At 49.0% G+C, this 139624-nt stretch overlaps 12 protein-coding genes and 1 pseudogene across 14 annotated transcripts in view; 6 read left to right on the forward strand and 7 right to left on the reverse strand.

The window, feature by feature from the left end:
* LOC104582586 (probable DNA-3-methyladenine glycosylase 2) overlaps positions 1-1033 on the forward strand; it is a 1116-nt gene extending 83 nt beyond the window's left edge. The window contains exon 1 of the mRNA XM_024460120.1: positions 1-1033. This exon is cut by the window's left edge and continues 83 nt beyond it. Coding sequence (XP_024315888.1) covers positions 1-824 — 824 coding nt within the window. The 3' untranslated portion in view covers positions 825-1033.
* A 5347-nt stretch (positions 1034-6380) lies between these two features.
* LOC100838173 (adoMet-dependent rRNA methyltransferase spb1) lies at positions 6381-11301 on the reverse strand. Its single transcript, XM_003567817.4, has 11 exons — positions 10744-11301; positions 10406-10453; positions 10161-10316; positions 10017-10063; positions 9177-9339; positions 9018-9079; positions 8698-8884; positions 8521-8610; positions 8103-8236; positions 7850-7982; positions 6381-7673 (listed from the first exon to the last, which is right to left on the reverse strand). Exons 1-11 carry the CDS (start codon positions 11215-11217, stop codon positions 6624-6626), a joined length of 2544 nt encoding a protein of 847 aa, XP_003567865.1. The 5' UTR covers positions 11218-11301; the 3' UTR covers positions 6381-6623.
* Positions 11302-11497: 196 nt separating this feature from the next.
* On the forward strand, positions 11498-14750 carry LOC100839087 (GTPase ERA1, chloroplastic). The gene is made up of 9 exons (XM_003567820.4): positions 11498-11863; positions 12065-12210; positions 12352-12492; positions 12567-12680; positions 12771-12896; positions 13647-13745; positions 13826-13927; positions 14282-14362; positions 14458-14750. Exons 1-9 carry the CDS (start codon positions 11545-11547, stop codon positions 14542-14544), a joined length of 1215 nt encoding a protein of 404 aa, XP_003567868.1. The 5' UTR covers positions 11498-11544; the 3' UTR covers positions 14545-14750.
* A 28-nt stretch (positions 14751-14778) lies between these two features.
* LOC100826643 (probable WRKY transcription factor 31) lies at positions 14779-19422 on the reverse strand. The gene is made up of 4 exons (XM_010232710.3): positions 17470-19422; positions 17220-17351; positions 15833-16495; positions 14779-15745 (listed from the first exon to the last, which is right to left on the reverse strand). The coding sequence occupies exons 1-4, from the start codon at positions 17641-17643 to the stop codon at positions 15026-15028; spliced, it is 1689 nt and encodes a 562-aa protein (XP_010231012.2). The 5' UTR covers positions 17644-19422; the 3' UTR covers positions 14779-15025.
* Positions 19423-19575: 153 nt separating this feature from the next.
* On the reverse strand, positions 19576-25439 carry LOC100839392 (phytepsin). The gene is made up of 14 exons (XM_003567821.4): positions 25283-25439; positions 24364-24717; positions 24207-24267; positions 23173-23267; positions 22957-23069; positions 22252-22420; positions 22131-22170; positions 21980-22044; positions 21233-21346; positions 21066-21130; positions 20607-20763; positions 20407-20526; positions 20155-20243; positions 19576-19947 (listed from the first exon to the last, which is right to left on the reverse strand). Exons 2-14 carry the CDS (start codon positions 24706-24708, stop codon positions 19863-19865), a joined length of 1518 nt encoding a protein of 505 aa, XP_003567869.1. The 5' UTR covers positions 24709-24717; positions 25283-25439; the 3' UTR covers positions 19576-19862.
* A 4055-nt stretch (positions 25440-29494) lies between these two features.
* Positions 29495-34878, forward strand: LOC100839999 (phosphoribosylamine--glycine ligase). Of its 2 annotated transcripts, XM_014898071.2 has the most exons (6): positions 29495-29758; positions 30072-30355; positions 30537-30910; positions 31259-31789; positions 33970-34041; positions 34136-34878. In XM_014898071.2, exons 2-6 carry the CDS (start codon positions 30097-30099, stop codon positions 34547-34549), a joined length of 1650 nt encoding a protein of 549 aa, XP_014753557.1. In that variant the 5' UTR covers positions 29495-29758; positions 30072-30096; the 3' UTR covers positions 34550-34878. The 2 variants fall into 2 exon arrangements, with proteins under 2 accessions (XP_014753557.1, XP_003567871.1); XM_003567823.4 differs by lacking the exon at positions 33970-34041 and having other exon boundaries at positions 29499-29758.
* A 2702-nt stretch (positions 34879-37580) lies between these two features.
* On the forward strand, positions 37581-52271 carry LOC100826957 (F-box/FBD/LRR-repeat protein At2g04230). The gene is made up of 4 exons (XM_024458746.1): positions 37581-38075; positions 38607-38741; positions 38858-39138; positions 52217-52271. The coding sequence occupies exons 1-4, from the start codon at positions 37581-37583 to the stop codon at positions 52269-52271; spliced, it is 966 nt and encodes a 321-aa protein (XP_024314514.1).
* Positions 52272-54730: 2459 nt separating this feature from the next.
* Positions 54731-56386, reverse strand: LOC100827260 (F-box/FBD/LRR-repeat protein At3g26920-like). Its single transcript, XM_024459886.1, is given in 5 exon segments — positions 54731-55221; positions 55330-55358; positions 55361-55463; positions 55548-56213; positions 56216-56386. Coding segments are annotated over 5 exon segments (1338 nt in total). The 5' UTR covers positions 56384-56386; the 3' UTR covers positions 54731-54849.
* Positions 56387-56802: 416 nt separating this feature from the next.
* Positions 56803-58411, forward strand: LOC104583092 (putative FBD-associated F-box protein At3g60710). Its single transcript, XM_024458747.1, has 3 exons — positions 56803-57345; positions 57804-57938; positions 58055-58411. Exons 1-3 carry the CDS (start codon positions 56803-56805, stop codon positions 58409-58411), a joined length of 1035 nt encoding a protein of 344 aa, XP_024314515.1.
* Positions 58412-59727: 1316 nt separating this feature from the next.
* Positions 59728-74246, reverse strand: LOC100840306 (mitotic spindle checkpoint protein MAD1). The gene is made up of 18 exons (XM_010232711.3): positions 73880-74246; positions 73471-73570; positions 72947-73107; positions 72609-72806; positions 72437-72529; positions 72171-72293; positions 71519-71754; positions 70998-71169; positions 70691-70786; positions 70390-70593; positions 69278-69440; positions 68847-68934; positions 68692-68761; positions 67598-67726; positions 67482-67520; positions 66878-67014; positions 66723-66793; positions 59728-60050 (listed from the first exon to the last, which is right to left on the reverse strand). Exons 1-16 carry the CDS (start codon positions 74090-74092, stop codon positions 66925-66927), a joined length of 2175 nt encoding a protein of 724 aa, XP_010231013.1. The 5' UTR covers positions 74093-74246; the 3' UTR covers positions 59728-60050; positions 66723-66793; positions 66878-66924.
* A 3257-nt stretch (positions 74247-77503) lies between these two features.
* Positions 77504-83767, forward strand: LOC100840615 (annotated as a pseudogene).
* Positions 83768-105066: 21299 nt separating this feature from the next.
* LOC106866148 (31 kDa ribonucleoprotein, chloroplastic-like) lies at positions 105067-137547 on the reverse strand. Of its 2 annotated transcripts, XM_014898902.2 has the most exons (6): positions 136839-137547; positions 136239-136325; positions 135789-136142; positions 106108-106209; positions 105411-105671; positions 105067-105328 (listed from the first exon to the last, which is right to left on the reverse strand). In XM_014898902.2, the coding sequence occupies exons 1-6, from the start codon at positions 137106-137108 to the stop codon at positions 105266-105268; spliced, it is 1137 nt and encodes a 378-aa protein (XP_014754388.1). In that variant the 5' UTR covers positions 137109-137547; the 3' UTR covers positions 105067-105265. The 2 variants fall into 2 exon arrangements, with proteins under 2 accessions (XP_014754388.1, XP_024314255.1); XM_024458487.1 differs by lacking the exon at positions 105067-105328 and having other exon boundaries at positions 105485-105671; positions 106095-106209.
* Positions 137548-137978: 431 nt separating this feature from the next.
* Positions 137979-139624, reverse strand: part of LOC100840916 — a 9362-nt gene continuing 7716 nt past the window's right edge. The window contains exons 8-10 of the mRNA XM_003567826.4: positions 139619-139624; positions 138707-139201; positions 137979-138586 (exon numbers count right to left, since the gene is read on the reverse strand). The exon at positions 139619-139624 is cut by the window's right edge and continues 153 nt beyond it. Of these exons, the coding sequence (XP_003567874.1) occupies positions 138287-138586; positions 138707-139201; positions 139619-139624 (801 nt within the window). The 3' untranslated portion in view covers positions 137979-138286. The remainder of the gene's footprint in view (positions 138587-138706; positions 139202-139618) is intronic.

Here is a 139624-nt window from a genome sequence, read left to right on the forward strand (position 1 = left end):
CGGCGCCGGCGCCGCCCCGCCCCTCTGCCGCGGCCGCTCCCCAAGCCAGGATCTCCTTCCGCTCCCGCAAAATCGTCAAGACGCCACCCGCGAAAGCGAAATCCCTCGCCGCGCCCACCGTGCAACCACCGCCGGTACTGCTGCCCGCGCTGTCGGCCCCGGGCGAGCTCGCGGCGGCGCTCCGCCACCTCGCGGCCGCCGACCCGCTCCTCTCCGCGGTGATATCCTCCACCGAACCCCCCATCGCCACCTTCACCACCTCATCCCCGTCCCTCCCCGCCTTCCACTCCCTCGCGCGCTCCATCCTCTACCAGCAGCTCGCCACCTCCGCGGCCGCCGCCATCTACGCCCGCTTCCTCGCCCTCCTCCCGTCCCCCACGGCGAGCCCCGCCTCCGTGCTCGCCCTCGCCGCCGCCGACCTCCGCGCCATCGGCGTCTCCGCCCGCAAGGCCGCCTACCTCCACGACCTCGCCGCCAGGTTCGCCTCCGGGGACCTCTCCGAGCCCGCCGTCGCCGCCATGGACGAGACCGCGCTCCTCGCTCAGCTCACCAAGGTCAAGGGCGTCGGCGAGTGGACCGTCCACATGTTCATGATCTTCTCCCTGCACCGCCCTGACGTGCTGCCGTCCGGCGACCTCGGCGTGCGCAAGGGCGTGCAGGAGCTGTACAATCTCAAGTCTCTGCCCAGGCCGGAGGAGATGGCTGTATTGTGCGAGCGGTGGCGCCCGTACCGGTCCGTCGGCACGTGGTACATGTGGCGCCTCATGGAGAGCAAGGGCGCCGCAGCCAAGAAGGTGAAGAAGAAGAGCAATGCGAGCTCCTAGCTAGGTATGTGTAATAATCCGTGCGATGGTAGTCTGTATTTGTTGTGCTCAAGCTGTTTAATTTAGATGACAATGTGGTAGCTGCTGCCCAGATTTGTGAAGCATGATGTGACCTGTGTGTTTGTTTGTGTATGCACACAATATGAATGTTTGTATCTTGATTGTACTTGACCTGCCTTTGTTGTCAATATAGTTTAATTTCATCCTCTCCCGATACTTGTAGAGACGAGGGGAAGTTCTGTGGTTGGAAATGATATGGAATCCGAATGTCTATGTCTGCTTTTCATATCATTGTTCAGCGTCGTATAAGTTAGAGCAATTTTATATGTACAATTGGTTGAACTAGATTATACCCTCTTTTTGCAGTATCTGAATAATGCTTGCAACTTCTTCTACTGTTTTGACGGAATAATGATCGTATCTTAACCAATCCGTAGGACTGTTCTTGATTCTACTTTAGTACCAGTACCACCATTGATTTTATGATTCTTGACACCGAATATTGGTGGGCTCAGATGTGGTTATTCTGTCGTTACATTCTCTTACCGCTGTTCTTGAACAAAATTTAGTGACTTCTCTTTTAGGAAAGTAGTGGTTGCAAGGATTCTCTGTTTTGTGAATTTGTGGAGTCCAAACTGAACATGGTGGCCAGCTAAACCAGTTATTGGAGGCAACACAATGCTACAGGCACAACTTCTTATAAATGACACAAATACATGACTTTACATCACAGTTTACTTGACGACTTGGTTTTCAGGAGATAATGAATACTACATGCAGTTCATGAATGTAGACGAGAATCTACAACAGCATGGGGACTTCAACTTGCAGATAACCTAATAATATGCACACACAATACTCTGGCTTAATCTTGCACATCACCTAATAATATGTACACGCAATGCTTCTTTTCTTCCTGTTATTCCCTAACCAATGCTGGATTACTTTGCTTCCTAGAACATCAGTCCATTCTTAGAGATCTAGTTTATACAACTTTGTCCACTGCCCACTGGATTTCACCATGCTTCGTCCTGAAAAGATAAGAACACACTTACACTGTAAGCTTATGTGAACTGTGGACACAGATATAGATACCCAAATAGAAGAGACTGCTCTTTTTATCTTTTGCTTTGTTTTAACACAAGGTTAGGCAAATGGATGTGTAGATAGTGCGGAGCTCCACAAATCTAGCAACACAACTAAAAAGATGGTGGCCTTGTGAGATATTAAGATGTAGTTATATTGTCTTCATTGCAAAATGTAAACCACCAGCTTGTAGTTGCTTCTATATCTGCAAAGCATGTCGTATTACTACTCAAATACCCATGCATGCTTTGTCTTTGAGTTCAACCATGTATGCCAATGACTCAGTCATTCATGACATGCTCTAAAACCAAGTGTACAGAACAATATGGCACTAACTGGTAAACGTATACTAACCCAAAGCTTGTTAGAAGCAGGGCATGCATCTTTGTTATATCTGTACAGTCTGCTTTGAAAATTATCATGAGCTTCTTACCTCAGGTCCAGAACCCCTGCGTCCTGTACTTGGGAAATGGCACCCGCCCGGACTCGATCAACTTCACGTCATCGTAAAGGTCCTCGTAGTGGCAGCGCACCTCCTCAGCGGACTTGCTGCCCCCCATGGCGCTGGCCACCTTGTCCCACAGGTTGGGGGTGCCCACGCCGTAGTAGGCAAGCGCATCCTCGAACATCTTGTCCTCCTTCTTGCTCCATGCCGAGTTTGAGCCTGGGGAGGAGCTGCGAGATGACCCAGAAGACATGTTTGGTGGAAGCTAAGTTTTTCCCTGGTGGGATTCTACTTGAACTAATGCTAGCCTTCTTGTATATATCTGGAGTCCTGAAGTTTTTGGCACTTGAGAAGCTCTGGTGGTTTGGTATCTCTCTTGCTGGCAAGGGCTGCTATTTATAGGCCCTGGGGGCGCGTCTTGTCTCTCTCTATGGGTTAAAGGTGCCTGAGAATAAGGTTCTCGCAGGTTTTTTGTGCGAGGGACATGGAAAGCTTGTGATGAAAATTTAACTTACAGCCTGATCACTGGGTCCAGATGACCAGTGGCTCATGAGGGCATTCCCAATGCATGGCATCTAAAGTTGTATCTAAACCTATGTATCTACATCATCGAGATATAACCATACCATAGAAACCAACTAACCATTAGAAGTGGCTTCGTCTGGTGCAGTGTCCTCACAAAACAGTTGATTACATACTTAGATACAGCATCAGCGTGCAATGTAATCTGTATATGACTACTATACCTGCATTTTGGAGAGCCTCTTAATCGTCGCAAAACGTTCTTCACTCGCAAAACGTTCATTAAGATCATATGTTTGCAAGGGTTAATTTGGTGCCGCTTAGATGAATCGCACATGCCAACCCGATGTCTATTTTTATTTGGACTTTATTTGCCGAAGGTTGGTCTCGGGCGAAGCCATCCTAAGGCCTTCGGCAAAGAAGCCTGTACCGGTAGGTGCTAGTGCCGACGCCCTTTGCCGAAGATGCCGAACGAAAGAATTCGCCAAAGCCTTTGCCGTTTTTTATGAACATTGCCGACTCGGGTAAAACTGGTTGGTGCATAAAACTTTTGCAAAAACTGGTTGGTGCATAAAACTCGCGAAAGGAAGAGCTATTTTTTGTAAGATATATCTAAGCTACTGGGTATAGCTAGACGGCCGGAGCTGCACCCGTTGTCAGTTTCGCCATGCATGCATGCATGCATGAATATATATGGCGCCGCGACCACTGACAAATGTCAATGATTTAGTTTCGCGTGCATCGATGACACCTGTCCAATACGTCCATATATAGTTATCTCTGCATGCATCTACCTAACGAACAACTGTTCATCACTAGCCATGCAGTCATGGACAATCGGACATATGCAGATAGTGCATGATCTTCCACAGCAAATTAACAGTCTACTTTTCCCATGCCAATATGCCATTATCCTCCAACCTTTACTTTTTCTCAAGCATTGGCGTCGGAAAAGGAATAGACAGTGCTCCTCACATCTATTTCAAAAAGAGAAAGGAAGATAGACGGTGGTAATTAGCATCAAGTTACCCATAGGAAAAACGTGGGCGGGTGCTCATTTGTTTCTTTTTTTAAGTGAGAGCTCTGGATGCATGCATCATCTCCATAATTGGTTCCAGCTAAGTTACTACTGCTGCTGTTGCTGTATCTTGCTTTGCTCCAAGTAGAAATTTGTGAAGCCTTTGGTGATCATTGCATATCTTGCTTAATTAATTGCCTCGGCTTCTCAAGTAGCAGGTCATATTGATCACATTTCTAGCTACTGAGTTAGCTCAACATGCTTGGCAGTCTCATATGCTTGTTTGTGACCAAATTTTGCCTCAACTTTATGGAAAGCTGAAGAATTGGCCTCAAGTTTTTGCCCCATGGATTAGAATCAAAGAACATGCATATATATAAGGCATGGATCACCTGTTGACATGGCTTTGTAAGAGGTATTCCATCTGTGATCTGTCCATGGTCCATGGTTCATGGTCCATGTATCATATAATCATACATATAATCTCCCCGTCTTCGATTAAACACCCCGTTCAGTGCTCACATCACCAATGGAGAGCATCTCTTCTGGACCGTGTGATGTCTCACCATGATCTCTGACATGGATCAGAAGGTTGATGCCTGCCTGAGTCCTGAGAGAGAGCAGATGAGAGCTCTCGTAAGGCGTGCGTATCGGCCAATAGGCTGCAAGATGCTTCAGAGCAGGACTGCCATGCCAAGGTGCGCAAGCCCAAAACCGCTGATTCCAATGCTCATTAAGTTCTTTGAAATCTAACTGGTTTAATGCTTATACACCAAGCACCCCGTTAGCATGAGTTAAGTACTAATTCATCTCACAAAATGCATGTTGAGATAGCCAAAAACTTTTAAAAGTTTGAACAACGCATATTCGAAAACGATCGACATGTATCGAGACACGGAGTGAGTACTATCTCTGAAGGATTATAAAGCATGGATCATAAGGGTAATTGGGCCCTGAATCTTTTATTCCGGCAGTGAAATCCAGGGATGCTCTTGGAGAATTTCAGGGTGTTTCGCTTGTCGATCGATCCATGCATTTTGGAAAGAGGAAAAGTCAGGATGTGGGCTAAGAACATCCATTCTTTACATCGGCGCGATCTCCGCCACCCGGTCACCGATCCGTAGAACAAATTCCAAAGGGGGTAACAGACGATGAACACCCCCTGGGGACCAAAGGAATATATCTATCTCTGTGTGTATCGTCTTTCCATCTCCAATGGTCTTGGAAAGGGAATTGACAGAACGCCATCATGCTCCCGTGCTTTTCTCTTGTTGCTCACAGAGTCCTGGGATTTGCATCGGGTGCATTGGACCGGCTGGCGGCGGGCGCAACTTGTGTTCTGATTCTCGCGGCACGGACCGGTCCATCCATCCGTGAGATCTCTCGCCGGGAATCATATCTGCATAAAAGCCATAGGAAAGATGCAGGATTCCATTTGATATTTTTTAACCATCGGAGCAAAGCTTCCAGGGAGATGCTAGCTAAGGTGAACAAAAATGCAATCTTCTTCCAGGATTACATGGAACACTGAATAAAAGGTGTAGACCTTTCTTCTTCCTTTCTGCAATCAAAATTGGAATCTCTACTCTCGAGTACCGAAAGCTGAAGCTTGTTTTGAACATGTCATTTTGTAAAATGGGTGTTCGACAAAAAAAAAATTGTAATATGGGAGATACTAGTCTGACCACACAGTGTTGTCGCCTTCAAATAAAAAGGGGAGATGGAGAAAAGAAGGCATATATATTGTGCAGAATACATTATCTTCTTGCATGACTAGCTTTCTATCTACAGATATGTTTCTGGTTCTCAGAAAAAAAATCATCCATCCATCTGATGTGGAAGCTCCAGCCAGCCTGGAATATTTATATGGTCAACTTTCTCCTCAATGAATTAGATCCTTAAGCAGTACAACATCTTTGAATAAGCTACGGTAAGCCAATATGCTTTGAAGCCCTGAGCCATCATTAGTTGGTATCTTCTTTGCCAGCAGCTGGCTGCTTGACGATGATGGATTCCTGTCGCCGCCAAGTAGCCTGGATTGGATTGCTGGATTCTGCCACTGCACTGCATTACCTAGAGCTGCTGGATTCCAAATCTGGTGACCCGAAAGGCCGGGATCCGGATTCGGTTCCCCCGTCTGATGATGGGGCAACTTGGCGGAGATGGGAATGGAATCATTCCAGGGGTGCTCTGGTGTCTGTTGCGTCCGGGATTCAAAGCGTCCCCCCTCCCCCCACCCCATCTTTTCCCTTGAAAAGGAAATGCGTGCAGATTCCCAATCCCATCAAAGAAGGGATTGCGAGCGTGTGGCATACACACCAAGGAAAATTAACGAAGTGTTAAGCTAGTGTTTTTGTTTATTGCCACAACATCGACCTTGATTACCAGTTTGGGTTTTCTCTATCTATTGCCCAACTTTTGGGTGTATTTGTTGTTGGGATAGCCAAGTTAATCTATAAAGAAGTTGGCCAGATTAAGAGAAATCGGCAATGATAATATGTTACTTGGCATTGACCTCAAACAGGTCCTAAATCACATATTATTGTCCCCATTCGTCCAACAAAATAACTCAGCTTACAAAACTTTCAGACACATGTGAAATCGTTCATAGTACAACGTATAACAAAAACAGCTAGCCATTTGAGTTGCCGTCTAGCTGGCCATTCAAAATTTAGCAGTAGAGCAACAGGCAAACATTCAGCAGGAGCCATGCCAGTTGCAGAACTACTCAATGCGGGGATTTGCCTGCCTTCTTCCCACCCTTCCCTCGCCCGCCTCCTTTCCTCTGGCCGGCAGCTCCCTTCTTCCCCTTGCCACCTTTGGCGCCTCCTTTGCCGCCCTTCCCCTTCTTCCCCAACCCGCTGGTCCTCTTGTCCTTCTTCATCCGCGGATCCACCAACACCTTACCCTTACCAGCCCTGACCTGAACCCCCTTCTTTGCAACAACATACTCCTTCTTAGGCTTCTGGGTCGTCACCGCCTTCTTGTAGATCTTGTCAATCATCTTCGCCTTTGACTTCTCGTTTATGTCACTCTGGTCCGCGACAATGTCTGCCTTTTGGCGTGCCTTCTCCAGTTTCTTCATGGCAACACGCTTCTTCCGAGCTTTAGCCTCTGCTACTTTCTTGGATGGCCGGGCATCAATCTCCCTAAACTGGGCCTTCATGGCAGCTACTTCTTCACGGGTGATAGGTTTCATAGGCTGGGTGTGTCGCTTTTCATCTTCAACAAACCATTTAGGCAATCCTACATCATCAAACATGTACTTGTTGTAAGCATCGTCAAGTATCTGCTCCCTCTGCTTCTTCCTCAACATTTTATGTGCATAGGCTAGCACTTCAGCCTTTGTGTCATCATCGAGGTCCTCCTCTGGTTCATCATCCGAATCATCAGAAGATGAGGACGAGTCCTCTTCAGTCCGGACTGGTTCTGCTCGTACTATCTCAAATTCATCCTCTTGCGAGCGCTGTGCTTTAGCCAGTTTCTCCTTCTTTCCTGAATCCATCTGTGCTTTAGCCCGCATCTCCTTTCCTGAATCCATCTTTTTCAAATTCTTACGTGGCTTCTCTCTTTCATTTTCACTATCACTCTGCTCAGTCAGGCCGCCAGCCCCTGCTTCTGTGAACACATCCTGACTGTACCACTGCTTTACAATCTGCTCTTTTGTTGGCTTCTCTGTATCTAGAGATAATAGAAGGGGATTGGTGTCTTCATCTTGATCTTGATCTTCATCAGAAACTTGATCCATGTCAACATCATCACCATCATCTTCGCCTCCCTATCAAGTTGTAGCATAATAAGAACATCTACTATCATATATCTTCCGGTAGTTTACACTTTTTATAATCTAGACAAAAGAACAGAGCAAGCTAAGTCCTTTATCTACTGCAAGAATGTGTGTTCAATTGCTATTTTGTTGAGGTGACTTTCATGCTGATTAGAGTCAGATATTACCTCTAACAATTCTGCATCAGCATCGGTATTGATTCTCTTGGCACGTTTACGTTCTTGTTTTACTTCCCCGCCCTTTTTAGTCACAAAACGCTCATAAGCTTCATCGAGCATTTCCTCGAGTTGAGCATCATACCTGGTTTGAAATATACTGTGTTACACAGATATCTCTTGGACTTGCAGAAAATTTTGAAATGGTACAAAATTGTGACCGATCTACTGCACTATCTATTGATGTGGGTGTCTGAAAATTTACCTTTGCTGCTCTTCATCAGAATCCATTTCCTCATCAGAGTCTTCATGAGTTTGAGTCTCTTCATCCTCACTGTCTCCAATGCTATCTTCCACATTAAGCTCTGTTGACTCTAGAGCTTGAAGTCCTTTTCCACCCTATAAAAGAGTACCCATGAAAACCACATATATATATCACTGAGTTCACAAGCACAAACTTATTACAGGCTAAAAGTTATATCATACCGGGAAGGAAACTTGAGATAAATCTGAACGGAGCCAAAATTACTTTTCAAAGTGTGTTTAACTATCTCTCAAAAAAAGTGTGTTTAACTAATATAATAAAGGCTAAATGGCTAAGTAAAAACTACAGGAGCAAGAATGTTGCATTTTCTCAGGTGCAAGGCAGATAGGCAGAAATGACTAAAGAATGAGTAGGATACCTTTATAGCATCAATTGAAAACAGGTCAGGATCACAGTATCCATCTTCTGTAGCATCAATTTGCATTCCTGTTGCCTTACGTGCTTTATCCTGGAATGAGGACTTACATATTAGCACACAATTCAAACTGACACGACATGCAGCAAAGATTACATTTATGTTTCATGGTGTAAATACCTTTGCGCGACGTCTTGATAGACGTTTCTTCTCTCTCCTTTTCTTTCTATCAATGACACTCGTCAATTCTTCCATTTCCTGTAAAAGTTGGTCATCATCTTTGACCTTGGCATCCAACGTGGTACCATCAGCCTTTGGGGTAACTTGAGAAGATGCTGAGAGTGCTTTCCTTATGCGTATACGCCATCTAACATAATTGTACAACAGTATGATATGAGATCGACAGGACCAATCTCTGTACATGTCTAACCGGAAGACATGTTTGGATAGTCATAATCTTGAATAAATTAAAGAAAATAATATAGGAGAAAGATACTCACTTCAATATATGCTTGAAGCTATTTTTGTCTAGCACATATAAATCCTCACAGAGGTGTTTTATCTGGCACAAAGCAAAGAGTACAAGCAGCCTACGTTAAAACTGTGATAGAATACAAGTTAGGCAGTAGACATACAAAGCAATGACATTATTCCAATACCTCCTCAGTAGTAAGCTCATGATTCTTGATAGGTAGTGACGCTGGATCTTCAAATGAAATTGCACCAAAAGAACCAAGAAACTCGATCGGTGTCTGAGCTTCAGACCATATAAAATCTGATGCCAGACCAGCTTTCCCCAATACCGTTTCTCCTTCTCCATACCTACATAAATTGTATACGACAGGAATTTTAAGAAGCATATCTCCCATCAAACTGGACTATAATTCTAAATTTGGAACTACAGATCCTATAGATACAAAAAGTAGGTACATCTAATTTTAGTTCTTGTTTACAAAAGGCAATAGGCAAAAGGCAAAGTTACCACACTCAAATTTGAAATGCTTAGCTGAGTAGTTATCTTTGAGTAAAGATTAGCTAAAACAGGCGTCAAAATAATGCTTAGTAAGTTAAGACCAATCAGATTGCAACTGGATGAACTACTATGATACTGCCAAATGTGTTGTTACCCTGAGAGTGGAAGTGGGCAGGAAATGGCAGATAAGGATATATGTTAGTATTTGATTATATCCTAGTACTCCACTGTCATGGACACTGATGAATGGACCAATAGAACCAGTCACTGTACCAGAAATTACCTATTGGGGTTTAACCAATAAAAGTGATAAAATTATAGAACTAGTAATGTTTAATGTTCTCTAAATCATATTTAGTTATTCCCTGCATGCTTACCTATAGTACAACACACTAAAATACAAGTAAAATATTGTAGCATGACCCAGATCCCTCAAGCATATGTTGAGACGTAAAAGGAAAACAGCAGTACAGAAAAAGAAAAGAAAAGAAAAGAACAGGCAAACCTCAGCAAAATAGTTACTTACCCAGAACGTTCTCTCTTTTTCTTTCCAGGATTAGTTATATCCCTAGGCTGCATAAACCACCACAAAAAGGAACATTAACGAAATGCTTGACGCAGAAAATTAGAGAAAATCAAGCTGGCGGCTGTGAAAAATATTTCAACATACCACGCTCTTCTCTTCATCCACACTGAACAAGTGCTTTATATCAAGAAGTTCTGGTTGAATCTTTGCAGGGGCTTTATATTTCTGACAGATAATATAAATTTCAGCAGACGTGGAACGACTGGCTGTTGGTTTAGTCGCCTCAACCTTCTCAAATAGCTGCAAGTGGGTACATTTCATGCATCAATTAGCTACTATAAAATAGATACATAAACAAACACTTAAAAAAACCTTTGGCCAATACACACCTGTTTGAGACAGAACATGATAGCATTGTAATCTTGAGACCTGAAGACCTGTTGAAGGAAAAAAGAACAGCTGATATGATAAATGTACTTCACATCAGGGAACAACATAAATAATCATTTGTAGTTAATGGATACATTCCATAGCGGACTGAAGAACTAAAGGGGATGAGTCTCAATAAACACACGAACAATATATTTTCATCACATATTTGCACTTTTGCAGTGAAGAAGATAACTTCTACTCGCGAGACAAATGCCTGATACCTGATATATATTCTGTAATGCCACGATTACACCTACCTAAAACGAGACAACATTAGCGGTGTACGTTTTGTTACCTTGGTGACGAAGGTGCCCTTGGGGGCGAGGAACATGGTGGCGAGGCGCACGGAGTCGATGACGAGCGCGGACTGCGTGGTGGCCTCCTGCGCCCACGCGCCACCGACGTTGGGCGACCCGTCGTGGAGGACGACGTCGAAGGCCCCGACGCCCTTGGAGTCCATGAGCTTCCGTATGGACGACCGACACTTGGTGGTGGTGATGTCCTCCGTGAGGGAGTGCGCGCCGCGGATGGGGCGGATGGGCACGAGGTCGACGCCGACGACGAAGGCGCCTACGGGGGCGTGGTTGACGGCCACTTGGACCCATCCGCCGGGCGCCGCGCACAGGTCGAGCACGGCGCGCGCCGTCGGCAGGAAGCGGTACCGCGCGTCGAGCTGCAGCAGCTTGAAGGCCGCCCGACTCCGGTACCCTTGCTCCTTGGCGAGGTGGTAGAACTTGTCCTGCCTCTGCTTCCCCTTCGCCTTACCCATGGCTGCTGCTAATCGCCGCCGCCGACGAGCCTTCTCAGAGAGGGAGGGAGGAGCAGCACTAGGGTTTTGGACCTGGGTTTTGCTCGGCCGCTTCGGTCTTTTTGTCATGAGCTCCGCGGCGGTTTAACCGCAATGGACTAATGGGCTGAAAACTGGGTCCTCTTCCGAGTTGGGCCTGGTCCAGGCCCTTTTCTTATTTTGGCCTGGGCCGGGAGCAAATCAAAAGGCTTCGTCGTCTCCTTCTTCGTTCTCTCTTATCTCCTTCCTCCCATTGCTGCAAGCGCGCAGGAACCATACTGCTGCCCACTTCCTCCTCTCTTCCTCGCAATGGAGCTAGGCCTCGCGCTCCGGCTCCTGGCGCCGCCGGCGTGTCGCTCCCGCCGAGCTGTTCTTACTCCGCCGTGTGGAAGCAGCGTCCGAGCCGCGAGGCGCGAGCGGTGGGCTGGGGCTGTGTCGTCGAGTGGGAGCTTGACCTATTCGGCAGTTGAAGAGGAGGTGGAGGAGGAGGAGGAGGAGGAGGAGAGTGATACGGAGGTGATGAGGCCGCGTCTGGAGCTCATCGAGAAGCCGGACCGGAGCCTGGCACTGCTGGACGAGTACGAGTCGGAGGAGCTGGGGACGTCTCAGTGCGCCAATCACCGCAGCGGTGAGGCTTCTGTGCTTGCTAATTTGCTATATTTGTACTTTGTTTGAGTGCCTCCTGCAAGAAGTTCTGAACAGGCTTCCGAGAGAATTATAAGAGGAAACATTTTGTCTGGTTTAGAATTCAAAATGAGATTACTATGCATCTCAACAATTTGGCAACTGGCGTGCTACAACATTGTGTGTCTGATGTGTGTTTCCACAGGTTACGTTGCTGTGTTGGGGAAGCCGAATGTTGGCAAGAGCACCCTCATAAACCAAATTGTTGGTCAGAAGCTTTCGATTGTAACAGATAAACCACAAACTACGCGTCATCGCATTCTTGGCATATGTTCTGAACCTGAGTACCAGGTATGACCTTTTAGTCTCTAAGTTCCCTGTAGAATTCAATTGAATGCAATGTGAATTGATATATCCTCGGTGGTTTCTCGTCATGTGGAGGGTATAAGGATGATTTCTCACTGCTGATCTGAGTTATCATTTAGTTTGCAGATAATACTTTATGACACGCCGGGTGTCATTAAGAAGGAAATGCACAAGCTAGACTCGATGATGATGAAGAATGTTAGGAGCGCTATTGGTAATGCAGATTGTGTGCTTGTTGTCGTTGATGCTTGCAAAGTGCCTGAAAAGGTATTTTCTACAAAACTTAAAGAACCAAATGAATATGTTGAGTCTACCTTGCATGACTTCACCTCTGATTTTAGATAGATGATATGCTGGAAGAGGGTGTGGGAAACAAAGATACCCCGGTTCCTATCGTATTGATACTGAACAAGAAAGATATGATAAGACCAGGAGAAATTGCAAAAAGACTTGAGGTAAGAAACTTCTACAAAAGCGAGGAGATGATTTTCGTGCTTTTCTGTATATGCAAACATTATTTATTTCTTGACAACCTTTTTTTTCAGTGGTATCAGAAATTCACTAATGTGGATGATGTTATACCAATAAGTGCTAAATTTGGTCATGGAGTGGACGATATCAAGGAGTGGATATTGTCAAAGCTTCCTCTGGGTCCTGCTTACTACCCCAAGGTACCAGCATGGAAGATGCAAAAAGTTTCATAGCATCTTCCTGCATATTTTTGTCAAGCGTTCTCCTTGTCATGTGAACCTGGCAAATCAAGTATTATGTGCAACGCAACTTAGTTTGCATGAACCTTTTTTTCTTTCGTTGGTCTTAAGCTGCAATAAATGAACACTTTTTGTTCGTATGAATTAATCAGCAGTTCTGTCATGTTGGTCAAGAATCTGAGCCTGGTTGCTAATGTGCTTGTGCCATATTTGTATCCTACAAATGTTGTTTACTTGTTTTGATCAGTCTTTTACTGAGATGTAGTAATAAATCAACTGTGCATTGATGTGAGTTCTGTTTACCATAGAACCATAAGTTGCAGACTAAGACCAGAAACTACTCCTATCTTATAAGCGAAGCATAGTTTTGAGAATGTTACCATCCAGTGATGGCTTTATAAGCTGACTCTTTGAACTAACAACCATGATAATTGAATTAACACATTTGTAACTTCCTGTTGCAAATCAGTTGTGAGGAAATATTTTTCAGAATAGAGAATACGGATTTTGTTGACCTCTGTACTTGAAATCATAGTGTTACCCTTTGTTGGCTAGATGTTGTTTTACAGTTTTGTTGTATATCTATTGAACGGAGTTAGAAATATATGCTCTGTGATCTGCAACATGTGTTGTGTCCTTGCCATGAGTTCACTTTGATGTTTAAGCTACAGCCGGTAAGTCATTAATTATTATTTTATGTTCTTGTTCCAGGACATAGCTAGTGAACACCCTGAGAGATTTTTTGTTGGGGAGATTGTAAGGGAAAAGATTTTTCTTCAATATAGGCAGGAAATTCCATATGCATGCCAGGTATATCTTTTGGTGATTTAGTGTAGAAGCTTATCCATTTTGCTAGCTTTTGTGCCTGATGTAACTTTTTATTATGACAGGTCAATGTGATAGGTTATAAAAGCAGGCCTAGCGCCAAGGATTTTATTCAAGTTGAGATACTTGTCGAGAGGGAATCACAAAGAAGCATAATCCTTGGGAAGGTAAAACAGTTAACTAACCATATCTGTGCATGCTGGAATATTTAGGATATTTCATAACTACAAGTTTAAATGAATCGAGCATAACAAGAAATTGAAGGATTTCTTGCAAAATGCCATTTTGGGAATTTCGTGCAAAAGCTTTTCTTATAGCATTTGGAATATATGAAATAGATGAAATAGAATTTAAGGTTCACCTTTTCTATGAAAGATTAAATTGGTTATTCGAAAAAGGAACAAGGCCAAAAATAAGGGCATATATGATATATTTGGTGAAACAAAGCAATTCTGTGAAACCATCCTAGCTAAAATATTTTAACAGACAGAAGGACGCTGCACTATGTTTCTCAAATGCAGGACGGGAAAGCTATAAAGACATTGGCGACAGCATCACGGCTTGACATTGAGGACTTCCTTCAAAAGAAAGTTTATCTTGAGGTCATAACTTGTTCCTTTCTTTGGTAGCCATGGTCACCCCCTCTGCTGGTAGTTCTTGAGCAGTTTCTAATTGCCACATTTTATGTCTTGAACAGATAGATGTCAAGGTGAAGGAAAACTGGCGACAAGATGAACGGCTTTTGAAACGTTACGGCTACGGTGGGGAGATCCAAGCGCTATGAGTACAACTGTACAAGTAAGCATGATGTCTGCTTATCAGATCCTAAGAATAGGAAATAGCCCAGATTTTTCTTCTTCTTTTCGTTTCCCTTTTGTTGAACGAGGTCTAGTCCATTTAGGTCAAGCCTTTACTAGTGAGGTACTGTTGCCAAAATTTTGTCGTACGTCTGGTTTTGGTGTATCATGTGATTGTTCTTGTTTCTAGGTAGATATAAACCATTTTTGGGTCGAAAATCGAGTCTCGAACAAACTCATCTCATATTCTCATCAATCTAACACAAATTTTTGTTACTCCAAAAGGAGCTGCTGCTACAGAAGAAAGAAAAAGAAAATGCCGGGCAAAAAAAAAATTGACCCCGTCGATGAAGAGCTAAGATTTTTTTTTTGCAAAACTAAACTCATGACCCAAAAACTAAAATAAACCTTCCAAGCAATGCAAAGACTGCAGCTAGACAGTCTTGATCGCCTTGCCGTTATGCTATCCTACTCGTCGTCTCTACTACAGCTATCACCGCCTCCGCTCGCCATGGGCTGCGCCGTGCCGGTGCTCCCGCTGCTGTTGCCGATGTAGGACGTGATGGCGGCCGCGAGCACCCTGGTGAACTGTGGGTCGGACGCGATCACGGCCGAGGCTGCACTCACCGTGTCAGCGAGCTGCGCGCCGCCGCCATCCACCGTTGCCTTGCCATTGGTGCCGGCCACGGCCTGTACGGCGGAGAGCTTTGCCTGATCGTAGAGCTTCTGCCCGAACAGCTGTGGCAGCACCACTGGCCTCGCCGCCGCCTCCGCCAGCGCCTCCTTGAGCGGTGGAGGCGCCGTGAGGTCGAGCGTGACGGTGGGGAATGGCGCAGAGGCGGAGATGGTGGCGACGCTGGAGGGCGAGCAGGGCAGCACGGCGCGTGCCATGAAGTTGGACCCTGCCATGATCCCCCCGGCGGCGTCGGCGCTGGGCATGGATCCGGAGAGCAGCATGGTGGCGGCAGCGGCCGTGGTGGTAGCCATAGCCATGGCGGCGGGGGGCAGCGGGTGGTTGTGGTTCCCTTCGTACGTCGTGATGAGCACCGTCCTGTCTTCGGCGCACCTCTGCACCTGCTTCCGCACCGGGCACCCCGCCGCCATCGTGCACCGGTAGTATGCCCGCGGGCACGGGTTCCCCTTCGCCATCTTCTGCCCGTACTTCCTCCATTGGCACCCATCGCTGATCTGCATAATCAAATAAACATCATCTCACAGCTTCTTGATTCGATTGGTTTGTTGGAAAGACGAGGAGGAGGGCGTTGCTTGATTTACCATGGCGGCTTCGGAGCGAGCACGGACTGAGACGCGGGCCTTGCGCATGGTGGCGGCGGCGGCAGCCTCGGGCGGCTGCTGCTGCACCGTTGGCGCCGCGGGCTCGGGGACGCCCTTGATTCCAGGGGGGAGGAATTTGGGGACCTTGCCGCCGGGGAGCCAGCAGCTCTGCTGCTCCGGGTCGCTGCTCCCACCTGCGCCGGCGGCTGCCCTGCTGTCATGGCCGCCGCCGCCGTGGTGGTGGTGGTAATCGAAAGCCGGCGGCACGGGCACGAGATCGGCCGCCTTGCTGCCGATGACCATGCCATCAACTCCGACTGGATTGCTGGACGACGGCGCACAGTCGAGGCTGCCATTGCTGGCCCTGGCTGGCAGCGGCGGTGGCTCGTCGGGCGCGGAGCCGAGGCTGATGAACTGCCGCGGCATGTTAAGGGCCGTGGTCGTCGGCAGCGGCAGCTGATCCAGGTGGTGGTGCTTGTCCGGGTCGAGTAGCTCGTGAACCCTGTGGCCGCCATGGCTGCTGCTGGACCTCTGCTGCTGCTGCTGGAGGTGGGTGAGGTGCATGTGGAGGGAGTTGCACTTGCTGTTGGCGCTGCTCAGCATGCTCTTCAGTCGCTTGTTCTCCTCTCTCACCCGCGCAAGCTCCGATTTCGTCGCTGCCAACTGCTCGAAAAAATAGGACTTCATTCAGTATTCGCTTTTGCTAGTAGTGTTTTCTGGTTGCACGATTTAAAAAAAATCCCAATCATCTAAAAAGATGTTTTTTAAAGAGGGTAATATTTGTTTGTCAAATGGGGTGACTTAATTTTGAGATGGGATATCACGGGAAATGGTTGAATGTTGATGTGCATAGACTAAGAAATGTGGTTTACAAAAAAAATTAGTCAACTAGACAACCTCGACATTAATTAGTGTAGTCACATGTTTTTCTCTGGTGGTTTTGCTATTTCTACTATTTTTAAGTCGATTCTAACAACCGTTTCATCCAATTATTGAGGTTCGTGCAAATTTTATGGAAATACAAATGATGAGAAAATGTTAATCGAGCGCCTATGATTGTTGACTGATAAATAAACAGCTGTAATTTGTAAATGAGATAGTGTCAATTTCCTTAACCAACGTTTTCAAAAGTTGATTTATTTATTTATTTTCCTATCTAATAACGACATAGGAGATAAGTGGTCTTGAATCGTTAAAAGAAAATTATCTAACGGCAACGACGACCGTGAAACGTGAATTGGGAGAAAATTAAGTAGCACTGAGATCAGAGACGAACAATGAACGAGAACCAAGTCAACATTGTTTGTGTTGGTTCCATCTGTCTTACTATTTGTCACAAAATGTAGATTTATCTCGAAGGGAGTTCCTCATTTCTCACGTAACGTACCTCGGCTTTGGCCTCCATGTAGTGATGATGATCAAGTTCGTCGTTGGAGGAGACGCCGCCGTCGTCGACGGTGGACTCCTCGCTGCCGCTGTTCCTCCTCACCGTCGTCCTCCTCCCCACGTGCAGCCCCATCTGCAATCAACAACAACAAACACAACCAAATCCGATCCCACAATTCGCTCATGAGATCAAATCACCTCAAATCAATGCAATGTGATGCAAAATTAGACAAAAATTCAATATCACGTACGTCGATTGTGAGGTCGTCCCCATTCTTGATGCCGAGACCGTCGTCGTCCCCGGCGCCGGCAAGCTCCTTCCTGTCGCGCTTCTCCTTGCGCATCTCCGTCTCGAAGAAGTCCATCTCGCCGACGCTGCCGCGCTTCACGCCCGCGACGAAGCCCGACGACGGCCGCGACTCCATCGACGACGGACGCACGAGATTCAAAGAATCAAGAATCAATTAATCAACAGATGGCCGGCGGCGATGGAGGAGGACTCCATCGATGGATGGATGGATGGGAGTGGAGGCGTGGTATAAGAAGGTGGCGGGGGAGGACGCGTGGCGACGGATCTGGAGTCCACCGCCATTATAATAGGCAGCAGTGCATGCTGGCGACTATTGACCTGACTCACCCAGGCATAGGATGCGAGTAGTGGAGATGCAAGTCAGAGTCTCGGAGAGGAAGTCCGCCGCGCGTCTCCTAATGCATGCATGCGTTCGTGCGCGGGCGAGGCGGGGAGAGCGAGTGATCCGGCGGGGAGAAGAAAGCTGGATCGGTCAGACTGTTATGGACCAGGATGCGCAGCTGACCGAGTGATCGCCGGGGCGACCATTCCAAGCTCTCTGTTCGTTCGTCGCCCCCACGTACATCGGTTGACTATTTCTAGACTCGTAAAACTAGAGACCTCGACACGTGAAGCCGCGTGCGTGAGCCAATGCATTGTGCCAGTTAGAAATAGTCATTTCTCGATGGTTTTAGAATTTTGCACAAACGTGTCTTCTTTTGCCGTATGTGGTGTGGGTGGGTGTTACTCTGCTCGTCAAGTATTTCTTTGGGATAGAAGATTTTACTAATTGTGCCGATAAAAGCTGTTGGGACTTGTATATATCTAAATCCATACACCCAAAAAAAAACATCTAGATCCATCACTCTGCATAAAGGGCGACTATTTGGTGAAAACCATTTTGGGACGAAAATTCCTTGAATACCAGTGTAACAACATTATGTATTCCATTTGTTGCAGAAAAAAAACATGAGAAAAAATGTACAAATATTATGCGGATCTTGCCTCCAAACTGCAAATACTTCCAAGCAGTTTGCTCTATTTCTATTGTCATGTCTAAGCAACAAGAAGTCAGAAGAGAAAGATACACTAGTAACTTTTACCAAAAATCAATTATATTTGCATTAGAAGGGTCAAAATAGAAATTCCGGAACATATTAATCCATGATTTTTTTAATGTGAATGAATCCCTTTTGAATTAAAGGAACGAAACCTTAATACTTCCTCCGTCCTGAAATAAAATAAGTGACATGAATTTGTATAAGAATTTATATAGATTCACGTCACTTATTTTGGGACGGAGAGAGTATTGAATTACTTCGGATTGCATTTCTACACCACAAATCTGTAGGGTATCCAGAAAGAAGTTAGACCTCATTTTTTTCTTTTAAATCCACGTGTTTCAGCTTCGAATTACCATATAATTCAAGAAGTCATGACATTTTAAGAAGGATGCCATGACATTTTAATAATATGTTTTTCCTACTTTTGCATTTTGGGAATCGTATGATCGAAGACATTCTGATCACTCAAATGCACATGCATCAAAGAGAGAGCAGAAGACTAGGAACAATTCATCTTGCGACATGTGGCCAGGTCCACTGTATTTTACTCGTGATTATTGTTTTTCTTTTCTCTCTCTGATACTTTGAAATTAATTGGTTAGTTTTGAGAGCTACTCTAGCCACGTATCATATGAGTAGGACTATTTATTTCTCAAAGGTGGGAACCCACCTCGTCCTTGGGCCAGGAATGTTTCAGGAGACACAGGCACCTCGAGGGAAAACAGCCCCGCCATCCCGGGAAGGCCTCAATCCCCGCCAAGGTCTGGGTTTCACTGCATCAGATAAGGAAGACCTCTGATTTCTCCAGGTCGGTTCTCAGAGGGTCGCCGAAGTTGTTGAGGATGGTGTGAAGGTCCTCTGGTGACCAGAGAAAATACCCGTTGAGACAGCCTGGCCAAACTTGTTACAGCTATCCCTAATCATCACTGTATAGTGAATCGGCCAGAAAATGTCGACCAAACTGACATGCCGTCGTACTGCCAAAGAAACTAATTACCGTTGCGTAACATCGGACTCGGACAGATTCCCATACATTGATTTACTAGTGTGCAAACGCAACAGAAGTTAATAAAGTCTTAGTAGTAATAGTGGCGGCAAACACGTCCAGAATTACTCTTGCCAGATTAAAACAGACAAGTTCTCATCAGAGTGTCTTGGAAAGCATCACTAAAGCAAGCAGTAACATATATACACACAATTGCCGGATAAATTACGCTTTTAAGAACGCCAATCTCTCCCCCGGCACATGCGTTTGTTCGCCTCCGCTACGGGGCGCTCCACCCTGCCTTTTTCAGGCTGCCTTCGCGAAGCCAACCCTCAGCTTGCCGTAGTCGAAGACGGTGTGGTAGGGACCCATGAAAACGTCTCCCAAGATCCTGCAATTGGAAGATGGGTCAGTGTGCCAGAAGCAGAGATCAAGACTTGGGGGGAACAGGGAACTTGTAACTTATTCTCTGGTCAAGCAATATCCAGCACTTCAAGCTGGATTTTTAGCATCCTCGGTAATAGTGCCAGATATTAGGTTTGACACACTGAAATGTGTTAAAACGAATGATGATGTGAGGACAGGAACCATATATTACCAGAGAGGACCACGAGGAGGAGGGATGTCCATGGCTGTGAATCCACTGATGCACTGGGCAGCAGGTCCTTCACCAACCTTCAGAATGTACTGCACAGCCGAAGGGGAAAAAAAATCAATCCCAGGCTAAAAAAGCTAGTCACATATATGAACAGCTAAAGCGTGTCAGACAATTCGATGTACAAGAATAAGCTTGTCAGGAGGCCCATAAGGAAAACACTAGGGGAGAAAAGGCAAGGGGAAGAAGTTGCACCTCTTCTGGTTTCAGCGCGAACTTTTTGCCTCCAATGGTGAACTCAATCTCAGGCATGGATGCAAGGCTGCCACAGTCCACGGATGATTCTCCCATGGGACTTGGGAGACGGTCGCATAGCTGCAAAAATGGTACAGTTACGTTAAGTATAAGTATCACCGCACTGGTAGAGCGACTTGTGCAGAAGTCACTAAGCTAACCTGATTAATGTAATTCAATATGACATCCTGGGTCTTGTTCTGTGAAAGTTGGTTCTGCATCCATACAACAGCCATCTCACAGGCATTGCACATGGGATCGCTGTGGAGACCGTTCGATTTCTCAGCTTCATCGTCAACTACGCTCCGAATTCCAGCACTGTGTTTACATAACAGGTGGAGAAGAGGAAAATGAGTTCACAATAGGAAAATGAGTTCACGATAGTAGAGATTTAGGGGGGAAAATGAGTCACAGCAGTAGCAGAAGGAAAAAAAATGAGACATAATAGGTACTAGCTACACTTTGGTCAGCCATAACTAGACCGTAACAACTAACAAACATGGTCACTGTGATATAATAATAGTACTAGCAAAACTTGACTTCACAGGAGTAGATACCAGTTGAATAGCAAATGTTCTATTTTAAAAATTCAGAAATGGTAAAGTATTTAATGATCTCACCTGACACCGCGAGTCCCATCAAATGTGCACAGACCAACCTGAGAGCAGATCTTTTTTGGCTGTGTCTGCAATATGACCCCAGAGGAAGTTTAGTCACACTCATAGGTAACATAATTAATCAAACTACCTACCAAAATAGCAAACATGTGATACGGAAATATACAAACCTCTGCTAGCAACAGGTCTAGGATCTGCTGTCCATATTGAGAAACCACTGTTTTGCACTCTTGGCTGACCACACCAGCAGCACCGATCTTCTCATTAATTTCAGTGATTATGGCCTACATGGAGATAGTAACTTGTCAAAACTCCTCAGTTGAACTCAGGTATGGAGCAAAGAAGTGAACATCAGTAATAACAGCGTGGTTCAGATCAACTCCTACACAACATTCAAAATGAGTCATACAGATTGTGTAAGCATTCTTTTTAAAATTAGCTTGATTAGCTTGGAAGGTTATTGTTTCTCGGAAACTCCTGAAATTATCATAGCTACAATTAGGATTAGGACACTTCACATGTATCTCAGATACATGATTTAAAGTAAGGCTAAACGCTGAGACTAGCAAGTACTCCCTCCGTTCCATAAAGATTGGCGCGGCTTTGAACTAACTCTAGTGCAAAACCGTGCCAATCTTTATGGAACGGAGGGAGTACATGTCAGGTGCTATACCATCATATTTCTTAAGCACCTCAATAGGTGTCCAGTCTGTGAATTTAGAAGCTCATAATGTTTTAGAACATCAGTATGTGTATAAGTGTATTGTATCATCACTAGGATATTTGTCCAGAGTACATCGAACTGAGCAAAGTTGCAATATTTAGTAGACATCGACATACAATAGCTATTTTAATTGCAGAAGTGGACACAGATTGACACTGTGAAGATAAGCATAAACATAGATCTGCTAACTTACTGTGGGGCCAGCAAGCAATGAAGTTCCAGAATCCGCAATCGCGGCACAACCACCAGCGCAAAAACCTGATAAATGACACAGGTGTGGAGATATGTAAGAAATTCTGATTGAGACACAAAAGGCTTGAACATCAATACAAACACTGCAGTACCTGTGGACTTCCCTCCAACCAGGACATCACCCATGTCAAACTGCAAAAAGTATGTGTATTATTGTATCAAATATCCAATGACTGGATATATTACTTAATTTATGCAAGAAACAAGACAAACCTGCCAATATCCCTTCTGAGTGACTGGGACGTATGTATGTTCGCCTATGTAGTGTTTAGGATCCATTCCTCCAAACACAATTTCACCACCTTCTCCTTCACCGGCATGTCGGTTGAACCAGAAAGAGAAAACAGGGTCGCTGATGAGACCTTGCTCTATCATTTTATACCTGCAACATTGACAAATCATTGGGAGCATGAATCTACTATAATACACAGGACATGCAAAGCTTCAGTGTGATGGCATATATGACACTGGTTTCCACAGTGAAACAGAAGAAATACAACATTAACCAAACTGTAGCACAGTTCCACAAGCATCATCGCCATAAGTACAGAATTTGTATCTTAGTTACAAGCCTAAATAGCATGATGATCCAGTATAATATCCAATTAAATATCATGAGAAACAAGAAATAGGGACACACGAGAGTAAGTAGAGCCAAGTTTCACGGTAATTGTGTCAAGTGGACAAAGGGAGATAGCTATTTTCTTCATCAGGTCAATACTTAGGAAGTTAGGATGCGGACAAGGCAACAACCTATATATATGTTACATTATGCACATATGCACTATGGAGCGCCAATGTCCTTCAGCTAGTGAAAGAACTGTAATAGCACTGAATGGCAATATGTGCAATACAACATCATTTCTGTATGGTAATTCAACTATGCAAAATAAATTAACAAATTCCAGATTGTCTTACCACACAGGTACTGCTTTCCCAACAGATATTTCCTGAAACCCAAGCCCAAGGATGCCATCGAACTTTGCAACCATGAAAGTAACACCTGGCTCCTTTGTAGCTTCAATAAACTCCTAATACAATGAACCAAAAATATATTAACAAAAAGATATCCAATAAGATGCATGCCATCAGGACTAGATCAAGAGATCAACTTAGAAATATCGAGACACAAACCTGATCTTTGACAACTAGATCACCTACTGTAACACTGTCCTCGCTGAAATACCCAGCAATTGAACCTGTGCCATACTGAATGGCAGCAGGTTTTCCTGGTGAGACAAGATAGAACAACATTGTCAAATGGCGAATGGGCTACCTTAAGGACGCTTAAAGAGATGAATTAATCAAAGCAAACAAAAATAAAAACAATAAGAATATGCCAGAAGATTTTATCAATATATCACTCTATAAAAAAATGTTTACTCCATGACACAAAAATGTAAGGACTAAACATGATGATTTGTGCTTAATAATTGATTAAAGTTGCAAGTGCTGAAGAATAAACAGACCAATTTACAGGCATGTGTTAAATTTAAGGCTTAGTGTAGTTACTCCGGTACATACATGTATTTAATATGCTCAATAAAGAAAGATATTGCTGCGACACTCCAGCACTATGTCAGACTACACCGATTGGCACTACATCCACATCAGTTATTTTTTAACATCCTTGAAAAAGGATGTTGCACCTAACGTCAAGCAAACAATCTTGCTGGACGTTGCTAACCATGAAAGGTCTACACATCTAATATGGGTTTTGGGTTTCTCGGAAACTATTTTTCATGACTTGGACCCAGCGCATACAGATTTAATTCCAGAATTCAATATGATTGGTACCGCAAACCATATATTCATCCATAAATACTGAACATCTCTTCAGAACAAAGGCCAATTTTGGGTTAACAAACAGGCATATGTCAATATGACACATACTATAAGCTAAGCCACTACCTGGAACTAAGTAGATAAGAAATACCATGAAGATTTTAATTCTAATTTAAATAAAAAATAATCATTCTCACATCAGTAGGACGGTTAGCTGGTGAAGGGGAAATGCATGTGAATTGTGAAGTACACAATTAAGAGAAGGATGTATTCCATACTATATTCACTGGCTTTAACAGTAAGCAAATTGATAGGCAGGCAACCTGTCTGCTACAGCACAGCACAAAAACTAGCCTGCTGGTGAGAAGTTTTAAGACGCTAACCATTCTTCTTGTAAGTGCTTGACTGCCCTGCCTTGTAGCGTGAGTGGAAGTAGCAAGCAATCTGCACTCATCAATCAACACCAAAACAAAGTCAAAACAGTATCACAAACAACCAAATCCTAGAGAAAGAAACGAAGGCGAAGACCGAAAGCCGCACCGAGAAGTAGCACTTGGCGGACGGCACCCAGAGGTTAGAGCTGCCGGTGTCGAAGATGACGGTGAACTTCTGCGGCGGCGTGCCAACGCCGATCTCCCCAAAGTACTGGGCGTTCATGTAGTTCTGCAGGGCCACGATGTCGCCCTCGTCCTCAGAGCCCAGGGAGTTGGCGCCGCCGAGGTGCTGCCCCTCCTCGCCGGAGAGGCGCGTAGCGACGCGGTTGTTTTGGTCGATCGGCCGCTTCTTCAGCGCGATCCGCACCAAGCCTTCCGCCTCCGAGGCGGGGAGGAGGGCCTGGAGCAGCACGGCCGCGAAGAGCACCAGGACGACTCTGCGGGTCCCCATGGTTGCGATCTGCAGCAAATCGGAAGGATTAATTCGAAGTTCTGGAGGAAATTTGAAGGGAAACGAGATTGGGTAAATCCTAATCCTAATGGGGAAAAGTAACATGGTAATTCGCTATAGTTAACTGACACTACTGCGACTGGATCGAGTACTGCACACACGAACACGAATAATGCAGGAATCAGTCGCCGCTTCAGGAGGAATTTTAGGCTCTAGCGGAAACGAAATCGAGGGTTTCAGGACGACACCGAGACTGGAAGGGGAACAAACCCGAAAAAATTCCTCGAAACTTGGAAGCGAAACAACGCCACGGAACACGATTAAAAAAGGCCTAGAATCAACCCCCTAAACCACGAACAGGAGAACAACAAAAAAAGAAAAGCTCAATCTGACCCGCAGCAACACCCAGCACGATCCGACCAAAGCCTCTCCAGGAGGAAAACCAAAACCAGATCGCTTCCACAAAATACACCAGCAAGCAGATCCTGCCCAAAACCCACACGAGAATCACCCGCTCCCACCGCTAATTCGAGGGAACCAGCCCACGAGCCACCGCGCAGAGGAGAGAACTCACCAGAAACCCGAAAGCAGAAGCAGGAAGGAGACGAGAGCGCAGAGACCGGAGCCAAAGCCGACTGACGCTGCAGCAGGGAGCACAGCACGACGCGCACCACCGGCGTGCCTCTTTTATAAAGCGGTCCAGGGACAGAGCGCTGCACGCCGAAGCTCCCCCTTCCTGGCCGTCGGATGCCTGGACGGTGCCAGGTGGGCCGTCTGATGAGGATAGCCCCGAAGAAGTGCCGCGAAGTGGTGCGTGCGTCAGGGGAAGGGGGGTTACGTGGTGACGTGGCATCTGGTGAGGACTTGCGGGTGGTATCTGAAGTTTTCCTGATGGATAGAGACGGGATACTGGAGAAACGGAACCTTGGGGTTGCTTTGCGTGGAAGTAATTGGGGTTTCATATAATGTTTCTGCCAGGACATTGTATATTAATCGTATCAGAATAATGGTACTGTTACTAAATTGAGATTAGGTGTACTGTTGGAAGAAAGGTGCATTGTTGTGTGTATATCTAAAGGGTTTGCTTGTCTCGATGGTTGATCTGTGCAGGAAGATGGGGTGTTTATCTTTGAAGTGGCAATATTTGGTCCGTGAGCGGAAATTCTCAGTCAGTCTCTTGCTAAATGATATTCTCGAAAAAGAAAAAGTCTCTTGTTAAATGGAAGGGTGTTCTCTTATGTGTAGTGTTGTCTACAATTAATCCCTTCCCTATCTCGTGGTGGCGAGGGAATTCTCAGCATGTGCTGATTATTATTTTTGCAATTCTATAAAGCATCGGCATCTTTGCGTTGCCTAGCGAATTTCAGATGTAATATCATGTGACGATGCAGAAATAAAGTGCTAGGATATATAGTCTCACTATGTTGGAGTACTGCATGCTTTGATTGTCTTTGCATTTGAGGCACGAGTTGTGCCCCCGCGAGATTGTACGTGCATCGCGGGAGGAAAATAGGTTTATGTAGTGATGTGGCATTTTTCGATGACTTGTGGGGTAATATGTGGAATTTCCTTTTTCTTTTTAACCGGGATCTCTCCCCTTTCCATTACTCACATAACGAAAATACAAAGCTTGTCCACCCACATCCACACCAAGGAGTTTAAAAACGAAATTGGGGAGAGAATAAAACTATTGGGACAGAAAACCCGCTGACCAGTCTCGCAATCGGGAAACAGACTACGGGACGAAAACATGTCCCCCCTAAATTTAGCCCTACCAAGTTCATACGAGAAAAAACACTTTCGAGACAACCATCATTACAAAAGGATCAGCATAACAGCAAGCAAAGTAAACAGCCTCCTCAGCCGAAGTCAAGCATCCGTGATCCCCCAGTCGGTGCATCAGGTCATGGGCATTATGCACCAGTTGCCTTGCTCCAGCTCTTAGCATCTCCGCATCAGGCGCCTTTTGTAGACCTGTCCGAGATAGCAAAAAAGAACACGCGGCAAAAACAATCTCAAATATGTGGAATTTCCTGACAATGACAGTATGGAATCTATGGATGAATTAAGTATTGGACATAGGGTTGCTTTGCTCGGAAGTAAACAGGGGTTTGATAATGCTAGATTACTAGTTATGCAAGGACGTGTATGTATTCAGGCTAGTGATGTTACTAAACTGAGATTAGTTGTGTTGTTGGAAGGTGCTGAGGCATGGGTGGACCGCGAAAATTAATTTAGAGGGGTCAAAAATTACAATTACTTGAATATATACATCAAAAGTAGAGAAATGGAGACAAATGATTAAGCTAAGTGGGGACAATCTCACTATTTCATTGATTTAGTGTAGGAAGATTAAAAAGTTTAGTGGAGGCAGCTGTCCCCACACCTTTTAGGCTGGTCATAGTGGGGAGTAACATAATATGTTACTAGTCTAAGTTACCACCTTCATAATGGGTATTAACATATATGTGGTGTCATGCATTGTGTCATTTATTAGATTGCAGATTCATTTTGGTTTAGTTTGTGTGATGTTATGGTAACATATCTAATTACCACCTCACTCTCTTCCTTCATTTAATACCATGCCATGTCACCAAAATGACTAATGACTAGTTGGCATGTTACTATCTAAGTTACTCCCATTATGAGTAGCCTTAACCTGGATCCGGAGGTGCATATATTTAAGAGGTTTGCTTATCTCAGAGTGGTATATATGTGCCATCTTTTGGCAACGCCTCGCGGAGGAACAAGTACGTGCTACGAATTCTCGTACTCTCTCTTTAGGCAGCTACCAGTGCTCGCACGACTTCCTCATTTTGCAACAACGTGACAAGAGCGACATGCATAATTAGTCACGGATATGTATGTTTAAAACGGGCGACGTATCAGATGAAAACTCCGGTCCATTAAAAATTTGCAAAACTTCCGTTTTGAACCGGTAGACAAAGAATACATGGTTCAGATCCAGGTTGCCAAGACTGGCTGCTTCACTGACTTCCTACGAGTGAACCAAGCTGAAAAATTCAGATGCCACTTAGGTGACGAGGCCCAATGCTAGAGGCAGGCAGCTTGGACCTGTAGAAATTAATTAACGCGACCGAGCTTTAATTAATTTTCTGCAACGCATCGCGTGCACGCGAAAAAGGACCCGTCTTTATTCCGTCGCATCGGATGGCATGTGATGGTCCGTCGCGGGTGTGAACTGGGAGGACGAACCAGACAAGCAACGCATCGAATGATTGACCAAAGGGGATGGGGAGATATTCTCTTGTCATGCTGCTAATTGGATTGGATAGTACTTTCTTGACGAGAAGATAATTAATGTGGACAAACTGTGCGTGCTCTGTCTTATTGCACGATGATGGATTAACTATATTTTCTTCTTATTGTTTCGAAAGGGAATTAACTATGTTTTCTTTGGAGCTCATGGGAATATATTTTGGGTTCAGATGGGGAGCAAGTCAACAGCACTTGGCTGCTCTTCCTTGCTTTTTTTTTTGTTTGAAAGAGGGCACTTCCTTTTCTTTAGTTTCATACTCCCTTCTATCTATCTTAAATTGTTGTCGAAACATTACATGTATTTAGACGTTTTTTTAAAAAATACATTAATATTTGAATAAATTTAATTTAAGAATTTAGAAACAAAGAGAGTATGAAAGAGTGGAATGTAAGTATGGAAATGAGACAGGGTGCCTTCGCCAAGTTTGCTTAGGGAGCGAACGAACGACGACCCTCAAGTCATTCCGTCAGGCAATCTCTCTCGCCTGGCTCTTCCATCTCTTCGGTCGATCTTAGTATAGAGAGGAAGATCTTTGAGAAAAGAAAGACCGAGAGGAAGGAAGGAAGGACATGGCCGTCACGCAACGACTAGCTGCTGTTAACGCCATTTCATCGTTATCTTCTGGTCGGTCTGCATCCTGTGCATTCCATCCCCTGCGGCGCGCGTCCATTATTTGCGTTCGGTTTCCATTGTTCCTGCCGAGCCGCCGGACGGCCTTGACCAATCTGAATTACTCCGTAAGTCCGTATCACAATCGACCTTCGTGCATGCATGCAACTGGACTCGAGAACGTCCAAAACGAGAAGGGGGTTACGTGTAAGTCTCTCTCGAGCAAACAAACAACCAAGGAGTCATCGACCGCCACGATAGATGATTGCGAACCGCCGGTACTCGACTTGGTAGCAGTACAGTAACCAATAATTAACCGTCCGGTGAGCTGTGTGGAGTGTCGTGCAAGTATCAAGAGTTTAAGCTAACGGTACCGCAGCAACAATCTTTTGTTGTTTGAGAAAGAGTAAAATGCACCACTAGTCATGGACTCGGCAAAAATGAACATTTTAGTCCACGAATTCAGAAAACACACATTTGAACTCCTAAACTGGGACTACTGTGTCACTTTAGTCTAAAGCGGTTCGTCCAGGCTTAAATACGCCATGTGGCTACCACGTCAGCTTCAGCCAGGACCGCGGACAGCTACTCGATTTTCTCAAGATTTTTTTTGCAAAATCATCATGCCTGAGCCGCTCGTGAGGGGCAAGGCGGCCTCGCCCAGACGGGAATCCTAACCCCTGAGAACCACGCTGTTGTAGCCGTCGCATCGCCTAAGGTTGCTATCAAGGTTACAATACTTAATTTTGACGAGAGTATGTCGGTGAAAGGATGATCGAAGCTGACGTGACGGCCACGTGTTGGGATTAAAGGCACGCAGAAATAAAGCCGCTACCTCGTATGGGGCCACGGGCCAAGACTACGGCCTACTAAAGGCCCACTCTCGTATGCTCTTCCGGCTACTCGACTCGACTCGACACCGCCATCCTCTCAAAAAAAAAAAAAAGACTCGACGCCGCCACGGCGGCCAGCGCCGCTCGCTAGTCCGCCGCCGCCGGCCACCCAGTCGCTGCCCGAACTTTTACCCCCATCCCTCGCTCGTACTTCCCGCAGTCCCGTACCCATCTCCCCCAGGCGCCTCTGCTGCTCTCCCCGATTTGCCCACCGCCGGCGCCGTTGAAGGAGGAGCCAGCCGTCGCCTGCCGGTACCCCCCACCACCGGTAAGTCTTCTGTCTCGTTCCCGTTTCCTGCTTTCTTTGGGGTGCTCGCCTAGGGCGCATTAGCCGCGCCACTTCTGCACTCGTTCCATTCCATCCACGCCCACCCAGCCAGGAAAGGAAACGGCCACCATGTTCCTGTTGAATCTTTCAGATACTCGGCGTGCGCGCAGCCGACCTATACGGAATTCATGTATGTAGGTTTCTGCAGTGCAGGTTTGGTGTAGTACTGCTACGAGTTTGGTTGCTTGCTTTTCGCTGTAAGAAGTAGCTTTTTTGTTTATGATGTCTCAAGGGGATTTTGTTTATGATGTAGCTTGAATCCGGGATAAAGAAGGACCATGGATTTCGCTGCTTACAGTATCAGGGGCCCTCTCAAGCTTGCAGTCGGTCATGATCCATATGCGCTGTCTAATAATCACCTCTGCTGCGGCTGGAGGCCTCCGGCATCTTGCGCTGTTTCTCGGGTGTCGAGTAGTAATATCCCCAGTAATGTTGTACGACATGTTGTCCGTGATTCTCCTCACTTGATTGCTCTGAATTCAGAAAGACTGCGCTCAAGCTTGAAAGCTTCAGTGTTGGATGGTAGCATCGTTGCAGGTAAATACTCTTGGATCAGTCGTGTGTAATTTCTTCTGGAGCACTATAGTACCATATAAATATGATGTATATGTTCAAACCCGCAATATTAATCTGTGAGATGAAATGCAAAACCAAAAACTTTCTTCTAGTTTACAAGCTGCAACAACAATATTTGATTTTAGTTTGATCTGTTTTTCAGAAGATAAGATAACTGTACTCGTCATTGGTGGTGGAGGAAGGGAGCATGCGCTTTGTTATGCTTTGAACCGTTTGCCTTCTTGTGTATCTGTTTTATGTGCCCCTGGTAATGTTGGTATTGCTCAATCCGGAGATGCGACCTGTGTATCGGACTTGGACATCTCCAGTAGTGACGCTGTTATATCGTTCTGCCACAAGAGGGCAGTGGGAATGGTGGTAGTGGGCCCTGATGCTCCTCTTGTTGCGTGTCTTGCAAATGACCTTGTCAAAGCTGGGATACCAACCTTTGGTCCTTCATCAGAGACTGCAGCACTAGAAGGATCAAAAGACTTCATGAAGAAGCTGTGTGATAAGTATAATATCCCAACTGCTAAGGTATTTTGCATCTGCATTGAGCAATAATCTTTCTAGGTCTACATTGATTTGTTTACATGATATGCTATCCATGTTTAAGAACTGTACACGAACTTAGGTATAGGCATATTTTCTTTGTCTTGAGACAATGTTACGAACCATGCTCATATTCAACTGAACTGATGCTACTACTAGTTACATAAAATATAATATAAGTATGGTAACCAGCTTAGTTTTAACTATTGTTCATCATCCTTGACATTTCCTTGAGATATACCTTTCTGAAAAGTTATCTTGTTGCTACAGAAAAGGGACTAATAAGGCATACAGATTAAGCTAATACAAATACCCTTTTTCTCTTACTTGTAGTATCGCACATTCATGGATCCTGTGGAAGCTAAACAATATGTCAAGGATCAAGGGGCCCCTATTGTTATCAAAGCTGATGGACTGGCTGCTGGAAAGGGCGTCGTCGTTGCTATGAGTTTGGATGAGGCATTCGAAGCAATAGACTGTATGCTGGTTGAAGGGTCATTTGGTTCTGCTGGTTCACAGGTCATCATCGAAGAGTATCTAGAGGGTGAAGAAGCCTCTTTCTTTGCATTGGTAGATGGTGAAAATGCTTTGCCACTTGAATCAGCACAGGATCATAAAAGAGTTGGTGATGGTGATGTTGGTCCAAACACGGGTGGTATGGGTGCAGACTCGCCTGCACCAATAGTGACAGAAGAGCTTAAGCGCATGGTCATGGAAAGTATAATCATCCCAACTGTTAAAGGTATGGCAGCTGAAGGACGCAGGTTTGTTGGTGTATTATATGCTGGGCTTATGATAGAGAAGAAATCTGGGCTGCCTAAGCTTATTGAATACAATGTGCGATTTGGGGATCCTGAATGCCAGGTTAGTGGTCATCTAGATCTTAGGATTTATAACTCCCAGTTTGGTCATTACAAGCTTGATTTCCTTTTCATAGTCACAGTATGATCAAAATGTTCTCATTTTCTTGATGAAGTTCAGCCGGCGGAGCTACGAACAAATTCATGGGCGGGCCAAGCTAAAAGAAAACGCAAAATTTTGTTCTCAATCGTACGATATTTAGCCTCCTAGTACTCTAGCCGTGATGGGAAGAGACCAAACCATGACCTCGCAAATCCACCTATTATCCACAGGGGTATAAAATCAACCAATATACTTTTGGATGAAAGTATCTGACACACAAAAGGGTCAGTGAAGAGACCAAACCAAGATATGTATCACCTCCGAGCACTCTAGCCATGATGGCAAGAGACCAAACCAACAATCCAATCAGTGCCGTGCTATGAAATTGACAAATTGCAAATTAGGGATTTGGGGGAAGAAAGAAAACAAATACTGTCTGGATAGAGAAGTTGGGGAAAAGGAGGAGCAGCGGGTGAGCTGTGGCGGAGCTGCAATGAGCAGTGGCGGCGGAGCAGCAAGGGTTGTGGGCACGGCGAGGCAGCGAACGGGCGCAGCGCAGGGCAGGGGGGTGAGCAGCGGCGACGTGCGGGGCGGCTCTGGCTGGCTTCAGTTCGTCGCGCTGGTCCGTCGTCGTCACGAGGCAGAGGCAGCAGCTCAGCGCACGGGGCGCCCCTGCCTGGGACGGGCCAGTGGCGACCAAGAACTAGGAGGCAGGCAGGCGGGCGGTGAAGATGGTTGGTTTCCTCTGCTGGGCTGGCCCTATGACTACCGATGGTAATTGTTTTTTTGCAAAAATCCTGGGCGGGCCATGGCCCAGTTTGGCCCCAACTAAGCTCCGCCAGTAATGAATTTAGACAATGCAATGCAATGGATTTGAATTCCTTCCCAGTACAATTTTTTGTCATACTTTGGTGCTGCCATAATAAAGTTTTCCTTGTAGATATGTGTGCAACAGTTCACTTTACCTGACAAGGAGTCTAGTGTTTTTCCTGGTCTTCCTGAGAAAAGGAAACCTATTAGATCCTTTACCACAATGAGGATGGTGTATCTATGTGTTAGGTATAAATGTAGTTTTAGGCCTTGGGTAAGTTAACATTGAAGTAAGTTGAAATATCTGACATTAGTGAATTGAATCACTAATATATGCATAACAACATCTTAGTACTGTCTTTCCATAACATTTTAATTGCATATTGTGATAGAATCTAGTGATCGGATGTACATCTTGTGGACTTTGCTCATGTCAAAAGCAATGTACATTTGCAACAGGGTGAATTTGTTATAAATGCCATCGAGACATTGTGTCTTATTGTCATGTACATTTACTTGCGAAACAGAAGAGATGCATCCTGCCTTTTTGACTGCTCAAGCCTGCTTGTTTTGAAACTTGCATGCCCATCTTTTTTTCTCTTCAATCATCTTGTGCCACCTATCTATACTGTTCTATTATTCCATGTAATTTCAGAAGCACAATCTATTTTGTTGACATTTGTGGGTTCTCCAATTTTTAGGCTTAGAGGCATATGAACTTTGATTCAACGATCCAGCGTTAAACTCATAGTTACAGTCCAAAAGGCCTTTATTGTTTTAAAGGTTTTCTTACATATTCGATAGCTGATGTGAATCTTTTTCCTTATTCTTACATATGTCCTCATGCTTCTCTAGTACAACATAGAATTTTAATATGAAAATTTCACAAAAAGTTTCTTCTTGGTTTTACTCCCTTCGTTCCTTAAAGATTGGCATATTAGCTTTCATTAAGACAAGCCTTTGACCACAAATTACTATGTCAAGTTGTGTTTTATATGACATGAAATTAGTATCGCTAGATTAAAAGTGTTTCATGATACTTGTGATTTCATGGCATATAAACCGCACCTTGACATAGTAATTTATGGTCAAAGTCTTGTCTTAATGAAAGCTAATATGCCAATCTTTAAGGTATACCTGGGCATGGGTGGCCCGGCCGGACCCGAAGCCCGACGTCCCGGGCCGGGCTCGGGCCTCACTTTTCAATCCCAAGCCCGGCCCGAAAGCCCGATTTTTTTTACTAAAAACGGGTATTTTTAGGAAAAATAGGTATAAAAATCATTTATTTATTCCGAAAATAATTATTTTAATGCTTAAATGGCCTATTTTAGGTGTTTCGGGCCGGGCCGGGCTTTAGGTTTGACCGTCGGGCTTTTACGAAGCCCGGCCCGGGGTTTGCCCAGGTATACTTTAAGGAATGGAGGGAGTAGTTTTGGTTATTTCTTTAGTTAAATTCTGATTGTGAAATTGATCTATTAATCCTTTTCTTTTTCTCAGGTTCTGATGATGCGATTAGAATCCTATCTCGCACAGGTTCTGCTATCTGCATGCAAAGGAGAATTAGGCAAGGTTTCGATAACCTGGTCGCCTGAAATTGCAATGGTGGTTGTGATGGCAAGTGAAGGATACCCCGGCTCTTACAAGAAGGGGACTGTAATAAAAAATATGGACAATGCTGAGCAGGTTTCTCCAGCTGTTAAGATATTCCATGCTGGAACAGCTTTGGATGGAGACGGCAACCTTGTGGCTGTTGGAGGCCGAGTTCTCGGTGTCACTGCAAAGAGCAAGGACATCGAAGAAGCAAGGGCAAGAGCATACGATGCAGCAGATGCTATTGACTGGCCAGAAGGATTCTTCAGGCGTGATATCGGTTGGAGGGCTCTGAAACACGAGCAGATGGCTAACTGCTGATGAGGTATTCCTGAAGCACCGAAATTACGGCAAGCTTTTAGTGCCAAGTGAAATAAAGAGATAAAAGTCTAACCGCAGTTCCGAAGCATAACTGTTACAACAGTAGCATGTTCAAATTTGAGCATACTTTGAGCATGCCATGGCTGTTAACCTTCTTGTAGCTGTCTTATGTTTTTCTGAAGGCAAAGTATCTAACTCTTGAGGTTGAGGTGCAATCGCGCAATCAACTATTCAGATGAACATTACCATATGAACTCTGAACCGTTCCTTATCCTCAAATCAACTATTCTGATGAACATTATCATGTGCCCATTGCTATTTCGAGTCAAGGTTGGTGCTCCAATAATTTGTTCTGATCTGTGTGTTTGAACTTACAATTGAAACATGTAAACCGAAAAGATAAAAAATTAAGTAAAAACAGAGGTTGTCTTCCTTGCCGACGACTCGTGGGCAAGCACTAGCCCATGATCCGGTTGACCGGTTGTCGTTCACCATCCGCGGGTGGCATCGCTGCCGTCGCCCCATGAGTCGCCGGTTTGGTCATTTGCCCCGACCATCCCTCTAAGCCTGACAGGGGTACATGACATCTCCTCCAGCGCTGGCACGCCAACCCCGCTTTCCATGGCTTCGAAGCCACGTGCTCCAAGGACTTGATCTGGCTAGAAAGACCAGATTGATCTGCGACGATATCAAGCCGTTGATAATTGATTTGCGGCAAGTTGGATCGCACGGTGGGAGCTTAACGAACGTGGCAGACACAATACTCAAGATTGAAGTCCAGAGCAAGATCGAAGGCACATAAGCCCAACTATTGCAGCAAGATGGGTAAAAATTCTGGTAGAAATAATAATAATGTGAAGCGAAATGTACCTAGTATGTTTGGTTAGAGTCCAAACTTACATGACTGAAAATCCGGGTACCAAATTATTGGCCAAGGTTTTGGTTTGCCTATGAGTTGCCCAACTTTGGCAAGAAAATAAAGTGAAACTGACTATGCGACATTTACATGCAAAAATAATAATATCCAAAGACCAAATTTTAGACATGACCAATATATTAGGCAACAATCTAAACATAACATCCCTAACTCCTTCGTTTCTCAATCCCCAACCACACACCGTCAAAACCCTACCTCACGCTAGCCGTCACCCATGGAGGAGGCGGAGGTGGCAACGATGCGTGCTTCCAAGAGGGGCAGATCTGTTCTGGTCGATGACCAAGATAAGCCACCGGAGTGTTCGGGTAATCCCGAACGTTAATATTTATGTGTTATTTTAAGTTGGTATTGCTGTTATCCTCACATCTGATGTGGTATTGTAAGCTTGTAGCACCTCAAACTGCAGCTGCTATATTTGTGTATCTATAAATTGTTTTGGTGAAAAAACATGGTCTTATCATGTCTTTTGTCGCAAAGAAACAGATCCTAAATGTGTGAAGATATGACTCTTGTAAACCAAAAATGCATTATTGGCTGAGGGTTGCAAATATTATGGTAGTATATTCGCAATTAAAGTAGTGATTTTCATAGGACTTGCTAACAAAGTGGTCACACATTCTAGGCAAAGAAAGAACTTCATTCTACATCACAGTCCCAACATATGGTATTTTTTTAGAATTTTTATGAAACTTCTAAACGTGGTTTTTATGGAGTTTGCACGGTTTGCACTGAATGAGAGTTTTCACCGGATACTTCGCCTTTTAGACAAGCGAAGTATCTGGTGAAAACCACCTCTACGGTGCAAACCGTGAAAACTCCATCAAAAATTGTTAAAAAAATTCAAAAAAAAATCACATATGTTAGAAAAGTGATGTTTTATATATGTGTGAAATTTCAAGTCCAAAACTCAATTTCGTTTGGTAGCAGCGAAAAAGAGAAATTCTGCATGAATAGTGGTTTTTCAGTGTTTGACACTATTCATTGTAAATTTCTCCTTTTAATTTCTCCCAAATGCTTTTGATTTTGAACTTGAAATTTTGCAGGTTTGTAGAACATCACAGTCCCAACATATGGTATTTTTTTAGAATTCTAAATGTGATTTTTATGAAGTTTGCATGGTTTGCACTGAATGAGAGTTTTCACTGGATACTTTGCCTGGATCACTATTTCTTTCTACTTCACAAACAAAATTATTTGAAATTTTAATGTTGTGTTTTTTCTGTATGTAAACACTTCCAGCAAAATTGTTAATAGTTTCCCGACTTCATTTTCACACGACTTGCGAAAATAGAAACAATTATTTGATTTATCGGTTTTCTATATTTAAATGGCTTGAATGCATACCATGGACAATTTGCTTGGTTGTTATCTTCTAATCTTGTCACCGTTTGACACCATTGCGGGTGTGCCGAGAGGGTGCTGGAGACCACGGCGGCGGTGCAGTCACAGTCGCCTCAATGGGGCGATCACGAATTCACGATCCTGTACGAGAGTCTAGTGACGAGGGTGGGTGGGCCTTTAGCCTGGCTGCCTAGGCGGGCTAGCGGCCGTGGACTGCCCGGCCCATTACCGATTTTTTTTTGTTGCGTGGCTATGAAGCACGTGATGTGAGGAGTTGACCTAGCCAGGAAGACCCAATTGATCTGCAACCACGTCCAGCCGTTGATTAGCCGCAAGCTGGAACCGATCCACCGCGAGCTGCAAGCTTAACGTGGTAGACACGAATAGTTATACACCAATCTTGTGCTCCACTTGTAACATGGGTAAAAATTCTCCTAATTATGCAGTGGAGCTAAATGTCCATACATGTTTGTTTCGAGTCCAGCTTACCTTACGGAAAATCCAGGTACCAAATTATTGGCCAAATTAAGTTTTGGTTCATCTATGAGTCCTTCGACTTTTGGCAAGAAAACAAACTAGAACAGGCAAAACGGCATTGGCATGCCAAAAAAAAAACAGCCAAAGACCAAAAACATGGCAACAAATTGGCATGGTTTATTAGGCAACAATCCAAATAAACCATCCCTAACTCATCCCTTCCTCAATCCCCAAACCACACACCATCGAAACCCTATCCCAGGCCAGCCGCCGCCCATGGAGGAGACGGAGGCGGCAGCGTTGCGTGCTTCCAAGAGGGGCAGATCTATTCCGGTTGATGACCAAGAAAAACCACCGGAGAGCGGCAGTCGCCTCGACGATCCGCGGAGCCTTGAGGATCTCATCAGCAACCTCCCCGATGCCATGCTTGGTACCATAATTTCTCTCCTCCCCACTAAGGATGGCATGCGCATACAGGTACTCTCCCACCGTTGGCTTCCCCTCTGGCGCTCCGCACCTCTCAACCTTGTGGCTGACCATCACCTAGCAAACACCCCCGATGTGGTCTTCAAGATCCTATCGGACCATCAAGGTCCTGCTCGTTGCTTCTCGCTCCACCTCGCCATCCTTGGAAGACGCAGGGGCGAGATTGACGGATGGCTCTACTCCCAATCCCTTGATAACCTCCAGGAGATCCGGGTCACCAACAAGGCAGCGGCACAATACATACTGCCTTCGGCCATGCTCCGTTTCGCGCCCACGCTCTGCAAAGTCAATCTAGCGCGTTGTCAATTCCCCAACTTGGTTGTGTCGCCGTCTCCAAATTTTCCGCTCCTCAAGCAGCTCATCCTATATGAAGTCATCATCTCTGAGAACTCTCTCCACAACTTGCTCTCTGAATGCACAACTTTAGATAGCCTTTCGTTACATTTTGTAAACTTTGGTCGCCTATGCATTAGCTCCCTAACTATTAGGAGCATCATGTTCAATGCTTCATGGGACACTTCTCAAGAGCTTGTCATTGAGAATGCCCCTTGCCTTGAGAGATTAGTTTCATCCAATATGTTAGTGAGTCCTACGACTGTACGGTTCATCCAGGCACTTGATGCCTTACGCCGTCCTACGACCGTCCGGGTAATTCAGGCACCAAAACTTAAAATATTGGGTTTAATATCGGATAGCATGTCCACACTCCACCTTGGAGCAACATCTTTTCAGGTAGCAGCATGGTCAATCGCACATTTGACATTCCTATATAGAGGCAATCATTCTTATTTACACTTCTTTATTCTTGTTATCTAGGGAAAGGTTGATGTCAGCTTGACAACCAAAATGCACACCATGAAGATTATGTTTCTTGACTCTGTTGATCCTAAATTTGATGAGGTTGTTGACTTCCTCCGGTGCTTCCCTTGCTTGGAGAGGTTGCATGTCAGCGTAAGTATTCGTATTTGTTGCTTTAAATGTCAAAAATCAGCATCAAGTTATGATGTGGCAGATTGTTGCATAAATTTTAGCATCCTCCTTATGTTGCTTCTTTTCTTTATCTGCAGTTATACCCAGAAAAGGGTATGGATAATTTGCGGAAATATGACCCATGGGATCTAGTTGAATGCCTTGAGCTTCATCTCAAGAAAGTGGTGCTAAGGAATTATAATGGTAACAACAAGGCAGCTATCGACTTTGCGAAGTTCCTTATTTTGAATGCAAAAGTTCTAAAGGAGATGAAAATTGAAGTCATTAGCAACCGCAGTGACAAGCGTCTGCAATATCACCGTAGGCAGTTGCAAGTGGAGAACAGGGCTTCACAAGATGCCCGTGTTGAACTCAATAGGTGCGGGCCAAGAGTCATGCTTAGTCGATATGGCCATGATTTCTCAAGGGCTGATGTTGTCGCACGGTGCTCCGACACCGGGGATGTGCGGTCACGACCCCCTTTTAGGTTCGGTAGGGGCGTCGGGGCAGGGCCCCCGGCGATCGCCGGCACGGTCGATGAGGCCCGGCGTGGCTGGCGAAAGGAAGTGCTAGAGAGTGCGTGCTAATCCAAGAACAAACACACGCAGGTTTTTTACCCAGGTTCGGGCCACCCGGAGGTGTAAAACCCTACGTCTTGCTTGTCTGAGCTGGTATTGATTTAGAATCAGGAGTTTACAAGTTGTCGGGTGAGTTCCCGGGCTTCCTCTCACTGGCTAAGCACTCCTTACCACTCTTTGTAAACGTGGAACCGAACTCAACACACGCCGAACCCCTTGACCGTTGGCATGGGTCCTCCTTTAATCAAGGGGATGCCACAGGTGCCGCGGTGCATGGGCTACAAGTGTCGGGCGGGGAGGCATACAACTCTCCCCGGTGAGCTGGTGGCATGCATGGATGCCACCTCTGCCGTTAGGGGTCTAAAACCCCTAGGGTAGGATTGGACAGCCACTGTTCCTTTGATCGGACGGGTAACGACCCATCGGTCGGCTCATTTACTGAGCCGTGTGCCTTACTCCTTGCCCTGGTGGGACCGCGCATCCCACGCCCGCCATGCGCCCTCGTGGTGCTGTTGATCTGACTACTGGGGCCCGCGCCTAAGGCGGGGCCGTGCGCCCGGGAACCCCCCGTCCCGGCAAGTCAACCCCGAGAAGCACCCGGGAACCTTCTCCGGGAAGCAGCTTCCCGGGAGGTGCCCAAGCGAGAATGTTCCTCGAAGCCCCGTTAGCCCCTTCCGGGCTGGTAGCTTGCCGGGCTGCCCATAGGCGCTGCCCGGGATGAAACCTTCCCGGGAACTCAGGAATGGGGCCCACGCGTTGCGCAGCGGTGGTACCCCCGGTGCCACTGGTGCGACAGTAGCCCCCGGGCGTGGGCCGGCATCACCTATTTCCGGAAGAGCCTTCCCCCTGGTCGGTTGCCGGGCTACGCCCTCAACCGACGCGTAGGCCCTGATCAGTCACGGGCCCGCGTCCCTTCGCCGCCCCGTGTACGGAGCCGTTACAAACGGAGTAGTGGACGCGTGATTTCCGCCCTAACTCCCCCCCTAAATAGGGAAGTTAAGGCCACTCCGCGCGTTACTCCTAATGATTAGGAGTTATCCCCGCGCACCCGTAGAGTACGGAACCGGCCGTTACCAAACGGCCGGCGTTATAAAGCCATTACTGTTGCCAAAAAGGGGAACAATACTCTGCCCCCATTGCCTTTGCCTCCATCCTTTTCCGCATCTCGCATCCCTGCACTCCTGCTAGCTTCCGCTCTCGATTTCCATGGCGCCCCCCACCACCAGAAATGGGAACGAGGTCCAAGCCTCGAAGAGGGCTGCGATGAGCAAGACCGAGGCGGCAATCAAGGCAGCCGCCGCCAAGGACCAGAAGAGGCGGGAGATGCGCGCCACAGTCGCCTTCTTCCGCCCCGGCTACAACGGCGAGGCGCTGGGGAAGCTCCGGCACGCCGTCGCCTCCAACTTCAACGAGCATGGGGAGACACAGATCTTCCCGGCGGGCGCCGGGCACCAAGACAACGACTTCCGGGTGTTCGCGCGCTTCCTCCTCTGCGGCATGGTGCCGCCCTTCTCCCTATTCCTCCACGCACTGATGGAGTCCTACCAGTTGCAGGTGGCGCAGCTCCACCCCACGTCGCTGTTCCTCCTCGCCACCTTCCAGTTCCTCTACGAGGCGTTCGTGGGGGTGATGCCGTCGGTGGGGCTCTTCCGTCACTACTTCTACCCACGCATTGACAACGCGAAGGCAATGTCGTCGGGGGTGGTCTTCCGCGCTCGCGACCAGATGAAGTCCGAGTTCATCGTCCGGTTGGGGAAGAAGATTGAAAAAGAGTGGCGGAGCGACTGGTGCTGGGTCCAAGTGGAGGGCCCCCAGGAGTTCATCCAGCCGCCGATGGAGTTGCCGGTACCCCAGAACGGTTGGCAGCATAGGTACCACCGCGACGCCGACCTTTCCCCACTTCGTGGAGAAGATCAAGGCGCTACGGCTAACGGGGCTCACCGACGTGGACGTGGCACGCACCTTCGTCCATCGGTGCATAGCCCCGCTGCAGCTACGCTCCCGGCCCGCATGGATGTACACGGGTCCCGGGGATAGGACACGCCTCCAGCAGGACGGCGTGGACTTGGAGACCCTCAGGACATGGGTGAGGGGGATCTCCGGCGAGATCTTCCAATCAACGGAGTTCCTGCCGGGGGTTTCCTCCCTCCATGCCGGCGTCCAGGCGCTTAGCGACATCTCAGCGCCTTCCCGCCTTGCAACGAGTGGGGGTTGATGGACGACACCCCCACCCGGGTCCCGCACGCTTCCCCGCAAGCGGCCCGTGTGAAGCAGGTGCTCGAGGAGAGCGGGGGTGGATCCGAGTCCAGCTGGCCCTCCCTCCAGTCGCTGGACGACGAGGCGGGCCAGGCGGTTGATTCCCCGAAGGTCGTCGCCGTGGAGGACGACGACGAAAGCAGCGACAGCGCGCCCCTGATCTTGAAGAGATCGAGGGCATTTGCGGTGGCCACAGCCCTCTCCTCGACGGCGAGGTCCGCCCCGGCAGCGGCCACCATCCTTGCGGCGGCGGCAGCTTTAGGGGCGCCCGTCGGCACTTCAACGGCATCCGGGGCAACAGGGCCCGCGGGTGCCTCGGCGGCGGCCTCCGCTTCAGTGGCAGCCGCCAGCACCGTGGCGGCAACCAGTCCCGGGGCGCCTGCCGGTACCCCGCCAGCGGCAGTGCCTGCTGAGGTCACCGGTGCCCCAGCAACGGCCTTCGCCCCAGTAGCGGGGGCCTCCGCGAGCTCGGCTTTCAGTGCCGCGGCGGCCTCGCTGTCGACACCGGGAGCTCTTCGGGTCACGACGACCCTGCGGGCGCCTACGGCGCCACCTGCTCGGGGGGGTCTTCCGGGGCTTCGCGCTCCGGCGTAACCCCCCGAAGTCTTCCTCGCCGACGGGTACCAGCAAGAGGGCGAGGAGCGATTCCCCGCCCGGCACACCAAGCAAGAAGGCGCGCGCTGATGCCAGCGGCGCCGCCGATCCCATCGCCGCAGGGGTCGGCAGCGACACGGGCGTGCCCCTTGGCGACCCAGCCCCCATGGAGGCAGGGCCGGCAACTTGTATGTCTTCGTCACTCTTCTGCAATTGCAATTTTGTTAGCCAAACTCATGAGCGTACCTTTCCTTTTTCCCTCGCAGTGAGCGGCAGCCCGCCCGCGGCAAGCCTCTTGGATGCTCCCGCGGCACAGGCGAGGCAGGGGAGGCTCCCCCGGCAAGCCCGACAGCCGCACAAGGTAACCATGCCGGTCACCCTTGCACATCTTCGATAGCGCCACTCTTCGCTGATCCTCATGCCTTTCGTTGTTGCAGGCACAAGTGCGCTCATGCCCGGAACGGGCGCGGCCGTGGTCAATCTCGACCCGGTCGTCGAGGCCGTGGGGGCGGAGGTGGAGCCGGAACCGGCTCTCACGTCCAGCCCCGCTGCGGCGGACACAGCGGCAGTAGTGGATGCCGCCGCCGCCGCGACTGCGCCTGGCGACGCGCCCGTAACTGCGGGCGCGGTCGGCGCCGGAAGCAGGGGGGCTTCTCCAGCTCCAGGGTCCCCGGGTGCAGGCGCAGGGGAAGTTGCCGGGGGAGGACAGCAAGACCCCCGAGAGCAAGTTGGCGACCCCGCGCCCAGCCCCACATCAGCAGCCGGGGCTTCATCGTCCTCGGCGGCTCTCCACGGTACTGACCTCGGCACCCTCACCAGGGTCGCTTGGAACCCCCTTACCTGGGATCCGAGCATCTTCGAGCGGGGGCACCAGTTCCTGGACGCCGTCAGGGACCAACAATTGGCCTTCGTCACCTCCTTCAACGAGGTGAGGGAGCACCACACCGCCGCCAAGAATCAGCTCGACGAGGTGCGGGAGGCCGTGGAGAGAGAACGGCGCAAACTGTCCCGGTTGCGCGAGGAGGCGCGCCTTGCCGAAGAAGAGGTGCGGCTGGCCCGGCAAGCCCTCGAGGTCGCCCGGGAGCCTGTGGTCCCGGAGACCGAGCTCCAGCGCCAACTGGAGGCCCAGCGCGCGGAGCTCCAAGGGAGGCTCGACTCGGTAGCGGCCACCCTCGAGGCGACCAGGAAGGAACACGCCGAGGTGGTCGCGGCGGCCCAGTCCCGGCTGGACGAAAAGAGCGTCCTGATCGCCAATTACCGCGGCGAGATCCAAGGCCTCCGCGTCATGCTGGAGGTGCAAGTCAAGGCCACCGAGGACGCGGCGAGAGCGGCGGCTCGGCACGAGACCGAGCTCAACTTCGCCAAGGACAGGGCGGCCAGGTTTGAGACTGAGCTAGCCGTCGTCCAGGAGGAGCTCGTCAAGGCCGGCGAGGACAATGTGGCCAAGGCCGCAGAGCTCGAGAAGCTGGCGGGCCGCCTCAGCAAAGCCAAGAAGGCCGCGCACGACGCTCGACTCCATCACGGCACGCTGATCGAGCAGCGGCAGATCGAGACGGAGAAGCTGCTGAAGGTCACCCAGTGCCCAAGTTCTTTTCCGACTTAGTGGGGAAGCTTGGGGCGCTCGACGTCTGGATCGCCAAGTACGGCGCCAACGAAGTCGCCAACTGCGCTTGGGAGGTTGCCGGGACAATTCTCCCGCAGATTCATCTCCGGGACCCGAAGTTTCCCTTCGAGTCCCTGCTGGACGCTTGGTTCGACAGCGAGGACGAGCCCACGCACACCCTCCGTGGCACCACCCTCTTTAACAGCCCCGGACCCGGCTTCGCTCTGAGCCGTTCCATGGCTAGGGCGTGCCTTTTATAGGCACGGGAGGGGGGTTTGCCACCGCGCGCGACGGACCCGCGCGGTACCCGTGGCACCCCTCCCTCGGAACGTGGTACAGTCTGCGCCACCACGCATGCCAAGCGACTGCGGTACACGTGGCGGCGCCCTCCCGAGTTAGAAGCCTCGGAGTGCGGTGAGCCTCTTGTGTTGCGGTCATCCCGCACCACAAGGCACCGGTGCATGGTGCGACCCGTGGGCAGCCCATGGGCATCACAGTGCACAAAATTCCACCCTTTCCTGCAGGTTAGATTCTTACCAGGCCCGAGGTGCTGCATTTTTTTTCGAAATTTACGAAAATACACCAAGCAACACAGAGAAACCCCTCCTGCCTCCCAGCCCCCGAGCACAAAGGGGTCGATGCCAGACTTGGATGTGATCATGTCAATTCCCAAGCGCAGCGACTGCGCGGTGCACGTTGCGGGGTGTCCGGCAGCTACACATCCAGTGATGCGCGTTGCGGGAAGCCCGGCAACGGCATGTCCCATGCCGGAACGGTCTGGCAACGGGTTTACGTTTTTGAGGCTCCAACAGCCCCCTGCTCACAACCAAGTATAGAAAGACACCTTTGTGCACTTAAAGCAGGAGACAGAAGATGGGGAAGCACGCGAATAAACAAGGCAAATTCAAAGCTCAGGGGCGAGACACTTATCTTTATTCACAATAACTAGTGGTTTACACAAGGGGGCTGCCCGGCTACACTAGTTCGAGAGGTATGCATCGGCGGCATCACCTGAGGGTCGGGCTCCGCCGCTTCACGGGTAGAACTTGCGCAAGTGCTCAATATTCCAACTATTGGGCACCGGCAAGCCGTCTTCGGTTTCCAGTCGGACAGCCCTCGGCCTGGTCACCTACACTACCCGAAAGGGGCCCTCCCATTTCGGAGTCAACTTGTTCCCGGCCTTCGTTCCCTGTATCCGGCGCAGGACAAGGTCTCCGTTCTCGAGCCCCCGGGGGCGGACTTGCCTGTTGTGATAACGACGGAGTCCCAGCTGGTAGCGTGCGGCTCGCGCAGGAGCCCGGCATCGAAGCTCCTCGATGAAGTTTAGATCGTCGACCCTTTGCTCGTGTTGGCTGGTGTCGCCGTACGCGCGTACTAGGGGAGATCCGTGCTTGAGCTCGAGGGGCAGCACCGCTTCTGCCCGTAGACAAGGGCGAATGGAGTTTCGCCCGTTGCCCGACTAGGTGTGGTCCGGACGGACCACAGCACGGGCTGGAGTTTTTTGACCCAGTGTTTCCCGTGGCCTTTGAGCTTATGAAAGGTTCTCGTCTTAAGCCCCCGCAGCACCTCTGCATTGGCTCGCTCCGCCTGTCCATTACTCCTCGGGTGAGCAACGGACGCGAAGCGCAGCTTGGTGCCCATGCCTTCACAATAGGCTTGAAACGCCGCGCTCGTGAACTGTGTGCCGTTGTCGGTGATGATGTTGTTAGGCACACCAAACCGACACACAATGCCTCTGAAGAACTTGATGGCCGCCTGGGCGGTCACCTTCCGCACTGGTTCCACTTCCACCCACTTGGAGAACTTGTCGATGGCCACGAACAAATACTCGTAACCACCAACCGCCCTCGGTAGCTTGCCGACGATGTCGAGCCCCCAGACCGTGAACGGCCATGAGGAGGGGATGACATGCAGGGCTTGCGCCGGTTAGTTGCTCTTCTTTGAGTGGAACTGGCACGCCTCGCACGTCTTCACCAGCCATTCTGCGTCGGCCAGGGCCGTGGGCCAGTAAAAGCCGTGCCGAAACGCCTTGCCGGCTAAAGCCCGGGAGGCCACATGGTGTGAACATGTGCCTCGGTGTATCTCCTCCAACAGTGCGCGCCCTTCATCTTGTGGCACGCAGATCAGCTTGACACCGTTCGCACGCCTGCGGTAGAGGTCCCCATCCACCACAGTGTACATCTTGGCTTGCCGCGCTACCCGTTCCGCAGCGACGTCGTCTTCCGGGAGTGCTTCCCCTTTCAAGTAGCGGGCGATTTCTTCCGCCCGGGGGGAATCTCCCTGCCAACGCATGCCGCTATGTCAGCAGCATGGACCCCCTCCGCCGCGGGGGTTCCTTCGGTTGCCGGAGGGGTGTCCCCGGCAGCCGGCTGGGGGGCGACTGAAGGAGCCACTTGCTTCTGACAGAACACCCCCGCCGGAGGCTTCCGGCGCTCTGCTGCCATCTTGGCCAGCTCGTCAGCAGCGAAGTTATCCTTCTGCTTGACGTGCTCGAAGCGCAAACCTTTGAACTTTCGTTCTAGCTTGCGGACCTCCTCTACGTACGATGCCATTTGAGGGCAGTCGTAGTCTTTGTTCACCTGGTTGATCACGAGCTGGGAATCGCCGCGAACAACCAGGCGCTTGATGTCGAGGGCGACCGCCGCCCGCAACCCGGCAAGCAGGCCCTCGTACTTTGCCGTGTTGTTGGTGGAGTTGGCGAAGTCGAGTTGGACTGCAAACCTCAACTGGTCTCTTGTCGGTGACTCGATGACGACTCCAGCGCCCGCTTCCGTGGCGCCAAAGTCGCCAACTCAGGGGTAGTTCCCGGGTCCGAGGCGGTTGCCGGGGGCCGCTCAGCCCCCTGCTCCACAGCCCCAGCCCTTGGGACGTCCTCCTCCCTTTCGGCGACTAGCACCGAGCTGACCACCTGGTCCGTCGCCGCTAGGTAGAGTAGCAGCGGCTCGCCCGGCTTGGGGGCGACGAGGACGGGCGGCGACCTCAAGTACCGCTTGAGTTCCTGGAACGCCGCCTCGGCTTCGGGAGTCCAGTCGATCGGACCCTTCTTCTTCATTACCCTGAAGAAAGGCAGGGCGCGCTCGCCCAGCCTGGAGATGAAGCGTCCCAGCGCGGCGACACAGCCGTTGAGGCGCTGGACATCTTTCACCTTGCGGGGGGCCTCCATCTTCTCGATGGCTTCTATCTTGGTCGGGTTGGCCTGTATACCCCTGTGCAAAACCATGAAGCCCAGAAGCTGCCCGGAGTTAACACCGAAGGTGCACTTATCGGGGTTCAGCTTGAGCTTGATCCTGCGGAGGTTGTTGAATGTCTCCCGCAGGTCATCAATCAGCGAGTCCCCACGCTTCGATTTGATGACGATGTCGTCCATGTAGGCCTCCGCGTTGCGGCCTAGCTGGGGTCCCAAACATTCGTGCAGGGCGCGTTGAAATGTAGAGCCCGCGTTTTTCAACCTGAAAGGCATGCACGTATAACAATAACAGCCAACCGGGGTGATAAACGGTGTCTTTTCCTCATCCTCGACCACCATCTTGATTTGATGGTAGCCGGAAAAAGCATCCAGAAAGCTCAGCAAGTCACAACCAGCAGTGGAATCAACTATTTGATCGATACGGGGTACAGGGAAGAGATCCTTGGGGCATGCACGATTAAGATCAGTGAAATCTACACACATGCGAAGCTTATTTCCTGCTTTAGGCACTACTACAGGGTTAGCCAGCCAAGTGGGGTATAGAACTTTCCTGATTGCCCCGGCAGCCTTAAGCTTGTCCACCTCTTGCTTGATAAAATCTTTATGCTCTTGTGCTTGCCGCCGGACCTTCTGCTTGACGGGGTGCGCATCCGGGCGCATCGCAAGCCGATGCTCAATCACCTCCCTGGGGACTCCGGGAAGATCCGACGGTTCCCAAGGGAACATGTCGGCATTATCCCGGAGGAAGGTGATGAGGGTGCTTTCCTATTCGGCGGTAAGGTTTGCACCGACAGTAACGGTGCGCTCCTTGTCGCCGGCTTGGAGGGGCAGCTTCTTCGCCTTGGCGGCCTCCTCCCGGAGCCCCTGCCCCTTGCCGGGGTGCGAGCTCGAGCTTGCGCCTCCCCCGGCAAGCTCTCTTGCAGGGTAGCGTGGGCCTTATTCGTTGCCGGGACATCGCCCGGCAAGCCGTCGTCCCCGGCGTCAGCTGCGGCAGCGGCCCGGACGACTTCGCCAACGCACCAGGCCGCGTCCTTGAGGTCGCACCTGATGAAGAGGACTCCATAGACGGACGGCATCTTCATCACGCCATAGGCGCAATGCGTGGCCGCCATGAACTTGATCAGCGCTGGCCGACCAAGGATCCCGTTGTAGGGCAACGGGGTATGCGCGACGTCGAACACTATGTGCTCGGTTCTAAATGCTTCCCGGGACCCGAAGGTGACCGGCAGCGTGATGCGTCCCAACGGGTGCACGATCCCGGGGTTCACCCCCTAGAACGGATCGGTGGGCTTCAGCTGCTCCATCGGCAGTTGGAGCTTTTCCATCAGCCTGGCGGACAGGAGGTTAAGCCCCGCTCCATTGTCCACCAGCACCTTGGTCACCGTCATGTTGCTAATGATCGGCGAAACGACGAAGGGTATTACCCCTGAACCCAACTGTCGTGCCGGGTGATCGTCGGCGCTGAAGGTGATCGGCACGTGCGACCACCTCAGCGGCTGTTGCGGTTCCGCATCCGGCAACAGTGCGCACACGTCGCGGGTGAGGCGTTTCACCGCGGCATGGGATGGGAGAGCGTATGCTCCCCCATGGATACAGGCGACGCCACGGGGCTCCTGGAAACCCGGCTCGTCACCGCCAGTACAGTCGGACTCGCGCTGCTCCTCAACGCGTGCCCTGTCGCTTCCCCGGGGAGGGCGTTCCTGACCAGCGCAGGGCTGACCGCGCCCCCCTTGGGGTTCATCCCGGCCGGCACCACCGCCGGCCGGCCTCGGCCCCGCTCTGAGGTCGTTCGGGCAGTCTCGGGAGAGATGTCCGATGTTGCCGCAGTTGAAGCAGGCACCGGCGGTGCGGCGCTCCTCATGGCGCTGCTCCCGCTGCTGCTTGATCCCCTGCAGAACGCGGCAGTTCTGCGCGTCATGGGTGGAGTTACTATGGATGGGGCAGCGGGGCGCGTCGCCCTGCTTCCCGCCAGGCCCACCACCCGGCGAGGCCTTCTTTGCGGGCCTCGCGGCGGGAGCCCCTGAGTCCGCAGCGAGGACTTGCTTCCCGCTGTGCTTGTGGGAGCCCTTCTTTTGCGAGCCCTTGCCAGGGCCCGCGGCAGCCTTGGCTGCCAGCTCGGACGCTAGGCGCCCTTCCTTAGCCATGGCGCATTTGTGCGCTAGGGCGTACAAGTCCTGCGTCGTCCGGATCCGATGCGTGCTCAGCTTCTCGCGCATTTTGGGATCAAGGACGTTGATGGCGAAGGTGTTGATGATGGTGTCTGCCTCCGCCTCTGGGATGGAATAGGAGAGGTTAGAGAAGTGGTTGACGAAGTCCCGCAACGTCTCTCCCGACTTCTGCACAATAGTGTGCAGTTCCGCCATGGTTCCCGGGCGCTTATAGCCGCCCTGGAACGCGCTCACGAACTTCTCGCGCAGGTCCGCCCAAGTGGCAATGGACCCGGCGGGCAGGTTGAGCAACCAGGTTTGCGTTGATCCTTTCAGGACCATCGGGAACCAGTTTGCCCTGACCTTGTCGTCGGTGCCGATGGCATGCATGCCCAACGTATAGATCAGGAGGAAATCCTTGGGGTTGGCGGTCCCGTCATACGTACCGAGCGCGGGCGCTCGGAACTTGCGGGGCCACGTCACCCGCCGCAGCTCGCGTGTAAACGCGGTGCAGCCGTCCTCGGGGCCCATGGGAACGTCTTCCTGCTCCTGTGGGCGCTAGCGCTCTACCTCACGCCTGCGCCGGCGCTCCAAGCGCGGGCGCAAATCCTCCTACTGGCGGGCATTAAGGATGCCGCGCGCATCGCCCCCTGGAACGGTGGGCGATGAGTTTGAGGACCCTTCCGGGCCCCCATCTCCTTGGCCTCCCTGCGGAGGGGGAGGGTTCTCCCCCTGTCGTGAGGTGGGTGGCGCATCTCCGCGCTCCGGGTTCTGCCCGCGGCCGGAGCCCACCGGGGCGCCCTCGCCTTGCGGCTGCTGCGGCGCTTCCAACTCCTCGCCCCACGTCTCATGCGCCGGCTCGTATCGCACCATGACGCGTGCGGCGATGATGGCTTCCGCCGAGGTTCACACGGGGGGTAGCCGGTTTCCCGAACGGCTGCGTCCCGCTCTGGTCCCGGACGCCTCCGGGTGCGCAGGGTGCAAACCCCCAGGGGTTGCCCGCGACGCGGTGTGCTCCTGGTGCCGTTGCCGCGGGGCATCCTTAGCCCGCGACTCAACTCGCTGACTGGCACGGGCGGCACCATGCCTGCTCGCGCGACTGGCCCTGGCACTGGGGGCAGCCGGTCCCCTTGGCCGATTGTCTGCAGACGGCCGAGGAGGCGGGGGAGGCAGCTGTGGTTGCTGCTCTCGAGGGCTCGGGATTCTCCTAAGCCCCCGATTCGGGCCGCACGTCGTGCGACCGCGTGTGTGCCGCTGGGGCTTCACGCGCGTCTATCCGTGGATCACCAGCCCGCTTGGGGGGCATGGCGACTAGTCCCGTTGGTGAGGAAAGCGAGGCCGACGTTGGTGCTGCCGACGCTGCCGGCGGTTACCAAGGGACTCCACTCCCGCGCCCCCTACCTGGCGCGCCAGATGTCGTCGCACGGTGCTCCGACACCGGGGGTGTGCGGTCACGGCCCCTTTTAGGTTCGGTAGGGGCGTCGGGGCAGGGCCCCTGGCGATCGCCGGCACGGTCGATGAGGCCCGGCGGGGCCGGCGAAAGGAAGTGCTAGAGAGTGCGCGCTAATCCAAGAACAAACACACGCACGTTTTTTACCCAGGTTCGGGCCACCCGGAGGTGTAAAACCCTACGTCCTGCTTGTCTGAGCTGGTATTGATTTAGAATTAGGAGTTTGCAAGTTGCCGGGTGAGTTCCCGGGCTTCCTCTCACTCGCTAAGCACTCCTTACCACTCTTTGTAAACGTGGAACCGAACTCAACACACGCCGAACCCCTTGACCGTTGACGTGGGTCCTCCTTTTATACTCAAGAGGATGCCACAGGTGCCGCGGTGCATGGGCTACAAGTGTCGGGCGGGGAGGCATACAACTCCCCTCGGTGAGCTGGTGGCATGCATGGATGCCACCTCTGCCGCTAGGGGTCTAAAACCCCTAGGGTAGGATTGGACAGCCACTGTTCCTTTGATCGGACGGGTAACGACCCGTCGGTCGGCTCATTTACTGAGCCGTGTGCCTTACTCCTTGCCCTGGTGGGACCGCGCATCCCACGCCCGCCACGTGCCCTCGTGGCGCTGTTGATCTGACTACTGGGCCCCGCGCCTAAGGCGGGGGCATGCGCCCGGGAACCCCCCGTCCCGGCAAGTCGACTCCGGGAAGCACCCGGGCCCAACGCACCCAGGAACCTCCCCCGGGAAGCAGCTTCCCGGGAGGTGCCCAAGCGAGAATGTTCCCCGAAGCCCCGCTAGCCACTTTCGGGCTGGTAGCTTGTCGAGCTGCCCATAGGCGTTGCCCGGGATGAAACCTTCTCGGGAACTCGGGAATGGGGCCCACGCGTCGCGCAGCGGTGGTACCCCCGGTGCCACTGGTGCGACAGCTGATCCCTGGGACACTGTTGAATAGGGTGTCTAAAGATTGCATCATCCTCTATCGAGAGCACAAGTTTTATATGGTACAAGATTAAGATATTTGGGCCTCAAAGATTCCTAATGAATTAGTTCAATGGTGGTGGGTTGAATACATGAGGAAGATATTGAGTGGTGGATTTAGTAGATGTGAATCAAAGTGGCAATATTTCGTGAGCATTTATTTATTACTCTATGTTGATCTATGATACTCAATCTATTTGAAACTCTGAAAAGTTCATATTTCCATCATATTTTCTAGGATTCTATGGTCACATGCCTGGTTAATTATATTGTTGACCGGGATGCATGGTTAATTTGCTCTGTTGATTTGGCTTTTTACTCATTAAAAAAATAAAGCACACGGACACATGTTTATTTTGCTACTTTTTATATCAAAGCTTTAGCGAGACACTCTAATTCGGTGCAAATTGAGTTAGCATGTACTCAAGCAAATACCCGTTTTTCTTTTTGTTTGCTTGATTCTTTCATTAACCATCTAGTTTACCTTCACCAAGTGTAGATTGGTCCGTGTAGGCTTGCAGGTTACTAGAACAATAACGGTCACTTTGCTCTTAGCTAAGTTGAGATTTTCATTTCGATGTTCTTTTCTTTTATTGAGCAGGGTTGCAGCAGGCATGCCTGTTTCATCGATCCCTATGGATCTTTGTTTTTAATTGAACTGTGTGCAGTGTTGAAGTTGATATCTTGCTTGTTTACAAGCCTCAAGGTTGTATTAAATCATAGATAAAATCATGGATGTGGCCATTGAATGTCTGTTTGTCCAACGTACATGAATGAAACTGGATTAACAAATAAGAACAACTGATAATTGCTCAGCATCAAACATGGTCGTCGATGGTAACTCATTTCTGAACTGAGTAATGGTGTCATGGACACTGTCATCGGGGTGCACCGGCGCGTGGACCACGCTGATCCCCTCGGCCTCGCTGATATATAGCAGTTCAAGCCGGCTCCATTGCTCTCCTCCACACCCTCCGAGCGATCACCTCTGCCAAAGCCTCCAGCAGGCACAGAAACTTCACCCTGCAGGTTGCATATATAGCTTCATAACCTTTCCTTGTAGCTGCTGTCGCGTTAAGGCCATAACCGGGTATCTTCCTCTACTCGTGCCGCGGCGTGGAGCAGCTGACAGTGATGTCCTCGCTGCCAGGGACACCATGAACATGACTCTACTGGCCAAAACTTGGATATGGTTGTTGAATTCCTCAAGTGCTCCCCTTGCTTGGAGAAGTTGTATGTATGTCATTGTGAGTGTTCAAATTTCTTGCTTCAATTAAATGTCAAAATCAGCATGAGGTTATTGTGTACTGAATAGTTGCTAACATTTTACCATCTTTCTGATTGCTCTTGGAAACTAAACAAATCGCTCGTTTTTTAACTCAAAACTTTCATGTAGGTTCAGGTCTTCGATGCATGAAAATTTGGCTGCTACATTTTGTGGCTCTCCATATAGTATACCCCTGGAATTTGCCGTGGGCATAAATATGATGCGAAGGTATGTCGTTAACCTGCTTTAAATTCATGCATTTTAAAATACCAACCAAAGATCTCTACCAGAAAAAAAAACTTTGCAGATGACTTATGGAGTGTTTGAGTACACGATAAGAGGAGGTTGATCCTCCGTCGGTTGGCAAGTTAGTGATTCAATTTAAACATTGCACATATTTTGGGATCATTTTGTTTCTTTAGAGCGGGTTTTTGCGTTCTCCAGTAGTTCTCTGCTCTGTTATGTAGTCCTGTTGTTGAGATGTTATTTGTTCTGGATATTTTTTTCAAGTTTTTTCCCGATATATATTTGATGTACAATGTGCTTGATTAAGAGAGAATTCCCTATTTACCTAGATGTCCAAATGCACTCGACATTTTCAGCTTCCAAATATACCACTCAACTTTGGCATCACATACAAATTAACCACTACATTCAGATTGGAACAGAGTGTATCCGTTACAAATGCCATCAAGATATTGTGTCTTATTGTTATGTACATTTACTTGCGAAACAGAATAGATGTATCCTGCTGTTTTGACTGCTCAAGCTTGCTTGTTTTGAAACTTGCACGCCTATTATTTTCCTCCTTAATCGTCTTGTGCCACCTATCGATACATTGTTGTTCCACGTAATTGCAGAAGCACAATCTATTATGTTGACATCTGTGGGATCTCCAATTTTTAGGCTTAAAGGCGTAAGAACTTTGATTCAACTATCCAGCATTTTTAACTCATAGTTACAGTCCAAAATGCCCTTGTTGTTTTAAATGTTTTCTTAAATATTAGCTGATATGATTTTTTTTCCTTATTCACAAATGTCCTCATGTTTCTCTAGTGCAACAAAGAATCTTAATATGCAAATTTCACAAAAAGTTTCTTCTTGGTTTTAGTTTTTCTAGTGAACCTGTCAACTGTAATTTCTTTAGTTAAATTCTGATTGTGGATTGATCTATTAATTCCATTTCTTTTCCTCAGTTCTGATGATGCGGTTAGAATCCGATCTCTCACAAGTTCCGCTGTCTGCATGCAAATGAGAATTAGGCAAGGTTTAGCTAACCTAGTGGCCTGAAATTGCAATGGTGGTTGTGATGGCAAGTGAAGGATACCCTGGCTCTTACAAGAAGGGGACTGATACATATACAATCGGTCGACAATTCCAAATTGATACATATACAATCAGTCAACAATTCCAAATTCAAATGCTATGTAGCCGTTATGCAAGGCCGAATCTCTGTCACAACCTGTGACTCGGGTTAACCATCTACCTTATGGCACAATCTCCGTGCAATGTGCTCCTGTGATAGTATGGGGATCCCCCACTATGCTGGGGAAGAATTGATACATACAACAATATATGCTCAAAAAGAGAAATGCATATCAAACACTTCATGATGGTAAGATAATTAATGAAGAATCATGCAATTGCAAACAAATAAAATCCGGTCTCTGCTACATGGAAACGCAACTGTGGACCGAATTCGAATGCCCAAGGCCCCAAGCATAGTTTTGATCTACCAAGCAGCAAACTATGAGTTGGTGTCATATTTGTGCTACGAACAAACTAAACATGTGTGCCTGCTTCAGATTTCTGGAAGGAACAAATTGCCAAATATATGAAATTATCAGAGCTTAAAATAGATTGAGATTGAAAGTTTCAGACCTTAAAATAGATTGACTTTTGGAGACAAACACAATGCAATATCTGATTAACATATATCTTAATCTTGCTTATTTGCCCCTCCGAATTGCATCTTCAAAGAGATTCTCAAGGAAGCTTGCCCGCTTTTTCCTCCAAATTTTTATTTCACAAGTTCTACCTATTGACAAATGACTTTTCAAAGGGATCAGCCATTGACAAATCATGGATATGCCTGTTGTGCGTGAATTTCGTAGGCAAATTGCTTTTTAGTTCAATTCGTGCATCTCGAGAAGCTCTATTCTCCACTTGCAGCCGCCTACGTTGATAACACGCCCATTTGTCGGTTTGTTTGTTAAGAAATCCGATCTCCAATTCCTTTAGCACTTTCGCATTCAAAATAAAAAACCTCGCAAAGTCAATATGTGGTCTCCTTTTACCACTGTAATTCTTCAACACCACTTCTTTGAGATGGAGCTCAAGGCATTCAACTGGATCCAGGGAGTCATAATTCCTCCGCACAGTATTCAAACCCTTCTGTATATGCAACTGCATGTACGTAGAAAAATAAAAGAAACAATATAAAGGTAGATTCTAACAAGTTAAAAATACAAGGGCTAATTTTGACATTTATAGCAAAGCATTATTAATACTCACAAGGACATAGAGCTTATCCAAGCAAGGAAGCATCTGAGGAGGTCAACGACCGCATCCAAATTAGGGCCAACAGAGTCAAGAGCCAAAGTCTTCACGGTGAGCATTTTGGTCATCAACTTGACGGCAATCATTTTCTGGAGAACATAAGAACAAGTGTGCACATAAGAATAATAGCATGCATCTGGAATGCCCTAATGCACGATCGACCACGTTGGTACCTGAAAAACTGTCCTTCCAAGGTTAAGTGCGGATATGTCTTGGGAGAGCAAACCCAACATCTTCAGCTTAGGTGCCCAGATCACCTGGATGGCCGAGGGACCAGTTGTACTGTCCGGGTAAAATGGCAGCAGCCTCTCAAGGCAAGGGGTGTCCTCGATGACTAGCTCTCGAGAAGTGACGATGCCTAATTTGGTGTCCATAGGAGCATAGACGCTGATGCTCCTGAGAGTTTGAGAGCAGATGCAGAGGCGATGAAAGGCGACGCGTCCCAGCGAAAGGGTTTCCAGGACGGTGCACGCGGAGATCAGGGTTCGGAGGGAGTCATCCGAGAGGCGATGAAAGGCGAGCCGCTTGAGGCGCGGAAAATTGGGCGGCAGCGGCGGCGCCGCCAGGTCGGGGAACTGACAGCTGCGGAACAGGGCGACGCGGAGCGTGGGCGCGAAGCGGAGGAGCGCGGACGGCGGCAGCCGGTGCATCGTGCCCCCGCCGCCGGGGCAACGCATCATGTAGGCGAACTCGAGCTCCTGGAGGTTGGCGAGGGACGGGGAGCGGAACCAGGTGTCCATGTCGGGGATGAAGCAGATGAAGCCGAGCGAGGCGCGGCGTGCGGGGCCGGGGTGGGCCGAGAGGATCCTGGAGACCGCGGCGGCGGTGCGGTCTTCGCTAAAATCGAGGAACTGGTCGCGGTACTCAGGTTGAGGGGAGCCGAGCGCCGCCAGAGGGGGCGCCACCGTCGGGACAGGAGCTGCGTGCGGGCGCCGGACTTGGTGGGGAGGAGGGAGATGATTTCGCCCAGCAAGTCGTCCGGGAGCCCGCTGATGTGATCTTCCTCCATGGTCCGCTGGCCGCCGCCGCCGCTTCTGGCGGCCACTGATGATGCTCCTAATAGTTGTTGGCGATCACGATCCTTTCGGAGGAAAGAGCATACAGTAAGAGGCTACGACGAAGATCGGTGGGCCTTTAGCGGGCTAGCGGCCATGGACTGTCAGGCCCATTTGTTTTTGTTGCGTGGCTTTGGAGCACCCGATTGATCTGCGACGGGCATGGATGGAACCGTTGATTAGCCGCAGGCTGGAACCGATCCACCGCAGCTCTGGAGCTTATTGTGGGCCGGCAGACACAAGACCAAATTTTAGGCCTGGCCCAACAATTGTCATGTTAAGCATCAATCCAAATATACCATCCCTAGCTCATCCCTTTCTCAATTCCCAAACCACACACCTTCGAAACCCTACATCAAGCCAGCCGCCGCCGATGGAGGAGGCTGAGGCGGCAACGTTGCGTGCTTTCAAGAGGGGCAGATCTATTCCGGTTGATGACCATGGAAAACCACCGGAGAGCGGTAGCCACCTTGAAGATCCGCGGAGCCTCGAGGATCTCATCAGCAGCCTCCCCGATGCCATCCTTGGTACCATAATTTTTCTCCTCCCTACTAAAGACGGCGTGCGCACACAGGTATGCTCCCGACGTTGGCTTCCTCTCTGGCGCTCCGCACCTCTCAACCTCATGGTTGACCATCACCTTGCCATGCTCGACCTAGAAACCATCACCGATGTGGTCTCCAAGATCCTATCGGATCATCAAGGTCCCGCTCGCCGCATCTCGCTCCACCTCGCCTTCCTCGCCGGACGTCGGCGCGAGATTGATGGATGGCTTCACTCCCAATCCCTCGATAACCTCGAGGAGATCGAGGTCACAAACATTGGACCAGCACACTACAAACTGCCTCCGGCTGTGCTCCACTTCGCGCCCACGCTCTGCACGGTCAAGCTCCATAGATGTCGATTCCCCAACTTGGTTGTGCCGCCTTCTCCAAATTTTCCTCACCTCAATCAGCTCTTCCTGTGCGAAGTCATCATCTCTGAGGACTCTCTCCACAACATGTTATCTGAATGCACAACTTTAGATAACCTTTCGTTACGTGGTATAATATTTGGTCGTCTATGCATTAGCTCGCCAACTATTAGGAGCATCATCTTTGAACCTTCATGGCACACTTCTCAAGAGTTTGTCATTGAGAATGCCCCTTGCCTTGAGCAATTAATATCATTTCATCCATGGTCTAGTCCTACGTCCGTCCGGCTCATGCAGGGACTTCATCACCCTACGACCATCCGGGTAATCCAGGCACCTAAACTGCAAATATTGAGTTTAACAACTGATAGCATGTCCACGCAGCATGGTCAGTCCTACATTTGGCATTCCTATAGAGAGGCAATTATCCTTACTTACACTTGGTTATTCTTATTCTATAGGGAAAGGTTGCTGTCAGCTTGACAACCAAAATGCACGCCATGAAGATTCTGTTTCTTGACTCTGTTGGTCCTAACTTTAATATGGTTTTTGACTTCCTCAAGTGCTTTCCTTGCTTGGAGAGGTTGTATGTTAGTGTGAGTATTCATATTTTTTGCTTTAGATGTCAAAAATCAGCATCAGGTTATGGTGTAGTAGATTGTTACCAACTTTTAACCATCTTCCTTACATTGCTTCTTTTCTTTATCTGCAGTCATACCCAGAAAAGGGTATGGATAGTTTGCGCAACTATGACCCACAGGATCCAGTGGAATGCCTTGAGTTTCATCTCAAAAAAGTGGTGTTAAAGAATTATAATGGTAATAACAAGGCAGCTGTCGACTTTGCAAAGTTCATTATTTTGAATGCAAAAGTTCTAAAGGAGATGAAAATTGAAGTCATTAGCAACCGCAGCGACAAGCGACGGCAATATCACCGTAGGCAGTTGCAAGTGGAGAACAGGGCTTCTCAAGATGCCCGTGTTGAACTCAGTAGGTCCTTGCCAGGAATCATGGATGATCGATATGGCCATGATTTCTCAAGGGCTGATCCCTGGGACATAGTTGAATAGACTATCTAAAGATTGCACCATCCTCTATCGAAAGCACAAGTTTTATATGGCACAAGATCAAGACATTTGGGCTTCAAAGATTATTTATGAATTAGTTCAATGGTGCTGGGTTGAATACATGAGGAAGATGTTGAGTGGTGGATTTGGTAGATGTGAATCAAAGTCGCAATATTTCGTCGGCATTTATTTATTACTCTATGTTGATCTCCAATTATCAATCTATTTGAAACTCTGAAAAGTTCATATTTTCCAGGATTCTATGGTCACAGATGCCCGGTTAAATTACTTTGTTGATTTGGCTTTTTACTCATTAAAAAAAATTAAGCACACAGACATGTTAGTTTGCTACTTATATCAAAGCTTTAGTGAGATACTCTAAATGTTTGCAAAGGTTGTTAGAATGTAGCAAATATCCGTTTTTGTTTTCGTTTGCTTGATTCTTTCATTAACCATCGTTTACCTTCACCAAGTGTAGACTGGTTTGTGTAGGCTTACAGGTTAGAACAATAACGGTCCCTGTGCTGTTAGCTAAGTTGAGATTTTTATTTCAATGTTTTTTTCTTTTATGGAGCAGGGTTGCAGCAGGCATGCCTGTCTCATCAATCCCTATGAATTTTTGTTTTTAATTGAACTGGGTGCAGTGTTGAAGTTGATATCTTGCTTGTTTACAAGCCTCAAGGTTGCATTACATCATAGAAAAGATCATGGATGTGGATTGAATGTCTGTTCGTCCAAGGTACATGAATGAAACTGGATTCAGAAATAAGAAACAATTGGTAATTGCTCAGGGTCAAACTTGGCCGTCGACAGTAACTCCTTCCTGAACTGAGCAATGGTGCCATGGACACTGTCGTCGGGGTGCACCGGCACGCGGTGCCTCGCTTATCTATAGCAGTTCAAGCTGGCTCCATTGCCCTCCGCACCCTCCCAGCGATCACCTCTGTCGATGCCTCCAGCAAGCACAGAAAATTCACCCTGGAGGTTGCATATATAGCTCCATAACCTTGCCTTGAAGCTGCAGTCACCTTAAAGCGGCGTCGAAAAGCTGACAGTGATATCCTCACCGCCAGGGACACCATGAAAATTATGCATCTTGACCCTACTAGCCCAAACATGGGTATGGTTGTTGACTACTCAAGTGTTTTTCTTGCCTGGAGAAGTTGTGAATGTTCAAATTGGTTGCTTTAGTTAAATGTCAAAATCAGCATGTGGTTATGGCGTAGTGAATAGTTATTACTAACTTTTTACCATATGCACTAATCGTGAGTTTTTGAACTCAAAACTTCCATGTAGGTTCAGATCTGCGATGCCTGAACTTTTTTGGATCAAGGGGCATCCAGTTCCAGTGCTCCCGATTTTATATAAAGAAACCACACTACAAAGTACGCTTGGAAGTTCTAAAGTCTCAAATATAAAGGCATACAGCACCCAAAACCATCAGCTACCAGCGAAAAGCAGGCTGGGACATGAACAGAACACATCAGAATCTCAGAAATTGAAACAAACTTCTACAGCAAACTTAAACTGGTCCACATTCCAGCAGATTGTTCACTCTCCAGCCATGCCTTCACATGATCTCCTTCATCACCAGCTGCATCATCTTAACCCCAGTTTCCATTTTCTCATTGTCATCAGATTTCTGCATACAGACCCAGTATACAATCCAACGGCACACAGAGAAAAATAATTAGTGGGATCTGAAGAGAATTTACTTTGAAAGCAAGCTAAGTTTGTTGCCTTCCAAATTGACCAGCATTCAAATATATATCCAATCACACATCTGCCACATGGAAGTAGGTATTTTGCTAAAACCAAAAGTACAACAGATAACCCTAAAAACAAACTTAGCCATGGAACATTGAAGGAAGATATGATCAATAATTTCTTCAGGGCCACAAATAAACACATTCCTTAGCCGCAAAAGATTGTCTCTAGTAAGCATATTATTCCTAACAATAAGCCACATAAAAACTTTAATTTTCAGACGCATCTTTAATTTCCAAAAGTTCTCAAAGGGAAAGACTACCTGTTGAGAGATACGAAAATTATAGAGATTTAACTGCAAACCAACCTTTCTTATCTAATATCCAATGACATTTGTCAGGTGTATTGGTCAACACAATCTGATCACATAATTGGACCATTTCTACAAAATTACTAGAAACAGCAATACAAAATCACCAGATAAGTGCCTCGCAAATTTAAAACAACCCCAACCTTCATTCATAACCACAGAAACAGCAATATAATACTCCCTCCGTCCCATATTAAGTGACTCAAATTTGCTCAAATATGGATGTATCTATACCCAAAAAGCGTCTAGATACATGTAATATTTCGTCACTTAATATGGGACGGAGGGAGTACCTACTATTGAGATTATATAATCTAGCAAAACGAAATTGAAAGGAAGTGTCCCCAAGCCAAGGATCTTCCCCAAAACAAGTCTTTTTATCATCACCTATTTCCTTGTGACAAAACATATAGAACAGATCCTTAACATTCATTACTCCAGCCCAGAAATGAGAAATAGAAGCTTTAGTATCTCACTAACTGGTTCGATTTTGTGAAGTTAGTGACTCAATTTAAAGATGGAAGATATCTTGGGATCCCTTTGTTTCTTTAGAGCGGCGTTTTGTGATCTTGAGTAGTTCTCTAGCTCTGTTCTGGAGTAGTCCTGTTGTTTAGATGTTATGTGTTATATGGAGCCTTTTTTCCCTCCGTACATTGTTTCTGCCCAATGTGCATGATTAAGAGAGAATTCCATATTTACAATCCAAAATTTACCTAGATGTCCAAATGGCACTCGAAATTTCCAGTTTCCAAATATACCATTCAATTTTCGCATCGCGTACAAATTAACCACTACAATTAGTTTACTGTCAGTTGACCATATACAAGACCTAAAATATTACTCCCTCCGTCCAACAAAGGATGTCTCAACTTTGACTAAATTTGAATGCACAAGTCTAGATACATCCAAATTTTGACAAACGTGAGACATCTTATGTTGGACGGAGGGAGTATTAGTTTTTGCATATTGATCAATATACCCCTTGGCCAAAGGCATCCCCAACGTCAACGAATGGTCCTTTGCGACTTCGAGCAGGGTATACTTCTTGAAGCATAGTTCTTTTTCTTGCCAATTTTGTAGCTGCTATATAGATTTCATAGGTGTAGCCGATTTTTTAATGAAATTATATTTTATTGGTGTAATCAGTTTAGCTAAATAAACTTAAGTATTGCTGAGATTTTTAGTTTTTTGTGTCTAAAATTATATTTATTTATTACTTTCTTGATGAAACTTATTCCAAACTTGTGTGTTACTCTCTTGTCAAAATGTTGGAATGAAAAGTTCTCTGAAATGAGTATGTTGCATGGAGAAAATCAACACAGTGTTTATGGGAGAAACTGTCTTCTCATCAGCAATTTGACCGTTGACTAACGGTCAACTGACCGTAGCGGTTAATTTGTACACTATGCAAAATTTGAGTGTTAGATTTGGAAACCAGAAATTTCAAATGGCATTTTGACATATAGGCAAATTTTGGCTGGCAAATATGGAATTCTCTCCATGATTAATGGTTGGGTAACAATCCAACAATTGTAGGTCTGGCACTTAAGGGCTATTGTGTAGGCTATGAAGGCTGGGGAAACAAGGAAGATGCATGTTTGAGTTTGGTGGTATCTCATATGGCTTAAGCTATTTATCTAAAACTAATTCCCTCTAACAACTCCACAGGCAAAAGTGTGTTCCTTCTCATATAGTAGAGTTTACTGTGCTGCAATTATGCATATTTGTGATTATTACGAAGTAGGTATACATTACTGCCATAATGTTTATCCTCCGTTAGAAGTAAAAAGAGCTATAAATAATGCATCATGTTTGTTTTCAATCTGGCGATTTTTCATGTAGCTAAAGAACTTCTAATGCCATTATTTTGGCTCCATTTATAGTCCTGTTTTATTTTCCCATTTAGATGTTTCTCCTGTTAAGGATCCTTTCAGTTACCCAGAAAAGAAATTTATTTTCTGGAGTTTGTTTCTTGACTTTTAATAGTCCTTGGCCCATGAGTCTATCATTCGTCGTGCTAGATCGCCACCTATACTTTCTTAAATTTATCTTGGCATGAGAACATGTAATATAATAAATAGAACCGTGTTTTCAGTTTATATACCAGTCTTTGTAGAGGCCAGGTGGATGATCCTACCACTATCTAAATATACCAGTCCTTTAAGTTGGAAGAAACCTAATTGTTTATTACTTACGTCTTGTGTGCTAGTGTGTCCAAACTAATTTGCCAAACATAATTCCGCATCGTATTTAACATATCTAAATATACACATTTATGTTTAACATATCTAAACATAATTCCAAACATTTATGTTTCTCTTGCAGAGTAAGATTGAATCTAAATTACTATACACATGAAAATGAAGCTAATTATTCTACATATAAAGAAAATGGTAAAAGTAAGCAACTATTCACTACACTGTAACCTGATGCTGTTTTTGATATTTAAAGCAACAAAGATGAATACGCCCAATGACATACAACCTCATCAAACAAGGAAAGCACTCGAGGAAGTCAACAATCACATCAAAGTTACAGCCAACAGAGTCAAGAACAAGAAACTTCATAGTGTGCATTTTTGTTGTCAAGCTAACAGCAAGCAATCCCTAGGGAACTAAAATAAAAAAGTGTAAATAAGAACAATCGTCTTTATATAGAAATGTGAAATGCAGAGTTAACCATGCTACTACCTAAAAAAATGTTGTTCTAAGGTGGAGTGTCGATATGCTATCTGATACGAAACCCAAATATCTGCAGTTTAGGTGCCTGGTTTATCTGGACGATAGAAGGACCACCGTAGGCATGAAGTGATATTAATGTCTCAATGGGCATTATCGATGTGACGATGACCAACTATTGATGAATTTTTGATGGAGCATTGTCGGTGATGCTCCTAAGAGTTGGGGAGCTAATGCAGAGGTGACCGAAGATTACGTCATGCAGCGAAAGCTTACCTAAAGCTGTGCGTTCGGTGAGCATGTTGTGGAGAGAGTCCTCAAAGAAAGTGTGAAAAATTTGGAGACAGCCACCCAACTAAGTTGGGGAATTGACAACGGTCTACCACGCGGAGCGTGGGCGCGAAGTGGAGCTTGGAACGATGGTAGTGGGCAGTGCGCCACCACAGTGTTGGTGACCTAGATGGCTTGAAGGTTAGCGACGAACTGGGAGTAAAGTCAACTGTCAATCTCTGCCAAGCACCGAGGAAGGAAGGTGAGGTAAAGCGAGAAGCAGCGAGTGGGGCCATGATGGTCGCAGAGGATGTTGGAGAACACGGCAGTTATGAGGTTGTGATCAGAAATGGTGAGGTAATGATGAACCTCGATGTTGAGAGGCGCAGAGCGCTAAAGGGAAGCCAACGACGAGGGGATCAACATGTGCGCTCCTTGCTTGGTGACGATGAGGGATACGATGGTACCAACGACATGGATGGTTAGGGCCCTATCACTCCCCAGAGGTACTTCTCGGACTTAGGCTAGAATAGATATGCCCCTCTTTAAAGCGTGCATAGCTATTGCCCTCCGCCGCCTCCATGAGGCGCCCGGCGTGTCGTACGGTTTTGGCGGTGTGGTGGCTTAACTTGAGTTGGTGTAGTTGGGAATTAAGGAATGGAGTTGGGGATGTTTGTTTGGATTATTGCCAAAATGTACTACGCCGATTTTTTGGCCCTATAAAAAATTTGATCTTGGTTTGGTTAGTTATTAATTTTTATGGCATGTCAATGCCTCTTTGTCAACTCTAGTTATTTTGTCTTGACAAACTTTTGGATACGTAAGCTTAGCCTCAAACCCAACACATCGAGACATTTCACATCACCACATTCTTATTTTAGGAGGTTTTTTACCGATCTTACCAACGGATCCAGATACCATATATAGACATTACCAAATTTTTAGACATTGCCATGGAGAGGATCCTGGAGACCGCGGCAGCGGTGCGGCCTTCGTCGAAATCGACGACGAATGTGTCACAATGAAGGGACGCCACCATTGCGACAGAAGTTGCGTGCAGGCGCCGTCATTGGTGGGGAGGGAGATGATTTCGCCCAACACGTCGTCAGGAAGGCCGCTGATGTGATCGCCATCCATACTCTGCAAGCTGTCGTCGCTTCTGGCAGTCACCTCATGGGGCGATTGGGCGGCACGTATGTGGCTGGCGCTCGGGATTCGAGGGTTTCCGCTTTGTTGTTTCAAAGACTCTTTTTTGATCTTTTTTTGAAAACACGATCCTTTTGGTGGGTTGCTGTCACTGCCATGTTAGGTAGTAGCAGGCAAACATCTATGGACTGCCCGACCTATTATTACTTTTTGCGTGGCTTCGAAGCACGTGCTCTGAGGGCTTGATCTGCCAAGAAGACTCGATTGATCCGCGACGACGTTGGGCCATCGCTTAGCCACAAGCTGGAACTGATCCATCGCAAGCTGGGAGCTCAAGGGTGTGATTGGTTCAGGAGTCAGGGCCAACCCCCAAGCTGCCAACGGGCCCAAAGCCTTTTTTGCGGGTGTTGGTGGAGGGGCCTAGCTAGCCACGACCGGAAAAGAGGCCGAAACGGCAATTCGCGTGAGCCGACCAAATCAGTCGACTCAAGCAGCTCACGAGGCGAGCAAGACCTCTCTATTCACCGTGTATGTGTAGGATTCATTTTGTGTATGTGTTGTTCAATACACAAAGAGAATAGGTTTTCTATTCACTGAGTCACTCAGTCAACCACGCACGAAAAGTGGTTCGAATTCCTCACTTCTCTCCTCCCCATTAAGGACGGCACGCGCACATAGGTACTCTCCCACTATTGGGCCTATTGGCTTCCCCTCTGACACTCCACACCTCTCAACCTCGTGCTTGACCATCACCTTGCCCACATCACCGTCGTTGTCTCCAAGATCCTATTTGACCATCAAGGCCACGCTCGCTGCTTCGCTCTCCAGCTCGCCAGACGCTTGGGAGAGATTCACAACTGGCTTCACTCCCAATCTCTCGATAACCTCCAGGAGATTGAGGCCACCAACGCTCGGGTGGCACACTACGCACTGCCTTCGGCCGTGCTCCGCTTCGCACCCACACTCTGCACGGTCAAACTCAGGCCTGTCAATTCCCCAACTTGGTTGTGTCGCCGTCTCCAAATTTTCCGCACCTTAAGCAACTCATCTTGTGCGATGAATCGTCATCTCCGAGGACTGTCTTCCCAACATGCTCTCTGAATGCACAACTTTAGATAACCTTTCACTGCATTATGTAACCTTTGGTCGCTTATGCATTAGCTGCCCAACTATCAGGAGCATCACCTTCAATGCTTCATCGAACTCTTCTCAAGAGCTTGTCTTCGAGAATGCACCTTGCCTTGAGAGAATAATGTCGTTTCATCCCTTAGTTGGTCCTACGACCGTTCGGGTAATTCAGGGACCTAAACTGCAAATATTGGGTTTAATATCTAATAGCATGTCCACTCTCCACCTCGGAACCACATTTTTGTAAGGTAGCAACATGGTCAATCGCGCATTTGATATTCCTATATAGAGGCTATTATTTTTATTTACACTTGTGTATCTTTGTTCTCTAGGGAAAGGTTGCTGTCAGCTTGACAACCAAAATGCACGCCATGAAGATTTTGTTTCTTCACTCTGTTGGTCCTAACTTTGATTTGGTTGTTGACTTCCTGAAGTGCTTCCCTTGCTTGCAGAGGTTGTATGTCATTGTGAGTATTCATATGTGTTTCTTTAAATCAGAATCAGCATCAGGTTACGTTGTAGTGGATAGTTGCTAACTTTTTACCACCTACCTTATATTGCTTACTTTTCGTATCTGCAGTCATACCCAGTAAAGGGTGTGAATAATGTGCAGAAATATGACACGTGGGATCGAATTGAATGCCTTGAGCTTCATCTAAAAAAAGTGTTGTTAAAGTGGTATATGAAATTTTGGGAGTAAGAAATATTAGATATTTTTACATGGCTTGAATAATGTGCGGAAACATAACCCGCAGGAATCAGTTGAATGCCTTAGCGTCATCTCAAAATTAGATCTCCCTAGTTGGTGTTAGATCAAGTAAAACTACTTACTATGCGACTATTCATCTCCTTTTGTTCCATGTATGTATGTCCGATAATAGCATACACCGTCAGCAACACTAGACCACTCAAACTTAAATTACAAATTGTAGTGCCCTTCAGCTGCTGGAATTAGAATGAATCGTTTGTTTAACATACCAACTGCAATATGACAAACATAGAAAATGGGACAAACCTAGGTAGGTTCTGGGGTGCCCGCCTGAATACGGATCTGTTCTGCTACAACATTACAATTTGATGGAGATGCTGCAAGAACGCAAAGATAAAACATGATAAGTCTCGAGTGTCTGCGAGGGAATACTGTTTTCATCCATGGATAAAGCATCATACCTGCGAACAGTTACATCACTATGTTGTTCCTCGCTCAATTCTTGTCTTCAGCATATGCTTCTCTTGTTGAAGGATTCCATTGTCAGGTTAGCAGTGAAGGCCGGGATGGAATTCATCTTTTTTATGAAAACCTCAACCTGAAAAGTATGGTTCGGTCATCATAGGAAGTAAATCCAGCTCTGGTTCAATTCCAAACTAAAAACGGTTCCAGACTTAGCTTTACTTGTATTTCAACCATAATCGTACGACTGCATCGAGTACCTAGACCAAGTACTCCAAACACAATGAGATTTGTATTTTTAGAGTCCAAGCATTTACTTTACTGAAATGCAATGTGTTCCAAACACAACGAGATTTGTTCCTTCGGTCAGCAACCCAAGACATTGCTTTACTGAAATGCAATGTGTTCCAGTTTTACTCTACCTAATCGCCTAGATTACTTTATTGCAGACCAATGTATATAAAATTACTCACTCTAATAACCTAGGAGGACATAAACAAAGAAGCCTCTTACTCACTCTTATCACCTAGAACAACGCTATAGGTTATTTGTACAATATTTTGGCAGAGAAAAATATTCCAATGCAATAGATAAGCCAAATACCTGCTGTGCAATCTCTTGCTGGGACGTGTAGCCATTTGCCTGCATTTTTTAGTAACAAGAAATAAATGTCCCGTTAAATTATATAAAAGAACATTTCAGCAATTTAATAAACCTACCACAATATTGGTGCTTCCTGATTCGTAGACAAACTCAAGTTTTTCATCATCACTTTGGGCATATACTGATTGCAGAATAAAACGTGTCACATGGATCCCATTGGGCTGCTGTTGGTCATTCATCACTATCTGTAAACCAAAAAAAAATGATGTTTAAACAGCTGAGCATAGTTAGAACCAAGTAATAAGGGAAAATTGGATGAAATGTTGAAGACAGAAATAATGAGAATGGCATGGCATCCTAGTTGGCATGTGAGATTACATTGCTTGATAATTCAGGAAAGGAAACTATTTAACACATCCATCAGCCACCTTCCCCTCTCCCATTTTGATACCAACAAGAATCCACCATTGTATCCAGCTCCACGTTGTTCATCAAACCACTTCTTCACCAATACATCATCTTTCTTCTCCAACTCTCTCCTTACCGCAGTCAAAGCCAAACCAGGCTCAGGTCGATTGAACACCGCCTAAACTGACACTAAGACGTTGCAGAAGTTACTCCCAATCCATGTGAAGTTTTGTGGAATTTAGGTTGTTACTGAAACTATTTTTGACCAACTCATATTGATATGAATAAGATGTATGGCTACTCAAGGACATAACTCAGTACTGAATGCTGATCCTCCCCATCATGCAAGAGATGAGAGGATCTGGAAGCGGTCTATCTGGCATGTGATACCTGAAGTTAGGGTTGAAAGTTGACTCTGAAGATAATCGAGGAATGTAAACAGGACTTTTGCATATTTTCTAGAATACATTTTCCTTATTACTTATATTTTTCTATAATACATTTTTCCTTATTACTTATAACCACAAGACTTTTTTAAGATTAATAATTCCCAAAGCAGGATAGTAGCTTTCTCAAAAAGTTGCTAGTCTATCAACAGAAGTTCATGACAGGAGAACAGCTGACTTGATTTAGGAATGGTGCATGTAAAACTATTGCTACTGTAAGTAGCTTGAACAGTAAGATGGCCAAGCTGCCCAAATAAAGTTCTGCATGGGCCACGGCCAAAAAAATGTCATGGGTAAGGATGATAGACTGAGAGTAAACCCCCATCATCAAGTTTGATACTACATGCTACAATTACCTGATAACCGAAGAGCGAGCAGCAAGCCTTTCGGAAGACTGAAATCCTCTCTGAAAAAACTGCCTTGTATCTTTTTCAAAGCAGGTATATAGGTCATCAAGAACAACAGTATATACAGAAGCTTCTAACAAACATAAATTAATAAACTAGCGTACCTTTCTTCACGTTTCTCTAGTGTCGCAATTTGACTTTTAAGTTGTGCTAGCTTCTCAGCGATATTTGCATCTACTACAGTTCCAGCATCTGCAGGTAAAATAATTATTCCAGTTATGTATGCATTCAAAGAAAAAACAGAGAAGGACTCAGAGCTTGAATATACTAAGCACACGATATTAACAGATGAGTCATCTGGCAGAAAATGCTGATGTTTATTCTCGTTAGAAATGCAACTAGGCCAAAGAAAAACAAGCTATCAGAAATCATAGAATGAGCAAATTTAGTTGAAACTAATTTGAGTGCACCCATTAGATAATAATTCTTACACAAAATTTTGAACTGAAAAAAATGGTAAACAAATGAGAAACAAACATTCGAACAATATATGTGGAGATCATGAATGATACAAATAATTCATAAAGTTAGCTACCAGCTTGTCCTTTTAGTTCTTCAACTGCCTGCAGCCTCTCTTTTGTTTTCTTTAGCTCAGCTTGCAGTGCCTCTATCATCTGCTTTGCTTCACTCTCCACGGCAAGAGTGTTTACCATACGAAGTACTTTTGTGCTTGAGGCAGAGTAATCTCCATGACCCAGCTGTCAAGCGTGACAAGAACTTTCAAGAAAGCATGGACCACAGAGCAAAGAACTGCAAGTTAAATAAGTGCAGTCTGCAGTGTACTTAGTCATAATTGCACTCCCAACTAGCTCTATTGTTGCAGGAAAAAAAATGATATGTCTACTTAAAACTTCAGCTTCAGTGACAGCACTATACTAAATGATACTCCCTCTCCCTTTCACAAAGGTTGGCATATTTTGTTTCGTTAAGACAACGCTTTGACCAATAATAACTCTATTAATATGTGTTTTTACATACATTTAAGTGGTTCTCGCTTCTCCTTGTTCCTGCTCCTAACTCCTCCCCGGGTAGTTCCCAACTGAAATTTATATCAATAGATTCGTCTTTAAAAGTTCTTTCTAATAATCATGATTTTGTATCATATAGGTTACATATTAATAGTGTAATTATTGGTCAAAGCCTTGTCTTAACGAAACAAAATACGCCAACCTTTGTGAAATGGAGGGAGTAACACATATGAATACAACAGGTACTCAGCATAAAACAATCCACGACTGCTTCACTGAAGCTCAAAGGAACATAACAATTCTTAACTCGTGCTTTCGATTACAAGCAGCAGAGTGATTAAGTTCCCAAAGTCAGTACTCACTACAGTAACTCAGGCCTGCTCAAGAGAGAAGCTAGACAAAACACTCACTCTACTAAATGGAAGAAACCTCAGATACTCTACCGGTGATGTCACTAAATCTACACCAATATGATAACTGCAAACATTTTCATAACTTACCCAGGATAATTTAATTTAGGTATAAGACGTTTCTGAAATATATGAGAGAAAGATGCAAAGAAGCATAGTTTAGGATAATAGTGGTTATGTACATGCTGCCTTTTTTTTTTAATAAACTGCTCTAAAAAACTGGGTTGACTATACCAAGATACCGATTAAAAATTGATTTTAGTACGTACCTTTGACTCAAGTAATGCCACCTGAGAGCGCAGTTGATCTCCTTCTCGCTCCAAAGATTTTGCTTTTCTTGCTTCAATGCTCAATTTTTCATTCAGCAGATTGAGCTCAGCATGTTGTTGACTAATTAGTTCTCTCTGCTCGTGTACAGTGCTCTCTAGTTCTCTTACTGCCTTTTCCATTTGCAATAGACCTGACTCCATATTCTGGATTGTTCTCCAGAAAGGCATTTTACATTAACTTTAAGAGAAGTTATAATCACAGCACAGCAAATCCGACAATGTTAGGAATATGAAACCTAACCTTGGATGATGTGTCATCTCCACCTATAGGTTTTTGGCTAGTCGACATAGCATGGTCCTTTCTTAATCTATCTCTTTCTTCACTGACTGCAGTAAGCTGTTCACAAAGGGGAAAGTAAAGCTGCATGAATTTGTGCATCCAGAGAAGATTCATCACTGCACAAATCTCTTAATATTAACTTATGCAGCATAAATGCCATGAGAGTGTGGGACTAGAGGTATATTTATGGTACGCATTGCACAGACGAAAATACTAGAAATAGGTCACAATTTAATTCTAAGTGTAATAGGGGACAGCAAGACAATACCAGAAGTTCAACTCGCTTGACCTCCCTAGTAGCATTTTCAGCTCTCTCTTTGGCATGGGTAGCTTCACCTTCTGCACGTTGCTTGCTGATCTCGGTAAATTCCAATGTAACCTCCAATTCTTTCAAACGTGATGTTACTTCACCAAGTTTGTTTAAGTCTGCCAATGCTTGTCTGTTGATAGTTCAAAGAACAGTATAAATCTTATATGGAAAATGCACTGCAGAATTAGATGCGCCTGTCAACAATATCATCCTTGCTCACAAGTTTCAGGCAAAAAACATATTGAAGTGTGATTGTTGTTTATGACCATAGGAGAAGATAGTACTCTGAATAGTGTTTAACATGATAAATTATACTCCCTCCGTCCAACAAAAGATGTCTCAAGTTTGTCAAAATTTGGATGTATCTAGACATTACTTAGTGTATATATGCATTCAAATTTGGTCAAAGTTGAGACATCCTTTGTTGGACGGAGGGAGTAGCAGAATTATATTTTGGTAAAGTGATGGTGTACACATACCGTTGCAAATCTGCAATGTTGCTGTAAGAAGACACGTCAGGTATGTTGCTGAGTAGTGATGTACATGATGCTAATTCAAGCTCCAACTTATGTGCTTTAGCTTCGATTTCTTGCAGCTTAGATAGTTCTGTTTCGGCTCGTTCCCTTCGCCCCTGCTCCTCCAACAGTTTTTCATTTAGTAGCTCAACATTTGTGCGGGAAGATTTTAATCTTCTAGCTTCATGCACTTCACTTTCCTAGACAAGAAATCATACAGGTCAACAACTTTAGGAAAATTGTACCACAGGTTATTACTGACAACCTGTATACCAACAGATATAAACAAAACACTCAGGTATGTCTAGGATTGAGGGGGAAACATGATGTTTATACACCATGCACTAACAAAATGCATCAAGTGGTATGCAGTCACCAATAAAAGAAGTCATCAAGCCAACCAGACGTGTGCTAACAATGGAACTTCCTACATAGCTTGAGCTTCCTACTTTTATGGCAGCTCAGAGAGCCACAAAGTGCTGATAGGTTGCAAAGTTTTCTGACAGTCACAAATTTGCTTTCCATATCAAGCAGTACATGAAACAACATACTAATACAACATTCACATAACATCAGCTATCAATCATCAAGGAGAAACTAACTGCTAAATCCTCACATAATTTCGGAGTTCCTCTTGCAAAAGTCTTATTAACTTCTGATCGTCTGTTGGATTACGCTGAGCAGACAAAGCACTAGAATCCAATAGCCTGTGCTCCATTTCATTCTTTCCACGGAGAGACTGGGCACGGTAATAAGATGTTAATCAGTGTAGCTTTTGTACCAAAAAGAAAGCAAAAGAACGAGTTAGAGCATCTGAAGAGAACTCTCGCAGCAGTGGGATATATTGATCGGCATAATAATCATGTGAATCAATAAGCTTACCTCATCTAGTTGCTTTCTCAAGTCCTCCAACTGCTCATTTAACATCTTTGCTTCATTCTCAGAGTTTTGCGCCCTGAGCCTCGTTCTTTCAAGCTATCCCAAAGCATATTCACATGGATAAGCCAACATGGGTTTGAAAGATAAATGCTCACAGGAGTTTAATAATACAAACCTCAGCATTTAGTTTTGAAAAAGATAGTTTTGAGTCGTCTTGCATATAAGAAAGTTCCTTCTTAAGGGCTTTCTTTTCCCTGTCTGAATTTTCTGATAACCTCTGTAAAGTCCGTTCCAACTCTTTGACCGACTCCTTTGCAGATGCTGATGATGATTCAGCATTAATTCGAGAATCAATCTCTTTATTGAGTTGAACCTGCAACACCAGCAAACCTGCGATTAGTCGTGTCAATTCATAGACAGTATGAGAAACCACACAAAAATTAGGCTTTGTGATCAGGTTGTCACCACGACGATGAGATTTCATCCACGTGCCAAATGGGAAAAATTGTATACCTCAAGTTCCCCTATTTTCTTGACTTGATCACGGTATCGCTCCTGATAGTCGCCCAGATCCTTCAATAGCCGTTCTTGCAATGCACTCTCTCGCCCTTTTGTTGCTGCTAGTTCTTGTTCAACATAGTTCAATTTATCCTGGTACGCAGCCCTTTCATCCTCTGAGGTAATAAAAAACAAGTTAATTTATCTATTTGTAAGTATGTACATCCAATGGCTCGTAAACGAATAATGCTAATCTAAATTCTAACCCCAGGTTACTTAGAACAGAAAGCTGAACCAGCACTCCATGAGTACATGTTCGTCCTAGCTTGTAGTTCCTACTCCCAACAAAATGTTGACATACTACTACGATATAACTTGGAGGATACTTGTATTCTATCTGGCAACCACATTCATGCATATCCCAAGTGCTTATTCCATGCTTCGGCAAACCATATAAATTAGAATTACTTAAAAGCTAAATGAACCGTATTCATGAAAACAACTCAGAAATAAAATCCCAAGTAAACAAAAAGTGGTACCACTCTTGGATAACTGTTTCTCCAGGGTATCAAGTAATACTCGATACTCATGAACTTGGTTGTCCGCGGTATGCAGCGCCACCATGAACTCCGATTTCACCTGTCAGAAAAATGCACACGCGGAGGAAACTTCAATGTGTCAGCATATAACTAATCCAGAAAAAGCAAGGATTCTCCATTTCTACTACGTGTAGTTGACTGCTCTGCAGATCCTTCAAATCCAATCAACAGATCACTATATACAATTGCCTGGATGTGTGACTAACCCTGACTTAACCGTAACAAATTCGGCATCACTATCGACCTAATGACCTTGAAATAACAGAAACTGCATAGCATCACACCCAAACAAAGAGCGGCTAGACCGTAAATGGTTTGAGATAGGGAAGAAGCGGGGGTCGGGTCTCACCATCTGACGGCAGTGGTACGTGCAGACCATGTCATCGGAGGGGGCCCCAGAGGCGGCGGCGGCGGCGACGAGGTCGGTGGGGCGGTCGTAGAGCACGAGGCGGCGGTCGGAGACGGGGCTCCGGCCGGAGGTGGCGGCGGCGGCGGCGGCTAGGTCGGCGTCGGCATCGGAGTCGGCGCGCCGCTTCCGCTGCTGTGGAGTCCGGAGAATCATCTCGGCGGCCGCGGGTGTCCCCGGGGTTCTAGAAGCTTCCTAGGGTTGTGGCGGCGAGGGATTCGCGAGGTCGCGTCGATTCGGGGGGAGAGAGCGGTGGGCTATGCGGGGGGTTTTGAGGACGATGTGTTTGATTTGAAATTGCGGCAATGTGTGGGGAAAGCAGGCAAACGGAGGCACCACCCTTTTTTCTCTCTGCTACCGTAGTACCTACTGCTCGCCGTTCACTCGCTCTGGACCGTTGGATTCAATCTACATCAACGCCTCAGATTATCCCGAACGGAAAAAACCTCTCACGCGAACGGAAAAAAATCCGAAATAAACAATCCACGTCGCACGCGCATGGCGCAGGGCCCTCTCTTCCTACAACCGCCGCTGGTTGCTGGGATCAGCACACCGCTCACCCACCGCCGGCCGCACGCGCGACCGTTTCTTCCTCCAGCCACCGCCGGTCCGATCACCCAGCCACTGCCGTACTCTCCTGCAGATGAGGGATGCAGCCACCGCCGCTACCCCCTGGTTGCGCACCACCGTTCTCGCCCGTAGATGGAGGGGCACCGCTGCCACTGCCCCCTCCCGGCGCGCGGTACAAAGGCCCGAGGAAGCGTCGACGAGGAAGCTAGGGATTTCGTGCTGGAGGCGCAAGGCGCTGCTCCTTGGTGGTGGATCAATTGAGGAAGCTCCCTGCATTTCTCCTAGGCGGCCTTCTTGCTAGCAGTCAGGTAAATGCAAAAATTTATATGCTTCCAGCTTGTCAAATTCATTATTGTCTTCTGAATCAGGTTGCACTATTATTTCATCCATTTAGATTTTAGACTGGTGATGACCAGTTTAGCATCAAGAAGTAACTGTCTTGGTTCTTTCATGCAATGATGCTAGCATGGAGGTGTGAGATTATTCTGTTTTGTGGGGTGGACACTGGACACAGCGCAGCACACACCTAGCTGTAGGAACTAACCACACGGCAATCATTTTTATATGGTACCTACAACTTCGGCGTGTGCACCTGCAAGATGCGTCCTTAAAGACAGTCACTCTCAATAGGCTAATGATTCAAGGAGAACACAGGGCACCAGTGCCAGCGTTCTAGCTCCTTTGTGCTACTGATTGTTCTCTTAGTTGGATTTATGTTTGCATTCTTCCCCAACTCGAAAACATGACTAAAGAAACGAGATGACATCTCATGTATCTTGGTTTGTCAAAAATTCAACTCTGCAAGTAAAAAGTGTAGGGTCGTTTGGCACCTGACTAAATGAACCGAGATGACATCTCATATATCTTACTTCTGCAACTGGTCATCCTGGCTCCATGATTGATTGCTGGAGATGCTTCGATTGACACCCCGCCGTTGCTCATTCCATCTTTCAGCTGTCATCCTAAGCGCCAGGCAAGCTGCTGCTTAGGGAAATTGCTTAAATCTGTCAGCGCTTTTTGTTCAGTTTTTGTTATAGGGCGGCAAGTCTTGTAAGTTGCAATGTCCATCAGCGGGATGGGAAAGCACATTCAATCAGGTCTTCGTCTGAGGTAAAATTCACAACATCACTGGACTTTGTGAAAATAAAAGGTGTTTGTATTTTGTGCGAGGCAATGTCCCCAAGTGGAGCAAGGAAACCTCGCCCGATCATTGCCTCAAAGCTGCGGCACATCTAAACGAGAACTACAGTCTGCAGAAGTGGGCAGTTAAGTTGTCGTGGAAGAATGAAGCAATTTATGTCTGATCAATTGATCGACACACCTCGGTTCCATTAGCCATGTTTGTCGCGTGTGGCCATGCCACTGCGATCGAAACCAGAAAAAAAAAGTTCTTTAGGTACGCTCCGCACGCATATGTAAATCTTTTGCCGCTTTTAACTTTTTTTACATGGGTGAAGTGAGATAGTGGATAGAACTAAAAGGAGTGGACTTATTCAGTCCTAATATTGTTTTGATTGGTTAATGCTATATAATTTTCAGAAGGAAATGTATTGTTGTCTTTTGAAAGAGTAGTATAGAGACAAAATTTTCAGAAAAATAAATCTTTTTAAAAGAAATATTAGGTGGTCGTCAAAGACCAACGAGAAAGTTTTGATGCATCGGTTCAAGCGTATCATTATGTTATTCCGGTGCAACGCACGGGCATTTCGGCTAGTTCTTTGATAAAAATGGAGGCATTACCCGAGTAGTAGGGGGTACGATAGAAAAAACAAAAGGGTTTGGAAATGGGCTGGGCCGGCCGGCCACCTGGGCCATGTCTATGCTACTTGGTTTCTTTTCGGTTTTGGGGTTAAGGGCCATACCCGAATCGGTTTCACAAGTTGAAGTCCAAGAATGGCCTTAGCAGATTAACACTCGGCTTGTAATTCGAAGGTGTTCTTTTGTTCGGGAGGGAAATGGAAGATGACACGGCGTATTGTTTTTTCTTTGAGAGTGACACGACATATTGTTATGATTTACATAAGTATTGTCAAAATAGAGGATCTAGACGAAATAGTTGTTGCAGATTGTAGTAAAGTCTCAAGGAAGTAGCAGTGGTTGTATCCGTAGTATCCATAGCGACAATGTGCATGCACATCATCCACGATATTCGGCTTCACCACTAGACCAGCGGTGCATTTTTCTCTGTGAAGACTGGCTCTAAAATGCAAAGCCTGAGACACGAAGAAGCAAGTTTTGAGCATTTGAAAATACAAATTTAAGCATTTATAGATAAAATTAACAATTATACCTATATATTTTAAATACAATGCTATATTTTAATGATGGGGCTCCAATCTCAAATCTCGAGCCGGACTTGGGTGTGAGTCAAGCTTTGAGGATGGGATGATTCTGTCCAAGTATGGTGATACGAAATGCAGTTTGAAATTAATGTTCTTGTATTCAAGGGGGGAAATGTTCATGCAATTATTGCCTAAAAAAAGAAAAAATGAAACAAAACAAATTAGCAAATAAAAAAATTGTTACTCTCTCCGATCCTAAATTCTTGTGGTTTCATGGGTGCAAACACGTACGTGAGCTTTGAGTGTATCGTGTGGTTAATTTAATCCCTTCCGATCTACATAAGTCATAACACACAGTAGCCCGGTTCAAAATAAGTTGGAGTACATAAAAAGATGCGTGTCAACGTTTTGATTCCATTTCGGCGACTAGTTCCCAGTTTGGTTGCCTTTTTAGGGTTCTATTGTGTGTTCTCTTTTGGAGCTTTTTTGGACAAATTTTGTCAAATTCGTCACACGCGGGCGACTGTTTGAAATTCCCTTGGAGGTGTATATAGCTTGTTCTTCCCGTTTCACATGAGTTTCATGTTGTGAAGTTTTTGTTTTGACATTTGTAAACAAGTGCTTAACAGAGTCCGCTAAGCACGGGAGACGACGACAAATATGGAGCATCCCAACCCGGCCCTTGGTGGCTAGCTAGCTCTCCTACGGAGTACATTTTCATACAGTACCATTTCCACAGACGAGCCCCGGGCCTTGGTGTTGAGTTGACCAAATCATTTTGCCCGCGATCGACCCCGTCCGGAGGCCGCTCTCCATGTACTCCTCTGCCGAGGCGCCACTGCTGCCCGCGAGAGGGAAGGACAGTAGTCACGATGAGAAGCGGCGGCGGTGGTGGAGGGAGGCGGTGGAGGAGTCCGGCCGGCTGGTGGCGCTGGCGGCCCCAATGATCGCGGTGGGGCTGCTGCAGCTCACGATGCAGCTCATCTCGACCATGATGGTGGGGCACCTAGGCGAGGTCGCGCTCGCTGGTGCCGCCATGGCCAACTCCCTCACCGCTGTCTCCGGCTTCAGCATCCTCGTGAGATCTCGATCGTCCCGATCTATATATGTGCTTTTTTTTTCTTCCTTTTGCATATAATATGCGAGAGTCGGGATGCGCTAGCTCATCAACGGGAGATCGATAATGTTTTCTAGAGAGAGAGAGAGAGATGTTCTTCCTCAATCTGATGTGCATGATTTAAAATTAGCATAGGAAACCCCGCCCCGCTCCTCGGATGCGCCAGCGTACGTATTGCACTGCTCCGGGGTAGGGTGAGAGAAGGTGCTTGCTAGGGCAGCAGCCTAAGGTCTCGGACCTCCTTGTTCTCCTGCAATGGTCCTCCCTCCTTCGGGGGTTCTTCGGCAAGAGCGGCAACCTGTAGCCACATTCGGATGGCTAGATGAAGACTAGAGATGGCGATGATCTACCCTCGTATCGACACTGGTCCGCCAAGCTTGGATCCATGTGGTGGTGCACCTCAAAATGGCATCCTCGTAGCAGGCTATCTGTGGTGGAGCTGTGTCTTGGTCACTTTCCTATGTGTTGTAAGAACATGGCCTTGCCAGGCTCTTTCGCGTTATTAGAATATAACAAGTGGTGGGGAACTGAAGAATACATTAGAAATATACGTACATTGTACACGTGTAAAGTGAAGAATTGAAAAGTACAGGAGAAATGTGATATGAGTTGTTTGATTTGCTGAAACTGTAAAAACATACGAATCCAACTAATGATGTTTCAACACTAATATACGTACACTGTCTTTGCCTCGATCCTACACATACCAATCAAATAATGAGGTCAACGTGGATGTTAAATTTCGTACGGTTTTTTCCTTTGAAATGGCATCCAAAGGAAATTTTCATTTGCCTCATCCCTACGAATGAAACGATACCTAGTGACCAATTCGACGGGAATTCTGATCCTTTGGGTTTCCTCCAAATCAAATAGTCCCTGCTTTATCTTGGAAAGCCAATAAATCTGGTGCTAATTTTGTATGCACCCTTAGGTAGCATTTTTTGTTACTACTCCCTCCATCCCAAATTATCATGCATTCTAGGTTTAGTCAAAGTCAGCTTTTTAAAATTTGACTAAGTATATACAAATAAATATTGACATTTATAATATCAAATACATACGATATTTGAATATATTTCATTATAATTCTAATAATATTAGTTTTATATTGTAGATGTCAACATTTTCTTAAAATTGGCCAGTGATTGGCCACCATATTTTCTTGAAATGGGTCTACCCGTGGCCTCTAAAAATGGCCTTGAGCCGCATCGATCGTCAAGGTCAGGTCTGGGTTGCGCTTTATATATATTACCATCATGACCCATCACAATACATCATTGTTTTTCTTGCCATTCATTCAGCACTATCTCTGCACTTTATCCTATTTGAACTTCCATTTATTCCTAAACAATATGTATATGTATTCATTACTGATCGATGGAGTTTTTTCTTTAGATAGGACTGGCAACTGGACTGGAAACTATATGTGGGCAGGCCTATGGAGCAGAGCAGTATCATAAGCTATCTTTATACACTTACAGGTCCATCATTGTACTTTTTGCGAGTGTGCCCATAGCCATTCTATGGGTTTTCATTCCGGGAGTACTTCCTCTCATAGGCCAGGAACCACAAATAGCAAATGAGGCTGGGAAATATGCTCTATGGCTTATCCCTGGTTTATTTGCCTTCAGTGTTGCTCAATGCTTTTCAAAGTTTCTGCAGTGTCAAAGTCTAATATTTCCAATGGTTCTTAGCTCCTTGATTACACTCTCTGTATTTATTCCTTTGTGCTGGTTCATATGGTTTATAAAGTTGGGATGGGTAATGCTGGAGCTGCTTTATCCGTGAGCGTATGCGATTGGGTTGAAGTGACTGTTCTTGGTCTTTACATTAAGTTCTCACCTTCTTGTGAGAAAACGCGTGCTCCACTCTCGTGGGAAGCTTTTAAAGGGATTGGTAGTTTCATGCGTTTGGCTGTACCATCCGCTCTTATGATTTGGTAAGTAAATTGTTTTTACATTTTATTTAATGTTGCTGTATTTTCGCCACCTAAATATCATCCTATGCAGCAATACCCATATATGCTTGTGCACTCTTAATTGTGTTTACTTGTCCCCGTGGACATTGACATGGTCTCCACTACACACCGTTCCTAATTATATACTCTTATAACACTAATGTTATCTTTAAGACAGACTAAATAATTTATGTCGATTAGAGTCCAAATTTTCTCATGGAGAATTATTAATTTCCACAAAACCATTTTGCTAATTTCCACAAAACCACATCATAAGATCTCCGTAAAACATGTCTGTTTGTATGTATTTCTACTTACGTTTATTCATACCTACTAGTTTGGTTTTTTCTTATCGTAACACCCACCTCGATCCACTAGGTTTCTTGATTAGAAAGAGCTATCTTCCAAAAACAAGATGATGTCAGCGTCTTCTAAAACCAAAGGGGGCCACGGAGACGATGGGTTATGCCCGGAGTTCAAATATTTACATGTTACACTTTTGTCACACTAATCTTATTGCTTGACCGCTAGCTATCCAAATCGGTCTAACATAACCTGTGCTACCATCTCCAAGTGGTGCACCCGGATACCTTAAAGACTCTTGTGCCTCCACATGCTGAAGTAAAGACCACATAGGGGTCCAGTGTGTATGTAGTAGGATAACCTGCAAGAAATTGGCAACCTTTTGTTATTAGGTACACACGACATCTTAAACAGTACTGGTAACATGATGCTATCCTCTTGCTTAGATTCTGATCAAGTTTAGCAAGAACTATGCTGTGTGCTAGAACTGTCTCACCAACGAGTTAAAACATATTTAATACGATGGTAGTTATTTTAGCCATTTGGTATGAATATAGTACAGATTGTTCACTTGCAAACCACTGGGCATATATTACTTTAGGTTATGAAAACCTCGTGTTATTCTGATAGCAATCTTAACCTCAGTTCTTCTTCTTTTTGTGAGATCTTAACTCAGTTAAGCTTCAAATTTTGTATCTTCGCCCCTCTAGATATTAATCTAACTTTCCTTGATCACAGCCTTGAGTGGTGGTCCATGGAGCTGCTTGTTCTGCTTTCTGGAATCCTACCAAATCCAGCACTTGAGACTTCTGCGCTTTCTATATGGTATGCATTAGTAGAAATTCTAATATGATATCCTTGCATGCTGTGCTATGGCGTTAAACAAAGTAATTAATGTCCCTTTCAACAGCATATCTACAGGGGTACTGTTGCAAAATCTTCCTTACGGTATCGGAACAGCTGCAAGGTAGAGAGCATTTGTTATTATCCTCGGTTATACCTGTTTCTACCGAATTTAACAAGCTAACTATGTTTAATCCATGTTCCCAGTGTCCATGTCTCGAATGAACTAGGTGCTGGCAACCCAAATGGTGCCCGCTTGGTGGTAGGTGTTGCATTGTCTATTGTGGCTTGTTGAGCAGTCTTGGTGAGCATAACTCTTCCAGCACTGCGCCACTTCATTGGAATTGCATTCAGCAACGAGGAGGAGGTCATAAATTATGTCACCAGAATGGTACCCCTACTCTCCATTTCATTCATTACAGACAGCCTCCAGGCAGTCCTTTCAGGTACCCATGTCTTTGGCATTAAATATTTTCAGTAGCATCATCAATTAAATTAGATGAATTACTCGGTTAAAATTGTGTGCTTGTCATGGACTCTTCTAATTGCTGACACAATTGAGATTGCGTGCTTAACTGCTCGATTTATTTATCATTCGGACTCTTATACTGTTGTTTGTAGTTCTAGTGTAATACATATATATATATATATATATATATATATATATGTGTGTGTGTGTGTGTGTGTGTGTACTATCAATTATTCGGGCGGGGAGGACACCTATACCCGAATAGTTGATAGAATATAATTTGATTTGAATATGATTCAAAACTGAAATAAAAATAAATAAATAATAATTAAAAATAATGAAAAATATTAAATCTTAAGAGCCATCATTAGCATGTATTAGGCATATAAGACCCATCATCAGCATACAAGATCAAAAATGCATGGGATCCTATGATTTATGGTGTGCAGACGAAGAATAGCCAAGGAAGCAGATAATAAGGCTGCAGTGTGTCGAAGACACTATCATTAAAGCGCAAGACTACTCCCAAGATGAAGGAAGCCACGTTCGTATGCAACCAAAGAGAAGTGGCAGCCAAAAGACCCCTTATCACTATGCATGCATGCATCCAAAGGCTATAAAAGAAGCCTGGGGCCTATAAAGGAGGTGCATCATAGACATGGAGAAAGGTGAGGTAAATAATGCATGGGAGCACTATTTGAGCTAGCCATGGTGCCTATATAAGGAGGCTCTTTGCAGCATTAAAGGACACACAACCATCGAGCACAACATAAGCCTTCAGAGCAGCAAGTAGTTCAGGGCAGTTAGCCAGAAAACCATCTGCTCTCTAGCAGTAGTAGTACCACTTCCCACTGTAATAAAGCCTGTGTAATCAAGACATTTGTAACATAAAACTGGGAAGGTAGTAAGATAATTTCTTTATCTTTGTGTGAACCCTTCGGGGGTTTCCGAAAGGGAAAACCGTATGTAAGCTATATTGTGAAATGAAGTAGTTTAGTTTTTTCCTCGGTCTTTTTAGCATGTTTATATGGGTGGGTGCTTATACTAGGAATCCTATAGGAGAAATTTCTGCGTGTAGTTCTCTGTTAAACCGTGTGTATGGCGTTGAAATGAGAACCTTGTAACCGTAGAGAAGTGTTCCTTTCGGGTGGAACTGCCTGGGAAGACGATAAGAAATCACCCATATAAACTTGACTAAAAGACGCTTAGGAAAATAAACTTAGCTACTCCTGAAGCAATATAGTAATAAATACGGTGAGTACTGAGTAGGATTATTATATCACTGCGAAAACCGTCGGTAGTTCTGTTGGCCTCACCGGCCTTAAAAGATCCTGCAAAAAGATAATCATAATATTTAAATATTTAATTTACCATATAACCTAATATTAGCCGAAATAATTTGAATATTAACGTATCTAATATTTATTAATATTGCATATTTGTGGTATATATATATATATACATATATATAATACTTCCACTGTGTCAGGTGTTGCTCGGGGCGGTGGATGGCAGCATTTAGGGGCATATGTTAACCTGGGTGCGTTCTATCTTGTCGGGATCCCCGTTGCGCTCTTTTTTGGTTTCGCAATGCAACTAAGAGGATTGGGATTTTGGATTGGCATGATAGCTGGAGGAGCCACACAGGTCACTCTCCTATCTGTGATAACTGCTACTACAAAATGGGACAAGATGGTAAGTTCTTTCTCCGTTTCTTATTCATCTGGTATGGCTGATGCTTCTCCTCCCTGCTGCTGAATGGTTTATTGCTAGTATAACTGATGCTTCCTCGACCTAAACCCTCAGCACTATAACCGTGGGATAATGATAACTAAAAAAGATCTTTGGCATGTTGTGCGAGGTCGCACGTGTATCCAAGTTCGTATCAACGTGTTTGATTTTTTCAAACAACTTTTTTTTTTGTTAAAAGAGTGATTCATGTCATTATCTGTATTCTCATTTCCAAAATTAGCTTACTTGATGTCACTTGTGAACTGGAATATATGTATAACTAATATTGTGTCTATTTGCAGGCTGACAAGGCTAAGGAGAGAGTATTTGACGACAGGCTCCCAACACAATAAGCCTTGAAGAACTACCATGTCAAAGTCTTGAAAGTCTAAAAATAAATAAGATTCTATTTTTACTAATAGGGCAATGCGCCCATTTGCGTGACTATAACTGTTTTCGGATTTTGGAAACAAAGATGAGAGAAAGATCCATCAGCTGTTTCATACTTAGTAGTAGCTCAGATGGACCCTATCCAAGGGCATAGTTAAATGTTATACAATTCCCCACGTGACACGATCGATCAATATGTTTGTTTGTCACACTCGAGTGTGTGCAACCGGGGCAAGGTATTTCACTAACAGCCCAGTATATCTATTTTGGATCCGCATGTTACTTTAGCACATTGGCTCCTCTTCAAATGGTACCTGAGGAACATTTGGGTTTCCCCCTAATTCTTCCAAGCAAAACTCATTTGGGTTCCACTGAGACATAGCTAATCTTTTTGAATTTGGTTGGCCGTCCCACCAAAATCCTGAGTATGAAGAGCCTCACGGATGTACTAACTCTGGAGTATATAGATGTCCCACCAAAGCGCTTGTCCGGAGAATTCCTGTCCTCGTTGCGCTGAAGGGTAAATCTCTGCACAAAGGTATAAGGTTGCGCCGAGATAAGTCGTCGTCGGATGGAAGCCGGCATAACCATCATGTCGAATAAAAACGGAAAACATACGCAAATAAAAACTTACCGGGGGCGGACGGTGCTTCCGGCTGAACGGGATCATGCCCCAGACCCAGTGCTCGGACAAATTCGTCTTGGCGATCGCCTTAACTCGGCGCGGGACTTTGAGCTTGTCTAGCCGGACGGTTGAAACCCGGTTCGGGTCAAACTGTCCGTTGTAAAAACACATCTTGTGTGTCTGACATTGGAGCCGGCATAACCTCCAGTACACAAATGTCGCCAGCAAGTCGTCGGCCGTCATCCCGTTCGCCTTGAGGTCGATGATGCCGGCATGAACCTCGTTGATCTCGGGAAGAGAGTCCTTGGGATCGTGCTTCCAGTTCTTCTTCTCCTCCGGAGGGCCGACTACGAATCCCGACAGATTGATCTTGTCGGTGTCGGAGTCGGAGGGGTTCTTGACATAGAAAAAGGTCTTGAGCCATTTCTTGCAGAACTCAAGACCTTGGATCCGAGGGAAGGCCGAACCTCGGCGGGGTATGACGGTGGCCGCGCCGCACTGAGTCATGGGCTTAGCGGCGCCGGCATTGTCCTTATCGGGAAGGACTTGGGGCCGGAACATGAAATACTTGGCCCACAAGTCGATAGAAGGCCAGAGGCCGAAATAAGTTTCGCAGTAGGTGACAAATGCCGAAAGAGTAAGAATGGCGTTAGCCGGAAGGTGGTGCGGCTGAAGGCCAAAGAAATCTAGGAACTGCCTAGTGAAATCGCTAGCCGGGAGAGCGAATCCACGTTCAAAGTGAGCAAGGAAGACGACACACTCACCGGGTTCGGGTGTCAGCACAACCTCGTCACCGGGGATCCGGCACTCCACCTCCTCCGGGATCCGCCAGGTGCGGCGGAGCCAGTCGATATCCGCCGGCGAAACGTCGAAGCCTTCCCAGCCGGCTCGCTCCGAGCCCGTCTCCTCCTCGACGTGCTGAGCAGCGGGGTCGGCGGCGGCGGCATCGCGGGATGAAGAAGCCATCGCTTGAAAACAGATCTAGGTTTAGGGGTCCGGTGAGGAGATGGTGGCGCGAGGTGCGAGCGAGCAAGAAAGCGGCGGCGGAGAGCTAAGCAAGTGCGCGCGAGGGTGCAACGGCGAGCTTGGCTACTGGGAGCTAGGAGGCGCGGCGGCAAAGGAGCTCTGAGCTAGCGGCAATGGCGAGGCGCGCGTGAGCCAAGAAGAGCGAGGGTTTCGGGGGGAAGGTGAAGGGGTTTCACTCCGCCCCTCCCCTTATTTATACCATCAGCGCACTAATGGGGTGCGGATCTTCCGCGCCCACGATCTCCGTGGCCAACGGAAAGGCCACGCACGATCATGGGGGCAATCAACCCCATTAACGGCGCACGCGCGGTTACTGCACGACGTGGCGCAGTAAATCCTGTTGAATCCGGGAGATAAGGATCCGCGTGGGAACCGAAATTCCCCCTCTTAATGGCCTGCCGGTTTTCCTGTCCGATGGGACGACACGCTCGCCTCGAAAGGCGCGCCGGCAGTACTTCGGTCTTGTCTTCCTATTATTTAAGCAGAGCGCAGAGTACAAACGACAAGTGGCATTAATGTCGACAGAAACGAGTTTTCTACTGCCGGCAACGAGGAAGAAAGGAATCTCGGCTCAGGGCTGAATAGGCACGCCGACTCGATATGTCGGAATTACCCGATCTCGGCTAAGAAAACTCGGGATTGTCTCATCATCCTTCTCGGCTTAGCCCTGGTAGGCTTTGGTGGCTTGAGTGTGGGAAACTGTCGCGGCCCGACATCCTTCCCTGCCGGACCGCAACAGCTTCGGGGACTAGTGTCGGGGGGATGACCCCGGGTAGGGTCATGAAGACACGCATTAGCCGAGATGACGAAGGCAAAGCCGGCACAGGCATGTACGCTGGCATCCTTAAGCCGAAGTAATACCAGGCCGGCATACCAAATGTATGCCGGTGTGTCTATCTTGTCTTATGTGATTGCAGGATATGCACGAGCACTCCGATCTCGGCCACCGCCGAGACGTGTCAACGGTTTTATCCTTATCACATGGCGCAAAGTAAAGCAACACCCTCTTTATCACGGGAGAGCAGTCGCTGCTTACGTCGCGGTGCCAGACGACTGCGCAAAGAAGCACCGAAAGAGAACCGATGACGGAAGCCGGCGCGTGGCTACAGTACGTGTGGCCAGACGCCAGGAAAAGTAAAGCTGTCTTGTCCCTTGCCGTGTCACCCGGAGGGAACCAAGGGGTGTGCCCGGCGGGGCCCATAGAAGATAAGGCTCGCCTTTGGTCCACATGTCAGTGTGACATTGACGGTCCATAAATAGGAGCACTACCCCTCCCAGGAAAGGGTCCTTTACTTAGACATCTAGGGTTTCCCCTTCTTCTTCTTCTTCCTCAAAAAAACTGCTCAAGGTGCACCATTGTAGATCTCGGTATCTCGCCAAATACTACAAAGCAGGAGTAGGAGTTTTACCTCAACAAGAGGGCTCCGAACCTGGGTAAACCGTGTGTGTGTTCTTGTGTTGTGCGTGGTTCTCATCACGTCCTCCCTCCTCCGGTTCCTCCTTCGTCCATCGGCCCCAACATAAGCCATTCTATGGCATCTGCCGTGACACCACCACGACAGCCGATTTATCTAAGGCATGGTGGGGGAGGCGCTACTGACTTCATGTCATGTCCTGAATAAAGTTCCAAACAAAAATAAAGAGAAGACTCCCTACGAGGAGTGGATGGGAAGAAAGCCATCACTTTTTTACTTGCGCACTTGGGGATGTTTGGCGAAGGTCAACGTTCCAATTCCCAAGAAACGCAAGCTCGGACCGAAAATAGTGGATTGTATCTTTCTAGGCTATGCTCAGCGGAGTGTGGGCTATAGATTCTTAGTAGTTAAATCTGAGATACCTGATATGCATGTTGACACTATTATGGAATCTCGTGATGCAACATTTTTTGAGAACATTTTTCCTATGAAAGATATGCATAGCATTGCTAGAATTTCTTCTGAAATATTACCTGAGTCTAGCATACCTGAATCCATACATCTGATAATGAATCTGAACATCTTGAGAATGATGTTGAGAAGGATGACAATGAAGCTCCTTCCAGGAGTAAGAGACGAAGGATTGCAAAATTCTTTGGTGATGACTTCATTGTGTACCTTGTGGAGAATACTCCCAAAACCATTGCAGAGGCATATGCATCTCCGGATGCAGATGACTGGAAAGAAGCTGTCCAGAGTGAGATGGACTCCATTCTTTCTAATTGGACTTGGGAGATATCTGACGACCCCACGGTTGTAAGCCAGTGGGCTGCAAGTGGGTGTTCAAGAAAAAGCTAAGGCCTGACAGTACCATTGAAAAGTATAAGGCACGGCTTGTGGCGAAAGGCTACACTCAGAAAGAAGGTGAAGATTACTTTGACACCTATTCACCCGATACTAGACTTACTACCATTCGAGTACTACTATCCCTGGCTGCCTCCTATGGTCTTGTCGTTCATCAAATGGACGTAAAGACAGCTTTCCTTAACGGAGTTGGAAGAGGAAATTTACATGGATCAGCCAGATGGATTTGTGGTAAAGGGTGCAGAGAGAAAGGTGTGCAAGTTACTAAAATCTTTATATGGACTAAAACAAGCACCTAAGCAATGGCACGAGAAGTTTGACAGAACTTTAACTTCTGCAGGCTTTGTCATTAATGAGGCTGATAGATGTGTGTATTATCGCCATGGTGGGAGCGAAGGTGTTATTTTGTGTTTGTACGGGGATGATATTCTGATATTTGGTACAAACATAAAAGTGATAAATGAGGTCAAGTCGTTTCTATCAAATTGCTTTGATATGAAAGATCTAGGAGAGACTGATATTATTCAACATTAAGCTGATTAAAGATGAGAGTGGAATTACTTTGTTGCAATCCCACTATGTTGAGAAGGTCTTGAGTCGCTTTGGTTTTACTGACAGCAAACCTTCACCAACACCATATGACCCCAGCATGATACTTAGAAAGAACAATGGAGAAGGGAAAGATCAATTGAGATACTCTCAAATAATCGGCTCCCTTATGTACTTAGCTAGCGCTACGAGGCCTGATATCTCTTTTGCTGTGAGCAAATTGAGTAGGTTCACGTCAAATCCGGGTATAGATCATTGGCCTGCACTAGAAAGGGTATTGCGCTATCTAAAAGGTACGATGAGTTATGGAATACATTATTCAGGGCATCCAGCTGTGCTTGAGGGATATTGCGATTCGAACTGAATCTCGGAAGCAGATGATCTCTACGTCACAACCAGGTATGCCTTCATACTTGGTGGTGGTGTAATATAATGGAGATCTTGCAAACAGACCATATTGACGAGGTCAACTATGGAAGCAGAGCTTGCTGCTTTATATACAGCCACCTTTGAGACAGAGTGGCTGAGAGATCTTTTGATTGACTTGCCGGTGATTGAAAAACCAGTGCCGGCTATTCTGATAAACTGTGATAATCAAACGGTTATTACTAAAGTAAACAGTTCAAAGGATAACGCAAAGTTATCAAAACACGTGAGGAGACGTGTGCAGTCTGTCAGGAAATTAAAAAACTCCGAAATGATAACTGTCGTCATGATCTATATTCTGAAATTATTCATTGAATTGTTATTCTCGAAATTCTTAATTTTTCAACATATTCTTAGGGGCAGGAATTACCGACGCAAATTGAACGGGGGAGACGGATGAGCAAGACGCTCGAGGGTAGAAAATCCATTCTCGGGAACCAAAAAGTTCTTCCTTAATTTGTACGTCTTCTTCGCCGGCCGGCAGCAGCTCGGCCAGGGGCATGCATGGGGAGTAGCTACCTAGGATTGAATCCAGAAAGGAGTGATCGATCGGCCAAGTTGCAGCGAAATCGTTAATGTGCAAGCAAGAAAGAACTTGATAACATGCATGGTCTTGTGTAGGCACGTATACATCGGAGTTACGTACGTGTAGCAGCAGCGTAGTTACGGAGCAGCAGCTAGCTAGCCTTTATGGATTCGCGACCAAGGAAAGATCATGTGCCTTGGACAGACAAACAAGAACAACAACAACGCAAACGTACACTAAGATATCTGCTCGAACGGAAGGAAGGAAGCTTCTCGGAAAGTGAAACATGCATGCCCGCTCGGCTCGTCTTCTTCCTCGCGCTGCCGCGTCCGTGCGCGCCGACGAGAAATCAAAGAGGCCGAGCTGCCTGCTCTTGTGAGAATCGGCTCGGTCGGCAGCCAGGAAGAAGAAGAGCCGCACGGGCGCCGACGCTCCGGCCGGCTGTGACCGGTGTACGTGCTCCTCGATCGATCGTCTGCATGGCCGTGTTCGCCGGCCGGCCGCAGCCAGCATGCTCCGGCGCGCGTGCCCGAGCTTGCACCCCCACTGACACATCATGCGGCCCATAAATTTGTGTCAGGTGTCAGGTCCATCATGCGGCCCATAAATTTGAAAAATCATGTGCCTGCTCTTCCTACGTGCTTAACGCGCATCACGCCGCTAACGTTCTAGATCGCGTGGGGTGGAGCAAAACGCTCTCCAGCATTGGCTTTTTTAGTGTTACTATACATCTATACTAAAACTAAAAAAAATTCAGATTTTTTTGAAAACTTCAAAACATGATTCTCATGATGTTTGAACTGTAGCTTTTTGTAGTGTTACTGTACATCTATACTAACACTAAAAAAAATTCAGATTTTTTTGAAAACTTCAAAACATGATTTTCATGATGTTTGAACTGTAGGAAGCATTTGATCTCGGAAACCTTCGTTTACAGATATTCTTTTGGAACCACTAGCTAGGAAGCTTAAATTAATTGTTGGTTGGTGTACTTCAGATCTGTCTCTAGCCTAGTGCTACCCTCCACCGGAGAAATTAGTGCTGAAATAAGACTTGACGGAGAGTACTACCTCTCAATTCAGTCAAGTCTTATTTTGTCTTCGTAACAATCAATTTTCGATGCTTCATCTTGATTTAAGGCAACCAACCCGGCCTATCAGTTGATTCGATTCAGTTGCCCGAGGCCACGAGCCATCATGTGAAACTGATGCTATATCTTAAAGCTTTCCTAGTACCCTCCCTCCAATATTTGTCCATCTTGCGAGGACCAACAAGATTATTCGATTCACAAAGGTCGAGAAATTAAAGCGTTACTACTAATCATCTTTTGTCAACTGAGAGCACAATTAATTAATTGACAAGGCAACTCACTCGCGACAACTCACAATTAATTAATTGACAAGCGTTACTACTAATCATTTTACCCTGAGTCCATGACTTAACTCAAGATAAGTTCAAGACAACTCATTCACAACATGTTTTTTACATAAGAAGCTAATGGATCAGCATGGCACTAGCAAAGCACTAAATCCAAAACAAGATATATGTCGTCACACAAGTATCCATTTTATCTAAAGTATATACATAAATGTTTCATCTAAAATATTTACCAATGTTACACATCACCTATGATTTCACACACCCACCTCGCCAAGCAAGAAGTGAGGGGGCAATGCCATTCATTTCTCCTGTAAAGCACCGCAAAAATATGAGTACAAAGCTATAAAAATCTGCAAGAGATTAGCTATGGAAAATATGCGGGAAGAACCTCCAAGAGGTCGTAAAAATGGCCAAAAGTAACAAGGATCGCAAAAATAGAGAATGAAAGGGGCGAGCCAAGCTCTCGGCCCAAGGCCGGCTCCTCTCCTACGACACGGTGACGCAAAACAAAAAGAAAGAGGGAGCCAAGCTCTCCCCGCGGCCCAAGGCCCGGCGCAACAGCAGGCAAAAAGAATGGGGGAGCCAAACAGCCCAAACTCCCCCCAACGGCCCAAGGCCACGACCAGAAAAATAAAAATAAAAACACTACTGCATGCAGGGTGTTCGACCGAATGCCAAGGCACGCCGCCGGGCTGCGCATGCCTCGTGCGCAACGATCTGTGCACGCCTCGCACGCACCCTCGCCGCGTTGCCACCCGCACGCTCGCGCACGGGAGCACGCCCACAAGGTGTTCGGTTCGACGCCCGAAGGCAAGGCGGAAGGTCGCACTCCAGCGTCCTTCAATTATCCGCGACACCTTCGGACGCCGAGCTAGCTCTGTGGATTGTCTAAGCGCCACCTTCCCTCGCCTCTACCTTGGGTGAAGCCGAAATGGTCTTCAACACCGCAAGGGTCGAAATCGAGGAGGGCACAAGCGTCACCACAGTCCAGGGTGTCCATTCTATAGGCCAACGGCCATCCTTGGCGTTCGGGTCTAACCAACGAAATTTCGACACATGCCCTCCAATGGACAGAGAACTCTTGTGCTCCTTTTCAGAGAAAGAGGAAAAGGAAGAAAGAAAGGAGAAAGAGAGGAGGCGGCAGGGAGCTGACCCCGGCCCTCCCTCTGCTCGGCGCCAGAGATCGGGAAGGGTTCCCGTACCGAGCTTGAAGACGGATGTCCACCGTCGGTTCCGCCCCGCACGAAGCCCTGCCGACCGTCCGACTGGTGACCGAACCGGTACGCAGGCCGCCTCGGTCTGACGGGCCTTCCGTGGGCCTCGGCCCGAGAACGTCTACCAAAAAAAAAAGGAGGATGGCCGCCGCCGCCAATTTGGGCAGAGCCGGGCGCAGCCCGCTCGAGCTCCTCTGTGCGTGTGCGTACGGCCCACTCGGCCAGATGACCAGGGATTGGCGGGAGGACCCCCGAGCTCCCCCAAAAATCCGAAAAGCCCCTGGAAAAATTGGAAGGGCCCAAGAGCTTCACAAACTTCGCATGGAAGCCCCCGGACTCTTGGAAAATTGTAAAGAAGCCGCTGAAAAATTCAGGTAGGCCCAAAAGTCTGCAGATTTTGCAAAAACGTACTCATATGATCGGTTTCTTCGCCAAGAAGTCCCCGAAGCCCTGCTACTTTGCTGAAAATCATCCAAGACTACGGGAAATTCACAGAACCTCCTGCGGGAGTGGATTTTTGACACCATGACTTCGCAAAGTCATAACTTTTTGCAGGAAAACTACTCCTAATCTCAAAGGGACTAACTCGAGAAGCAAGACAATGACTACGAGTCTTCGGCTAGGAATTGGCCCGAAGGCATTAATCAATGCCTACAAGTGGGCTATTATTGTAGTAAAATAAAACCTTTATATGGGTCAGGTCATAAATCTTGCGTGGCGACGACCAGAGCAACAATTTCTCAGGACCGATCAACTTGCTAACTAGGCGCGGTTAAGCAAACAAGGCACTAGTCAAAAGAGTAAATAAATCAAACCCATCATGCCATGATCAAAGTGAAGGAAGGGCTTGAGTAGGGGCTAAGGAAGCTAGTAAGGGGGGTATAAGCAAAAGTGTAAAAGGTGTAAGATGAGTCTTTTGGTCCATGGTGTATCATGGACCACACTCTCCTTTTCTCACTTGGTGCGCACGAAAGTTATGGACCAAGGGATCTTTTAGCACTTTACCCTCGTTTTCCTCTCTCCCTCGAGGATAGCCATGGTGTTTCATCATGTATTCCTAGGATATAAATACCCCCCAAAGGGTACGTATCATCCACTTTCAACTTGAATAAACTCAAGGGAAGAGGGCTAGAGCCTCTTAGGAGTTCTAGTTTCGAGATTCCAGAAAAACCGGCTCGGTCCAGACTCGAATGAAGAGGGCTCGGGTTCGAGCCCGAAGGGCATCCTACCCTTGCTACTTGGAAAGACCAGTTCGGTCCAAGTTCAAGGCGGCCTCTTCGGGACTCGTGCTAGGCGATTTGGGTAGATCAATTCGCCCCAAGCGCATAGGCTAACGACCCCCTCACGCACTTGTGTCATTGAGTTTTGACACCCCTTACTCTTGTTGTGTCAAGAACAACATCATTTTTCTAATGTTTCGTAGCAATACTACTACACACTGTATCTTTGTGCTCCGTCCGCGACCTTTTCCTTGCAAACACAACAGACCGTTGATTTCCATTGGTAAAGGAAAACAGAAGTTTAGGTATAGAGAAAAAAAAACTCCACAATAGAAGAAACAATCACAAATGCAGAAATTAAAAGAGTTCATGTTGTCCAAGTTCGATCGGTTTAGAATAATGGGAGCAACAATCGTTAATGTAGCGATTAGTTGCTCACTACTGGTGGTTGTATCATGTGCTTGTCATATCCGGCCACGATATTCGGCTTCACAGCTAGAATTAATGTTATACTCACTCCGTTCCATATTAAATAACTTTCTATTATATGTATATAGACACTTTATTGGCATAAATACATCTATATTTGGGTAAATTTGAGTCATTTAATATGGGATGGAGCGAGTATCTATCTAGACTCAGCCATCCAGGCATACCTCGGGTCGGGTTTCGGTCAAGCTTTTGTGAAAACCGGCTCTAAAATGCAAAGCTCGAGACATGAAGAAACAGGTCCTGAGCATTTGAAAATATTAATTTAAGCATTTATAGATAAAATTAACAATTACTCATATATATTTTTAGATACAATGCTATATTTTAATGATCGGGCTCCAATCTAAAATCTGGAGCCCTATTAAAACGCGAGGGATGTGTTTGAGGATTCCGTACATCAACAGGATGCCGGCTCAATCTATATATATAGCTCGTAGGCTTACAGGATAGATACAAGGTTGGTTATGATATGTCCACAACAACTCGGATCATTATCATACCTAATTCTGTTATACATGTTTATCAACAAGTAATGCACCTGGACTCTACAGCTCGTCTAACACTCCCCCTCAATCTGAACCAACGAGATTCAGATGGTAGCAAAACTGACGAAGCTGTTGTGTCCCTACTGGTTTGGTTAGCCCGTCTGCAACCTGATCATTAGTTGACACAAACCTGATCTCTAGTGCTTTCCGAGCTACCCTTTCTCTCACGAAGTGATAGTCCACCTCGATGTGCTTCGTTCTTGCGTGAAAAACTGGGTTGGCAGAGAGGTAAGTGGCGCCGAGATTATCACACCAAAGGACCGGCGCTCGTTCCTGTCGCACTCCAAGTTCACCAAGAAGAGACTGAAACCATATAAGTTCTGCAGTGGCATTTGCCAATGCCTTGTACTCAGCCTCGGTACTTGATCGTGATACCGTGGCCTGTTTCCGTGCGCCCCATGACACAGGGTTCGATCCGAAGAATACCACAAAACCTCTGGTTGACCGCCTGTCGTCCACCGACCCTGCCCAGTCAGCATCTGAGAAGCCGCTCAACAAACTAGACGGTGACTTGCTAAGCTTCAGTCCCGTACTTGCAGTTCCCTTCACATATCGAAGTATCCTTTTTGCCGCTGTGAGATGAAGATCCGTTGGGGCTTGGAGGTACTGGCAGACCTTATTAACAGCGAAAGAGATATCTGGTCTTGTGAGAGTTAGATACTGCAAGGCTCCCACCAGACTTCTGTATCGGGTAGCATCATTTGGTGGCAGCTTTACTCCTTCATCTCGGGACAATTTTTCAGCAACAGCCATGGGTGTGGACGCAGGTTTACAATCCTTCATACCGACTCGAGCAAGGAGATCAGTCGTATACTTTGTTTGGCGCAGCATGATGGCATTTTTGGAGCGAGACACTTCAATGCCAAGGAAGTAGTCCAAACTGCCAAGGTCCTTCAGGGCAAATGCAGCACTGAGATCATGAACCAGGCGCTGTGCAGCAGCAGAACACAAGCTTGCAATGATGATATCATCAACGTAAATCAGCATGAATATAGTCACTCCCCCTTGCTGATAGACGAACAATGAAGTATCAGCTTGAGACGGGCGAAAACCAAGCTCCTGCAGTTTGGAAATGAGCTGCGAGTACCAAGCGCGCGGTGATTGCTTCAGGCCATATAACGACTTGTCCAGTTTGCAGACAAAATGCGGAAGTGTGGGATCCTCATATCCAGGGGGTTGTCGCATGAACACATCTTCTTCTAGAACGCCATGGAGAAACGCATTCTTGACATCCAACTGACGAAGACACCAATCTTGTGAAACTGCAATGGACAAGATTAGACGGATTGTCGTGTGCTTGATCACCGGACTAAACGTCTCCTCATAATCCACACCATATCGCTGCTTAAATCCCTTGGCGACGAGCCGAGCTTTATACCGATCAATACTGCCATCCGACCGATATTTAAGCTTGAACACCCACTTGCTATCAATAAGGTTGCAGTGAGCCGGACGAGGAACTAAATGCCAGGTTCGGTTATCCAGTAGAGCTTGGTGCTCTTCATCCATGGCACGACGCCAATTTGTATCCGAGGCAGCTTCTATGTGATCGTGTGGCTCGGAGATGGCGATGTTGGCACGGCGACGGGGCAGACCATATGGGATGGTGCCGTCGGTGCGAATCCTCGCACGCCAGGTATTGTCCCTGCGGCGAGTGCACATCGGGGCGGAGGTGCATCAGGGGCAGCCGTAGCTGCAGGCGAGAAGACGGGCGACTCACTCCGCAGAGAATCCGCCGAGGGGCCGCTGCGAGACCCAGCCGGTGGAGTTGACGATTCCACCGGAGCTGCCGCGCTGTCCGATGCGGCTGGATCCGCGTGGGCGCCGTGGGATGGAGACGCAGTAGCAGACGCGGAATCAGGCGCGTCGGGCGCTGGCGCGGGAGAAGGTGTCCCCGTCTCGGGAGCCGTGTCGTCGTCCATGTGGTCCGAAGACGAGACGCCTGCATGGCCCATGCGCATGGACTCGTCCGGAGTAGCGTCGTTGATCAGCGGAGCAGCTGTGCCTGTAGTCTGCATAGAAGGAAAGAACGGATCAAATTGCACAACATTAGGGAAACCGGTCTGTCCACTGCCCACGTGATCATCTACACCATGCTCCACAGCCTCGGGTTGAAAGGAGGATGACGGAAACGATGTGGGAGATAACAGTAGCTGATTATGAAGAATGTCAGGTGTCGTGGGAGGAGATATATCAGAATATGGGAACACTTGTTCGTCAAAGACGACATCTCGGGAGATATAGATGCGGCCAGAAGATATGTGTAGACATTTATACCCCTTATGTAGGCTACTGTATTCGAGGAAAACACATCGTTTGGAACGGAATTGGAGCTTGCGATCATTATATGGGCGTAGGCACGGCCAACATGCACAGCCATATGTCTTGAGAAAGGAGTAATCTGGCTTGACACCGAACAGACGTTCGAGAGGAGACTGCATTTGGATAGTGCGACTAGGCATGCGGTTAATGAGAAAACAGGCGGTGTGGAAAGCTTCATCCCAAAACCTAAGTGGCATGGATGCTTGGGCTAGCAAGGTGATTCCTGTCTCTACTAGATGGCGATGCTTGCGTTCAGCCGAACCATTCTGTTGGTGTGTGTGTGGACAGGAGACATGGTGTTCAATGCCAATGTTGCGAAAGAAGGGGTGGATCTTCTGATACTCGCCTCCCCAGTCGGTCTGCATTTTAAGGATCTTACGATTAAGGAGTCGTTCAACATGAGCTTGAAATTGGAGAAAGACTTTTTCAACTTTAGATTTATGGCGAAGACAAAACAACCAAGTAAATTTGCTGAAATCGTCTATGAAACTCACATAAAATTTAAAACCTCCAGACGAGGGACACGCAGGCCCCCAGACGTCGGAGAACACAAGCGCAAGAGGTGCTGAAGAAACTCTATGCGACCTAGGAAAAGGAAGCTGATGGCTCTTCCCTTGTTGACACGCATCACACACCGATGCTTTATTTTGTTCCCTAACACAAGGAAGATCAAACTGATTTATGACTCGATCTACGATAACTGAGGATGGATGCCCTAGCCTGGAATGCCATCTAGCAAGACTAGGTTTATTTGCTGAGAACACAAACTTTGAGAAGCTTCTATGGCCGGTGGAGATAGGATAGAGCCCTCTTTCACATGGTCCGCGAGCCAGCACCTTCTTCGAACCCCGCTCCTTTATGAGAAAGTAATAAGGATGAAATTCGATAAAAACATTGTTATCTCTGGTGAGTCGATGAACTGAAAGTAAATTCTTGTGTGTGTGTGGAACATGTAAAACATCTTGGAGAAGAAGAGGCTTATGTGGAGTATGAATATAGGATTGACCAACGTGAGTAATAGCCATACCAGCTCCACTTGCCGTGTGCACCTGATCACGTCCACCATATTGCTCCTGAACATGCAGCTTGTCGAGGTCACCGGTGATGTGGTCAGTGGCGCCGGAGTCAGTGTACCAGGCGCCATCGAACCCTTGCTGATGTCCAGAGGAGACGTTGTTGATGAAGCGTTGATCCTCGGGCTGGAAGTTGTGGTCGAAGCGCTGGTAGCACTTGAAGGCTACGTGGCCATACTTGCCACACAGCTGACATTGCACGCGTGGTGCGTTGTTCTTCCGGTTGCCGCCACCGCCAGAGGGTCCGCCGCCTGCGTTCCCCTGGTTCTGCCCTCGGTTTCCCGAGGACTGCTGTTGTTTGCCTTTGTTGCCACGTCCATCAGCTCCACGGCCCTGGCCGCGGTTTCCTCCACTGCTGCCTCGTCCCGCCATGTTGGCCGTGATCTGGTAGTTGGCGTCGCTGGCCTCACGGAACGATTCATGATCGAGTAGATGGGAGTAGAATTCGTCGAGTGTCATGTCGTCGACTTGCAGGTTGATGGAGGTGACGAAGGCGTCGTAGCTGCTATCGAGGCCGGTGAGGATGAAGACGATCATCTCCTCATCGCTTTGTGGCCGGCCGGCGGCAGCAAGTTGATCGCCGAGCGCCTTGGCTCGTGCGAAGTAGTCCGCCATGCTGAGATCCTTCTTCTGCAGCTTGGCCAATTGTCGCCGAATCTGGGCAACCCGCGTCCGCGACTGGGACGCGAACATCCGCTCCAGTGCTGCCCATACTGTGCCCGATGAAGTCAGACCGAGCACACGGGAGAGCACTTCCGGGGAGAGCGTGGAGAGGATGGCAGACAGGATGAGTTGATCCTGTGTGTAACGGGCAGTGTATGCCGGGTTTACGACCGATGGAGCATCGTCAGCGGTGGACGCCGGGACGTGCTTCGGTGGAGTCTCGATTTCGCCGTCGACGTACCCGAGGAGTTGGTGGCCGCGTAAGATCGGAACGATCTGCGCCTTCCACAGCAGATGTGTGTCGCGGGAGAGCTTGACGGTGACGAGTTGTGCGATGGACGGGACGGAGATGGGTCCTGTGGCCATCGAACCGATGGAAACAGAGCCGCCGGTCTTGGCTCCGAGAGTGCCCGAGAGCTGAGATTGGGCGGTGGCAGCGGCAGTGCTGGGAGATGTCATCGTGTTGGATTTTCAGAAGTGAGGCTCTGATACCATATTAAAACGCGAGGGATGTGTTTGAGGATTCCGTACATCAACAGGATGCCGGCTCAATCTATATATATAGCTCGTAGGCTTACAGGATAGATACAAGGTTGGTTATGATATGTCCACAACAACTCGGATAATTATCATACCTAATTCTGTTATACATGTTTATCAACAAGTAATGCACCTGGACTCTACAGCTCGTCTAACAAGCCCAACTTGGGTGTTAAGCTTTGAGGATGGGATGATTATGCCAGAGAGTATAGTGATACAAAATGCCGTTTGAAATAAATGTTCTCGTGTTCCCGGCAAAAAAATGCTCATGCAATTATGGCTTAATAAGAAAGATTGAAAATTAATTACTGAAAGGCAAAAATAATTAGCGAAATAAAAAATTAAATTTAAAACAATTTACTTAAAAACGAAATGTAGAAATGTTCATGTTCACTTATTAAGACAAGCAAATAAATGTGCATGCATTTTAAAAAATTATACATGTCCAAAAAAAAAGAACTGAAACGGAAACGAACAAGGTCACGGATCGTCAATAAGAACTCCGATCCGCCCTTGCAAAAACAAGAAGAAGAAGAACTCCGATTCCGAGTCCATTCCGTCAGGAGGACAGCATCGATCTCACGTCCCAGGATATATATTTTTTAAGCGGCTATCACCGGCGAGCGTGGCATTGACAGAGTTAATCGATAGGATGTTTTCCGAAGGTCGACGATCGATCGACGAACTCGATCAGATTCAGATGGAGCAGCGGACGCCGCCACCGGCGGTGTCGCTGGCCGGGATCGTAGCGCCAGCTGGCTGGCTGTCTCTCTCGCTCACGCCCGGCCAGTACGCCAACGACAAGGACGAAGCCGCCGCCGCAGCAGTAGCGGCACACGTGGCCGCCCCGGCGCCGGCGGTGGTGGCGCCACACGCGTCCTCCCCCGCGAACAGTAGTACCAGTCATGTTCAGCTCTCACCCAAGAAGCGCAAGCGATCTTCATCCGGCGGTTCTGTTCATCAAGAAACAGCCGCCGGACCCAGAACGATGCCGGTGCCGCCGGCCACCAACAGTAGCACTAGCAGCAGCAGCAGCAGCAGCAGCATCTCCCGGATGACGGCGCACTCGCTGACGATCATCGTCAGCAGCCACGGCAGCGCAGAATCCAATTCGAGCGCACAGAGTGTCGCCGATGGCCACGGGACCGGAAGAGAGACGCCTTCAGCAGCAGCAGGAGTAACAGCAACGCTACCAATGGCCGCCGCCCAACCCAAAACCCTCAACACCGCTGCGGCTACCTCGGTGACGAGTACCGCCGAGGAGCCCATCGACGCCGTCCCCCTGCGAGCCGCGGCGCCATCGCTGCCCTACGTCATGGCGGCGCCGCCGTTGCCGCTGCCGCCGCTGCCGGGGCCGCGGGTGCCGTCTCCGGAGCCGGCATGGATACGCCCATCGCTGGGCCTTCCCGCCGATCTCCCGCTGCACTACATCACACGGAAGCTCATCCGGACCTCGGACCTCGAGTCACAGCAGAGCCGCCTCCTGCTGCCCCGCGACGACGTCACACGCCGCCTCGCGCCGCTGCTCTCCGACGACGAGCGCCGCGCCGCCGGCCTGCACGAGCCCTGGGCGCGCCTGAAACCGCACCCGCACCCGCAGCCAGCCGCCAAGGGGGAGAAGCAGGCCGGGCTGCTGGTGCCAGTCCTCGTCAACAGAGCCGGCTTCCGGATCGACGCCGAGCTCACCAGGTGGGTCTCCAATGGCAACACGGTGCTCAAGTTCCGGGGAGAGTTCCGGAGATTCATCGGTGAGAGTGGGGTGGGGAAGGACGACGAGATCCAGGTATGGGCGTTCAGGCGGGACGGTGTCCTGCATTTCGTCGTGTCCAGGACTGCCGCCCAGAAGCCAGTACCGCCGGCAGCAACAAACGGAGGGCAGGAGGGAACTCGAGATGTCTTGACTTCTGTCTTTTTGTTTGTTTGTTACACAAGGATCCTAGGAACCAATAGGATTACATGGCTATTATAAATGTACTTAATGACCAAGCTAATGATTAGTACTTCATCTGATCAATCTCAACAATTAATCATCTTGTACATCGACAGTCGATCAAACTTGAAGAAGTTTTGACGCGGCATGAATTTTAGCACATCATCTAGCTAGAGAAGATGATTTTAGCACATCATCTTAGCTAGAGAAGCATGGGAAGAAAGATGATTTTAGCACTTCATCTACAGAAGCATGGCAAGAAAAATAATGGAGGGACTAACAAAATCTAATCTAAACCAGTGATTCCCTCCCCGCTCTTAAGAGCCTCGCCGTGCCACGTCGTTTGCAACTGCCACTCGCAGTTCACGTCCCTTCCAAACCTGTACAACCAAAAGCCAAAACACAAAATCAGGACAGGTAAAAAACGTGCGCCAAAATTAGCATCAACCTCAGTAAATCTAGATCTGCTTATCTGGCATACAGATGGCAAGGAAAACCAAATTATACGTGCACTAACCTGTCGATGGAGGTACCAAATCGCGGTCTCTGATTCTTCCCTCGCAGCCATGGTGACGAAACCGAATCTCCGAATGAAGAGCTTCATGCGCTAGCCAACGCAACCAAAAGACCGATCTGATAAAAAAGGCTAGGCAACCCACTTATACTTCAACACTCCCCTCACGTGTGGCTCCCGCAGGCCTAGACGTGGATCGAAAGTGCGCTGCAATTTAATTGGCTCTGATAACATGAAGAGCTTCATGCGCTAGCCAACGCAACCGAAAGACCGATCTGATGTAAGAGACTAGGCAATCCACTTATACTTCGACACACGAAGCTCCTTTTACGTAGCCGTACACAACTTTAGCGTCAACTACTTTGCCATACTCGCTGAAAGCAGCTTCAGCATAGAGTCGTCCACTTCCCAGGGCAGATTGCCCACGTAGATCCTAAATGAAGGATATTGATGATGACGGGGAGACGGCATTTCTTCTGCCCGGGCAACTCTAGCTCCAGGAGCAAATGCCTTTTCCACAGTCACAAGCCTGCCATACAGCTCCTGTCCAGATCAAATGTCAATAAGGAAATGTGCTGCATTCTCCAGCTAGGAATTAGATCGAGGATCAAACACTCTCGTGTAAAGAGTATCTGAATGAATAAGCTCATAAACAAAGTTAGCACAAAAGAAAAGTAAATTTCACAGAACCACACTTTTTGGGGCTATGGTTTCATCGGGTCACAGTTATCACTAATTGTCTCACAGAACCACACTTTTTGGGGCATGTCGTCTCAAAAAACCCAAATCACCCAGATTAGGCCATTTGATGGATTTGCCGACAGGCAGGTCCCACCTTGTCAGGTGCCACGTCAGACGACCCGACCCATTGTTTCCACGTCCGCTCACAGACCTGTTAACCCGAGCCGTCTACCCGAATCCCCTCCCAACCATCGCTCTATTCTATTCCCCACTCTCGACTCTGCCATGAACCCTAGCTCGCTCCCCCGATTGAAAATCGATTGCGGCCATTGACGCCGCAGACGAGGTCCGCACTTGTGCCTCCCCGTGTCCGCCGGCATCCCTGCATCCGCTGCCCTCCCCGCGTCCGCCGGCCTCCCCTCGTCCGCCGCCATCGACGTGGCACCTAACAAGGTGGGACCTATCTGTTGGGAAATCCATCAAATGGCCTAATCTGGGTGATTTGGGTTTTTTTAGACGACGTGCCCCAAAAAGTGTGACTCTGTGAGACAATTAGTGATAACTGTGGCCCGATGAACCCCTAGCCCCAAAAAATATGGTTGTGTGAAATTTACTCACAAAAGAATGAAGAGGCAGATGATGGAACGCGGATGAATAAGTTGGATTCAGATTAAGGTGTTCCTTCAGAAACTAAGGGCAGTGCCATGTACATCCAAAAGGATTAAGAATGTGAAACCAATATCGCATCACATTATCACAGGAACCTATTTCAGTTAAGGTATGCAAATGCAAACTGGGGGCGGACATTCCATGCACACATACATACAATGGAAGCATATAAATCACCGCGAAACTATGAGCAAACGAAAAACTGCCAAGGTACGAGAAGTCGAGAACAGATGTCTTAACTTAAGCAAACTAGCCGCATCAAGTTATCATTTACCAAGTATACTCACCATGCGATGGAACATCTTCACAGGCAGCTCAGCCTCTTCAACAGTATTCATAATGACATACCCAGATCCACGGCTCTGACCTGTTTCGCTGTCGTAAAGGATCTGCACCGCGAAGTAGAAATTGTAGTTTAGGAACCGGGGGGTTGTTTGCTCCCTGATCATCTAAAAAACTGTAGTTTAAGACAAAGAGAAGAAACAAACATATACCACTAACTGTAACGTCTAACTGTCTCCCACCAATACTCATGAAAGTATGCAACAAATCACATAGCACATGAATAGCCTAAAAGATGAAGAAACAACAGATCCAGTCTTCATAAGAAAAATATTTAAATCATTTCACAGTTTATTAAGAAGCTACAATTGCACACCTAAAAAAATATAGTAATAATGACCAATCCAAGGGGCAAGACATAAATCCAGTAAGTGCTTGTAATCAGCAGCCTCTCCGCACAACAAAACACCGGTTAAAGCAAGCTCATTGATCTACCAACTGAAATCTAAACATATCACACAATAAGCTCACAAAGCTTCCAATTAGATCCTAGCAGCTCCACCCTATCGACCTCAAAAGAAGACATCACCGCAGCTAATTACAGCAACAATAGGGGAAGACCAGAACTGCCTGTATATTGCTACCAAGTGGTTCCATGGCCAATTTTAGTTGTGTATAATAAACTAATAAGGAATCAGAGATTTGAGGCACTATTACATGTGATGACATGATAAGGACAGTGAAGAGCTAAAAAGGTTCACCTCTGAGAACTCAACGATTCCAGCGTGCTCAAAGAGCTGAGCAAGGTACCAGTCGTCAATGTCATAGGGTAGGTTCCCGACATACAGCGTGGCCTCATCTGATTCGTAATATTCCTCTTCCTCATATGCGTACTCTTCTTCATATTCCTCCTCATACTCATATGCGTACTCCTCTTCTTCATATTCCTCATACTCATATGCGTACTCTTCTTCTTCATATTGCTGCTGTCTAGGTGACATTGTTGGGTACACAGCATTCTGGTACTTCTCTGGATGAGATGCTGGCAGACTTTTGCTCTTGAATTCTTGCCTCAGTGTTTTCCACTTTATTTCCTTGTCCGTAGCATGACAATGATCATCAATCGTGAGACCATTACCCCAATACTTGCATGAGCTGGAGCATCACAGACAAAACAGTAGCACTGCATTTGAAAAACAACAACGAAATCCTATTAAATAAGCTCTACTGTCTTGCTCTGCTGTTCAGCGTCATTGGAGTCAAAATGCTTGTTACTTACCATGCTACAATGTTTCACATGGGAAGTAGTGTTGAAGGACATTTGAGAACATAAATGGCGCGAGTGAGGGAAGTCCTTGCATGCTATCTGCAGAAACGCGTCCAGTGTAAATGTAAATAGTATAACTCCTACAAAAGAGCTCAAGAGGTACACATGGAACCAAACACGCACTTCAACATTCCCCTGATTTCAATGATTCAAGTCAAATATTGCATCATAACTTCTACTCCCACCGTTTCATATCAAGTGACTCAAATTTGCTCAAATATGAATGTATCTATACCAAAAAAAACGTCTAGATACATGTAATATTTCGTCACTTATTATGGGACGGAGGGAGTACAAAAGAGCTCAACAGGTACACATGGAACCAAACACGTACTACAGCATTCCCCTGATTTCAATGGTTCAAGTCAAATGTTGCATATTTCTTGGATGACCCAATGATGCATCTTTAATCACGTCCATACATTATCTGAATTGTTATGGAGCATGTTCTGTCGCAATGCATAATATTAAATTAATGTATGCTTTCTAAAGTCAAAACCACATTTGGCATTCGATTCCAAAGCCAACTGCCAACACACCATGTCTGATGAAATCAGCACATGATAGCCATAACACATACTACAGAAATGCAGCGCAGTAATCCGTTCTGCTGATTTCGCGAGATGCAGGACCCACGGACCCAGCGAGAGGACCGTTTGTTTTCAGGGCAGTTCCCTCGCTCCATTCTTTTTGAAATTTGAATTAATATGAGTATTTTTTACCATAATTTGAAATTTGAAATCCGAATTTCACAGTTCGAGGGGTAGTACTGTGCGGGCTATGTGCAAGAAGAAATAAATCTTCCGTCACAGAGTTTGGACGTGCACAAGAAGAAGGCGGGGGCAAAGGGCGCGAAGCACAGCGGGCTGCTCGTGCCGGTCTTCGTCAACAGCGCCGGCCTCACGAGCAATGCCGAGTTCACGAGGTGGATCTCCACCGGCAGCAAGTCGGACTGCCGCCGAGGCCAGCACGGGCGGCCGCAAACGGAGGGCAGGCAAATGGAGATCTCTGAGTTCTGCGTTTTGTTTACACAAGGACGTTATGAAATGATAGGTAGCAAAAAATATGCACTCCACAACCACAAGCTAATGTGTATTTGGCGTGTCACCAATATGACAATATCCAAGATGGTACGGAGTAGCAAAAAATACATGGGCTACTAAATGTACTTGATGACAAAGCTAATAATTCGTACTTCATTTGATCAATCTCCACAATCATCTTATACATCGACAATCGATCAAAGTTAAAGAAGTTTGACGTGGCATGAATTTTTTAGCACATCATCTAGCTAGAGAAGCATGGCAGGCAAGAAAGCTACATTAAGAGCCTCGCTTAAGGAGGGACTAATTAAATCAAATCTGAACCGGTGAGTCCCCCGCTCTTAAGAGCCTCGCCGTGGCACTCCTTTTGCAACCTCCACTCGCAGCTTACATCCCTTCCAAATCTGCACAGCTCAAAGCCCAAAACATAAAGCCCAAATCTGTCATACAAGTGGAGAGGAAAACCAAACTATCTACACTACTAACCCGTCGATGGAGGTAACAAATCGCGTCGTCCGATTCCTCTCTCGTCGCCATTGTGACGAAACCGAATCTCCGAGAGCGCCAAACTCCTTTTACATAGCCGTAGGCAACTTTAGTGTCAACCACTTGGCCATGCTCGCTGAACAGCAGGTTCAGCATAGAGCCATCCACTTCACAGGGCAGATTGCCCACGAAGATCCTAACAGGAGACCTATGTTGATGGGGAGATCGCATTTCCACAGTCATAAGCTTGCCATACAGCTCCTGCCCAGATCAAATGTCAATCAGGAAATGTGCTGCATTCTCTAGCTAGGAATTAGATCGACGATCAAACGCTCTTATATGTAAATAGTATCTGAATGAATAAGCTCATAAACGCAGCCAGCACAAAAGAATGAAGAGGATGATTAGGTTGGCTTCAGATTAAGGTGTTCCTCAAATCAGATACTATGGGCACTGTCATGTACATCCAAAAGGATTTAAGAATGTGAAACCAATATCAAAGCACATTATCACAGGAACCTATTTCAGTAAAATTATGCAGATGCAAACTGGGGGCAGATATTCCATGCTTACAATGTAAGCATATAAATCACGTGCAAAACTACGAGCAAACGAAATGCAGCTAAGATTGGAGAACAGGTCCCTTCGACTTAAGGAAACTAGCCGCATCAAGTTATGATTTACCAAATATACTCACTCTGCGATGGAATGTATTCACAGCCATCTCAGCCTCTTCAACAGTACTCATGGTGACATACCCATATCCACGGCTCTGGCCTGTTTCCCTGTCGTAAAGGATCTGCACCGCAAAGCAGAAACTGTAGTTTAGGACAAACAGAAGACCCAAACATATCCCGATAACCGTATTGTCTAATTGCCTGCCAGCAATACTGATGGAACAAAAAATCACATAGCTCATGAATAGCACAGCGATATAGAAGGCGAAAAAACAACACATGCAGTCTTCAACAGTTTACTACGAAGCTATAACTGCACACCCAAGGCACAAATCCGTAAGAGCTTGTGATCGACAGCCTCCCCACACAACACAAACAATGGTTGACACTGTCATGGTGGTGTCATGGCAGATGTCATGGGATGGCTTAACTTGGGGCCGATGGACGAAGGAGGACCCAGAAGAGGGAGGACGTGAAGGGAAACACGCACAAACATACAAGAACACACAGATTATCCAGGTTCGGAGCCCTCTTGCCGAGGTAAGACTCCTACTCCTGCTTTGTTGTATTAGCCGAGATAAGCAAGCTCTACAATGGCGTTCCTTGAGCTGTATTCTTGAGGAAGAAGAAAAAGAAGGGGAAAACCTTAAATGCCTAAGTGCTCGTCCTCTCTCCAGGGAGATGTAGTGCCCGATTTATAGGCCGCCCATGTCACGCTGACATGCGGGCCGAGTACTAACGTCATCTTCCTTGGACCCCGCTGGACACGCGGCTTGGTTCCCTCCGGGTGACACCGCAGGGGAAAAGACAACTTTACTTTCCCTGGCATCCTGCCACAAGTACCGCTGACCTCTGCTGGCTCCTGTCAAACATTCTCTTTCGGTGCTTCTTTTGTGCAGTCGCCTGGCACCACTACGTAACCGGCGACTGTTTTTCCCGTGGTAATGATAGCGCTGCTTTATTTTGCGCCGCGTGGTCAGGATAAGACCGTTGAGGGATCTCGGCGCTGGCCGAGATCAAGGGGTTTGTCCTTATCCTGCAAACTCATAAGATAAGATAGTCACGCCGGCATACACCCGGTATGCCGGCTAGCGTTAGTTCGGCTTTACGATGCCGGCATACTCGACCATGCCGGCTTTGCCCTCATCATCTCAGCTAGAGCATGTCGTCATGACCCTACCCGGGGTCATCCCCTCGACACTAGTCCCCGAAGCTGTTGCGGTCCGGCAGGGAAGAATGTCAGGCCACGACAGTTTCCCATAGACAAACCATCGAAGCTTACAAGGGCCTAGCCGGAAAAGATGCCGAGATGACCCCGAGTTCTCTTAGTCGAGACCAAGTTATTCCGACATATTGGGTCGGCGCGCTTATTCAGCCCTTGGCCGAGACTCTTTTCTCCTCCATGACCAATAGTAGAAAACTTACTTCTGCCGACATTGATGCCACCTGTTGCTTGTATTCTGCGGTTTTCTAAAATAACGGGAGGATAAGACCCGAGTTACTGCCGGTGCGCTTTGTGAGGCAAGCGCGTCGTCCCATCGGGTAGTAAAGCCAACAGGGCCATTAAGAGGGGAATTTCGGTTCCCACGCAGACACTTATCTTCCCGGATCCTGCGGGATTCTCGGCGCCACGCCGCGCGGTAACCGAGCGCGTGCGCTTTAATGGGGTTAATGGCCCCAAAATCGTGCGCATTCTTCCCGTTGGCCACAGGGATCGTGGGCGCGGGGGATCCGCGCCCCATTAGTGTGCCACGGGTATAAGTAGAGGGGGAGGGCGAGGGTAAAAAACCCTTCGCACTCCTCGTCTTCCTTGCTCTCCTCTGCCTCTTCGCACCTTGCGCATTCCGCCACTGCAGCTAGCTCCAGGTTCTTCCGCCGCTGCGATTCCTAGCTCTCAGCCACCAAGCTCGCCACTGCCAGCTCACGCGCGCTCGCTTGGCTCTCCGCCGCTCTTCCTTGCTCGCTCAAGCCTCGCACCAGCACGTTCTCACCAAAAAAGCAAACCCTAGATCTACTCCCAAATCCATGGCTTCTTCTTCCCACAACCCCGCCGCCGTCGACCCTGCTGCTCAGCAGGTTGAAGAGAGGACGGGCTCGGAGCGAGCCAGCTGGGAGGGCTCCGACGTCTCCCCAACGGACATTGCGTGGCTCCGCCGCTCTTGGCGGATTCCGGAGGACGTGGAGTGCCGGATTCCTGGTGACGAGACCGTGCCGACACCAGAGCCTGGTGAGCATGTTGTATTCCTTGCTCATTTCGAACGCGGCTTTGCTTTCCCGGCCAGCAACTTACTTAGGAACTTCTTAGACTTTTTCGGCCTTCAGCCACACCATCTTCCGGCGAAGGCCATCCTCACACTCTCGTCATTCGTCACTTGCTGCGAGGCCTATCTCGATCTCTGGCCTTCCGTCGACTTGTGGGCCAAATACTTCATGTTCTGGCCCCAAGTTTTACTCGACAAAGAAAATCCCGGCGCCGCTAAGCCGATGACCCAGTGCGGCGCCGCCACCGTCATACCTCGCCGGGGTTCGGTTTTTCCCCGGATTCAAGGTCTTGAGTCTTGTAAAAAGTGGCTCAAAACCTTCTTCTACGTCAAGAACTCCTCTGAAGCCGACAGGATCATGTCGCACCAGTGGCACCCGGGGTACCACCGTTGCATGATGCGTGGGTCGCCTCACCCGCTCCCCACAAGTATAGCGCCCCGGGCAGCACCGCACGGGCTGCCCAGCAAGCCACCAGCCCGGCAGGGCTAGCTGGCTGTGGGGGTTGCCCTGGAAGGCAACGGGAGAATTCCCGTTTGGGCGCCCCCCGGGAAGGTCACTTGCCGGGGAGGGTGTTCCCGGGCGTGGGCACTTGCTACGGGGATGGTACCAAACGGACAGAGCATCGACGCCATGTGGCCGCCCATCGGACCCCCTGTGCTCAGGGCCCGTCAGGGTAAGGAGTGAAGCACAAGCAAGCATTTAATGCTCCGACAGAAAGGGGATTCCCCGTCCAGTCAGCCCACAGTGACTGGCCCGCTGTGAATTTTAGGCACGTAGCGCCCTAACTGCAGGGCTACTCACCATGCAGCAAGCCAGCACAGCGAGGGCAAGCTGCCCGAGCTCTTTGCTCGCCACTTGTCATCCATGCGCCAAGGCACCTGTGGTATCCCCTTGAGTATAAAAGGAGGAGCATCACCAACGGTCAAAGGGTTCGGTCCCTGACTAGTCTTAGCCAGAAATAGCAATAGTCCTTAGCAAGAAAGGAGAGAGTACCCGGGGACTCCCCCGGCAACCTGTAAACCCTTGTTCATCGGCTAATAAAAACACAGAAGCAGGGCGTAGGGTTTTACACCTCAGGGTGGCCCGAACCTGGGTAAAATGATCTTGTGTTCTCTCACGCTAGACATTGGCCTTGCCGGCGATCGCCGGAGCGATCCCTGACGCCCTCTACCGAACCTAAAGGGGGTGCCACTCACCCCCGGTGTCTAAGCCCCGGGCTATGACATCTGGCGTGCCAGGTAGGGGGCGCGTGAGGAGAGCTCCCCCGTGACCACCGGCACCTTCGTCTATAGCTGCATCGGCCTCGTCTTCTCCGACGACAGAACCAGTCATCATGCCCCCCAAGCGGGCTGGTGACTCTCGGATCGATCCGCGTGGCGCCCCGGCAGCGCACACGCGGTTGCACGACGTGCAGCGCGCGTCGCAGGATCAGGAGGACCCTGAGCCTGCCCGGTTGTAGCAGCCGCAGTCGCAGCTGCCCCCCCCACCACCCCCTCGGCCGCCGGCGGATAACCGGCTGAGGGGGCCAGCGGCTCCCGGCACTGGAGCCAGTCGTGCGAGCGGCCACAATGCCGCACGCGCCGGTCAGCGGGTCCTCTCACGGGCCGACGACGCGCAGCGGCAGTTGCTCCAAGAGCACAACGCATCGCGCGTGACACCGACCGAGTCGCGCCCTACTCACCTGAGGGCGCCGGGGGACAGGGCAGAGGGCAGCCGCTCCGTGAACCGGCAGCCTTCCGCCCAAACCCCAGCGGAGGCTATCATCGCCGCGCGTGTCATGGTGCACTACGAGCCACCGCAAGGCACGCCGGCGCACGACGCATGGAGTGCAGAGCTGGAGGCGCTCGTTGCACTCGCCGCCCAGCAGCCGCTAGGCGAGGGCGCCTCGGCTGGCTCAGGCCGAGGGCAGAACCCGGGATGCGGAGACGTGCCCCGCATCTCGGGGCAGGGAGAAAACCCTCCCGCGCAGGGAGGGCAAGGAGGCGGGGATCCTGAGGGGTCCTCGAATTCATCACCGACCGTCACGCGGGGTGACGCGCGGGATGTCTTGAACATCCGCCAACAAGAAGACCTCCGCCAGCGCCTGGAGCACCGACGCCGGCGCGAGGCAGAGCGCCAACGCCCGGAGGAGCAGGAGGATGCTCCCATGGTCGCCGAGGACGGCTGCACCGCGTTCACCCGCGAGTTGCGCCGGGTGACATGGCCCGGCAAGTGCCGAGCGCCTGCGCTTGGGACGTACGACGGGTCCGTGAACCCCTAGGATTTCTTCCTGACCTACACGTTGGGGCTGCACGCCATCGGCGCCGATGATAAGGTCAGGGCTCACTGGTTCCCGATGGTCCTCAAAGGATCAGCGAGAACCTGGCTGCTCAAGCTGCCTGCCGGGTCCATAGCCTCCTGGGCAGACCTGCGCGAGCAGTTTGTGAGCGTGTTCCAGGGCGGCTATAAGCGCCCGGGAACCATGGCAGAACTGCACACCGTGGTGCAGAAGCCAGGAGAGACGTTGCGGAATTTCGTCAACCGCTTCTCCAGTCTCTCCTACTCCATTCCAGTGGCGGAGGTAGCCGCCATCATCAACACCTTCACCATCAACGTCCGCGACCCCAAGACGCGGGAGAAGCTGAGCACGCACCGGATCCAGACGACACAGGAGCTCTACGCCTTGGCGCACAAGTGTGCCATGGCCGAGGAAGGGCGCTTGGCGCCCGAGCTTGCAGCTAAGGCTGCTGCGAGCCCCGTTGAGGACTCGCAGAAGAAGGGTTCCCAGAAGCGCAACGGGAAACAAGTCCTCGCCGCAGAGTCGGGGGCTGCCTCGGGGCCTGCGAAAAAGGCCTCACCCGCTAGCGGGTCTGGCAGCAAGCCGGGCGACGCGCCCCGCTGCCCCATCCACGCCAACGCCACCCACGATGCGCAGGATTGCCACATCCTGCAGGGTATCAAGCAGAGGCGCGAGCAGCGCCACGAGGAGTGCCGAGTGGCCGGCGCCTCTCCCGGGATTACCCGAACGATCCCAGAGCGGGGCCAAAGCATGCCGGCGGGGACGCTGGCAGAGAAGAAGCCCAGGGGGGATGCGGCCAAGCCCGTGCCGGCAGGGAGCGGCCTCCCCAGGGACGAGACAAGGCTCGCCCTGAGGAGCAGCGCGAGTCCGACTACAGCAGGGGCGACGAGCCCGGCTTCCAGGAGCCCCACGGCGTCGCCTGCATCCATGGGGGAGCTTACGCTCTCTCATTCCATAGCGCGGTGAAGCGCCTCACCCGGGAGGTGTGTGCGTTGTTGCCCGACATGGAGGCGCAACAGCCGCTGAAGTGGTCGCACGTGCCGATCACCTTCAGCGCTGACGATCACCCAGCCCGGCAGCTGGGTTCAGGGGTTCTGCCCTTCGTGGTCTCACCGATCATCAACAACATGACGGTGACGAAGGTGCTGGTGGACAACGGAGCGGGGTTGAACCTCCTGTCCGCCAAGTTGGTGGAGAAGCTTCAGCTGCCGTTGGAGCAGGTGAAGCCCACCGACCCGTTCCTGGGAGTGAACCTCGGGATCGTGCACCCCCTGGGGCGCATCACGCTGCCGGTTACCTTCGGGTCCCGGGAAGCGTTTCAGACTGAGCACCTCGTGTTCGATGTGGCGCACACCCCGTTGCCGTACAACGGGATCCTTGGTCGGCCGACGCTGATAAAGTTCATGGCGGCAACTCATTGCGCCTACGACGTGATGAAGATGCCGTCCACATACGGGGTCCTCTCCATCAGGTGCGATCTCAAGGACGTAGCTTGGTGTGCTGGCGAGGTCATCAGGGCCGCCGCCACAGCCGACTTCGGCGACGAGGGCGTTGCCGGAAGTGAAGGCTCGCTGCCGGGCGACGGCCCCGCTGCAAAGAAGGCCTGCGCTACCCCGCAGGAGCTTGCCGGGGGAGGCGCAGGCTCGAGCTCACGCCCCAGCAAGGGCCATTAGCTCAAGGAGGAGGCCGCCAAGGTGAAGAATCTGCCCCTCCAAGCCGGCAATGAGGAGCGCACCGTCACCGTCGGTGCGAACCTCAATGCTAAATAGGAAAGCGCCCTCATCACTTTCCTCCGGGAGAACGCCGACGTGTTCGCTTGGAAACCATCGGACCTTCCCGGAGTCCCTAGGGAGGTGATCGAGCATCGACTCGCGGTGCGTCCAGACGCCTGCCCCATCAAGCAAAAGATCCGCCGGCAAGCACAGGAGCGCAAAGATTTCATCAAGCAAGAAGTGGACAAGCTTAAAGCTGCGGGGGCTATCAGGGAAGTATTGTACCCCACTTGGTTAGCTAACCTTGTAGTAGTACCCAAGGGGGAGAATAAACTTCGCATGTCTGTAGATTTTACTGATCTTAACCGTGGGTGTCCTAAAGATCCTTTCCCTGTACCTCGCATTGATCAAATAGTAGATTCCATTGCCGGTTGTGATTTGCTGTGTTTTTTGGATGCTTTTTCTGGCTACCATCAAATTAAGATGGCAGTCGAAGACGACGAAAAAACGGCGTTCATCACCCTGGTTGGCTGCTATTGTTACACGTGCATACCTTTCGGGTTGTCGCACCAATGGCATCCGGGGTACCACCACTGCACGAGGCGTGGGTCGCCTCGCCTGCTCCTCGGGGATCGCACCTCGGGCGGCAATGTACAAGCTGCCCGGCAAGCTACCAGCCCGGCAGGACTAGCGGGCCTTCGGGGGAGAATTCCTGCCGGGGAGCTGTTGGAAATATGCCCTAGAGGCAATAATAAATTTGTTATTATCATATTTCATTGTTCTTGATAAATGTTTATTGCCCATGCTATAATTGTATTGATTGGAAACTCAAATACATGTGTGGATAAATAAACAAATACCGTGTCCCTAATACGCCTCTACTAGATTAGCTCGTTGATTAAAGATGGTTAAGGTTTCCTAACCATAAACATGTGTTGTCATTTAATAACAAGATCATATCATTAGGAGAATGATGTGATGGACAGACCCAAACCTAAACATAGCTTTTGATCGTGTCACTTAAGTTTAAGTTGCTTATGTTTTATTATGTCAAGTATTATTTCTTTAGACCATGAGATCATGCCACTCCCTAGTACCGGAAGAATACTTTGTGGGCATCAACCGTCATCTCGTAATTGGGTGATCATAAAGGTGTTTTTCAGGTATCCCAGAAGGTGCTTGTTGGGTTGTATGGATCAAGACTGGGATTTGTCACTCCTTGTGACGGAGAGATATCTCTGGGCCCTCTCGGTAATATAACATCCTAATGAGCTTGCAAGCATGCGACTAATGTGTTTAGTTGCGGGGGTATTATATTACGGAACGAGTAAAGAGAACTTGCCGGTAACGAGATTAAACTAGGTATGGCGATGCCGACGATCAAATCTCGGGCAAGTAATATATCGCGAGACAAAGAGAATTGGATACTGGATTAATTGAATCCTCGACATAGTGGTTCAACCGATGAGATCTTCGTGGAATATGTGGGAACTATTATGGACATCCAGGTCCCGCTATTGGTTATTGATATTTGATCATGTCCACATGTTCTCGAACCCGTAGGGTCACACACTTAACGTTTCATGTTGCTTGGGTTAGATGAGATAAATGATGATGATATCGAATTATGATTCGGAGTCTTGGATGGGATCCTAGACGCAACGAGGAGCTCCGGAATGTTCCGGAGATAAAGATTTATATATGGAAAGTTGTTTTCAGGGTTCTGGAAAGTTTGGAATATTTCCCGGTTTTGACCGGGAAGCTTCTAGAAGGTTCCGGAGGGATCCGGAGGGTTCCACCTTGAGGCCCACCTATCCCTGGGCTAAATGGGCCTGTGAGGGAGCACCCTGGCCTTAATGGGCCGAGGGGCTAGCCCACAGGGCCCATGCGGCCAGGAGGAGAGTCCTGGCCGCCGGAGAGTCCTGGCCACGGGATAGTCCTGGCCGGCCACGCCTCCTCTACCCCTATATAAATAGAAGGGGGGGCAAGGGAGAGAGACACCCCAAGCTTTCAGTTGGATCTCTCTCCCCTGAGCCCTCCTCTCCTCCTCTTCTCACGCGCACGGCGTAGCCCTGCCCGTGAGAATATTCACCATAGTCACCACGCCGTCGTGCTGCCGGGATCTCGTCTACCTCTCCCTCTCGCTTGCTGGATCGAGGAAGGAGGAGACAACGTGAAGCTGAACGTGTGGCTAGTATTCTTGCATGCATGCCAGCGCACCGAGGAGGAGCTGCCCGAGCTCCCTGCTCGCCACTTGTAAACCATGCACCGTGGCACCTGTGGTATCCCCTTGGCTATAAAAGGAGGACCCCCGCCAACGGTCAAAGGGTTCGTGGGACCAACTCGTAGTATCACACTAGCAGTAGCCCAAAGTAGCAAAGGACACTTAGACAAAAAGAGAGCACCCGGGGGCTCCCCCGGCAACCTGTAAGCACTTATTCTCCTGTCAATGCAAGCTCAGACAAGCAGGACGTAGGGTTTTACACCTCCGGGTGGCCCGAACCTGGGTAAAAACACGCGATCGTGTTCATTGCGTGTTGACGAGCTTCGCATTGGCCCCACCGGCGATCGCCGGAGCGATCCCCGTCGCCCAATGCCGAACCAAAAAGGGGCTGCCCGCGCATCCCCGGTGTCAAAGCCCCGTGCTACGACACGGGTTGAAGAACGCGGGCTCAACATTCCAGCGTGCTTTACGCGAGTGTTTGGGATCCCAGCTAGGCCGAAACGTTGAGGCCTACATGGATGATATCGTCATCAAATCGAAGCGCGGGGACTCGCTGATTGATGACCTGCGGGAAACGTTCGATAACCTCCGCAGGATCAAGCTCAAGTTGAACCCTGAAAAATGCACCTTTGGTGTAGACTCGAGGCAGCTTCTGGGCTTCTTGGTTTCACACAGGGGGATTCAAGCCAACCCAAAGAAGATAGAAGCTATCGAGAAAATGGAGGCTCCCCGCAGGGTGAGGGACGTGCAGCGCCTCAACGGCTGCGTAGCCGCACTGGGGTGTTTCATCTCGAGGCTGGGCGAACGCGCCTTGCCTTTCTTCAAGGTAATGAAGAAGAAGGGCCCAATTGACTAGACCCCCGAGGCTGAGGCGGCGTTCCAGAATCTCAAGCAGTACCTGTAGTCGTCGCCAATCCTCGTCGCTCCCAAGCCGGGCGAGCCGCTCCTACTCTACCTGGCGGCGACTGACCAAGTGGTCAACTCGGTGCTAGTTGCCGAGAGAGAAGAAGACCTCTCGAGGGCTGAGCTTGTGGGGCAGGGGGCTGAGCCAGCCCCGGCAACCGCCTCAGACCCGGGAACCGCCGTCGAGCCGGCGGCGTCAACACCGCTTAAGCGGCTCGTGCAACACCCGGTGTACTTCGTTAGCACGGTATTGCGCGACGCCCGCGCGCGGTATCTGCAAGTGCAGAAGCTCTTGCTGGGGATTCTGCTTGCATCATGCAAGCTGCGCCACTACTTCCAGGCACACCGCGTCACGGTAGTATCAGGGTTTTGCCTTGAGCGAGCCCTCACCAACCGTGAAGCCACCGGAAGGGTGGCCGAGTGGAGGATGGAGTTGTCGGAGTTCGATCTATACTTCACCAACACCAAGAGTATCAAGACTGCTGCTCTGGCTGATTTCGTTGCAGAATGGACCTCGACGGGCATAGAAGAAGAAGAGCCGGAGACCAGCCTGCCCGGCAACCTGGATGAAGGCCACTGGATTATGTACTTCGACGGCGCGTTCAGCTTGCAGGGGGCTGGCACCGGAGTCATCATCGAGTCACCCACAGGAGACCAGCTGAAGTTCGCCATCCAACTCGACTTCCCCAACTCCACCAACAACACGGCTGAGTACGAAGGGTTGCTCGCCGGGTTGCGAGTGGCCATCGCCCTTGATATCAAGCGCCTGGTTGTTCTTGGGGATTCCCAACTCGTGATCAACCAGTTCAACAAAGACTACGACTGCCCGCAGATGGCAGCGTACGTGGATGAAGTCCGCAAGTTAGAACGCAAATTCAAGGGTTTGCGATTCGAGCACGTCAAGCGCAGGGATAACTTCGCGGCTGGCGAACTGTCCAAGTGGGCAGCAGAGCGCCGGAAGGTTCCGGCGGGAGTGTTCTGGCACAGGGAGACTGCGCCTTCGGTCGCTCCCAAGCCGGCTGCCGGGGAAGCCCCCCCGGCAACCAAAGGAAACCCCGCAACAGTGGAGGTCCATGCCGCTGTTGTGGCGGCATGCGTAAGTAGGGAAACCCCACCTTGGGCAGCGGACATCGCCCGCTACTTGAGGGGGGAGGCCCTCCCAAAAGATGACGTTGCTGCGGAGCGTGTAGCCTGGCAAGCCAAGATGTACACTCTGGTGGACGGGGACCTCTACCGGAGGCGTGCGAACGGAGTGAAGCTCCTCTGCGTGCCCCGGGACGAGGGGCGCACGCTGCTGGAAGAGGTACACCGAGGCACATGTTCCCACCATGTGGCCTCCCGGGCTCTGGCCGGCAAGGCTTTCCGGCACGGCTTCTACTGGCCTATAGCGCTAGCCGATGCCGAGCAACTGGTCAAGACGTGCGAGGCGTGCCAATTCCATGCGAAGAAGAGTAACCAGCCGGTGCAGGCCCTGCAAGTCATTCCATCCTCCTGGCCGTTTGCGGTCCGGGGGCTGGACATCGTCGGTAAGTTGCCGAGAGCGGTTGGTGGCTATGAGTATTTGCTTGTGGCCATCGACAAGTTCTCCAAGTGGGTGGAAGTGGAACTAGTGCGGAGGGTGACCGCTCAGGCGGCCATCAAAATTCTTCAAGGGCATCGTGTGCCGGTTCGGCGTGCCCAATGGCATTATCACCGACAACGGCACGCAATTCACGAGCGCCGTGTTCCAAGCCTACTGTGAGGGCATGGGCACCAAGATCCACTTCGCCTTTGTCGCTCACCCGAGGAGCAACGGACAGGCGGAGCGGGCCAACGGAGAGGTGCTGCGGGGGCTCAAGACGAGAACCTTTGACAGGCTCAAAGGCCAGAGAAGCACTGGGTCGAAGAACTCCAGCCCGTGCTGTGGTCAATCAGGACCACACCTAGCCGGGAAACGGGTGAAACTCCTTTCGCCTTTGTCTACGGGGCAAAAGCGGTGCTGCCCCTCGAGCTCAAGCATGCATCCCCTCGGGTACGCGCGTATGGCAAGCATAGCCAACACGAGCAGAGGGTTGACGATCTTAGCTTCATCGAAGAACTTCGATGCCGGGCTGCTGTCAGAGTTGCGTGCTACCAGCAGGGGCTCCGCCGTTATCATGACAGGCAGGTCCGTCCCCGGGAGCTCGAGGTCAGAGACCTTGTCCTGCGCCGGATACAAGGAACGAAGGCCGGGAACAAGTTGGCTCCGAAATGGGAGGGCCCCTTCCGGGTAGTGCAGGTGTCCAGGCCGAGGGCTATCCGGCTGGAAACCGAAGAAGGCTTGCCGGTGCAAAACAGTTGGAACCTTGAGCACTTGCGCAAGTTCTACCCGTGAAGCGGCAGAGCCCGACCCACAGGTGATGCTCCGGCAGCATGCCTCTCGAACTAGTGTAGCCGGGCAGTCCCCGATTGTAATCCGCTAGTTTCTATGAATAAAAGTAAGTGGTTTCCTCTGAATTTCAAGTTGCCTCGTTATTTGCATGTTCTTACCTCTGTCTCCTGCTCTAAGTGCACAGAAGTCTCTTTCCATCCTTAGTTGTGAGCAGGGGGCTGGCAGAGCCTCGAAAACAAAAATCCCGTTGCCGGATCACTTCGGCACGGGATCGTGCCGTTGCTGGGTTCCCCGCAGCGTGCACCACGTAGTGTATGCGTCTTGGGATTGGAAGAGTGCTCACACTCAAGTTTGGTATTGACCCTTCTGTGCCCGAGGGCTGGGAGGCAGGAGGGCCATCTGTGCTGCGTCTTTTTTCGTGCATTTTGAAAAAAAAATGCAGCATCTTGGGCGTGGTAAGAATCTGACATGCAGGATGAGGATCGGATCGGGTGCACTGTGACACTCGTGGAGTGCTCACGGGCCGTGTCATTTAGCGGGTAGCCAGTGGTACATGGCGACCGCTTCAAGGTTCTCTCCGCAGGAGGGTGTCGCCACAGGTGCCGTGGTAGCTCGGCGCGCATGGTGGCCACGGAGCAGCTCAGAGCGAAGCTAAGAAGATGGCTGCGAAGGCGAGGGAGGCTGCGGAGACACGGTGGTGGTGCATGCCATCGGCGCTCAGCGCCGATGGGTGCACTGCCACCGTGCCCTTGCCGCATCCCTCCAGCAGGTGTTCTCAAGGTGGTTCCAAGGCGAGGGTTGCCGTGGAGATGTTGTGGGGGTGCATGCCATCCGTGCTCGGCGCCGATGGGTGCGCTGCCACAACGTCCTTGCCACATCCCTCCAGCAAGCGTTCCAAGTGCGAGAACAGACAGCTAAGTGCACGATCCTAGCCGTCTAGCTTTCTGATACTTAACGTTGCCTCGTTGGTGTGGTTCGAGTCTTGCGTGTGGCTGGGGTGTTAGAAGGACGCTTGCGGGGGGAGTGCGCTCCCCATGCGGCTTGCGGGTCCGTCCCGTGGGAGCAAACTTGGGAGTAGCTATCCCGCAAGCGGAGTGGCTCGCTGCTGCTACTTAACCCCAGGTTGGCACTGCGGGTCCGTCCCGGGTCCTTGGTCTGGTTAAGTGGGTAGCGCGCGAGTCCCCGGCAACACAAGACATAACACACGAAGGCCAGAAGATCCACCCCGCGAGTCGATTCCGGGAACAAGAACCAAGTACCAGTAGAATCGGAAAACGAAATTCATAAAAGTAGCGAATGATTACATGGACTAATGAAAACCATAATTGTTCAACGGCGCCAAGCGCGACACTTGCAGGAAGCAAAAGCAAAGACACGGAAAGAAAACAAGGACTAGCAGGGGGCTGCAACGACTAGTTGCCGGGGTCTTCCGCCGGGGGCTCCGGCTTCGGCTTCCTCTTCATCCGGTCCACCACTTCATTGACGAAACGGCTTACCGCCTTGGTGTGGGAGGGGCCGTCCTAGCTGTCCGACCACGCGTCCAGCAGCGTCTCGAAGGGGAAATCGGGGTGGTGGTAGTGCACCCGGGGGAGGATCGTCTCGGCGATCTCCCTGGCGCGCAACGCTATCTCCTCGTCGCAGAACTGGGAGATCTATACGTCTAGCGCCCTGAGCTTCCCCACCATGTCGGAGAAGAAGGGGATGAGGGTGCTGACGTCCATGCCGTCCACCTTGGCGGCCTGCAGCTCGAACCTCGGCAGCAGCTCGCGCATGGCCTGGGCGATCTCGAGCAGCTTCCCGGTCTCCCTACGCCGCTGCTCCGCCAGCTTGTCGTGGTTGCTGCGTGCCAGCACCACCGCATTCCTGGCCTGGCGGAGGAGTTCCGCGAGCTTTGGCCACGTTGTCCTCACCCGCTTTGACGAGCTCGTCCCGGACGGTGGCCAGCTCGGACTCGAAACGGGCGCTCTTCTCCTTGGCGGAGTCGAGCTCCTTCTCGCACCGTGTCGACGCCACTGCCTGGAGCTCCTTCTCCACGGCCTTGGCCTGCTCCTCTAGCTTCATGCACAGCGCCTGGAGCTGGGAGCAGTAGCTGCTGACCAGCTCGCTCTTCTCGTTAAGGCGAGCTTGGGCCGTAGCAAGCACCTCCTCGTGCTCCTTGCTGGCCCTCTCTTGCGCTGCGGCCAGTGAGTCCAATGCTTGCTGGTGCTCGGCGCGTTGGGCTTCCAGTCGTCGTTGGAGCTCTCCCTCAGGGACGACAGGCGTTGCAGCCTCGTCCCTGGCCTGCCGAGCCAGGCGCGTCTCCTCCCGTATCCGGAGAGAGCTCCTGTCTCTCCCTCTCGATGTCTCGCCGCACCTCGCCGAGTTGGCTCTTCGCAAGCTCGTGACGCTCCCTCACCTTGTTGAATGAGGTGACGAACGCCAGCTGCTACTCTTTGATGGCGTCGAGGAATTGGTGCCCCTGGTCGAAGATGCTCGGGTCCCATGTGATTGGGTCCCAAGTCGCCCCGGCAAGGATGCCGGGGTCTGGGCTGGAGGTAGCGGCGGACGACGATGAGAGCCCCGCCGCAACAGTCTGGCCGGGAAGGGCGTCGTCTCCTTGCAGGGGAGCCACCTGCCACTCCCCTGCCACTTCCTCCTCCACCCCCGCGTCCGAAGGTTGCAGGTCTGGTGGAGGAACCGCGCCCCCGGCAGGAGAGGCCCCCTGTCGGGCAGCCACGGGATCCGTGCCTCCGGCCTGCGAGGCCGCAGACACACTGCCGGGCCCCGCTCCGGTAACGACGGTGTGCGCCGCCGTCGTTGTGTCGGGGGCGGTGGGGCTTGGCGCGGTGGCCGCCTCTGGCCTGTCCCCCGCCCTAGCGTCCTCGACGTCAGAGGTGAGGTCGATCACCGCGTCACCTACCCCCGTTGAGGGCGCAACAGTGCCTGAGACAAAGAACAAAATTAGTGTTTCGGGCTAAGCTAGGGTACCCGGCGATGAACGCAGGGAGGCTCGGGGCGAGTACCTTGCGGGGCCGCCATGCTGGAAGGGGGAGCCTTGTCCCCCTCTGTCCCGGCTCCTGCTGCCGGGCTATCCGCTGCGGGTTTCCCCTCCATCGGGATTGGGTCGGTGGCAAGCATGATGGCTGTGCCGCTGGCCCCCGTGCCAGTCTGACTGGCACTGGTACTGGCCGGGTGCGCGGTTTCTTGCTTGGTGCGGCGGGAGCAGTGTCCGTCCTCCCCCTCTTGCCGGCTCCCGCCGGGGTGCTATCCCTGCAAGGCGTCAACAAAGGGGTAAGGAAACTGGAGCTAGCACGATACTTGTAAGAAAGGGGGGGGATGTCGACTTACTTCGGTGGGTTGAGCTTGAGCGAGTAGCCCCCGAAGATTCCCTGCTTGGGAGGAGCCGCGGGCCCTCGTGGGGTTGCCGCAGCCCCGGTTGCCGTGGAAGCCGCCCCAGCGCTTGCGGCCACTGCAGAGGCGGCCGCTGCCGCGGGCGCTCTCGTCCTTCGCACCAAGGGTGCGTCATCCTTGTCCACCTCCTCCGCCACAGGGAGGGCCGTCTGGGCCCCGGCAACGTGGCCAGCCTCGTCGCCGGAGGACTCGACGTCGGGCCAGCTGAGCTCCGATTCCCCCCCGCTCTCCTCGGCCACTCGCTTCCCGCGGGCTGCGGCCGGCAGAGGTTGCGGGGCTCGAGCAGGGGAATCGGACATCAGCCCCCACTCGTTGCAGGGCGGGTAGCTGCTGATGATGTTGTGCAGCCCCGCGACGCCAGCGTGGAGGGATGGAGCCCCCGGGGGCAAATCCGTGAATGAGGCATCCTCCCTGGTGATCCCCTTCACCCATGCCCCGGATCGCTTCCGGGGTCACGCCCGCGTTCTGGAGGCGGGTGTTGTCCCCAGGCCCCTTGTACATCCACGCGGGGCGAGACCGCAGTTGCAGCGGCGCGATGCGCCGGCTGATGTAGGTGCGCGCCATGTCAAGATCAGTGAGCCCCGCTAGTCGCAGGCCTTGATCCTCTCGATGATGGGGAGGAGCTCCGCGTTGCGTCCGTAGCGGTCCTGCCAACTGTCGTTGCTTGCGGGTAGCTCGGTGGGCGCGTAGATGAACTCATCGGGATCCTCCACGCGAACCCAGCACCAATCCGTGCGCCACTCCTTCTCGATCTTCTTCTCCGTCCGCACGATGAACTCCGACTTCATCTTGTCGCGAGCACGGAACACCACCCCCGACGACATCGCCTCCGATTGCTCGACGCACAGGTAAAAGTAGTGGCGGAACAACACCACTGACGGCATCACCCCAACGAACCCCTAGCAGAGGAATTGGAAGACGGCGAGAAGGAAGACGGAGGTGGGGTGGAGTTGCGCGACCCGGAGCTGGTACGCCGCCAAGAGTGCATGGAGAAAGAGGGAGAACGGAGGTACCAGCCTGACGAGGATGAAGCGAGCGAACACCCGGAAGTCGTTGTCCTGGTGGTCAACGCTGGCAATGAAGACGAGCGTCTCGCCGTACTCGTTGAATCGGGAGGCGACGGCATGACGGATCTAGTCGAGCCCCTCGCCGTTGTAGCCGGGCCTGAAGAAGGCCTGCGTGGCCCTCAACTCCCGTTTCTTCTGGTCCTTCTCCGAGAGAGGCTTCTTGGGAGCCTTCTCGCCTTTGTCGGCCGCGGAACTCTTGGAACCTTTCCCTCTCTTGGGGGCTACGGGCGCCATGGGGAATGCAGGCGGAGATTAGCAAGAATCAGGGGCGCAAGGAGGAATGGGGATGAGGAAGAAGGGCTAGGGGCTAAGTGTTTGCTCCTCAGCACAGCGGTGGGGGTTTATAGCACCTCGGCGCTAAGCAACGGTCGCATCCGCACCCTACGGGTGCGCTGGGGATAACTACGCTTAAAGAGGGGTAATCCGGGACGTGGCCTTAACCACCCGCGATTAAGGGGAGGTTAGGGCGGAAATCTCCCCCCCCCCCTACTCTGCCTGTAGCGGGCACCTGAAGCGGCTCGGGACCCACACGTCGGTTAAGGGCGTAGCCCAGCAACCGACCAAGGATAAGTTCACCCGGGAGCAGACGTTGCTGGCCCATGCCCGGGGGCTACTGTCGCACCAGTGGCACCCGGGGTACTACCGTTGCATGACGCGTGGGACGCCTCACCCGCTCCCCGCAAGTATAGCGCCCCGAGCAGCACCGCACAGGCTGCCCGGCAAGCCACTAGCCCGGCAGGGCTAGCCGGGCTGCGGGGGTTGCCCTGGAAGGCAACGGGAGAATTCCCGTCTGGGCGCCCCCCGGGAAGGTCACTTGCCGGGGAGGGTGTTCCCGGGCGCGGGCACTTGCTATGGGGATGGTACCAAATGGACAGAGCATCGACGCCATGTGGCCGCCCGTCGGACCCCCTGTGCTCAAGGCCCGCAGGGCAAGGAGTGAAGCACAAGCAAGCATTTAATGCTCCGACAGAAAGGGGATTCCCCATCCAGTCAGCCCGCAGTGACTGGCCCGCTGTGAATTCTAGGCACGTAGCGCCCTAACTGCAGGGCTACTCACCATGCATGCAAGCCAGCACAGCGAGGGCAAGCTGCCCGAGCTCTTTGCTCGCCACTTGTCATCCATGCGCCAAGGCACCTGTGGTATCCCCTTGAGTATAAAAGGAGGAGCATCACCAACGGTCAAAGGGTTCGGTCCCTGACTTAAGTAGTCCTTAGCAAGAAAAGAGAGAGTACCTGGGGACTCCCCCGGCAACCTGTAAACCCTTGTTCATCGGCTAATAAAACACAGAAGCAGGACATACGGTTTTACACCTCAGGGTGGCCCGAACCTGGGTAAAACGATCTTTTGTTCTCTCACGCTTGACATTGGCCTCGTCGGTGATCGCCGGAGCGATCCCCGACGCTCTTTGCCGAACCTAAAGGGGGTCCCAGTCACCCCCGGTGTCTAAGCCCCGTGCTACGACAGATCAACTTGCCAGGATTTGTAGTCGGCCCGTCGGAGGAGAAGAAGAACTGGATGTTCAATCCGAAGGAGAGCAACGCCAAGATCAACGAAATCCACGCCGGGATCTTCAAGCTCAAGGAAGACGGGATGACGGCCGATGATCTGTTGGCAACTTTTGTATACCGGCGGCTGTGCCTGCTCCAGCGCCGGGTACACAAGATGTGCTTCTACGGCGGTCAGTTCGACCCGGATCGGGTGTCAACCATCCGGCTTGACCAGGTTGAAGTCCGGCGCCGGGTTAAAGCAATTGCGAAGACCAGTATGCCGGAGCACTGGAACTGGGGTATGCCGGCATACAGCCGGAAGCACCGTGCGCCCCCGGTAAGTTTTTGCTTATATGTAACTTCTGTTCTCATCCGACATATGGTTATACCGGCTTTCCTTTGATTAAGACTTAACCCGGTGGCACCTGATTCTTCTGTGCAGAGGTTTGCCCGTCAAAGCAACGAAGACGGGAAATCCCCGGATAAACGCTTCGGGAGCCCGCGCAGGACCATCGACCATGAGGATCCAGACTCAGAGGATCACATGCCGATCGCCCATGCCGGCCTTGTCGCACTGAAGGTAACAATCCTCGACATCTTCTCTTAGTCACTATAACATTCGTCACGAGGATGCTTACACTTGCACTACTCCAGAAACAGTCGACTCTGACGAGCCTGCTGCCGCGGAGACGTCGGGTCCGGCCGCTGTTGAGGCGTCGGGCCCAGCTGCCGGTGTGGTGCCGGCCCGTGAGAGGTGCGCTATCCCGAAACGCGCCGCCGAGAAGGATTTTCCGCAAATTGTGAAGCGGAAGAAGATTGCCTGCCGTGGACCCAAGCCGAAGCCCCTGATCGCTGGGTAAGGCTAACACTATCTCAATCCTTGATGTCGGTTTTCTTCTTCATTGTCATGAAAACGACTAACTTTTATTTCTGCAGGGCGGCTCTGACGGCCACGCAATCTCAGACGTGCATCGCGTCTGAGATTCCGGCTGCTCCATCTCCCCGTGCCGAGGCTGCGACCCATGCCGCGGGTGAGACCGAGGCTGCGACCCATGCCACGGGTGAGACCAAGGCTGCTCCATCTGCTGTGGACCCGACATCCTCCGTCCGGGATGTCGGCCCGACCATCGATGCTTCGAGCGTCGCCCCCGCCGGGATGTCCGCAACCGGGACCTCGGCTGCCGGGACTGCTCCTTCCTCGGCGGCAGCCGAGACACTGACGAAGCCACAGGCCACGAAGACTCCGCAGCAGCGGGCAACGGGGCCCCAAGAACCCCAAGGACCGCAGCCGACTCCAACAGCACCGTCGTCACCACCGCAACCGCAAGCTGCTCAGCTTGTTGCTGCACAAGCCAAAAAGGCTAAGAGCTCCGCTATCCCGTCGGGATCGGCACCTTCGGGTTCTTTCGGCCCGCAGCCTACTCGGAGGCATCAGGGAGTTCCCCTCAGGACGACCAGCGGGCACAGCTGGGGGTCGCTGGGCCAGTTCGTAATGGACTGGAACAGCGCCGATAATTATGAGGTGACTTCCAGCAGCCTCCAGTCAGCGCAGCAAAGCCTTCTGGTGGGACCCGCGCCTGCGGCGACTCCGGAGTCTGTGTCGGCCCGGATGTACCAGGCGAGAGTCACCTTATTCGAGTCTAGCCGAACTGCAGAGGTATGAAGAACTCCTTTACAGATTTTTACTCTAATTCTAGTATCCATACTGCTAGTCCCCGAGGTTTAGGGTGAGTAAGAATTAGTCGGCCTGAAGCTTATCTCACAAAACTTCAAACACTCTGCAACAATTAGAAACTTCAAACACTTATTCCCCGAGATTCAGGGAGGGTTTAGAATAGTCGGCCTGAAGCTTTAAAAACTTCAAACACTTATTACCCGAGATTCAGGTCGGGTTTAGAATAGTCGGCTTGAAGCTTAGCAACTTCAAACACTTATTCCTCGAGATTCAGGCCGGGTTTAGAAAAGTCGGCCTAAAGCTGTAGAAACTTCAAACACTTATTCCGCGAGATTCAGGCCGGGTTTAGAATAGTTGGCCTGAAGCTTTAGAAACTTAAAACACATATTCCCCGAGATTCGGGTCGGGTTTAGAATAGTCGGCCTGAAGCTTAGAAACTTCAAACACTTACTCCCCGAGATTCTGTGAACCTTCCACTGTAACAAACTTATCTGTGGACAACTATTTTGTAGGCCTGCATGAATAAGCGCACCGCCACTTTCAAGCTTTTGCTAGCAAAGCACAAGAAGCTGGAGGCGGAGCACAAGGCTTTGATAGCCGATCGCCAGAGCCAGAGTAAGTACATTTTTACCGTCATAAAACCTTTGTCCGAGTATCAATGTGCTGCGAAAGCTAATACATGCTCTTGTTCACAGCCGGGGACAACGCTCAAGTGGCGGAGCTCCTGAAGCGCGTCGCCGAAGTCCAAGGTATCACCTCATCCCTATTTCGGGTTTCGTCCAACTTAAACTCCAACCTCTGTAATGTACGTCTGCCAAACAGATGAGAAGACTCGGCTAGCAGAGCAGCACCAGGAGTAAGTGGCCCGGCTGCAGGCGCAAATCGCGACGCAAGTGGAGGCGCATAAGACCGAGGTGGGTCAACTCACCTCGGCCCTCTCTACCCAGGCCGATGAGAAGATCCGTCTGGAGAGCGAGGTGCATAAATGCAAAGGTCTGGTCGCCGAGATTGAGACCCGCGCCACCGCCGCCGAGAAGGAGGATGCTGAAAAGACCCGGCTGCTTAATGTTGTCCGGCATGAGCTCGTCAAGATCGACAATATGCTGACTAGTAAGTTGCCCTTGTCCAAATCTCTTTCTGTGATCATTTATCCGAATAATAGTAGTAGGATGCCGAGACTCATTACTATTTTTTGTGCTTTTGTCACAATTTTTTTCACAATCGATCGAGACCGCCCAAGCTGCCGAGATCAAGGCGCGCAGGAAGAGGGATCCAGCCGGAACAACCCCTTCGAATACGACTTAGTTGATTATCTGGCCGGCATTGCTAGCCGGGTAAAGCCTCTGAAGTCGTTCGGAGTGAACATGCTGAATGCTGGCATTCGAGCCTTCCGAGCTCTGTGGCCGGGAAAAGAAGCTCCGACCGGCATCCCAGAACTGGCAATGTGCCTGCTGTAGGTGGAGGATCGCCTCAACGAGGGGCAGGAATCGGCCGTGCGTGTCGGCGCCGACGAGGCCTTGTTGTTCGTATTGTCTTGGTACGACGGCATCAACCTCGACGTGTTGCAGTCGATGCATGCCGGCTCCCACTACCTCTCGGACCCTGAGCTGATCGCAAAGCGTCAGGAGCGGGCCTATTCCTTCATCCAGTATGCCGATCTGCATAAATTTGTGGAGGGCCTGACATTCGAGGCGAAGGCAGAGATGGCTGACGAAGATGAGGAAGAACCAGTCGACAAAGAGATTGTCGTCGAGTCGGCTTCCACCGCAACGGATGCTCCGAGTTCTGGCGCCAACAATCCCTCTGTTTCTTCTTAGTTATGTCGGCAAAAATAATTTTAAAATTATCAGATCCCCGGGATGCCGGGTGCACATGTAAATAGTCCGAGATACTATTAGTTGTCAAGCACAATGTTTTTAATTTAATTTCCTTAAGTCTTTTAAATATCGAGTTCCCAACTGAGTCCCCGAGTCTATTTTTCCTGTTGGCGAAATTTTATGACTTCGGTTCTTTTGTCTGCCTTGTCGGCGTTCAACGTATGAACGGCGAAGTCATAGAACAACCCTTTCGAAAAGTTAAACTCGAAAAATGCGTTTGGCAATACTCGAGCTAGGAAAGAAATGCCGAGTTAAGTGAAACAAAGCGCATCTCGGATCACTTCTTTGTTTGTTTCCGCAATCGCTTTTCATGTGTTCGGTTATCTCGTACCCATCTCTAGCTTGCCATGAAGCCGGGTTGCGAACAGCAGCGAAGTCATAGAGGGGATTTTCAATATCGACACACTACTAAACCGACATAAGATTACACAACTAAGCCATGCCGACATACAAAAGATAATTGATTACAATACAGCACTTAAATAACATGGAAGTCCTCGAGTTTCTTTTGAGAACCTGACAGATAATTCCATTGTCTCGAAACATTGAACATAAGGAGAAAAACAATACAAATACTCATCTCTCAAGTATAGAACGGACGAATCAAAGCTACGTTCCATGGCCTCTTGGTCTCCTCGCTTGACCGGTCCATCCTGTTTGCCTTCGGATCCTGTGCATCTATAAGATAGTAGGAATCATTGTGAAACGCTTTGCTCACAATGAAGGGTCCTTCCCATGGGGGTGACAATTTGTGCATGCCGGCTGTGCGCTGCACAAGTCGGAGAACGAGGTCTCCTTCCCGGAATACTCGTGGGTTGACCTTTCGGCTGTCATAACACCTTAGGTGCTGCTGATAGATGGCCGACCGAGATAGAGCCAATTCCCGTGTTTTTCTTCGAGCAGGTCGACATCATTTTCTCGGGCCTCCTTTACCTCGGCTTCGGTATACATGGTCACTCGCGAAGAGTCGTGTTCAATGTCGGCTGGTAAGACAGCTTCCGCCCCGTATACGAGGAAGAATGGCGTATACCTTGTGGAGCGATTTGGAGTCGTCCTGAGACTCCACAGTACAGCCGGGAGTTCATCTAGCCAACATCCCGAAGTACGCTCCAATGGCTCAATCAGCCGAGGTTTTATGCCGGCTAAAACCATGCCGTTTGCTTTTTCAACTTGTCCGTTGGATTGAGGATGTGCTACGGAAGCGATATCCAGCCGAATTTTCTTTTCCGCACAAAATCGCGCAAAAGGTCCCTCCGTGAAGTTTGTTCCATTATCCGTGATGACACTGTGCGGGTAGCCATATCTCAAGATGATGTCCTTCAGGAATGAAACCGCAGTTTTGCCGTCACAGTTTCGTATCGGCTTTACTTCAATCCATTTGGTGAACCTGTCGACCATGACCAAGATATGCGTCATGCCTCCTCGCGCTCGCTTGAAAGGTCCCACCATATCCAAACACCAAACAGCAAACGGCCAAGTGATTGGAATAGTCTTGAGTTCGGATGCCGGCATATGAATCTTGCTGGCATATCTTTGGCAGCCGTTACACTTCCTGACTATGTCTTCTGCTTCCTGTAGTGCACTCAGCCAGTAGAAACCATGCCGGAATGCCTTGCCCACTAGCGTTCTTGAAGATGCATGATGGCCGCACTCTCCCTGATGAATATCCCGGAGTATCTCTTGCCCTTCTTCCGGCTCGACGCATCGCTGGAGAACATTAGTGACACTCCTCTAGTATAGCTCGCCATTGATGATGGTGTACGCCCTTGAGGTAGGACATTATCAGTTGTGCCCAAGCCGGCACGGGACGAGTGGTAAAAATCGGCTCATCTGATACGTCTATCTCCATTGGCTCAACCGCCATTGCTTCTGCCGAGTTAAGGCGCTCAGTCCCCGGGTTACCGGAACCGCTGCCACCATTAATGTCCATGGGGATGACGTCAGCTTCTGAGCTCGCCGGGATAAAGATCGACTCCGGTTCTGGTGATGGCTTGATGGATGGTTTGCGTAAATGTTCCAATGCCACACCGGCTGGAATGGCCTGTCGTGTTGAGCCGAGTTTTGACAATGTGTCGGCTGCCTCGTTCTCCGCCCGCGGTATATGGTGAAACTCGCACCCTTCAAAGTGGCCACTGATTTTCTGAACATGGAACCGGTATAGCGCCATATTGGCATCCAACGCATCCCAATTGCTGAAGGCTTGCTGGACTACTAGATCGGAATCACCAAAGCATTGAATTCGGCGGACTCCAATTTCCTTTCCCATTTTCAGTCCGTGCACAAGCGCCTCATACTCGGCAACATTGTTGGATGCTGCAAAGTGAATTTGCAATACGTACTTAAGTTGGTCGTGCTTTGGCGAGGTCAGAACTAAGCCGGCACCAAGCTCACTTTTACTCTTAGAGCCGTCAAAATGCATCTTCCAGTAGTTAGTTTCCGGGGGCGGTGGTTCATACCCATCTCGACCCAATCCACCAAGAAATCCGCCAGAGCCTGAGGTTTCACGGCATCCCGTCTGTCGTACTGCAGCGCATAGGGTGCAAATTTGACAACCCATTTTGCTACCGGCTGCTCGCGTCTTTGTTATTCATGATTTTCGAGACGGGCGCCTCACATATAACCCAGATCTAATGCACATCAAAGTAATGCTTCACCTTCTTTGCCGCCATGTAAATGCCATATGCCATTTTCTGGTAGTGGGGATAATTCTGCTTAGACGACGATTACACCTCACTCAAGTAATATACCGGCCTTTTCACCGATTTGCCGTCTTCATCTCTTTCTACCACGATGACAACACTGACGACTCGGTTTGTTGCTGCTATGTATAACAACATCGGCTCATTTTCCATTGGCGAGGCTAATATCGGTGTTGTAGCAATCATCTTCTTCAGCTCTTGAAAAGCCAAGTCTGCCTGTTGCGTCCACACAAATTTGTCGGTTTTCTTCATCAGCTGGTATAAGGGCATTGCCTTTTCGCCTAGCCGACTAACGAAACGACTTAGTGATGCTAGGCATCCAGTGAATTTTTGCACATCTTTGAGGCATTTCGGCAGTTTCATTCTTTCTATGGCGGCAATTTTCACACGGTTCGTTTCGATACCTCGGCTTGATACCAGGAACCCAAGCAACTTCCCTGCCGGCACACCGAATGTGCATTTGCCCGGGTTTAGTTTCATTCAGAATCTCCTCAGATTCGCGAATGTTTCCCGGATATAATCCAGGAGCATGGCGCTTTCCTTGGTTTTTATAACGGCATCATCGATATATACCTGCACATTTTTGCCGAGTTGATCGTGCAAGCATTTCTGCATGCATCTTTGGTAAGTAGCCCCTGCATTTCTCAAACCAAATGGCATAGTACGATAGCAATAAGCCCCGAATGGGGTGATAAATGATGTCTTTATTTGATCAGTAGGGTTCAGCGGTATCTGGTGGAAACGAGAGTACGCGTCTACAAAAGACAGCAACTCACACCCGGCAGTGGAGTCAATCACTTGATCGATCCGAGGTAACGGAAAAGGATCTTTGGGACATGCCTTCTTTAGACTAGTGTAGTCGATACACATGCGCCATACCTTGGCAGCATTTGGGTCGTCTTTCTTCTTCTCAACCATGACCGGGTTTGACAGCCAGTCGGGATGCAACACTTCCATGATAAAGCCGACAGCTAGAAGCCGAGATATCTCTTCCGATATGATTTTCCTTATGTCGTCGGCGAAGCGTCGAAGGGGCTGCTTCACCGGTCTTGCGTCTGGTCTGACATGTAATGAGTGCTCAGCCAACTCCCTCGGCACACCCGGCAGGTCTTGATTTGACCATGCGAAGATGTCCCGATTCTCACGGAGGAAGTTGGTGAGCTCGCCTTCCTATTTTTCACCCAGGCCGGCACCGATGATGACGGTGCGATCCGGGAACTCACTGTCGACCTGTACCTTCTTTGTCTCCTTGGCTGCCTGAAAAGCCACACTTCCATGGGGATTGGTCATAGCCGGGAGGCCAATTTGTGCCGCCTGAGCCATCACAACAGCTTCTTGTAACTTCTTCTTCTTGCCAGCGATGACCAGTGACTCGGCCAGAGCAGACCCGGCCGTTGCGCACTCCATGAACGCTTGTAGTTGCCAGTAATGGTTATGGTACCATTTGGCCCCGGCATCTTCATCTTCAGATAGCCTATGTGGGCAGTCGCCATGAACTTAGCCAATGCCGGTCTGTCGAGTAGCGCATGGTACGGACTGCTAAGGTCCACCACTTCAAACACTAGGTTCTTGGTCCGACAGTTCTCCCGGGTGCCGAATAGGACATCGACTCGGATCTTGCCCACCGGGGCACAAGACACTCCCGGCACGATACCATGAAAGGTAGTCCGGCTAGGCTCAAGCATGTTATCAGTAATGCCGAGCTTGAGCATCGTGTGCCGGTACATGATATTTATACTGCTCCCATTATCAATGAGAACCCGAGTGAATTTGACGTTAATGTCGGGCCCAATGAGTGTCGGGTCAACCACCAGAGCATATCCACCAGGATTTGGCATAACCTTGGGGTGATCTGCCCGGTTCTAGTTGACCTCCTGTTCTGACCAGTACATGAACTTCAGAACAGCCGGCATTACAGCATTGACCTTCATCTCTCGCCTGCGCTGACTCTGCTTGTCAGTCGGCTCAGTGATGAAAGATCATGTAGCTTTGGTGATGCTCCTTGTACTCATTTCTTCCGGTATACCCCGAGATATCTTGGCCTTCCACCTTGTTGACAGCATTGTTTGCCTGAGGGGGTCCCTGGATCTGTGCGTTAGCACCTGTGAGCGGTGGAGGAGGGGGTAATCGACTTGCCTCACCCTTCTCGGCCCGCTGCATCCAGCTGCATTGCCGCGTTGTCTGATTCGCGGCTTGTTGGGGTTAGTCGTGTGAAAACGACAAGACTGATGCAACATCACCTCGAACGTATACTTCGGTTTATCTTGCCAGGGCTTCTTTTGTTCTCCCTTCTTGACCCACTGCTAATTCCCTGTTTTCTGACGCTGGCTAGAGCCGGCATCAGGTTGATCCTAAATAGCGACGACATGGGCTGGCCCATATCGGTAATCCGGCCTGTCATCCCTTCTCTTGTTGCGGTGATCTTGATGATCGTTCTTCCGAAATGCTCCGGTAGGATTGTATGTTGGCTGCTCCCTTTGTGGTTCTGCCGGCATCAGCGATGGCTGAGTCGGATCGCCAAGCGCATACATGTCGACGATCCTGATCATCTCAGATAGAGTAGCCGGCATCTCTCTTTACAGCTTTTGCCACAACATGCTATCGTGCCGGCATCCTTGGGCAAACCACGCTATGGCTTGCGATTCCACTATCCCTTCACAGAAATTGCGGAGATTGTTCCATCTTGTCAGGTAATCCCGGTCAGTCTCGTTGTCTCTTTGCTTGCACATGGACAACTGCTGAGAGCGATTTGGCCTCTTGTAAGTGCTAGTGAAATTGCTGACAAAAGCTTCTTCAAAGTCTATCCAGCAATTGATGCTGCCTTCCGGTAAATTGTTCAGCCAGATCCTTGCCGGTCCCACCAGCATCTAGGGTACATAGCGTACCGCCCATCTGCGGTTGCCGCCTGCCACACTTACTGCAGTGACATAATCTTCTAGCCAATCTTCCGGCTTAGTACTGCCGTCATATGTTCTAGTACCCCTGTGCAGCTCAAAACCCGAGACTGGTCTCTCCCTCATGATCCGATGTGCAAAACAACGCGGTCCCGGAGGGCCTTGTTCCTCCAAAAGCTTAGACAGATGAATTATGTCAAGCCGATGTCGGGCATCTAGGGGCGATACTTGCCTGTTCCCAACTCGGGCTCCGAGCGGGCCGAGATTATCACGTTCTAGCCTGATATAACCGTCGTCAGCCATGGCCGAGTATCCGTCATCGTAACGGTCATACCGGCGGTCTTCACCTCGATACAGGGGATTGCGCCCGACAACAGCTGACCTGCAGCAATATTGGGTGCCGGACCCCGAGGTCGGTGTCCATGATCAAACGAGTAATGTTCTTGCTGGTCTCGGCGATTGTCGCCGGGACATAGGCCACTCTGACTGTCATCAACCCTTCTGACCATCTGTTTCTCGGCCAGGGCCGAGTCATAACGCTCTAGTTGCTTATCTCAGCCAGAGTTGACACTTTTGTCTCGCTTGCCACCAGGCGAAGACGCTTGTCTGTCAACTCGGCCACCAGCATCTGCTGCCGAGTGAATAACCTGAGATGCACCGGGCTTGCCGTGCATTCTCATGTATGCCTCATTCTGCTCGTTAGCTGTGCGGAGCAGCTCATTCACGTGCAGCTGCTGCTGCCGGAGTGCCTCTCCTGTAAGATTCGGCAACTCTTCGGCCGCATTCTCAGCAGTTCTGAGATTCTTGACAGGGGTATTGTATTTCGGCTTCAGTGACGAGGCAAAACTTGCCGACACTGCGGGCACACCCCTGCCATCTCTAGCTATCTCAGCGTTCAAGTTCTTGCCACGGTTACGCACTTCCCCAACTCGGCTAGGGTTAGTCAACGCGGTAGAACTGAGACCATGGGCTTTGTTATACTCACGGAGCGAAATATCAAGTTGTTGCCGAGCGTGAGCGACGTCGACAGCTTCCTTCAGCAGTTTCTGTCGTTCAAACTCCAACTCCGCCTGCAGCTGGGTCGGGTTAGCGTTCGACGCCACCGGCGCGGTCAGCCGTTCAATGGGGGCCTGGAGCTGAGTCGGCTTCGGCGGCAGGGCCGACGTGCCGGCTTGAGCAGCAATGTTTTCCGGCTTCTCCAAGGGGAGCTTCGCCGTTCTGCCGGATTTGGTTGGGACCGTGCCACTTTCTGTAGCGCCTCTTCCAGCATCGACGCCATGAGCCGTCACCATGACCTCCACACGGTCAGCGGGGCAGTCGGCATGCCAGCCGCGAACCGTGCAGATGGCGAGAGGATCTTCGGCCATCACCACCCGCTCTAGGTACCTACAGGGATGGTCAGTAGCGACATAAACCTCATGCATGCCGAAGTTGATGAAGCGGCCCGCGCTGGGAAGCGGTGCGTCGTTGAAGTAGACGGCGTTGTTGTCGATGAAGCCCAGAGAGCCGAAATCTCTAGACCAAACCGAAGACCACGCGCTCTCCAGTGGCGAGAAAGCTTCCCGTCCGGATGAAAACTCCAGCCAGTGCCGCTGCTGGCCCCACGGTGGGCGCCAACTGTCGTGGTGGTGTCACGGCAGATGACATGGGATGGCTTAACTTGGGGCCGATGGACGAAGGAGGAACTGGAGAAGGGAGGACGTGAAGAGAAACACGCACACACACACAAGCACACATAGATTTACCCAGGTTCGAAGCCCTCTTGCCGAGGTAAGACTCCTACTCCTGCTTTGTTGTATTAGCCGAGATAAGCAAGCTCTACAATGGCGCTCTTTGAGCTGTATTCTTGAGGAAGAAGAAGAAGAAGGGGAAAACCGTAAATGCCTAAGTGCTCATCCTCTCTCCAGAGAGAGGTAGTGCTCGATTTATAGGCCGCCCATGTCACGCTGACATCCGGACCGAGTACTAACGTCACCTTCCTTGGGCCCCGCCGGACACGCGGCTTGGTTCCCTCCGGGTGGCACCGCAGGGGACAAGACAACTTTACTTCTCTTGGCACCCTGCAACAAGTACCGCTGACCTCTGCCAGCTCCCGTCAAAGATTCTCTTTCGATGCTTCTTTTGTGCGGTCGTCTGGCACCACTACGTAAGCAGCGACTGCTTTTCCCGTGGTAATGATAGCGCTGCTTTATATTGCACCGCGTGGTCAGGATAAGACCGTTGCGGGATCTCGGCGCTCGCTGAGATCAAGGGGCTCATCCTTATCCTGCAAACTCATAAGATAAGATAGTCGTGCCCGCATACACCCGGTATGCTGGCTTAGCGTTAGTTCGGCTTTACGATGCCGGCATACTCGACCATGCCGGCTTTGCTCTCGTCATCTCGGCTAGAGCGTGTCGTCATGACCCTACCCGGGGTCATCCCCCCGACAGATACACGCTAATTGAGTAATAATTACTCCTTCCGTTCCATAATTCTTGTCGAAATTTTACATGTATATAAACACTTTTTAGGAATAGATACATCCATTTTTGGGCAAATTTGAGACAAGAATTATGAAACAGAGGGAGCAAGTCTTCAGCAAACTTGTTCATTTGTCTTTTTCAAACTATGTTTCAGACACATCACACAATAATGTCACAAAGCCGCCAATTAGATTCTAGCAGTTCAACCCTACAGGCCCCAACAGCACACAACAGTACATCACCCCACCCAATCACAGCATTTACAGGGAGGTCCAGAACTGTGTAAAGTTGCTACAGTGGTTACATGGTCAATTTTAGTTATGTATAGAACTATAATTATCAAGAAGTCGGGGATTTGAGGCGCTTTATCATGTATTGATGACAGAATAAGGACGATGAAGAGTTCATAAGGCTCACCTCTGAGAACTCAACGATTCCGACATTCTCGAAGAGCTGAGCAAGGTACTCATCGTCAATGTGATGGCGTAGGTTCCCAACGTACAGCGTGCCCTCCGCAGCTGGCCCGTAATATTCCTCATCCTCAGATGTGTACTCTTCATCACATTCCTGCTGCCTGGGTGACAACATTGTTGGGTACACAACATTCTGTTGCTTCTCTGGATGAGATGCTGTCAGGCTTTTGCACTTGAAAGCTTGCCTCAGTGTTTTCCACTTTGTTTCCTTGTCCGTAGCATGACAATGATCATCAATCGTGAGACCATTACCCCAATACCTGCATGGAGCTGGAGCATCACAGACAAAACAGTAGCACTGCATTCGAAAAACAGAAACACAATCGCATTAAAAAAGCTCTACTATGTGCTCTGCTATACTCAGCATCAGGGAGTCAAAATGCTTGTTACTTACCATGCTACAATGCTTCACATGGGGAGTAGTGTTGAAGGAGAATTGAGAGCATAAATGGCGCGAGTGAGGGAAGTCCCTGCATGCTATCTGCAGAAGCATAGCCAGTTAATGTAAATACTAAATAGTACAACTTGCACAAAAGATCTCAACATTCATTTCAACGATTCAAGCCAAATATCGTATCGTTTTTGGATGATCCAATAATGCATCTTTAATCACGGCCACATACTATCTGAATTATCAGGGAGCGCCTTTTGTAGCAAACACACGATACTAAATTAATGCACGCTTTCTGAAGTCTAAACCACATTTGGCATTCGATTCCAAAGTCAGTACACTACTATGTCTGATGAAATTAGCATAAGACCAAGATAGTCATCACACATACTACAGAAAATCTAATCTCTACCCATAAGGCCATAACCACCGATATAAATAATGATGAAATCAGCACAAGATAGCCTTCACAAACATGCTGCACAACTGCTTGACATTCAGCACAAACATACCGCACAAATGCTTCTCTTGTGTGCACAAAAAAAAATGCAATGACAATGCTACAAGCAGATGAATAAAATGGAACGAACCAAATTAATATACCTGTCCTTTCTCTGCAACGATCTCCAGTTCGCCCGAGCCGCAACCTCCCGTCGGGAACCGGCCTGCGACGGCAACCGGCCGATCAGGGTCGCCGTCCAGAACCACGCAGTCATCGTCGTCATCGTCGTCGTCGTCGCCGCCACCGCCGTCGCCATCCCCGCCCGCACGAACGCCGCGGGGCTTGCCCTTCTTCTGCTGCGGTGGCAGCGGCAGCGGCTGCGGCGCGGGCTCACCACGAACCGCCACGACATCGGTGAAGACCTCCAACATCCATCCGAGGCGCGACACAGCATGACCAGCTTCCCGGGCCTTGAACCGTCCTTCGTCTCCGCCTCCGCCTCCGCCTCCGCCTCCTCGTCGTCGGAGCTGATCTCCACCACGTCTAGCGCCGAGCGCCCCATCCACTACCCCAGAAACCTTCACCAGGGCAGCAGCACAATGGCTCAGGTCACCAGAGTGGAGCGCAATGTTGGCCCGCCGTTTAAACCAAGGCGGGTTGGGGGCCGGCGGGGAAAGCGACTGGCACGAAGCCAGAGATTGGGAAGAAATGCAGTGCAGTTTCCGTTCTGGGGAGTGGGGACAGGGGACCCAGCGAGAGGAACGTTTGTTTCAGAGCAGTTCCTTTCCCTTGCGCTGCCCCATTCTTTTGAAATTTGAATTTTTGTAGTTAGAGTAGCAGCAGTACAATGTGAGCTGTTCTTTTTTTTTTTAGGGAAATATGAGCTGTTCTGTGCATACGCGTAGGCATACAGACCTTTTCCTCGTACTCTCTGTTAAAAAAAGGACCTTTTTCTTGCTTTCACTGGAAAAAAGAAGAAATGAAAACCCACTGGATCAAGTCCGTTGCAGAGTTGGGACGTGCACGAAATCCTCATGTTTTCTTTTTTGTTGTTGTTGTGAAAGGCAACGGATGCAGCTTACACAACATGTTTCAGCTTTGTGTTAAGTCAAACTTATTCAAGTTTGACCAAATTAAACTTGGAGAAGTTTGACCAAGTTTATAGAAAATTCTACCATTGTCCACAACTCTAATGAGTTTAATTATATCTGTCAAGGTATATCTCTTTAGTAAAATTATTGACACTGTCGATGCTAGTAAGAGGGTTTTTCATACTGACGACCTCCAACGGAAGGAAGATGAACTGATGAAGTAAGACGGTATTCAGAAAATCAGAAATGTGCACCTGTTAGGTAACTAGGTCCTCAAAGAGTTACAAGACTGTTGCTCCGCACATATAACTCGCAACGCAACCGAAACAAAGCACAACCCTTCATCAGTCCGGACAACACACGCAACATGTTAAAACGCTCTGCCCGAGGCATGGACACTCCTCGGCGCTCGAGCAACAAGCTCAGCTACTCCAAGCTGCCTACTCTCCGCAGGCGAGTCGGGACTTGGCCCGCCACAGCGGACCAGCACCATAACAAGGGTGCAGGGACTCCAGGGCTCAGTAGTTGGTGTGCTGCTGCCAGCTCTGGTGAGATTGCTGCGACGGCGCTGCCTGGTAGCCGTTCAGGCTTGCCTCCGACGGGTTCTGCGGGTGGTGCTCCTGCGTCATGCCGCTTTGAGAATGGTAGAATGCCGGGTAGCCATGACCTCCAAACTGAGAGGGCTGCTGCGGCTGCTGCTGTGCCTGGCGTAAGGCACCCTGCTGGCTCTGCCCCTGGTAGCCATAGAATTGGGTAGGAGGCAGCGCTGCCGCCGTTCTTGAACCAGCCCCATGGAGCCACATCGCAGAGTTGTCACCCTGGAAAGAAGGAATAGTAAAATTAGCACTTATCAAATAACTAAACATCAATCATCAGAAATAGGATTAATCAGGGCTAGAGAACAACCAGTTTTTTTTAGGACACACAAAGGCTGTTACCTGCTGCTGGAGAGCGGCCATATATTGATTGGCATCTTTGTATTGAGCACCCAATGCTTCATCAAACCCAGCATTTGTTGATGCAGAGGTAGCATTCTGATTAAGGTTGAAATTTGCTGGAAGATTACTTGAGCTTCCAAAGCCTCCATAGCCTAAAACCGACGAAGGTTGCTGTTGTTGTAAGTTTGTAGCTGACAAGTTGCCCTTGTATTGTGGCATCGCGTACTTCATGCCAGCTCCAGGTACAGCAGCGGCAGACTGATGGAACTGCCCATTACTTGAGTATGCTTGCTGGAAGGCTGATGGTAGGTAAGCAGGGTAGTTTTGCGCCAGATACGGGTAGCCCATCATATTTGTAAAAGGTGCGATAGGTAGAGTTGGCTGAGAGTAAGGATGGACAGTTAATTGCTGAGGGAGAGGAGGGCCCGTCTGAATACTGGTACTTGGAAGATTTTGCGTAGATTGATTGTTCGAGAAAACTCCTGATTTCAGAGGCTGGAAAAATACACGTGCTATTAAATTGTGAAGGAAAACAAGAGGATTAAGACCAAGCAATATATATATATGCAACCTCTGATTGTGAGCACTATCATGTCAATAAAATACAACAATTAAGTAAAAAACAGCTGCCCCTAGAAAAGAAGTAACAAGCGAAGTTTAGTGTACATACTGAATGCAAGTAAATTGACCATGGCATGTTTTAATTCCCAGATGGATTTTCTGGTTAGCTTAATAATCGATGTGATTATTGAATGAATACATGGAGTATAATTTTCCAATGCTAGCACAACCACAAAATTCATCTTTACAGAAGTAAAGACTGTTCAGGCTTTTGTAGAATCTGAAGTTTAAATTATATGAAATACAAACCCAATGGAGCAGTGAGATATATTTATCAAAGGTTTAAATTACCTCCTG

Source organism: Brachypodium distachyon, chromosome 2 (assembly GCF_000005505.3).
Source record: "Brachypodium distachyon strain Bd21 chromosome 2, Brachypodium_distachyon_v3.0, whole genome shotgun sequence".
Classification (NCBI taxonomy): Eukaryota; Viridiplantae; Streptophyta; class Magnoliopsida; order Poales; family Poaceae; genus Brachypodium; species Brachypodium distachyon.

Coding starts and splice junctions, on each gene's coding strand:
- LOC100838173 (XM_003567817.4), bottom strand. CDS start 11,217: ATGGGTAAGGCGAAGGGGAAGCAGAGGCAGGACAAGTTCTACCACCTC. Junction 10,064..10,160: donor TGGATGAAGAGAAGAGCGTG/GTATGTTGAAAT, acceptor TGGTTTATGCAG/CCTAGGGATATAACTAATCC. Junction 8,237..8,520: donor TTTCAATTGATGCTATAAAG/GTATCCTACTCA, acceptor ACTCTTTTATAG/GGTGGAAAAGGACTTCAAGC.
- LOC100839087 (XM_003567820.4), top strand. CDS start 11,545: ATGGAGCTAGGCCTCGCGCTCCGGCTCCTGGCGCCGCCGGCGTGTCGC. Junction 12,681..12,770: donor AAATTGCAAAAAGACTTGAG/GTAAGAAACTTC, acceptor CTTTTTTTTCAG/TGGTATCAGAAATTCACTAA. Junction 12,897..13,646: donor GTCCTGCTTACTACCCCAAG/GTACCAGCATGG, acceptor TTCTTGTTCCAG/GACATAGCTAGTGAACACCC.
- LOC100826643 (XM_010232710.3), bottom strand. CDS start 17,643: ATGGAGTCGCGGCCGTCGTCGGGCTTCGTCGCGGGCGTGAAGCGCGGC. Junction 16,496..17,219: donor ACATGGAGGCCAAAGCCGAG/GTACGTTACGTG, acceptor TTTTTCGAGCAG/TTGGCAGCGACGAAATCGGA. Junction 15,746..15,832: donor CTCGCTCCGAAGCCGCCATG/GTAAATCAAGCA, acceptor TTGATTATGCAG/ATCAGCGATGGGTGCCAATG.
- LOC100839392 (XM_003567821.4), bottom strand. CDS start 24,708: ATGGGGACCCGCAGAGTCGTCCTGGTGCTCTTCGCGGCCGTGCTGCTC. Junction 24,268..24,363: donor CCGCCAAGTGCTACTTCTCG/GTGCGGCTTTCG, acceptor TGATGAGTGCAG/ATTGCTTGCTACTTCCACTC. Junction 20,764..21,065: donor GATGGGACTCGCGGTGTCAG/GTGAGATCATTA, acceptor ATGTAAACACAG/TGCTGGAATTCGGAGCGTAG.
- LOC100839999 (XM_014898071.2), top strand. CDS start 30,097: ATGGATTTCGCTGCTTACAGTATCAGGGGCCCTCTCAAGCTTGCAGTC. Junction 30,911..31,258: donor ATAATATCCCAACTGCTAAG/GTATTTTGCATC, acceptor TCTTACTTGTAG/TATCGCACATTCATGGATCC. Junction 31,790..33,969: donor TTGGGGATCCTGAATGCCAG/GTTAGTGGTCAT, acceptor GGCCTATTTTAG/GTGTTTCGGGCCGGGCCGGG.
- LOC100826957 (XM_024458746.1), top strand. CDS start 37,581: ATGGAGGAGACGGAGGCGGCAGCGTTGCGTGCTTCCAAGAGGGGCAGA. Junction 38,076..38,606: donor TCGCGCCCACGCTCTGCAAA/GTCAATCTAGCG, acceptor CTTGTTATCTAG/GGAAAGGTTGATGTCAGCTT. Junction 39,139..52,216: donor GCCCGTGTTGAACTCAATAG/GTGCGGGCCAAG, acceptor AACTGTGTGCAG/TGTTGAAGTTGATATCTTGC.
- LOC104583092 (XM_024458747.1), top strand. CDS start 56,803: ATGGAGGAGGCTGAGGCGGCAACGTTGCGTGCTTTCAAGAGGGGCAGA. Junction 57,346..57,803: donor GATGTCGATTCCCCAACTTG/GTTGTGCCGCCT, acceptor CTTATTCTATAG/GGAAAGGTTGCTGTCAGCTT. Junction 57,939..58,054: donor TGGAGAGGTTGTATGTTAGT/GTGAGTATTCAT, acceptor CTTTATCTGCAG/TCATACCCAGAAAAGGGTAT.
- LOC100840306 (XM_010232711.3), bottom strand. CDS start 74,092: ATGATTCTCCGGACTCCACAGCAGCGGAAGCGGCGCGCCGACTCCGAT. Junction 71,170..71,518: donor AACATTGCAGATTTGCAACG/GTATGTGTACAC, acceptor AACTATCAACAG/ACAAGCATTGGCAGACTTAA. Junction 68,935..69,277: donor AGAACTAAAAGGACAAGCTG/GTAGCTAACTTT, acceptor TTTTACCTGCAG/ATGCTGGAACTGTAGTAGAT.
- LOC106866148 (XM_014898902.2), bottom strand. CDS start 137,108: ATGTTGGAGGTCTTCACCGATGTCGTGGCGGTTCGTGGTGAGCCCGCG. Junction 136,326..136,838: donor TCGTTGCAGAGAAAGGACAG/GTATATTAATTT, acceptor ATGCTTCTGCAG/ATAGCATGCAGGGACTTCCC. Junction 106,210..135,788: donor GAATCGTTGAGTTCTCAGAG/GTGAGCCTTATG, acceptor TTTGCGGTGCAG/ATCCTTTACGACAGGGAAAC.